The sequence below is a fragment of the Hippopotamus amphibius genome, chromosome 9, assembly GCF_030028045.1.
Source record: "Hippopotamus amphibius kiboko isolate mHipAmp2 chromosome 9, mHipAmp2.hap2, whole genome shotgun sequence".
Taxonomy (NCBI): domain Eukaryota; kingdom Metazoa; phylum Chordata; class Mammalia; order Artiodactyla; family Hippopotamidae; genus Hippopotamus; species Hippopotamus amphibius.
In genome coordinates this window covers 73,703,681-73,845,619 of record NC_080194.1, presented here as the reverse complement: position 1 = coordinate 73,845,619, position 141,939 = coordinate 73,703,681, and the positions used below count along the sequence as shown (strand labels likewise).

The 141,939-nt window shown below is 51.0% G+C and overlaps 3 protein-coding genes and 1 long non-coding RNA gene across 7 annotated transcripts; 1 reads left to right on the top strand and 3 right to left on the bottom strand.

The window, feature by feature from the left end:
• Nucleotides 1-40,623: 40,623 nt before the first annotated feature.
• On the bottom strand, nucleotides 40,624-55,178 carry LRRC32 (leucine rich repeat containing 32). 4 transcript variants are annotated; one of them, XM_057749823.1, is made up of 4 exons: nucleotides 55,039-55,178; nucleotides 50,449-50,539; nucleotides 43,182-45,131; nucleotides 40,624-41,411 (listed from the first exon to the last, which is right to left on the bottom strand). In XM_057749823.1, the coding sequence occupies exons 2-3, from the start codon at nucleotides 50,533-50,535 to the stop codon at nucleotides 43,227-43,229; spliced, it is 1,992 nt and encodes a 663-aa protein (XP_057605806.1). In that variant the 5' UTR covers nucleotides 50,536-50,539; nucleotides 55,039-55,178; the 3' UTR covers nucleotides 40,624-41,411; nucleotides 43,182-43,226. The 4 variants fall into 4 exon arrangements, with proteins under 4 accessions (XP_057605806.1, XP_057605807.1, XP_057605808.1 ...); XM_057749824.1 differs by adding an exon at nucleotides 52,213-53,687 and having other exon boundaries at nucleotides 40,629-45,131; nucleotides 55,039-55,171; XM_057749825.1 differs by lacking the exon at nucleotides 55,039-55,178 and adding an exon at nucleotides 54,314-54,384 and having other exon boundaries at nucleotides 40,629-45,131.
• Nucleotides 46,906-48,008, bottom strand: LOC130861205 (very-long-chain 3-oxoacyl-CoA reductase-like). Its single transcript, XM_057749826.1, has one exon. It carries the CDS (start codon nucleotides 47,925-47,927, stop codon nucleotides 47,160-47,162), a length of 768 nt encoding a protein of 255 aa, XP_057605809.1. The 5' UTR covers nucleotides 47,928-48,008; the 3' UTR covers nucleotides 46,906-47,159.
• An 18,027-nt stretch (nucleotides 55,179-73,205) lies between the features above and the next one.
• LOC130861206 (uncharacterized) lies at nucleotides 73,206-74,620 on the top strand. Its single transcript, XR_009055548.1, has 3 exons — nucleotides 73,206-73,386; nucleotides 73,947-74,029; nucleotides 74,595-74,620. It is a non-coding gene; the product is annotated as an uncharacterized LOC130861206 (long non-coding RNA).
• Nucleotides 74,621-75,522: 902 nt separating this feature from the next.
• LOC130860909 (guanylate cyclase D-like) lies at nucleotides 75,523-108,974 on the bottom strand. The gene is made up of 17 exons (XM_057749447.1): nucleotides 108,863-108,974; nucleotides 105,306-105,601; nucleotides 102,961-103,207; nucleotides 99,396-99,480; nucleotides 98,597-98,693; nucleotides 98,406-98,534; nucleotides 97,036-97,116; nucleotides 94,603-94,779; nucleotides 94,207-94,363; nucleotides 93,747-93,895; nucleotides 90,487-90,560; nucleotides 90,168-90,390; nucleotides 86,786-86,949; nucleotides 86,231-86,423; nucleotides 79,571-79,766; nucleotides 77,170-77,264; nucleotides 75,523-75,612 (listed from the first exon to the last, which is right to left on the bottom strand). The coding sequence occupies exons 1-17, from the start codon at nucleotides 108,972-108,974 to the stop codon at nucleotides 75,523-75,525; spliced, it is 2,565 nt and encodes an 854-aa protein (XP_057605430.1).
• Nucleotides 108,975-141,939: the final 32,965 nt, after the last annotated feature.

Here is a 141,939-nt window from a genome sequence, read left to right as displayed (position 1 = left end):
GCCCGACATATAGTAGGTGCTCAGTAAACATTTGTTGAGTAACTGAATGAACAAGTCTGCCCAGAGAATCAGAATAGGCTTTATGGGGGGGTGGCCTGTGGCTCTTGAAGGAAGGATAGAATTTTGAGCCAGTCCACTGGGGATGGGCATATCCGGCAAAAAGACTTGCATTGAAAAGACAAAAAAATGTATGATGTACTCAGGAATATTGGATCTAGTTTTATGTGAGAGCCAAGGTGAGAGGAAGATTGGAATAGATCCCAATCTTCTATTGGCCAAGGAGCCTGCTGTGCAGCCCAGAGGTGTCCAAAATGGTGTGCACAAGGTGACCCATTCATGTAGAGAGAACATTCTAGAACTTTTATTTGTATTTATTTTTACATTTAAGCGAAAGGAAGAAAAATTTATGTTCTACTAACATTAACCAAATATACTGACATTGGTGCCCTCACATTGTCCACACCTGGGTAGGTCACATGTCCCATATCCCAGGTCTCCTGAGTAAAGTAGTGTTGGGTCCACTGTGTGGGCTTGGCTGACAATGGTGCCCCCATCCCCTGTGATGTGTTCAGTTAACCTGCCGCAGGATGCATCCAGGCACTTAATTTTATGAAAACAAAGTCTTTAAATCATAGAACCTTTACAAAACATACTACGGACAAAAGCAAGGGCCATAAAAATCTTTGGCACTGTACAGAAATTTGCTGCTTGTCTCAGAGCAAAGTCATTAAAAGAGTTACCACCTTAAAGATGAGGTTTTTTTTCTTTTACAAAAAGAGAGGCGATCCAAACGTGCTGGCTCTTTCTGTGATGACAAGGGTATGCTATCCCGCAGATGCTAAAACAAATAAATAGATAAGATGTTGTTTTAAGATAAACAAAGTAACCACTTTTGGAAAGAAACTCACGCTACAGAGAGAGCACTTTGCAGATGGACATTTTGGAGTGATTTTGTTGCTAAGCATCATCTGTGTGTTGCATCTACACATTGAAAATATAATAGAATTTTATAACCTATTTTTAAATCTTCTAAGTGAAGTGATTCAGTAGCTTTTGAGCGCATATGTCAAAAATATTTTTAAAATAACACTTTCTGATTAGTTTCCAACAACAACAGATTGACATCGTTTAAACAAAATTGCAACAAAAACCTCTGCACAGAATTAAAAAAGTCATACCTTGTGATTTAGCAAGCACAGCCAGGAACACTCTTCTTCCATGTGGAGCTTCTGCTCTTTGTGAAGTTGCATGTTTCTCAACTACAACAGGCATTAAACCAAGCGAAAATACAAATGGAGCTTAGTACCAGATTTTCAGTCAATGAGTGCACCACATCATTGAACCAAGATTTTATTTAAAATAAGCCACAATTATTTATTTTTTTAATTGAAGTATAGTTGATTTACAATGTTGTATTAATTTCTGCTGTACAGAAAATTGACACTATATATATTCTATTTTATATTCTTTTCCATTATGGTTTATCTCAGGACATTGAATATAGTTTTCTGTGCTATACAGTAGAACCTTGTTGTCCATCCATTCTATATGTAATAGTTTGCATCTACTAACCCCAAACTCCCAGTCCATCACCTCCAACCTCCTATACCCCTTGGCAACCACAGTATTATATTTAGTAATAATATATTTAACCAGAGAAAGAAGCTTTTTTTAGACCATTAAAGAAAAAGAAAACAAAACAAAATAATATGACTGATTTGCTCTTTCATTCTTTTTTCAGTTTCTATTTTTTTGGTATATATTTTATGATTTATTCAATATATTTGTATGGTGGCATATGTATGTAATTTACAAACAAATGCATATTTTGGTTAGATTGCATGAACTTTGCTATTACTGATGGGAGGCTGAGGTTCATCTGTGGCTGAGAGTGACGGGGAAGCTAGGGAGGGATTCTGGAGGAGGGAAGCGCTGGATCCATTGAGGCCATTTTGGGAACTTGAGGCCTGGAATCTAGACAGTAGGGTGGGCTGCGATCCAGACTGGGCTCAGGAGGGAGCCTGAGCTGGGCTTGCGGCTGAAGGCAGAGTCAAGGGGGGAGGGGAGAACCCCTGTGGTAATGTATGGGATGAGGGGTGAGCGCTCTGGAGGCACTCATGCTGCTTCCTAGGATCCTGGTCTGTATAATAAGGTGACCATGTGGTCCCTGCTGGAAAAATCAGAAGAACAGAAGCCTGGGAGAGGAGCTACTTCCCCTCCGCTCTCCCTGCAGACTAAGCCAGCCCCAGAGGCCCACCAGACAGGGCCTCCTCCTGCCTTGTTGACCTGTACAGCCCAGCTGAGCCAGGGAGGGCTGCACTGGAAGTGCTCATGTCAGCAGCCAGTGTGGGGTGGCTGGAGCTCCAGGTTCCAAGCTATTGGGTCTGGAGGTCGCCCTGGCAACAGACTCTGTTGTGATGCTACACAGAACTGGGGCCTGTTAGTCAGAGCCATGCAGGAAGGTCCCCTCTGGCCCTGGAAGGCCTGGCAGGCCAAATCTGGACACGTCTGGGAGTGATCCAACAGCCACCCATTGTCTGGCCTGGCCCTGGCTGCCAGGCCAGGGAAAGAGCAGCTGGTCAAAGGAGAGAATTAGGTCCAGCAGAGATTGGGGTTCAAAAGTCAGTCTGTCTATTCACAAACTGTGCTCAGATAGCAGGCAAATCAGGCCCTACCCTTGGTGTAGGGGAGGAGGGTCCCTGTATTTCGAGTGAGATGGGATATCGGAGGTGTCACCAGCACGACTAAAATGCATCCTTCCAAATGGGCCTCACTCCCTGAAGCATACCCCTTGGGAGGTTGCTATGCTTATGCCAGTGGTGTGGCTGGGATGCTCACATTTCAGGACCCCTTGCGGGATGGCTTCAGACCCACAGGGGAAAGGCGGCTCACTGCAGACCTGGGCTGGTATATTCTAATGTAGCTTGGGATACAGTCCCCTTTTTCCTGGACCTCAGTCTCCCCATGATATGCCAGCAGGCTGCCCGGGAGACCTGCCCCCATCTCCCTGCTCAGAGCCCGCCTCCCTCATCTGGTCCCTGAAAGCCCCCACTTCATCCACACCAAGCTTTGCCCACCCCATCCGGGTCTCACTGCCACATTACTGCACTTGCCTGCAGCGCGCTGTTTCAGTTCACTGCTCCTGCTGTGGGGCCTGTGAGGAAAGCAGTGAGAGACCCTGGGCCCAGCAAACCCCTCTTCTCCCCTCCCAAGACTGGGGGACCCCGCTGGGTACTGTCCCTAGGCAGAGGTTCTTCTCTCTGCTGTGCCCAACCCCCTGCCCCGACTGTGCACACGCAGATGCCCTAGGGGGCACAGTCTCCTAATGACTGGCCTCAGTGGAGCCACTTCCCTCCCCGAGTCTCAGTTTCCTCATCTGTGTATGAAGGGTAATGAGACTGACCTCACAGGGAGGCGGCCCCGGCAGACTGAGCTCCCACACTCCTGATCACATTTAAGGAATTGTTATTTTTATTATTAACGTGGGTGTCTCTTGTTGGCTTTTTTTGGGCTGTTTGGTGAATAATTCAGGCGTGGGTCAGACTCCACTTCCCTTGACCCTCCTGTGGGTCGAGGGGCTGCAGGAGACGGGGGTGGGAAGCCACGCCCTCCAGGAACCTGCCCCTCAACATGCGTGTCAGGAAGCTGTGTCAGCAGCAGAGCAGACCTGAATCACGCGGCCCTCCCTGTCCCTGGGGAGCTCTGAGAATAGATCCAGGAGCCCTTCCCAGAAGCAGCCCAGAGCCCCAGCCAGAACCCTGCCTCTGCGGGTGACTCGGAGCCAGTCACCTGAGCTCCCCGCAGCATCCTCACCCACACCTTCCCCTGGGTCTTCCCTCTGTGAATCTCACATCCCGATCGCAACCATCTCTGCGGGCCCTGTGGTTTCCCGCTGCCCTACTCTTGCACCAGCGGTTCCCTCTACCTAGACTGCCTTCTTTCTTCTGAGCCACCGCCTCCAGGAAGTGTGCCCAGGTTCCCCCGGCTGGAAGGGATCTGTTCCTCAGCACCATGTAGGAGCTCCAGCTCAGCACTGCAGCAGGAGCAGGGGCTGGACCCTTCACAGGCAGCCTCTCATCTTCTTCTGTTTCACAAATGGACACACTGAGGCTCAGAGAGGTTGCATAACTTGCCCTGGACAACTGGCAGAGCCAGGCGCCGAAGCGGGGTGATACAGCAGCCGTTCCTGCACGTGGCCGTTTCCAGGCCCTCTTTGTCTTCACTAGACAAACGCACCTAATGTCCTGAAGGAAATCTCAGTTTAAAAAAGTTAAAAAGTAACCCAAATCAACTCTCCAGCTAACCAGTGACTCTCCCAGATTCATTCCTCCAAACTGCTAGCTTTATAAACCTCTTTTTCCGATAGAGAGGTGATTCCTAAAACCAAACATTCTCAGTGAATTAAAGGTCTGGGAGGCATCTGGGAGTCAGTTGTCGCCTCCTTATGAGCCTGGGTCTGCCTCCTCACAGGGGCTCTAGGCAGCTCCTTTGGGGCCCAGCTTCTCCAGCACCAAGGGCACTAATATCAACATTCAGGCTGGGCTAAGAGGTCTTTGCCTCATTTTATGCTCACAACTACCCAGCTATGTGGGTACTATTATCCTCACGTCATGGGGTCGGAGGAGACTGAGGTTCAGAGAGGTTGGCCGTAACCTGGACAGATCGACCTAGCCCTTAAGTTCATGTTGATACCCTACCAATTGAGGACCTCCCCTCCCTATGGTTCCCAGGACAACCCCTCCCACTGTGGCCAGGGGTCCTCTGCCTGGGGAAGCATTAGGTTTCTTTCCAGAGGATCTGCTTTGGGGATCCACAGAACTTGGCTAACACCCAACACCTCCTGCTCTGGTCCTGCCCCGTGATCATGTGGATGGTGGTGCCCCCTTTGTGTAATGGAGGCAGCTATTAAGGAAAGAGTCCAGACTTGGAGTCAAGAGCCTGGGATTCGAATCTTTGCTCTGCCACTTATTTGCTGCGCCATGACCTTGGATGAGTCACTCACCTACCTAAGCCTCTGAGACTTTGTCTCCCAGGTGAAATCAGGGCATGGAGGTGATGTGGGCAGGAGCATAGTGGGCCTCCCTGGAAGTGAGCTGGGTCTGAGGTCAGGGTGGAGGGGCAGGCAGGAGGAAGCTTGGTCCAGGAGACCAGGCCATCCCAAGTCTGGGTCAGGAAGCCAAGCAGGGAGAGAAGGAGGATATGGAGTGAGGACGTGCTTGTCTGCAACTTCAGGGTGCATTGCTCTTCTCCGTGGGTAGAGGGCAGGAAGAGCTTTCTCCCTTGGAATGTGCCCCTCCACCTCCTCCACGCTGTAAGACACAGACCTCCAGCATTTGGGCTGAATTAAGAGCGTCAGACATCAGCTGCCTCTGAATCACAGGCTGCTCCAGCCTGGGGAGAACACGGGATCACATCCTCACACGGTCTGACCGGCTCTGGGGATACTCGGGGGTGCCCGGGAGGAGGGGGGCTCTGGGCCCCTCTCTGGCCTCTCTCACAGCAGCTCCCTTTACCTGAGTTATATATTGGGCTCCTCTTATTTCAAGTGAAGAGAACTCCGTATCCACATAGAGAAAGGAAGTAAATCACGAGAGTATCCAAGGGTCTGGCTTTTGAGTTCTGAAGTCACACAGCCAGACAGTGTGAGGGTGGGATTAGAACAGTGTCTGCCAGGTTCATTCACTCAAGCACGCGTGCTTTCTTCCACTGGTTAATTCAGTCAGCTGGTATTGAAGCTCTTTCCCGCGCCCTCCCGGTGGTGACCATGAGGATTTTGTGGAAGCTGAAACAGACAGCATTCCCACCCTCAAGGAGTTTAAAGTCTAAGGAGATGACACCGATTAATGAGAGCTCATACATTCAAACTTATCACCAGCTGCCGAGCACTTTACACATATCAGCTCTCAGGACAGCCCTATGAGGTAACTAAATCACCTGTTTACAGATGAGGAAATTGAGGTATAGGAGGTGAAACAATACACCAGCCAGCCGAGAAGTGGCAGAGCTGGGCGTCGAACCTCAGCTATCTGGCTACAGAGTGCGTGTTCATGACTACAACATGAAACAGATAAATACAGTTTATAACTTACAGTGTTTTCTCTGTGTTTTATATATACAGGGAACCTGGCTCAACTGGGTTGGGTGGGAAGGGGTGTCAGCAAGGCCTCTCTGAAGAAAGGATGCTTGAGTTAAGATGAAGGGTGATGGGGACTTCCCTGGTGGTGCAGTGGTTAAGAATCTGCCTGCCAAGCAGAGGGCATGGGTTCGAGCCCTGGCCCGGCAAGATCCCACATACTGCGGAGGTACCAAGCCTGTGAGCCACAACTACTGAAACTACTGAAGCCTGCGTGCCTAGAGCCCGTGTTCTGCAACAAGAGAAGCCACTGCGATGAGAAGCCCCCACATACCACAATGAAGAGTAGCCCCCACTCACCACAACTAGAGAAAGCCTGCACGTAGCAGCGAAGACCTAACACAGGCCTAATGCAGCAAATAAATAAAATAAAATAAAATTAAATTAAATTAAAAATTATAAAAAAAGATGAAGGGTGATATTTACAGGCAATCAATTTTTAAAAATTTATTTATTTTTTATTTTTGGCTGTGTTGGGTTTTCATTGCTGTGCACAGGCCTTCTCTACTTGCAGCAAGCAGGGGCTATCCTTCATTGTGGTGTGTGGGCTGCTCATTGCAGTGGCTTCTTTTGTTGCAGAGCATGGGCTCTAGGTGCACAGGCTTCAGTAGTTGTGGCACATGAGCTCAGTAGTTGTGGCACCCGGGCTTAGTTGCTCCAAGGCATGTGGGCTCTTCCGGACCAGGGCTTGAACCCATGTGCCCTGAATTGGCAGGCAGATTCTCAAACACTGCGCCACCAGGGAAGGCCCTACAGGCAATCAATTTTTGACAATGGTGCCAAAACCACTCCATGGGAGAAAGAATAGTCTTCTTAACAAATGGCATTGGGACAACTGAATATCTATAGGCAAAAGAATGAAGTTGATCTCCTACCTCACACCACACACAAAAATGAACTCAAAATGGATCAAAGATCTAAAACTAAAGCTATAAAACTCTTAGAAGAAAAAATAGTTGTAAATCTTTGTAACCTTGGATTAGGCAGTGATTTCTTGCATATGACACCAAAAGGATAAACAACTAAAAGAAAATTAGAGACATTGGATATCATCAAAATAAATAAATTGTATGCTTCAAAGAGTACCATCAAGAATAGGAAAAAATTTTACAAACCTGTATCTGATAAGGGACTTGTATCTAGAATATATAAAGAACTCTTACAACTCAATAATAAAAAGACAACCCAATTAAAAATGGGCAAAGGATCTGGATAGACGTTTCTCCAAAGAAGATGTACAAATGGCCAATCAGCTCATGAAAAGATGCTCTGACATCATTAGCCATCAGAGAAATGCAACTCAAAGCCACAATGACATACCACTTCACACTCACTACAATGGATATACATATATATATATATATAATTTATACATATATATCCATATACATATATGACAAAAAGTGTTGATGAGGATATGGAGAAATTGGAAATTGGTGCGGCCTCTAAGGAAAATAGTCTGGCAATTCTTCAAAAGGTTAAACATAGAGTTACCACAAGATCCAGCGATTCCACTCCTAGGAATATATGCAAGAGAAATAAAAACATATGTCCACACAAGAATTTGTATGAGAATGGTCATAGCGGTATTATTCACAACAGCTAAAAAGTGGAAACAACCCAAATACCCACCAACTGATGAATGTATAAGTAAACTGTGGCATCATCCATGTGATGAAATACTGTTCGGCAATAAAAAGGAATGAAGTACTAATATATGCACCAACAGGAAAGAATCTTGAAAATATTATGCTAAGCGAAAGAAGCCAATATCGAAACACCACATATTGTATGATTCTACTTGTATGAAACATCTAGATTAGGAAAAGCCTTAGATATAGAACTTAGATTAGTGGTTGCCAAATTTGGGGGTGGGGGCCAGTGATGGCTAATGAGTACAGGATTTTGGAGAGGAGTGATGCAATTGTTCTAAAATTAATTGTGGTGATATTTACCCAAATCTGTGGATTTCCTAAAAACCACTGAATTATATGCTTTAAATAGGTGAATTGTGTGATACATGAACTATAGCTCAATAAAATGGCTATTTAAAAAAGGATGGAAGTATGAAGAGGCATTACACGGACATAGAAGGGGTTGGGGGTTGGGGTATGCCTTCTAAGCTAAGGGAACTGCATGTGCAAAGACCCTGTGGCTGGGAGCCTGGTATGTTTAAGAAAGCAAAGAAAACCATGTGGCAGGATCTCATAAGGCAAAGGAGGAAGAGGGGAGAGAAGAGGCTGGAGCACCAGGCTGCCCAGGGCCTTGAGGGCTATGGCCAGGTCTCAGGTTCCCGTGGAGGCAGAGCTAGGAGGGTCAGGCTCTCACACAGTGCAGGTGATGGCAAGAAGCTCACCATGCTCAGGCTGTCCTGCCCTTCCCCTCTTCCTGACCTCTCTCATCTGCCGGGCACCCCTAGGACAGGATGTGAGTTCTGGAGGAATTTGGGGATCATCGAAATCAGAAGTCTCTTCGGAAGATGGGCTTTGTGGCAGAGCCCAGGTTTAATTCCTAGCTCTGCTGCTTGCTGGGTGACTCTGGGTAAATTACTTCCTCTCTCTCAAAGCCCCAGTTTCTCCATCTGTATAGTAATGGCTCTCCCTGGTCTACTTTCCTCACAGGGCCAAGATGGAGGCGCAGGGTGTGCGATGGCGTCCAGCACTTTTAAAGAAAGCTTAAAAACCCAGACGAAGGTCATTCTCTATCTGCCGCCAGCTGCCTTCTTTCTGAATTCCGGGGTCTGCTGAGAGCCGGCAGGGCTGCCGCACCCCTGCTCTGGAAACGTGGGGCTTTACCGAGGAGCTGGCTCTCATCCTGAGATTGGAGGCAAAGCCTCAGGTCTGCAGGCTGCCCCTTCCCAGCTCCAGGGCACTCAGGGGGGTCAGCGAGTGGGAGAGCTGGGAGCAGACAGGCTGTGTCTGTATCCTAGGAGCTGACTAATTGAGGGCAGCAGAGCAGGCCGACTGGCTGGGGAGGCAGGGCTGAGCGTGGACTCCTTGGAAAGGAGCAAAATCTGGGGCCTTGGCAGCTGGAATCTGTTCGCTTGCTCTTTGAACAAACACTGAGGCCTTCTGTGCAACCTTAGAGATCATTTCAGCTTAATACAGGCTCTGGATTAGGGGAGGCAGCTGAGGCCCAGAGTGGGGGAAGCCTTTCATAAAGCCGCATAGTCAACAGGGGCTGATGAAAACACAAAGCCAGGAAAAGTCAGAAAGGAAAGGGGCTTGGAGGTCTTCTGATCCAGTCCTCACAGTGCACACACAGAACAGCAGCCCGTAAAGCACAAACCATCCACGATTACAGGCACAGGCTAGCCTGCAGACAGAGGGATGGGCCAAGTGACCCAAAAGGATTCTGTTGTCCTGACCCCTGAGGCCTCTTCTCTGGACCCGCTAGAGGAAGATGCCATGGGCATCTTCCCAGAGCCCCATTCCTTGTGCTAGTCACCCCAGCTTACACTCCCCTGTAACAGCCTTTCCCACCCCATCCCCGCCCCTGTCTCCCATTTTGATGCCTGACGTAGAGCCTGCATCCCCAGGTCAGGGCTGAGGCCAGGGTCCAGCCACCATGCAACCCTGCTTCATGCATCCCCGGTTCTGCTCCCCACCCTCTAGTCTCTGTCAGTGATAGACACCATCATCCACACAAGTGCCCAAGCCACCAGGCCCCCGGGCTCACCTGCCACCCCTTCCTTCTCCTGACAAGCACGCGTGTCCCAGGGCCATCCTTTCATCTCTGAAATAGAGCCTCTCTGCTCACTGCCTTTGCCTGCATCTCCAGACCTGCATCCCAGTGGCCTTCCGGCCTCCCACTCATCTCCCTGCTCCAGTTCAATCTCCTCATGGTAGCCAAAGATACATTTTGGATACACAGGCCAGATAACACCCCTCCTGGCCTCAAAACCCTTCCATGGCTCCCCAGTACCCTCAGGGGAAAGCTCAAGCTCCTCAGCTTCCAGTCCAGGCCCTTCTTCATGCTCCACTGGTGCCTGCTGCCCTCACGAGCCCCTGTGCTCCTGCCGTCCCCGCACGAGGCTGCCTTGAGGGCTCCCTGCTCCAGGCTTTGATCCCAGCTCCGTCTGCCTGCGGCTCTTTCCTCCTTTTCCCTCTGGTCTCCTGGCAGACACTCGGCCATTCTTCAAGGATCACGTCCCCCCAAGATTTCCCCACAAAGTGGCCCTGACCCCGCCCTCACTCTATGCCACCTCCCCCACGGTATCCTGTAGAGACCTTGATCTAAGCTCCGGTGACACCAAGCGTACAGCCCCCTGATCAGCCCAGGGAAAAGGGTGGAAGCTGGGCAGGGAGAGAGGAGAAAAGACGGAATTTATTTCAGGTGCTTGCTCAATGCCTCCTCCCCCAGGAAGGCCCCCAGATGGCAGCATCTCCCTATCACACCCACCCAGGTCCCTTGCTTACTTCTCTGCAGATGCAGTCACAGTTACGCGCCTTCATAAATAATCTGGAATGTCAGCGGAGCCCAAGGTCCTGGAAGGTCATTTAGGGCACACTTCCTTTTACAGGTGGTGAAAATGAGGCCCAGGACACTGGGTGTCACTCCACCAGATTGGAGCAGAGCCAGGATGTAAACGCCATCCCAGCCCAAACCCAGTGCTCTTTCCCTGCCCCTGCTGCCTGGTGTTGGCACCTCTGGATCCCAGGAGAATGTGGTTGTGAAGGCGCCTCACCAGGCCTGGGAGTCCAGAGCCACAGGCCCCAGCCCGAAGGGGCCAGTGGGGGTGGGGTGGGGAGAAGAGGTGTGAAGAGGAGGGCAGGGGGCTGAGCCTTGAGAGGAACCCGCTCTGCACTGACCCCATCCCTGTCTCTTCTCAGCTCACTGGCTCAGCCAGGAGAAACTATGATTGGAGCCTGCATACTGCCCTCACCACCATGTCCACAGGCCCAGGCTTCTGCAGCTTGAATCCCAGCTCCGGGAATTTGTACACAGGTTGCCACCTCCCTATGCCTTGGATTCCTCCTCTGTAAAATAGAAATATTCACAATCTTATACTATAGGGCTGTGCGTGAATTAAAAAGTCCACACATGGACATCACTCAGAACAGTGCCTGGTGCATAGTAAGTGCTCAAGAACAAGCTTGTTATTGTTGTTTTATTACTTATCCATCTTGCCCACTAGACAGTAAACCAGGAGGGCTATGTTTTCTGGGTCTCGCTTCACCCCAGCACCCATTCCTGTGCCTGGCCCACATGTCTGTGTGAGTAGGAGCGCCTGGGCGGCATAGGAAGGCACGGCCGCCTGTGTGCCCTGCATCTCCTGTTATCCTGGCGGCCAGGTGGCCCTGTGCGGTGCCTTTGGCCAGCATGACCTTAACAGAGAGGGCTCCTTGAGGCCCCTCCAAATGTGAGTGTGACTTGAAGGGAAAAGAATGCATCCCTGGTGTTGGGAATAGAGGACCCCTCAAGCTCCATGTGTGGCTGGGGCTCCCTCCCGCCTGCTCACAGGGCTGCAGGGAGGGGATGGGGGGATGGGGAGAGGCGGCCTCCTCCCATCTGCTTTGTGTCTTCTGGGGCTGGCGCATCAGGCGTGTTTACATTCTCAAGTATCCCAGACGACAGCCGCTGATAAGGATGTCTCTGGTCTGGGAGCCCCCACAGTGACTTTATCTCTAGATGGGGCAGGGCTGGCCCTGGCGGGGGAGGGAGGGTGCCCCTGGGTTTCTGAGAAGCTTCAGAGTATGATGCTCAGGTGTGGCAGAGCCCACCTGGCTCTGGTGCAGGTTATCCAACGCCCCACCCCTGCATCCTCTGTTGCTGCCTGCGGTGCCCCCTGCTCCCCGCCTCCATTCACCCATGACAGGATCCTGCCAGGGCCTGCCCAGCACCATCCCTCTTCCTCCCATATCTTGGTCAATCTGGGAGCACCTTGAGGGCAGCACCTCCTGGGACCCATCCTGTGTGCACAGAGCTGGGCTTCTCACACTGAATGTCCACCAGAACTCATCGCTTTCCAAGCTCCCTGACCCACTCTTCCTCCTTCCCTTGACTAAGTCAGAGGCTGGGGCTACATCTTTGACTGCTTCCTTTCTCCCCAGCCTCACACCCCTGCATCCACCTAAGGAACACTTGCTATGTGCCCGGGCACTTTAGTTCATTAATCCCCCAGACTCTGGAGAGGCACTATCCTGATTCCCACTGACACAGAAAACGGAGCGTCCTAGATGGTTGGTGACCTGCCCAAGGGCACACAACTGGAAGCGACAGAGCTGGGCTTTGAGCCAGGGCTGTCCAGCTTGGCTTGGAGGGCTCAGTAGTGGGCAGAGGACAGCCTCCAAGTTATGCCTGCTGGGGTGGGAGTGGGACACAGGAAGGAGCTTACCTGTGTCTGGCTGGGGTGACCCAGAGGGCTGCAGGGGAAAGAGGAGAGATGTTCCCGTTACCTAATGCTGTGCACCCAAAACTTAGTGCTTGAAACGATGACATTTATTTTGTTCTCAAATCTGCATTTGGGCAGGGCTCAGAGGGGATGGCTCATCTCTGCTCCACTTGGCATTACCTGGGACAGTTTGCAGTCTGGGAGCGGGAAACATTTGAAGAGTCATTCATGCATAAGTCCAGTGGTTGAAGCTGGCCATTGGCCAAGACCTTAACTGGGGCTGTTAACCAGAGCACCTATAGTGACCTCTCCATGTGGCTTGGGCTTCCTCACAATATGGTTGCTGGATTCCAGAGAGAGAGAAACACAAAGTTGGAGAGACATACAGAGAGACAGGTGGAAGCTGAATTAACTTAATAGATTTTAGCCTGTGAACTTATGTAATATCACATCTGCCACATTCTGTTCACTGATACAGTCACAGAGCTCTGCTTAATTTCAAGGAGAGGGGCAATAGACTCCATTTCTTGATGGAGAATCACAAGTTTTCAGTATGTGGATCTGAAAATACTCCTGGGGCCGTTTAAGCAAAAGACACCCTTCACAGAGACCTCCTCTCCTGACCTCTCATCAGCAGTCTCACTTCTCAACCTGGCAAGACACCTCCACAGGCTCAGTGGACACTGTGCCTCTCCCCCTAAATGTGGAAGCATGGTCCTCAGTGGTGGGAGGGGGAGAGACAGTGAACGGCTGTTTACTGCGCACTTGCTGCACGCACTTCTATGCCTGATTACATTCCACCCACACCACGATCCTACATAACAGGCCATGTGGCCCCCGGTTCTGCAGGTGAGGAGACTGAGGCTGAGAGAGGTGAGGACTTACCCAGGCTACAAGGAAGCATCAGTGAGACTGGGCTCTGAAGCTGGGTCTGTGTGCCTCGAAAGGTCCTGCTCTTGCCCTGCACCAGCTGGGGTTTTCACTGAAGCTCCTTGACCTTGGGTGGATCACTTCATCCTTCTGAGCCTCGATTTTCACATCTGTCCAATGGGACATCACAGACTTTAAAAAACAAACCCATGAAATGAAATAATCTCTGTTACAAGCTTGGCACAGCCTCTGGCACATCATGCGTGGTACCCAGAGACCACCCAGCCCTCCCTAGACTGGACCTGCAGATCTGTGGGCAGAGCTAAGCTGTCTGGGGAATAAGCCTTCTGCCATTCACCAAGGGGGAGCCCCGGGCTCCTGTTGGCTATTTTTAGGCCTGTGTGGGCAACCACAGAACCACTTGTGGGGTTTACCACCACCTGACCAAGCCCAGAAGAACAAGAAAACACTTCTGATGACAGAGGGTGGGCATCTGAGGTCAGGATGGACCTCAGTCCCTCCTCAGCACCTCCAAGCTGACTTCAGGCAAAGAGTCTCTCCAGGTCTCAGTTTCCTCATCTGCAAAATGAGGATATCATGAGGGATATCACAAGCACAATTTTGGTGTTGCTTGCCGTGTGCCAAATGTGGATCTCATATGATTCTCGCTATAAGGGCGCTGGGGGCACAGAAGTTGCTCAGATAGAAGCGGGGCAGGAGTGGAACCAGGGCTTTTCCTGGCTCTGCTCTCAGCCTCCCCAAACAGCTGGAAGAAGTTCACAAGGATTAGCTGAGACTTTGGATATGGGTATGTTTTTAAACTGTAAACTAGACTCTAAACTGTAAACCAACAGGCCCAGAGACAGCCTAGACTCAGTTCCATGGAGACCCCTCCCCACCTCTCCCCAGCCCCAGCCTTTAGCCATTGTATTCCCACTTACTCATCTGTTTTCCATGGGTGGGGATCCTTGTAAGATTTTATTTTGCCCCTACTACCCAATAAAAGGCTTTGAAAGCCACTGAGGGTGAACTGAAGACGAGAGGTGGCAGTGACACTCCCCAGCGCTCAGAGTGAGGGCTGAGGTCCCAGGTGTCCCAACCCCTATCGCCAGCCTGGCCCACAGCTGTGGCCGTGGGAGCCACCTCCCAGTTCTCAGAGGAGCCCAAGCCTCCGGCCCACGCCCCGTTCCTCACTCACATGGGACCTCTGACTGTCTCATTTTTCAGGTCCAGGAAACCTTGTTCCTGGAAGGGTCACCCGTCATGGTTAAGGCTCAGAAGCTCTGTATTTCCCAGGAGAAAAAGAAAGAGAAACGAGGCTATGTTCGTGTGTGCGCAAATCTGCGATCCTACGCGCTCATACACACCACGCAGATCGCACAAACATGCGTCATGCACCCATTCACCTGTGCACACGCATTTGTAGATCGGCACACACACGTGTTCACACAGGCATACACAAAGCACTTATTCCCACAGGCACCCATACACACACATCACACCCATCCGTATTCCTACTTTAAGATGCACCTACAGAGCACACGCACGTTATGCAAAATATACATGCACATCTCATGCACTCGTAGGGATTGACAGAAATGCATAAATATGTATTCATGCAAAAAGCACAAATATGCCCAACCAGATGCATATTCACACACACCCAGGCATCATACACTTCCACAGATAGACAGGCGCCTAGACTCAATATACTCACGCTGTGAAAGCAAACACGCAGAACCACACAATCCTGGGTGTGCATACACATCTCATTGACATGTATTCATACACAGTAACAATAAACACAGGTATATGAGCATCTGTACACACGGAACAAAACCACACGCCATAGCCGCCCACATGTGCCTGTGCAAACACAAACACACACCCTTGCGCACACACACACCAGTTCACCAGCGTTGCACACCAGTGTACACATGGCCTTTTCTGGCTCCCTTGTTGCTGAGCGATTCTGCAAAGGTGCAGAGACACAAGAACCTAGTTCCACTTCACCTGAAAACCCCCAGCCCCTGGGTGTGTGGGAGGGTGAACCAGACGCCCTCCCTGCAGGGGGCACAGTGGAAAGTATGACCCAAGTTGACTTTTGCAAAGAGCAAAAGTGAGGGTTTTTTTCCACTCTGTTACCTCACGGCAGCAGGGGTGACCAGGGCCACCATCGCTAATCTACCTCCCATGAGCCCCTCAACCCTCGAGGGCGTTCAGGTCCAACATCAGAACTCCATCTCCTTCGTTAACTCAGCAGTTAACTCACTGACGCCTGCCCCCTCTGCGTGCCAGGCGCTGGGCCAGGGTTTAGGGGCACAGAGAGAAGCTGGAACTGGGCCTTGCCTGCGGGGCTCACAGTCAGGAGGTGGGGTGATGGGTGGGATCAGTGGGAGGCTTGAGATCAAGTCCCTTGAAGTGTAGTCACTTGGCGATCAATTTGCCAAGGGCCCAATCCTTCAAAATTCTGATTTACTGAACATACCAATTTATCAATTTATTAATTTCAGGGTTTTTTTTTTTCAATCCAAAATTATACAGCAATTTTATTGGATGGATTGGAATTTGTTTTCATCTTGTCTTCATCACAGCATTTTAAAGAATGTTCATATGGTCAAAAGTTTAGGGTCGGGGTGGTATAGTTTAATAAAAGCCTTTAATATTTGTAACCGGAGAAGGACTTTCTTGGGGACATCCACCAGGTGTGGGGCATTCTGGGAGTTCTGCGGCATGACCGGCTTTCTGGGACCACCTGACCCCCCAGGTACCATGGGACCTATACCTGGGTTCTCCCCTAATTTACCCTGTGATCTTGGCCTTGCCCCTTCTCCTCTCTGGGCCTCTGCCTCCTCGTGTACAAAAAGCTCATCGTTAGGGCCCTGCTGACATTTCGTGAGAGCCTGGAGCTTCCTGTGACCTCCATGCTGACTCTGTTGGGGGTGGCCCAGCCCTGCTTGGGAGTCAAAGTTGTAATAATCAACACTCACCCATGTTGTATTGGTGCCTCTGTCTGGAGCGTGCCATTTCCGGGTCCTGTCCCCAGCTCCAGGCAGAGGGGCCTAGCGTGCTCAGGGGGTGGGGGGAAGTATGGGGCTGCAGAAGGTGGGGCCCAACTAACTTTCCTTTCCTGGTAACACGCTCGCTCACCTCATTTCCTTTTTCTGAAGGGAAATGCCATTGACATCACACAACTGGATTTTCAGCAAGGCCAGATGAGAACTCGTGATCTCTTTGCAGACAAGAAGGATGCACGCACGGGCTGGGTGGATTTGGCGAACCCCTGATTTGAGGCTTCAGAAATGGGGACCCCTGGGCCAGAAAGGGGCAGAGATATGCTCTGGAGTCCAGAGCCAGACAGCAGAGATGGGGCCAGAACCAAGGACCCCGCCTCCCAGCCAGGGCTCTAGATGGAGGCACTAACTTGCTCCCCCTGCCACCCATTTTAATAATGGCACCAACGGCCACCAAGCCCAAGCCAGAAACTGCTTAAGCACCTCCTCACTGTAGCTATGCAGCTCTTCCAATCTGTCCCCAGGCCACGGCAGGCCTCCTAGGCTCTCTCTAGGACCCCTGCTCAGCCCCCCCCACCGGGGTCTCCCCACACCCATCCAGGCCTCCTCCTCCAATCTGTCCAGTTGCTTGGGTGACACGGCTAAAGCACAGCCCACGCTGTTACTCTCCAGCTTAAACACTCCCAGGGCTTCCCGGCTGGGCATTCAAAGCCCTCCATGGCTCTCCCCATCCTCCCCTTAGCCACTCTCTTGATACACCCCTTCGCTCCTTCAATGCAGAGATTACTTGCCGCCCCCAGATTGTGGAACCTTCTTGCACTTGCTCATGCTGTTCCCTCTACGGAAACTCCTCCCTCTGCATGCACATTCCTGCTTGTTCACTCCTGAGGAAGGTGTGGCACTCCGGGATCTGCCCCCACCATTGCCTCAGAGGAAACTGATCTCCTTGGTTGATGTGTCTGAGTCCTCCTCCCCACCTCCTTAAGGGAGGCAAACACATTTTACTGTGGAAAGTTTCAAGCATACACAAAAATAGAAAAGTACGAAGAACCCTAAGTACAAGGCCACTCTTGTTTCATTTCAATCCCCCAGCCCCTCCCCCACTGGCTTATTTGGAGCAAATCCAAATTGTCAAATCACTTTATCCATAGCTATTGCAATGTGTATTTCTAAACCATAAAGTCATGACCAGAATATCATTATCATATGTATATTTTCATAATATTTTAACATTATCATCAAATATCCAGTCATGTTTAAAATTTCCCAATTGTCTCATAAATGGTCTTTTAAAGTTGGTTTCTTCAAAATCAGGATCCAACAAGGTCCATACATTTCACTTGTTTGTTGGGTCACTTATGTCAATTTCAATCTGTAGGATTCTCCTCCTTCTCTTATTTTTCTCCCACTTACTTGTGAAATAAATCAGGTTGTTCGTCCCCTGTAGTTTTCCACATTCTGGGCTTTTACTACTACATCCCCCATAGTGTTGTTTCACATATTCCTCAGTCCCCTGCCTTTTCTATAAATTGGCAGGTTAGATCTAAAGACAATTAAATTCAGATTCAGAGGTTTGGCAAGAATACTTCATAGGAGGTGTGTGTACAGTAGTCCCCCTTTATCCATGGGGGTAAGTGCCAAGACCCCCGGTAGATGCCTGAAACCTTGGATAGTACCGAACCCTATATACACCATATTTCTTCCCATGCATACATACCTATGATAAAGTTTGATTTATAAATCAGGCACAGAAACAGAATATCCAAATTGCTGGCGTCACTACTCTTGCACTTTGGGGCCATTATTAAGTAAAATAAGAATTAGTTGGACGCAAGCACTGTGATACTCGTGACAGTCAGTCTGATAACACAGACGGCTGCTAAGTGACAAATGGGCTGGATGATTCACATCCCGGGCAAAACGGAGGGATGATGTGAGATTTCATCATGCTACTTGGAATGGTGCACAATTTAAAACTGTTTATTTCTGGAATTTTCCATTTAATATTTTTGGACCACGGTTGACAGCAGGTAACTGAAACTGTGGAAAGTGAAACCATTCATAAGGGGGAGAACTACTGTGCTTTCCTCAAAAGGCACATAATATTTCATTGTCTTTTTGCGCTTCTGAAAGACTTTGATGATCATTGCCTAGATCCACTATTTTGTAGAGATTTGCAAAACAATGATATTTTAATTTTACTTTCTTCTTCATTTATTAGCTGGAATACTTCTATAGAGAGAAACTTCTCTCATCAACTCTGGTTTCTCAGAGGTACAATCTGCTTAGGAAAGTCAGGATAAATGCTTGATGCTTTCCTTTTATTTATCAGTTTTCAGAGTAATGAGTTGATTCTCTAATATTCTCTAAAGGTGACCAACAGAGTTTTGTTTATTTGTTTTGGTTTTGGTATTTTTTTGTATCATTATTACCTCATAATTTTAATGCATTTGATATGTTTTAATCTATTACAGTTATCACTCAGACCAACCCAACTTTGGCCAGTGGGGATCTCTTTAATTGGCTTCTGAGTCCTTTTGAACTGACCCTAAGTAGTGTTTAGTAGCTTCCTGGCTTTCTGGTATGACAAGATGTCCAGGTTTGTCTTGCACATTTTCTGCCCAGATCTGGAATCAGCTATTTATTTACCCAAGAAGTTCTGCTCTTTAAGTGAGAAGTGGTATTTAGACACCACAAATCTGGATGCTAGGGATGCTCAGTGCTGTTTGGCTGGTCGTTATGTCTAGGGCATTTCAAGGTGCAGAGCTGGGAAGTACTTTTTTTCTTAAGGAAATTCACACCAAGAGTTCATGTTGATATTTTAAATAAAAGCTAAGACTATAAGACTTTTACTTAAATTCTTTGATGTTGCATTATTGTCTCTTTTCACTAATGCTGAAAATCTTGCTTCCTACGAACGTTAACATGATTACTGATTCACTATACTTTCTCTGTATATTATAAAAATGTCAGAGTAGCAATGTCAGTAGTTTTACAAACAATCTGATGATTGAAAACACCTTATGATTTGTTTGCAGCTCTTTTGTCCTTAGAACATACATCCTACTACTGATGGGCAGTCAAATCACCACATTTCTAAATCACTTGAACTATTTCAACTGTGCATGGAGAAGCCACCAACTCAAAACTTGGATTCACTCATTTCATTTTGCTTTTGATTTGGGGGGGATTGCTTTTGACTTTTGTTTTGATTTAATTTTGTTTTATTTTTGTGTAAAATGTTTACCTGGTTCCAAAGGTAATCTACAAAAAGAGGTATATTCAGACAAGCCCAGCTTCTACCTCCATTTCCTTTACCCTATTTCCTCCCTCCTCTAATAGATAAGAGTTAAAAATTTTTATTTTTTATATTTTAACTGATTTTCTTAAATTAAATATGTGTGTATTTGTGTTTTCCCTTCACTTTCTTTGATAAGTGATAATGCACTATATACAATTTATTCCACTTTGCTTTTTTTGCTTAAGATTTTACCCTGGAGATTATGTCATCACAGCATCTAGAGACCCTCTTCATTCCCTTTTCTAGCTGCAGAGCTATATAACTGTGTGGCCAACTAATCTCTATTTGTGGGCATCTTAGTAGTTTCTATTATAAATGGTGCTTCTTCCATCAATAGCTTTATGCAAACGTCATGTCTTATTTTTGCCAGTTTATCTTTGGGATACATTCCTAGGAGTGGGATTGCTAGGTCAAAGAACAAACACATATGTAATTTTTCTAGAAATTACCGAATTACCTTCATATAGGGCTTGAAGCATTTTGTATTCCCACCTCACTGTGTATGAGAGCCTCTTTTCCCACATTCTTGCCAATTGAGTACATTGTCAAAATTCTGAGGTTTTGTCAATCTGATAAATGAGATATGGTATCTTGGCTTAATTTTAATTGGTATTTCTCTGATTATAAACAAGATTAAATATCTTTTCATATGTCTACTTTCTGATTCACTTTTGGGTCCCTAGTATCCAGCTGGCACAAATGAGGTCCTTTGGAGAGATTCCTAGAAAGAAAGAAGGAAGGAACAGGTGAACAAACAGATGAAGAAGTCAAGTCTTGAAGAGGGTGGTTGACTTGTGCAAAGTCACGAGTCCAGTTATCACCAGAATTGGAACTAGAATTGATCTCCTTTTCTTCCCTTGTCTAATTTATTTTTGTCTGACTATAAACTGAATAGAAGTTTATAGTAGAAGTTTTCTGACTCTAAAATGAATTTAAGTTTATAGTAGAAACTTTGGACAGCACATGAAAGTATAAGCTAAGGAAAAATTTTGATCTTTCTACCCCAAATCAACCACTTTTAGCATTTCAGTCTATTTCCTCCCAGTCTTTATGCATTTTTCCAGTTATGATCACTCTACATATATAGTTTTATATTCTGTTCTTTTTCACTTAACACTTTTCCATGTTAATAACAACTCTTTGCAAACATAATTTTAATGGCTGTACAATATTTCACTCCCTGAGTATACATTAATATAGTTAACCTTTCTATTATTGCTAGACTTCTAGATAGTTTGCAGATTTTTGTTATTATAAGTAAATTCTTCCATGTTCATCTTTTTTCACATTCTGAATTTTTCCCCCTTAGGATTTGATTCCTGGAAGTGGAGCTCCTAGAATCCCAACACTGAGTTCCAAGTCCAAGGTTTTTCTTGGCTATGCTCAGAGGACACTCTTTGCTAAGCTTTGCCCCTGTGACTTCCAATAGCCCCAGGCTAGTGTCTGGTGTCTGTGCTCTGGAGCAGAAACACACTCACACCCAAGTCAGATCAGAGGATGGGCCAAGCTGAGTGGGTCAGAGCCCACTCAGGATGAGGAATCAGAATCTCCTGCCTTTTGCCCTTGAGCTCCTTGCCTTTCCAGGACTATGGACAGATAACACGAACCAAGAGGAGGAAACCGCACATAGGCAAGGTCAAGCATGATGGAGAGTGCAGGGCAAGGTCAAATCTGGTGGGGAGTGCAGGCAGGTAGGGACACTGAGTAGATGTGGTCTCTGCTTTGGAAACACTCACCATCCAGGGAGCAGACAACTGGAGTCAGACCTTCCCATCCTGAGAAAGGCTCCATGATAGACTCTAATACAGCACTGTTCACTACAGAGGGATCTGGGAAAGCTGCCTGGAGGAGGCATCAATTGAGTTTAGTAGTAGGGAATATAGGTCTTACCTGACAGATGAGGTTGGGCAGTAACCAATCCCGAGGGGCCCTGTAAGCCAGGTTACGGATCCTGGATCCTGTCCTATGCCGTGATGCGGGGGTATGAGAATCAGGTCTGTGTTGAGGACAATCCCTCTGGCTGCTATGTGCAGGGCAGAATTGTAGATGGAAACTGGACAGACTGCTAAAAGTGAGACCAACACCCAGGCAAGAGACCATGAAGCCCAAATGAGAGTAGTGGCTATAGGGACAGAAAAGGAGGGCCAAGATAAGAAATGCCAGGTATACAGTCGATACTCAAAAAAGAAAAGTTACGTCCATTTATGACCTTCCAAGAGTCTATGGGAAAGAGTCCTGGATTGGGAGTCAAGGTACCTAGGTTCCAGTCCCAGATCCATGCGACCCAGAGCAAGTCTCTTGCCTATATCTGGGCCTCAATTTCCACTTTTGTACACCAAGGAGGTTGCACCAGGTCATCTCCGAGGACTCTTATGTTCTGAAAACTCTTTGATCCTAAGGCTACAAATTAGCCAAGGTCCCTGGAGGGGAGAGGAGGGAAAAAAACAGAGGCTGAGCAGAAAGGGCAGCCAGGGCTGGGGTCTCGGGGTCTAGGCTCTCTGTCTCTCTGCCCCATCAATCTTGCAGCCTAATGTCAGTGGGGTAGCTGGGCTGAGGCCAGAGGCCAGCTGCGGGGAGGGAGGAATTGTCTCTGGCTCGAGGAACACAGAGGAAAGAATGCAGAGTTTCCAAAAGCTGTGAACAAGTCATCAGCTCTGGCCGGGTGCCGAGGTTTCGCAACTGTCCTGGGGCTTCAACAACAAGAGCGAGCCAACACAGGAGGGCGGCTCATTCCCCTTCTGTGCATCAGAACCTGCATGATGGAGGGCACTGAAGGTGCCTTTGGCTGCAAGTAAGAGAAAACCCTGCCTCCAGCATCTAAATATAACAAGGAAATGTATCCACTCTCACTGCTGCAACCCCAGAGTGAGCGGCTCCGCTCCAGCAGCACCTCCTGGTACCATCAAGAAAACATGCTTTTCTATTTCTCTCTTGTCCTTGGCTGGTTCCCCTTGTGGCCCCATGACAGCTGTCAGTGACAACAGAGGCTACACTTTTCTGTGTGAATGTCCAGCAGGAAAGTGCAAGAGAGGACTTCTCTCCCAACCCTGAACTAAAGTCCTTTTCTTTGGTTTGAATAGGACAACTTGGGTCATGTTTCCAATCACTAGCAGTCTCTCAGGGACTGCCATGTGCTGATTGGCTTCGATTACTTAGAAGCTAATATTAAACCTGGGGGTTGAGAGAATGAGCAGAATTGCAGTCCTATAAGGAAGGAATTGCGGAGTAGATGCTGGATGGACAACTAACACGTCTGCAGGATGATAAGCCTCTGTTCCCCATCAGCTCATCCAATCCCCACCCAACCTGGGGGTCAGTAGGACGGGCATCCTCTCTAGGTGACCACTGAGGCATAGAAGGTGGAGAGGCTTGCTTGGGTCACACAGTGGGTAGGTGGCAGAGCCTGAATTGAGGAAGGTAAATATGCAGCAAACAGACAGAGCAAACCTCCAGAGGCCAGCCTCGAGTCAAGCTCCTCTGGGCTTCCACAGCGCCCGCCACCAGTGGCTCTGTCTCAGAGCCCACCTTGCAGTGTGGAAGGCCGCCGCCCTCTCCAGCCTGAGCGTGCACACATTCACTCATGGTGTGAGGCTGCTCAAGAGCTTAGGGATCCAAGGCCAGGGGTGTGGGTTCAAATCCTGACTTTGAGCGTCTGAGTCCTCCTCTGTGAGGTGGGAGTGTGAACCCCCTTCTCCTCTTGGCATAGTTGTTGGGGGAATGAAATGAAATGAGGAGATGGTGCCTTACGAACTGTGAAGTGCTTCTAAACCATCAGGTTTCCCATCTCCTGATGGAAAATGATCATTCCATGGGCCTCGTCTGCACTAAAATACATCAGGAAACAGACAGCCAGAGGGACCGCCAATGAGACAGCCAGACCTGGATCCATTTGGTGAAATGCATAGTTCGAATCCATCTGTTGATAGATGAGGAGATCTGTCCAGAGAGGGGCAGTAACCTGCCCAAGGTCACACAGGACTAGAACTCAGGCCCCTGGCTCCCAGACCTGTCCTCCTGTACCAGGTCCCACAGGTCAAGTGAGGTCCACTGCCCAGCCTGAGGTGGAGGCGGCACAGCTGCAATATGGTCCGTGCCCGCCAGCACGTCCCCAGGTTTCTCGGGGGCCATTCTTCAGGGGTTCACTGAGGCGAGGCCACACTTCCCCTCTGGCAGCTTCCTGTTTTGGCCAAACAATGACTCTTGCCGGGACTTGGTGCCAGCTGGCTGCAGCTGTTGCCAAGGCGTTGACTTCTTGCATGCAGAGAGGGGAGATCCTGGCCCCCACAGTCAGGAACCCCACACTCAGATGCGGTCTTTGGGCCCCCCCGAATTCAGTAATCCCTTCGTGTACTGATCACACACACATGAGCACTTTGTTTGCCAGCTTCCGTCTGGGTACCTAGGACACAGAGACACATCAGACGAGGGTTCAGCAATTCTACAAACATTTACCCTCTGCCCATGAGGAGTAGGACACTGTACGATGTACCAGTGATGCAGATATGAATAAGATACACCCTATAGACTGGATGACTGATGCATCTCTTTGTCCTCCCAGGGCCTTGCAAGAGCTCTGAGTTGGTTGTCAGTCACTTACATGCGCGTGTGAATTAGTGCAAACAGCTCCTTCCTAAAGGAAGGTCTCAGGGTACAAGGGGAAGGGTGTGAGTAAAAATAATAAAGATGAAATGTTTATGATGACGTTCTTTTTCAGTAGGGGAGAAAATCAAGATTCAGACGTGTAAAGGGACTTACTTAAGGTAGGGGATGGAGCCAGGACTTTGATGACCCAGGCCTTCAGACTCCAAGCCTTGCACACCAAGATGCTTCAAAGAGCATCCAATCTAATGCGGAGATTCACAGGACTGGAGATGCAGTGGGAGCGCCCATGTGCACTTGAGGTAGGGGTGCTTGTTGCTGAATAAAACCTGTGGGGGAGACTGGACAATGGGAAGGAAATACTGAGCGCTCTCTACGTGACAGTCACTCTACAGGTGAGGAAAATGAGAGGTGAAAAACCTCCCTGAACCTCTGGAAAGCAGTGCAGCTGGCACTTTCACGCAGGATCCACACTGTGCTGGTCGTTCTCCAAACGCTCCAGATCTGTCCTCTGTCCTGCTCTGTGTCCCAGGAGGCTGACTTCTGTGGATGCTTCACCTTTCGGTTAGGCTCAGCCAATGGGAGCCTATGGCGGGCGGCCAGGGAGGGAGTTGTGAGAGGTCAGAGTATTTGGTCCCCCTGCTCCTCCCTGCGTGGCCACAGTACTGGCATCACTGGCTCTGGGAACATCATCGCCACCTAGGCAGGGAACCGCTTCCCATTATCGCTAGTCTGAGTGCTCCCCGCCCTCTGTTGGTTCCCTTCATCTGCTCATCCTTTCATTCATCTCTCTTCAGCCCCTCCCCTTGAGTGGTCCAATTTCCTGCTGGAATCCTGGCTGGGACCAAGCTGGACCCTTCTCCCACCTTCCTGCCTTGTTCCCTGTGTCCGCTGGGATGCCCCCCATGGCCCCATCCACACCCACCTGAGACAGGACAGTGACTTGGCAAAATCTGCCTCCCCCGGGGGCTCCTGCATTGTTTCTGGGCTGGGGCTGCTATGGAAACAATGAGACGGGGGTTTCCAAAGGCTGAGACTGGGTGCCTCCATGTCCCCGCTCTCCTGGGACAGGCTGGAATTCGCCAGCTCTCACCTAGAAGAAGCAGAGTGTCCTGCGGGGTGGGGTGGTGTCTGAACCCAGGCTTGTCTCCCCCTACTCCCCGGCTGGGGGAGACGAGGGAGAAGAAGCAGCAGAGCCTCCTCCCACTGAGCTGCAGGACCCTTAGGAGTCACCCAAGGCGACCCCTCTTGGTTCAGCAGCAGGAACAGGCCCACAAGTGAGGGACACACAGAGGCCACTAGGTGGACACTGCCCGCATCTGCTTCAAGCCCAGCCTCCTCGCTGAGTGCCACGCACAGACCTCCATGTGCTCCAGAGACCTTCCTAACCCACGGGCACCAACACCAAACACATTCCCCTCTCCAGCTCCTCTCCCCACGTGCCCTCCATCAGGGAAAGGCACCAGAAGCCTGGAGTCCCCCTGACCATCTCTCTCCACTCTCAGCCCCTGACCTTATCTGGGTTCCCACAAGTCCAGCAGTTCAACTTGCTAAACTACTCTTGACCCTGTCATCTTCTCTGCAGGCCATCGCCACTCCCCTAGTCTGGGCCACGTCATCTACACTCAGTTACGACAACAGCCTCCTGACGTGTCTCCCTGACCCCGGTCTTGCCCTCTCCCATCCATCCTCCGTTCAGCAGCCAGAGTGGTTTTCAAAAGTACGAATGCAAGTGAGTCCCTTCCGTGTTTAATAGAGCCCAGGGTCTTTAACCTGTGTGATACACCCAGGCTTCCCTCTCCAAATTTACCTCTAAAGCAAAACCCTATTTGATGGTCTTTGATCCATTAGTCTTTGCTGGCTTCTTCATGCATGGCTCTGAGTCCATTTCAGAGGGGCCCCCTTGGAAAGGATTCCTCCTCATTCCCACCAGCACCAGCACTGCTGTCTTAGCTTGGGTTCCTCCAAGAGCAGAGTATAACTCAAGGCCCTGGTGTAAGTAGTTTATAAGGCGGTGATGCTGAGAATCGGGAGTAAGGGAGAGGAGAGTGCGACAGGGAAGGAAGAAAAGCCCACACTAGGGTGTGTTTTATGCATCTGCACAGTGGGCAACAGGGCTTCATTCCACCATGACCCTGCGAAGCCTGCAGAACACCTCCCAGAATTGTCCACCTGCAGGCTGGGGAGCTGGAAGTTGATCCTGACTCCTGCCCCATTGGGTGAGGGCTTTTAGACCTCTTGGCTTTGTCACCTGCCCAAGGAAGCTTGGGTGGTGCTGAAGAGCCTGCAGCCAACGTGGAAATCCATAGCTCAAGCGTGGGGTAGGATGCTGGCTGTGGGAGGTGACCTTTGACTGAAATCAGAAGTGAGCCAAGGAACGTGACAACAGCTTCTGAGGTGGCTGTGCAGACACATTCCTCATCGGTCAGTACAGGTGGTTTGTTGGAGCTCAGTGTACATGAGGTGCCCCGAGGTGCTGAAGAGGAGGCTGTGGTCAGAGTGCACCTGAGCAGCTCTGGAAGGAGCCTGGGCTTTGCTGTTGGACTTCCCGGGTTCAAACCCCACTTTGGTTGGCACCTGCTGTGGGTCCTCTAGCAGCCACATTGCCCTTGAGCCACCGTGTTGTCAGCCACAAAATAGGGACAATGATTTCTACCATGCAAAGCGTTTATGAGAATTGAATGTGGCATAAGAAGTGAAAGCATACGGCACAGTCTAATGCCGGTACAACTGGTTGTGTCTGTTCCTTTCTTCCCTCATGAAGCTATTGCCCTAAACGCTTCCTTATTCTGCTCCCTCAGCCAGGCACATCCCACCCGCTCCGTGCTGTAGGTTCAGCCTATGTTACCAGGAGCCCTGGCCTCCTCTGGGCAGCACGGTTTGGCCCTGGCCGGGTTGTGTCCCCTCCCCACTCCAGGGTTCAGAGCAGAAGTAGCTTTTGTGGAAACACAGAAGAGCTGGCAATACGTGCCACACAGCAATAAAATTTTTTTTTAAATCCCCATGAGCTCTTTCTGTCTTTCCCCCAAATCCCCCATCTGACCCAGCTGCCTTCATCAGGTGGGCAAATTTCGCTTGAGCCAGCACCACCCGTTCTACTCCTCCACACTTAGCCCTCCACTTTGGGCTCTGGCCTCTACTCACTTGTTATGGGTTGAATTGTGTCCCCTCCCCCCAAATTCACATGTTGAAGGCCTAACCCTCAGGACCTCGGCACGTGACCGTATTTGGAAACAGGGTCGATGCAGATGTTAACTTGTGAAGATGAGGTCATGATCGAGTAGGGCCCCTAACCCAATATGACCTGTGTCCAAATAAAGAGGGGAAATTTGGACACAGAGACACATGCACATGAAGACTGGAACTGTGCTGCACAAGCCAGGGAACTCGCAGGAAGCCAGGGGAGGGCCCTGGAACAGATCCTTCCCTAGTGCCTTTAGAGGGGGCATGTGGCTTAGCCAACACCTTGATCTTGAACGTCCAGCCTCCAGAACCAAGAGACAATATATTTCTGTTGTTTTAAGCTACCCAGTTTGTGGTACTTTGTTCCAGCAGCCCCAGCAAACCAACACACCACCTAAGAGGGCAGCTTATTTTTCTGCTACAAATATCATGTTCCCATCCTTCCCTCCTTTTTTAAAAATTATTTAACACTTATGTATAAACATTATTTTTGTCCCCAACCCTTGTAATCCCTTTGTTCCTCTGTTTATGTGTCTATCTTTGTCAACTCCCTGTTGGACTATGAACCCCTTGGAGGCAGGGCCTCTGTCGTTCTCACTGTTGTATCTTCAGAGCCTGGCACAGAGCCTGGCCTATAGGAGCCATTCAGTAAAGGTTTTCTGGATATCTCTTTTTTAAAATAATTAATTAATTAATTAATTTTTATTTATTAGCTGTGTTGGGTCTTTATTGCTGCATGTGGGTTTTCTGTAGTTGCGGAGAGCAGGGGCTACTCTTCATTGCTGTGCACAGGCTTCTCATTGCGGTGGCTTCTCTTGTCGCAGAGCATGGGCTCTAGGTGCGCAGGCTTCAGTAGTTGTGGAGCATGGGCTCAGTAGTTGTGGCACACAGGCTTAGTTGCTCCGAAGCGTGTGGGATCTTCCAGGACGAAGGATCGAACTCAGGTCCCCTGCATTGGCAGGCAGATTCTTAACTACTGCCCCACCAGGGAAGCCCTCTGGAGATTTCTTGAAAGAGGTAACTCTGACACCTGCCCTTAAAGTGTAGTCCCTTTGGACAGGCAGAGCTACCAAGGGAAGGCATTCCAGGGATGAGAACGGAGCAAGCAAAGATACCGAGGCAGGAAAAGGCCGTGCAGGAACGAGTGAGCAGCTTACCCTTGGCTCGGGGTTGCGGTGTGGGATACTGGAAGGTACAGAGCCAGGATGGGACCAGAGGGTGGGGAGAGGTGAGCATCAGGGTTTCAGGGTTTAGGAATGCATTTAACTGAGAAAGCAATGGGACAGCGGAGAATCATGGATAAGAGAGGGAACAACAGCAGGGCTCTGGGAAGATTATTCAGCTACAGAACAGACTGAAGCCAGGGAAGCCAGGAAGGTCTGTGGCTGGGGCCACAGTCCAGGTGAGAGATGACAAAGGCCTGAACCCTCAGGGGCCTGAGGATGAAGAGAAGATGAAAGACATTTCGGAGGAAGAAATGTGGGCCTGATGACTGATTTAGAGATATTTTCCCCTTTGAGGTGCCTACCTCCAAGCTCCTCCTCCTTCTGAAGTTGCCACACTGAGAATTTCCATGATGTTGGCAGTGACATATAAATCACCCCACCCCCGGTGCCCTCTGTGACAGCTGTCAGTCTTGGGGAGGGAGCAAAGGAATGAGCAAGCCTCACCTCAGGCTGCTGAGGTTTCTGGTCCACAATTCAAAATGTCATGAAAGCGAGTAATTTTTCACCTTGGTTTTAGTATCAATTTTTTCAGTGGCATTAGATCTTATAAGGTGAAAATTACACTCAGTTAAAATGGCCCTGAATAATCCCTTAAGTGGAAGGATCTGGGATATTAGAAATTCAAAAGGCAAAGATTACATTGTATAATGACCTTTTTACTGTGACCTCTGTTTCCCCAGAGCATCCAAGACCAAGGTCTAGTTTGAAGTGGATGAAAGGGAAGAGTTTGGAGGTGGTAGTAGCTAGATTAAATGCCTGCTGAGTATGAGCCCATTACATGGATAAATCAAAAAGAAGATAACAATCACCTGAAATCCTCCTCTTACTCTTATTTTTTGGTGAATATCCTCTTTCCAGTCCCCCCCTCTTCCCCAGTGCACATTAAAAGCTATACTCAGTGGAATATGAAGTGCCTCTTGAGGTGGTGACCTGAGAAAGACACATCATCTCTGTGGTATTTCTACCAAAAAGGCAGAACCTGACAGAGGAAACATCAGACAAACCCAAACTGAAAACCAGTCTATAAGATTATTGGCCCAGACTCATCAAAAGTGTCAATGCCTTAAAAGACAATGGAAGACTGTTTCAGGCTAATGGAGATGAAAGAGACATGGCAACCAAATAGAATGAGTGATCCTGGATTTCATCCTAGATCAGAGGGGAAATTGCTATAAAGGACGTTATTGGGGCATTTAGTGAAATTTGGATCTGGCCTGATGATTAGATAGCAGTATTACAGCAATGTTAAATTTCTTGAATTTGATAACTATACTGTAGTTATATAAAAGAATGTCTCTTTTCTTAGGAAAAAGATGTTGAAATATTTGGGGTAATGATGTATGCAGCTTATTCTCAAAGAGTTTGGGGAAAATGTGTATAAAGAGAGAGAGAAAAATGACAAAGCAGAGTGTTAACAATTGCTGACAGCTGGTGAAACTGAGTGAAGGATATTTGGAAGTTCTTTGTACTGTTCTTGCAATTCTTCTGCAAGTTTGAATTTGTTTCAAAACTAAAAGGTAAAAAAAAAGCCCAGCCCAATTAAAATTAAAACATCAGTCTCTGGGGGAAAATATTTGAAAAGACATATCCAATAAAAGACTGTTATCTAAAATATACGAAGAACTCTTAGAACTCAACAATAAGAAAATAAACAACACAATTTATTAAATGTGCAAAATACCTGAACAGACAACTCACCAAAGAAGGTATACAAATTGTGAATAAACATGAAAATCATATGTTATCAGAAAATTGCAAATTAAAACAACAGTGAGATACCACTACCCACCTATTTGAATATCCAAAATCCCAAACACTGACAACACCAAATGCTGGTGAGAATGTGGAGGAACAGGAACTCTCACTCATTGCTGGTGGGAACGCAGAATGGTGCAGCCACTTTGCAAGAGAGTTCGACAGTTTCCTACAAAGCTAAACATAATTTTACACTTCTTGATATTTACTCAAATGAGTTGAACATTTATGTCCACACAAAACCTGCACACAGCTGTTTATAGCAGCTTTATTCATAATTGCTAAAATTTGGAAGCAACCAAGATGTCCTTTGGTAAGTGAATGGACAAAAAAACCTATAATACATCCAGACAATGGAATATTACTCAGAGCTAAACAGAAATGAGCTATCAAACTGTGAAGACATGGAGGAACTTTAAATGCATATTAGTGAGAGAAAGAAGCCAATCTGAAATGGCTACACATTGTATGATTCCAATTATATGACATTCTGGAAAAGGCAAAACATGGATACGGTCAAAAGATCAGCGGTTGCCAGAGGTTTCAGGGAGGAGGGATGAATAGGCAGAGGATGGAGGAGTTTGGGGGCAGTGAAACTGTTCTGTATGATGTTACAATGGTGGATACATGTCATTATATATTTGTCCAAACCCATAGACTGTCCAACACCAGGAGTGAACCCTAATGTAAACTACAGACTCAGGGTGGCAGTGATGCGTCAATGTAGGTTCATCAGTTATAACAAATGCACCGTTGTGGTGGGAGATGTCAGTGGGGAGAGGTTGTGACTTTTGGGGGGCAGGGAATATGTGGGAACTCTCTGTACATGCTGCTTAATTTTGCTGTGAACCCAAAACTGCTCTTTAACAAGTCTACTAAAACAAAACAAAGCAAAATTTCAGTCTCCTATTAAATGGATTAGAAAGAACAATAGCAATACCAAGTTGTTGATGAAGATGAAGAACAACTGGAACTCTTATTCATGGTTGGTGGGAAGTGAAAACTGAACAGTCACTTTGGAAAACAGTTTGTCAGCATCTTTGAAAATTAAACACACACCTGCCATGGGACCCAACACCCCCACTCCTGGGTGGGACCCAAGAGAAAGGAAAAGTTATGATCACACAAAAACCTATATGTGAATGTTTACACCAGCTTTATTTATAATTCCAGCCCCAAACTGGAAACAACTCAGATGTTCTTCAGTAGGCGAATGACTGGACAAACTGTCATGCCGTCCACTCAGTGGAATCCTACTCAGTAATGGGAAGGAACCTTGATACTTTCAGCAACCTGGATGGCTCTCAAGTGGGTTGTACTACGTGAAAGAGCCCAGACTCAAAAGGCTACATACTGTGTGGTTTCACTAATATGTCATTCTGGAAAAAGCAAAACTACAGCAGAAAACAGATCAGTGATTGCTAGGGGTTGGGGATGGAAGAAGGAGTTGACAGAGGGGTGCAAGGGAACTTTTTAGGGTGATGGGAATGTTTTCATCGTCACTGTGGTGGTGGTTACACAACAGTATGAGTGTGTCAAAACTCATAGAACTCTACATTAAGGGTGAATTTTACCACATGTAGATTATATCTCATTTATACAAAAAGACAAATGAACAGCATTTCTCAAAACGTCTCTCCTCCCCCACAGCTCTCAGACAGACACACTTCAGAAACATGCGGTGGGGAAAGGAAGGTTTGTCTCTCTTTCTGTTCTGCATCTTCATATTAGGCTCAGGGTTGAGTAGGAATCGGGAGAGGTAAATGAAAGTGCCATGTCTTCTCCGAAGGGAGTCTTTGTAAACTGTTGTTAGATCCCTCTGGGTAGCAGATGCCCAAAGTCCAGCCCTGGCTCTCATGAGGCAAACCATTTTGGGATTGTGTGGAGCTTGGGGCACATACCCCCGGCTGACCATCTGTGCCTGCCCCCCCCCCACTCCTGCTGAGGGGTCCTTCCGTAGGGTCCCCTTGCCCTGGAGGGCAGACTTCTTGGGCAGGGATATTTTGGGATGACTCGTGCCCAGCTACCCTGTACTGTGTACAGTTGGTCCCCTAAGAAACATTCCTCTGTTTTGTTGCCAAGCTCTGGAAGCACAGGCTGCTCCCATAGCAGCCCCCACTCCCAATTTGGGCTACCACCAGGGGCAGCTCCCACGGTCCTCTCATCTTCAGACTTTTCCATGCAAGAGGTGGGCTCGGGCTCTGCGTCTTCTAAGCTCCAGGGAAGCTCTGGTGGCTTGGCTTGAGCTGTGTGGGGTGAAGCACAGCACGTGGACAACTCCCCCTGTGAAAAGTCTCAGCACCTGTCCTCCTCTCCAGGGTTGGTGTGAGTCTGGAGGCAGGTGATGGGGTGAGGACATCATAGTCTCTGCCCGAGTCCTGCTGGGTTGTGTCTAGCACTGCTTTTGAGGTTCTGGGGGACAGCAGCAATTCTGAGATAGGAAAGTCCCATCTAGCATCCTGTTACACATCACGAGTATGTTATTTGAACAAAACTGGGATCTTACGCATGTTTTACAATCCACTTTTCCACTTCACACACTGTTTTGAGCATCTTTTCATGTCAATAAACACACCTCTGCATTCATACCATTTTAAATGACTGATCCGTATTCCCTTGTATAGATACATTGCGACTTCCTATACTGAACCCTGATTGTTGGCGCTTTTAGATTGTTTCTAATTTTAGATCATTATTAACAATGCCATGATTGTCAATTTATGTGTAGCTGATGGTGCTTTAGCTTCAGGTTCCTCACTTGCTCAGAACCTTTCCACATGCCCAGGAGAGGGGTCTGGCAATATTATATTAACAATTTTGTCTCCTTTTTGTAAAAAGAGCCCTCTAAATTGTGTGAGCGTCAGGCTTCACAAAAGCTGGATGTGCCCTTGGCTATGATAAACGTCCTCACAGTCAGTTTTCCTTTGGCTACATCTTTATTTCCTTAGGATAAACTCCTAGAAACAGAATTGCTGGGTTAAAGCAGAGGCACATTTTTAAGATTCTTGGAGCACATTGCCAACTAGCCCTCCAGAAGAAGTGATCTAATTTACACCCCAAGCCTGCCCTGGATGAGAACACCCAAGACTGTGGTGGTTTCTATGGGATCGCATTTCCCTGTTATTGTGGCTTGGTTGAAGCTGCCATTAGCACCTTCTCCCAAAAGCAGGGGTCTTGACCTGAGATCCATGGACACAAAGGTAGAATTCCTGGGGCTGTGAACCTGGATAAGAAAAACTGACATCTTTCTTTTCCTTATTAGCCTCTAGTTGAAATGTAACAGCTCTTTCCATCCTGAATGCCACAAATCCCTGAAGCATTACCAAGACCTGTGACGTTAGCAGTCCCACTACCAACGGAAATCACAGGTGTTTTCATGTCTTGTTCCAGCGGTTGAAGATCTCTCAAAATGTCGTTCATGCTCCACAGTGCCTCAAAATTACAGCAATTATTAGACCTGCAACTAGATCATGTTATTTAACGTGTTAATAAAAAACATGTATAACCCAATTACAATTATTCTTTAATATTTTGAAAGCTTCATTCAGCAGGATCGATTTCCTTGGGGATCATGCGTATTTGGTTTTGTTTTGTTTTATGAATTAGAAGGCCTTATTCTGAAAAGGGGTCCGCAGGCTCAGCAGATTGCCAGAGGGTTCATGCACAATCAAGCTCAGAACACTTCCTGTGTGGGACTCTTGACTCACATGTCCTTGAAACTTGTGCGTGATACAAAAGGAAAGGAATTAAACCTTCACGACCTGTGCCTGGAGCCAGGCTTTGTGTCAGGTGCTGGAGTACAGAGGGGACAGGATGGCCCCCTGCCCTTGAGAACTCAGAGTCTAGGTGGGAGATGCAATTTCACAGCTCCTGCCACTCATTGTCCTGTGGGCTGGGGGCCCAGGTTCTCAAATTTTCCTGGTTTTTAAGAAAATCAGATATCCAGGTTTTTATATGGTCCCATATAAAACCACTCTTTGAATTTTTTAATGTTGGCAACCAATCCAGATTTTTATAAACCACTGTGTGGGCCAAGTAAAGCATGTCTGAGGGCTAAATCCGGCCCACAGGGCACCAGTTTTCAACCTTTGCTCTAGGAGAACAGAATTCCAATTAGGGTGGAACACATTCATTCCATGGAACAAAGCATCAGGGATTCTGAGCCCCCTATCCTCACCTCTGCTCTGCTCCTACAAACCAGAGAGACAGGGGATTAGAGCACTGGTCGTGGGAAGAGAAAACATGAGAGAAGGAGCTCTATGGTGGGCAATGGGTGCGGGGATGGGGGGAGTGGTGGCGAGCTGCAACCTGGCTGCAGTCCAGGTGAGGAGAGGCCTGGCTGGAGGCAGATGCTCCTGTCATGAGGGCATCAAGGGAGCTATGGGAACAGTGAGGTCAATTAAGTGATTGTGTACCCAGAAAACACAAGAGCCTCTAGCAGAGAAACAAAAACCAAAAATGCAAAAACAAAACAAAACACACAAAAACAAAAAAACCCTGTTTGAATTAGGAAAAATTGATAAGGTTATTGGATACAAGATAAATATACAGAAACCAATTATATACTTTTCTCTGTTTTGACAATAAACACATAAAAGTGAAAATAGAAAAAAGTATTCCAATTACAATCTTGACAAAAAGTCCACAATAGTTAGGAATAGACTTAACAAGAAAAACTTAGGGCCCATATGAAGAAAGCTATACAATTTGTGGAAGCATTGACCATGAGATTGAACATATGGGAAGACACATCATGCTCCTGGATGGGAAGACAATGTCATAGAAATGTCAAAACTCTCCAGATCAGTTCCAGACAGACTGAAATGTTTATATGGAAGAGGAAATACCTGAAAACTGCCAGAAATTTAAGGAAAATGATAACAGTGCAAAAGAATTTGCTTTGTGTCAGAACAAACACCAAAAGCAAGCAATGGAGTATTAGTATAGGAATAGAGAAATAGATCAATGAAATATACAGAACAGCAAATCCAGAAATAGATACCAAATACATATCAGAATCTAGTATCTGACAAAGTGAACTTTTGATTATTTAATAAATGATGCTGGCACAATTACAGTATACCTGTAAGCAAATAAAACTTTCCATCTTCATAATAATTTCAGATTATTTAAAGACTTAAAAGTAAAGAAGAAAAGAAGAAAAATAAAGAAGAAAATTTAGGAGACTATATGACCAATCTGAGTGAAACAATCAAATTGAGAAGCTCTGAAAGAAAAGTGAGGCCCTGAGAAGAATTTCAGAACAAAAATACAATAACAGAGTTGATAGATGAGAGATCCGAAAAACATTTGTTATAAAAATGGTAGATAAAGTTAAAAACTGCAGGTTTTTAATGAGGTTTAACAAACTGACAAGGAAAATGATAACACAACAGATAAATGGACATAGGACAAAAATGGGCATTTCATGGGAGAGTCAATCCAAACAGCCAACAGATGGAAAGCTGCTCAGGTTCAGCAACAGGTGAATGCAATTTAAAGTAACAATGGGTGACCACTTTACATCTGTAACTCTTACCTGTATTTCTGGCAGGAAGTATAGGAAAAGATTATATCACAAGTTGTTTGTGGAAATATGAAACATTATTGTCTTTTTGAAAAGCAGCTTTCTTAAAATTATGTATTTTATATACATATGTGTGTGTATATATATGTGTCCATTGATGTAGAATCACACTTATGAGTAGTTGTCTGACAGAAATACAACTCCCAGAGGCTATAGGCATATGAACAAGGGTGATTTTGCAGCATGTTTACAGTTGCAGGATAACAAAGTGAATATCCACCAATTGGTGAATGGTTGAATACATTATGGAATATTCACACTATGGAATATTGCATACTGTCAGAAATGAATCAGAGCTGTTTGTTTGATGGGATTTCCACGAAGTATTGCTGAATAAAAAAAGCAAGATTCAGGAAACTGTATATGATACAATCCCATTTTTTTAAGAGAAAGACACACGCATAAGTGTATTTGCATATAATTTAAATGTCTGTCAGTGATGACTTGACTATGGAGAAAACACACAGAAGGTTAGATAGGAGAATGTAAGTAAGTTTCCTAGGGTGAAAGAATATGGTTGGTGCATTTTGACATGCGTGGCTCAGGAATGTTGGAGGGAGCAAAGCCCACCTAACCCGTGCCACCCCCACCCCCCAGATTTTAAAGCAGGGACCTTTGGAACTTGATTCTCTTACCCTGTAGCCTAACCAGTCCCCCACCTCCTCAATGCTTGACTCCTGGCACCCTTTCCTTGGCCATCTCTCCCACCACCCCTTATGTGTGGCCTCATATATTTCTCTCCATGAGTCTAGAATGGGACAGCCAAGGCACTGAGGGGAGGGGAAGGCCAGGAGGGTCCCAGGGTAGGGGGACTTTTCAATGCATGAGAATAGACCTCAGGGTCTAGAGAGCAGCTCTTACAAATTCATGGGAGTGAGGGGAAGAGGCTAGAAGGAACATTAATTCACTCCCTCAACTTAAGTCCTCCTTCAGTCTCAGCTTACAGATTCCACCCTCAGAGAGGACGTCTCTGAGTCTGCCCATTTCAATTCCATCTCCTTATTCTTTCCTCTCATAATACTCATCACATCTTGCCACCTTGTCTTTATTCGTGTGTGTGTGTGTGTGTATGTGTGTGTGCATGTGTTTAATGCCTATTCCCCTGCCCACCAAAAAAAAAAAAACAACAATCCAGCAGCACCAGCAGAAGCAGCTTATATGTACAGCACAGTGTCAGTTGAAAACAATAATTTCCTACTCACGTATTCTCTTTTTCATTGACTCACTCTTTTATTCATGCCTTTATCCATTTATTCCCTTATTCATTCCAGAAACATGTGCTATGGGCCAATGATTTTTCCCCTGATCTGCTTCTTCCACTTTCTAGGGTGGCTTTTTGGGGGGAGGCGGGAGTGGGGACATGACTGCATAATTCTGGGAATGCATCCACAACTTGGGAGAGCTGGGTGAGTCTGAAGCTCTCCAGGGAAGGAGGGAAGATTCCAAAAAGCTAGAAGGTCAGAGTGGAAGGTGCTGGAGGATCAGAGAGGACAAAGTTGGGAGTGATAGGGTGGAGGCTGGGCAGAGGGAGACTCCTCTCTGCCCTCCACACTCAGGCACACATCTTCCCACTGCCCAGCTTTTGCTGCAGCAGTTTATTCTGCCTGGAAGAGGCTCTCCCCATCTCCACATGTTGAAATCCTACCCTTTCTTTCAGGGCCAGCGCAGATGTCCTCGAAGTCTCCCCTGACTCCTCCAGCTGGAAGGGCCGCTCCCTGCTGCAAACAAACTCCCAGAGCACAAAGTCTGGACCTCCCTCGTGGTGCTGACCACTTCCTGCTTGTGCCGTGGTGTGGCCCCTCCCTCCACCCAATAGGCAGAGGCTCTGCTTGTCTGTTCCCAGGGATTCTGCAGGGCCCAGGGCCCAGCACCAAGCAGATGCCGAAGCCTAACATGTGAACAGCACTGCGTGTTTAGGGGGGGACAGTGATTATGACCCCATTTTACAGATGGGGAAATGGAGGCACAGACAAAGGGCATGACTTGCTCCCAAAGCAAAGTAGCAGCACAGCCTAGACTCCACCCTGTGTTTCTGGTCCCAGAGGCAGGGCTCTTTCCAGGGCAGCTTGGTGGGAGGCGGGAGTAGGGTGGGGTGGGATGGGAGCTGGGTCCTGAGAACCAGCAGGCCAGAGAGATTTGGAGTTCGAATGGCCAAGTTCAGGGAAAGCACAGCTGGGGAGGAGCCAAGGTATTTATTATGCTTGGTCTCCAGCTCCAAACAGAGCTGATGGATGGAGCTGCTCCAGTTCCTATAAACAGCTCGGGCCTCCCTCCCCTCCACCCCTCCAGTTCTCAGCACCGCAGCCCCAACTGATCTCAGTGAGATGGGGGTGGGGGAGAGATGACCAGGGAGGGGAAGGAGAAGAGAAGCGGGTGGTGGGGGGGGGGGGAGAAGGGGATGGAGAAGAGAAGCCAGGTTCCTAGAGGCAAAGAGGAACTGAGGGGAATGAGGGTGGTGAGAGAAGATTCCTCTCTCGCTGGGCAGCCCACACCCTGCAGTCCCTCTGCGTCCTCTATATCCCTGGGGTCTGTCTTAGAAGCCTATCACCTGTTCTTGGTCTGAGGACTGATCTTAATCCCCACAAGCCCTAGAGGGCAGGGCCATACATTCAGGAAACCTTTTCTGAACTTGCCTCTGTTGGATCATGGGCCCAGGGGACACAGAAGGGACTCTGGGTAGGACTTCCCTCCAGGAGCTCCTGGTCTGGTAGTGGAACAGGCAGACATCCCAATGTTGTGGCCCAGGGCAACCCAGGGCTGATGGCAGCTGGAGGGAAATCAGGGCAGTCTCCCCAGAGGAGGTGATGTGGGCAAGCATTGAGAAAGGAGGATTTTGGCAGGTGGGTCGGGGTGGGTGAGACATTTCAAGTAGAGGAGGTGGGAGAGAGCCCGGTATTGGGAGGGTCAGGCAGCAGTGCCATCTAATGGTTAAGATCGCTGGTGCCAGAAAGGACTCGGGTGAACCTGGGTTCAGGTCTCAGCTCTGGCACTTGACAGCTATAGGATCTTGAGTCTCAGTTTCTCTAAACTGAGGATGATAATAATAGAAATGTCTTCAAAGAGTGTTAGAATTATATACGACTGTGTACATTAAGTATTCAGCACAGGGCTCACCTGGAACTGCTCAATAATTGTCAGCTCTGAATAAGAGAGAGAGATGGGGATGGAGGGCCACAAGGACCTGGACTTGCAGGGCCTGTGAGCTGCTAAATGACAGGGGTACAGGAAGCAGACTGTGGATCCTGGATCCTGGGGGATTGTGCCAGCACAGGGAAGTGACAGGGTGAGGTAGCTGATGGGCCAGGGGTGCTGGCTTCCTCCCCTCCCACTCAACCTGCGAGCCCGGCTTCTCTGCCGGGCCTGGTCCTCGTGGATCAAGTGAGCCGGGTGACCTGGCACCGCAGTCTGTCTATGCAACGGCCTCCTCTCTCCCTGGAACTTGCCGGATGCTCTGATGACCTAGTTGGCAGCTGCGTCCATGTTCGGCTGAAAACAGGAATTTCTGCCTTGCTGGGGGTCTTGGTCAGGTGAACAAACTCCCCTGTGTGCCAGGAAAAGGGGTCAGGGGCCTGGTGGGCTCCCGGCTGAGTCAGAGGTTCCCGGAGTCTTGGGTTGAGCTCAGCCCATGCTACCGTCCTCCTGCAGACCTTCATGGAACATGTACTGTGTGCCAGGGTGTTGAGTCACATACCCTCCAACCCCCCAGCCCCGTGCATGAAATAGGCATTTACATTTTTCCTTTGGAGAGCAGGAGCTGGGAGCAGGAACTGGGAGGTGAGAGGTCACAGCCCAGAGAAGAAGCTGGGCTGGAGAAATCTCTAGGATACTTGAGGGTAGGGGGTTGGAGCTTGTGGGAGAGGAGGTGGCGAAGAGAAGGCTGGCACTTGCAAAGTGGGTGTTGTCTGGGTGTCAGGCAGCTGAGAAGGGGAGGTGGGGCCGTGTGAGGACACACTCAAGGGGCTGCAACGTGGGAGAGCCGGGGGACCGCTCCCTGCCCCCTCGACTCTGCCTCCGCGCTCCTCGCCTGACTTCCACCCCCACCCAGACCCCACAGCACACACCTCACCCTCCAACTTCCTTCTGGGAACCACGAATGCTCTTCTTCTGGCCCCTCTTGTTCTTCCAAGTTCAACCTTGAACTGTAGCCTGGCCCCTCACTCTCAATCCTCCAGCCCCTGGTAGACCTTCAACATTCTAGCTGGGGAGGCCTCTGGGTGTCAGGGATCAGGGTTGGCTGCTCAGGAGTGGCTGGGGCTGGAGACAGAGGTGCGGGCATCGTCAGAGCGATGGGGTGGCTGCGTCAACGAGGGTGATGGCGCTCCCGAGAGGAGAGTCTTGCTGACGGCCGTCCTGATGGCTCGAGGAAGATGAGCGCGTAGCGGAGCCTGGAAAGGGGTGGCCTGAGAGTGGACATCTAGGGTCCCAGGTGTCAGGAGAGTGTGCCGAGGGGAGGGTGTGGGTGACAGGGGAATAGAGGTGAGGGGCCCCACAGCGGAGGGGTCGAGGAGGCGTGGTCTGAAAAGTACACCCTCGGTGACCTCAGCTGGTGGGGGAGGGGGACAGCTGGAGGCAGCCTGGGATGGGTTAGGACGGAGAGCAGGGCAGAGGGAGCTACTTTACCTGGAAGTTTACCCGTGAAGTAGAGAGAGGAAAGGGGAAAGTGGCTTAAGGGTCTTCTTACTGTGTTTAAGATGGGCAAGACCTGAGCACAGCTGATGTCTGAGAGGAAGAAGCAGAGAGGAAAGGCTGAAAGGAGGGGAAAGTGAGAAAACAGAGCTGCAGGGGAGGGAAAGGCGTGGAAAGGTTCCTGCTGGAAGTCACCATATTCTCAGTGGTGGGAGGGGAGCAGGGTTTGCTGAGTGTGGCAGGGGACACGATGGGGGCTGAGGCACCAAGGTCCAGGATGGTGATGACCCAGAGCCTCCGTCTCCCACCCAACAGTCCTCAGCCTGTCTCCCGGGGGGTTTGCTGCAAGGCTTCAAAGGCTGGAGGGGAAGTAGAGGAGGGCAGGCTTCAAGTAGACGCGATGATGCCTATTACCTGCAGCAAGGAGGAGGCCAGCAGGATGCACTGTTTCTCCAAAATCACTTTTTAATACATTCACGAGGGTTATACAAAGAGCTGGTTCCGAGGCCTGGGTTGTGGCCTGGCTCCTGGGAGGTGAGAGCAGCATCGTGTAGTGTTTTCAAAGATCAGGCATGAAGGGGCCTACACCTTGCCCTCCAGGCCTGAGGAAGAGTGTCTGTGTGCAGTGAGCACCTGTGGTCATGATCCCAAACAGAACTGGACCCACCGGCTGCCCCACTCACCACCAGGGCCCCCGGCTGGGGCCAGGCCACGAGGCTCTAGCCCCGGCTCTGCCGTTGACTCCCTGAGTCCTCAACCCTCTCTGGGCCTCAGTTTTCTCATCTGTAAAATGGGGTGGAGAGAGGGCCATTTTCATCATCTCACACTTTACTGAGCACCGTCGTGAGCCTGACTGTCGGCCAAGCACAGGTAAGAGGGTGAAGACAGTGACACTGGTTCCTGGGCTGATCCCAGGGCTTCCTTTCCTCCCAGACAGCCACGATTTTTCCATGGGTATGAGAAACAGGGGGTTATATCTGGATGGAATTTTCTACCCATTTTTCTAGGGGAAAAAAATCCCTGCATGATAAGGACCAGAAAGAGAGTTTGGAGCCAGCATCATCTTGTGATGTGACAGCTGAGACAGAAGCAAACCATTCAGGTCCAACCCCCAACACCACCCCCACCCCCTCAGTGAGGTCTGGATCCACCCTTTTTCCACAGGCTCTGCCACTCACTTGAGCAGCTCCACTCTCTTCCTAAGTCTCAGCTTCTCTCTCTGTGCAACAGGGAGGTTGGACTCAATGGCCTCAAACTCCAGGCTATACTCAACGGAAGGAGAGGGAAGGAGGGAACGCAAGAGCAAGAAGAGAAAAAAGGAGAGCCCATCCGCTCTGCAAATGAGGGAATAAGGGAAACTGAGGCACAGAAGGAGGCGAGGGCCTGTGGCTGCCTGTCTTCTCTATGCCTGCCTGGGAGAGAGGAGGGAGAGGAGCGGGTGGGTGTGCACAGCACAGGATGCTCCCGGGCCCTGTTCCGGCCATGTGGGGCCATTTCCTGTCCACCTAACAGCCTGCAGCCCCTGCAGTGGCCAAGCTCAGGCTCTGGACTCAGAAGGATGTGAGCCTGGAGCTCAGTTCTGGCATTTCTTAGCTGGAGGTCCCTGGAGGGAGACTTTCAGAGCCTCTTGTAAAATAGGATAAAATACCAACCTCAGAGGGTTGTCATAAAGAGGCAGATGCAGGCTTGGGTTTGTCACCACTGCCTAGTGTGGTGCAAAACAGAACCAGATACCTAAGGTTCTCACTCCTAGCTCACCAGCCAGGGTGGGGCTGGGATGGAGCAGGGGGCCCGGGCAGGGAGTAGGAGGGGCTAGGGCAGTATCTGGGCCAGTGTGTGCAACACGAGAGTGCCAGGTAGCAACGAGCCTGTCCAGAGCAGGAAATGGAAGGGTCCAGCACTAGGCTGGAGCCCAGGGAGACCGCCTCTTAACCAGTCCCTGCTGGAGCCGCTGCGGCTCGCCTAACAGTGCTGGATCCAAGCCGTACTCAAGCAGCTCCAGCTCTCTTCCGGTCACAAGCTCTTTATGTTCCAGAAAAGCTGAAAGTCATTATCAGAAGATGTGACAAATAGTCTGCTTGGAAATGTCTCAGACAAATCCTCTCGGTCTTGCCCCTCTCTTGCCCTGGCCCAGCCGGGGCAGGATTATCTGCATTCAGCCAGCGGGGGCTGCAGAGTTTTGGAACCCTGGCTTCCACCCTCCGTGTGGTCACTGCATGCCCTGTGACTGGGCGATGCTGAGGGCTGGGATGTGTCTCGTTCCCTGGCATCCCCAGCGCTCAGGGCAGGGTGTGGCACAAAACAGATGCCTGCTGAAGACTTGTTGATCCGATGGGTCAACCTTACACTCTGTCACTCCTGAAACTGCCCAACTTCTGGCTTCCACTGAGGGATCACGTGTGGCCTGAGAAGTGGGTCACCTACTGATGTAGCAGGACGCAGGGAAAGGAGCCCTGGGCTGGGACTGAGAGACCAGGGTTCTTGCACCCTGGCTCACTGTGTGATCTTGGGTCAGTCCCCACCCTTCTCCGTGCCTCTGGCTCCCCCACTGACCTGGCTGGGTCTCCCGACAGAGCTGGTCTGCAGCGCCCAGCCTCTCTAGGCTTTGTACTGCTGGTTGAACTTCTGCCGGCGGACACAGCAGCAGGTGGCCAGCGTAGTGAGGAGGATGGCAGACACCAGTGCGAAGGTGAGGATGATGATGAGGTTGACGTTCTTGAGCCCCCCCTTCTCACAGTCCTCGGGACGCACGTGACTCAGGGACACCTCCTCCTGGGAGCCGAAACGGCAGATCAGGTCCTGGGTGGCATCCACGTCCACGCGGCCCTGGTGCAGCTGGGCCGCCAGCCAGCCGTTGCCGCAGCAGCTGAGGGGGTTCCCCTGCAGGTAGAGGCGCCGCAGGCTGGTCTCCAGGCCACCCATGGCACTGCCTGGCAGGAGGCTGAAGCTGTTGTTCCTCAGGTCCAGCACCTCTAGGGACACAGCCTGCGTCCAGGCAGGTAGGCGGCTCAGGCGGTTCTCGGCCAGATTGAGCCGCTTGAGGCAGCTGAAGCAGGGCAGGTCCACCTGCAGGACAGCCAGCCCATTGCCCTGCAGGGCCAGGACCTCCAGGGAGCCCTCCAGGCCCGCCAAGGCCCCTGTGGCCACATCCAGCCCAGGGTTGGCGGAGAGGTCCAGCTCCGTCAGTGGCGTGTGGAGGAAGGCGCCTGCCCGGAGCGTCTCCATCTCATTGTCCGCCAGGTTCAGGATGTGGAGGGAGGAGATGCCAGAGAAGGCCACACAGCCCGAGGGTCCAGGCTCACCTGGGCCCCCACAGGGGCTGACCTGGTTCCCCTGCAGGTTGAGCCTCTGCAGGCTGGCCAGGCTGGTGAAGGTGTACGGGGGCAGGTCCCGCAGGGCGTTGTCCTGTAGGAGCAGTGTCCGCAGAGACCCCAGGGCCCTGGTGCCCAGCTCCAGCGTCTCCAGTGCATTGTGGCTGATGTCCAGGAGCGCGAGGCAGGGCAGGGAGCCCGCGCGACGGGCCTCAAAGGCCCGCAAGCAGTTCCGGCTGAGGTTCAGGAAGCGCAGGGAGGTCAGGTGCTCAAGAAAGCCCTCGGGGATGAGCTCGATCTCATTATAGCTCAAATCCAGATTCAAGAGCTTGGAGAGGGGCTGGGTGCTGGCATTGCGGCTGGGGTTGGAGAGGGGCAAGGCTGACCAGCCCTCGGAAGGTGCGTGGATGCCCTCGCCGCCCTGGGGCGGCCCAGCAGGGAGGCGGATGAGGTTGTTGGACACGTTCAGGTAAATGAGTCTTGGGAGTGCAGCCAGGTCAGGGAAGTGGAGCAGTTTGTTCTCCCGCAGGTCGAGCCAGGCAAGCTGATACTCGGCCCAGGGCTCCAGGGCCGTCTGAAAGGCCTCGATACTGTTGCAGCTCAGGTCCAGGACCCGCAGCTGCTGGAGGCTGAAGTCAGAGATGCAGGTGAGGGAGTTCCTGGAGAGGTTGAGGTGCGCCAGGTGGGGCAGGGCCTCGAAGGCGCCGTCCTCGATGTCCATCAGCACGTTGCTGTGCAGATCCAGCCGCTCGAGGGCAGGCGTGCCCCAGAAGGTGTGGCGGCCCAGGCGCGTCAGGCTGTTCTCTGCCAGCGAGAGGGTGCGCAGGGCGGGTGCCTCCCCTAGCAGCCGCTCCGCCAGGCCACTGTACAGGCTGTTCCCAGACAGGTCCAGGGACGTCAGGTGTGGCAGGGGACCCAGACCCCCAGTGCTCAGCGCCGTGCCCACTGCCAGGCGGTTGTGGGCCAGATTGAGGTGCTCCAGGAGGGGCAGGGCCTGGAAGATACCTGGCTGGAGGAAGCTGATCTCGTTAGCGCTCAGGTCCAGGTGATGAAGCTCTGTGTAGAAGCCCAGGGGCGAGGCCAGGATGTTCCGCAGCTGGTTCCCAGATAGGTCGAGGACCTCGATGTCCCGTGGGAGCGCCGAGGGGACCTGGAGTAGGCCAAGGCCCTGGCACGAGACCTCCTTGTCCACCTGGGGAGGGAGGCAGGGAGAGCAGCAGGCATTAGTAGGTGCAGGAGGAGGTGGAACCAGACATGCACCTCTAGGAAGGATGACTTGAGCCCCCACCAGGCTTGGATAGGCCTCTCCTCCATCCTCCCAGCATTCTCAATGTCCTCCACCCTGGCCTAATCACCCCGCATCTGCATGAGCCCTACCTTGCTCCCTGCCCATCTCTGGTACCCAGTACTGCAGTGCTGGCATCAGGAAGGGACTCGAGGAAGCTCTGATGGGTAGACAGACATGATAGACAGACACAAGGACAAACGCACTAACAAAAAGTTCTGTACTGATCATTATCCCATTTTACAGGACACTGAGCCATGTATTACCTAGAGTGACCCACAGCCTGTGAGAAGCAGGGCCAAGATGGGACCCAGGCCTCCTGGTTCTACATCCCAAGTTCCTTCCATGGGGCCAGAGAGTTACATGTACCCAGCTGATGTTAGACTAGAAACCACTTTGGGAGACATGTTTCCAAAAGGAAAAAATGCTATTTGCACTCCTGTCCTCAGGTTTAACTTTGGTCTCCCACCCTCAGATCTCATTCAAGCCCTCACTCCATGGGGCAGAGTCTGGTCCCAGAGCCTGCCTTCTTTGCTGACACTCCCCAGACGTGACCTCCTTTCTGCTGCTGCCACCCACTCCACCCCACCCCTACGCCCATCAGTGGCTTCACTTCCACGGTCCAGTCCAGATGGGCCTCAGGAGATGGGGTGGGGGCAGGGGAAAAGATGACCAGAGTCCCAACCCTCATTCTTTGATGACAAGACTGATTTTGCTGTGTGAGCTCCATCAAGTCACATTACCACTCTGGTTTCTTATCCAGAATGTAACTCATCCTTCTCCAGCGCCCATTCAGCATTTTATATTTTATTTAGCATTTTCAGACCCATGGTCTCGCTGGATCTTCACAATAGCCTGCCCGTCAAATCTGATCAGCTCTCTTTAAGAAACCCAAGCTCAGAGAGGGGAAGGGAGGCCCCAGGGTCACCCAGCTGGTGAGGAACAGAGCTGGCTTTTGAACCCAGTCTCTTAACAACCAAAGACCCCACTTTTGTCCCTCCACCACATCTGCCTTCAGGGCCAGAATTCCTTCCAAGGAAATGCAGTCTCCCGCTGTCTTTTCCTTCACACCAGGAACCCCAGCCTTTCCCAGCGAAGGCTCTGACTTCCATAACCACCAAGCTCAGGCCCACTCGCTGGCCAAATGCCTGGCAACTGCTCAGAAACTCCACTCTGACTGTGCTGCCCTCAGCTTAGACCCCTTCCGGGCAAAGTCCAGGACCCTCAGCAGGGTTCAAGGCTGTTTGTGGCCCCTGCTGACCTGTCCCTCCTCCTCCCAACCCACTCCAGCCCAGCCCTCACCTGAGCGCTGCCCTTTGCGCCCTTCCACACCCACCTCTGAGCCTCCTCCTTGCTCCTCCCTGGGCTGGTTATACCCTTCCCAACAAGATCGGGTGGCGAACTCTGTGTGCTGAGCGCCAAGGTCTCCTCCACCCGGGAGCCTTCCCTGACTGCTGCGCAGGTCAGGGCCTCCCCTGGGCTCTCCCAGCCCCTATGCTTCCTGTCTCGTAGCTTTGGTCCCCTGAATTGTGACTGTCTGTGTGAGGAACCTGCTAGACAGTGAGCTCAAGGCAAATAGGGTCTGACTGAGTGGATACTGTGGACCTGGCCCACAGAAAGTGCTCAGTACATTTTTTTTTTTTTTTTTCTTTTCTTGAAAAAAACTTCAAAATAACTCCTGGGAGCATGCGAATCTATATCAGGAACTCCTGAAAGCAACTTCTGCTTTCCTCCCAATTAAGACGACCTTTAGCTTCTTTGGTAGCTGTTCGCTAACATGACAACTGAAGACTTGGAGACGGTGAGTGCCTTGTAGCCAACATGCTTAGGCTGGAGCATCTGGCCAAGTTACTCAGCGCAGTTGCCAATGCTTAGTTCTTCTTCCTTTTCTTCAGGTAGAGAGTCCGGGTGGAGCTGACTACATTCATGGTTACTTTAAAAATACAGCCAGGAAGGCAGGATTGAGAATACTGAGGCCATAAGAGAATGGATCAGGTATCCGTTGGTTCGGGATTGCACGCCTACGGTTTTAATGGCAGACTTCACAAACGTCTCTGAAGAGGGCTTATCCAAAGTTGGCTTTCGAATTTTAGCCAGTTTTGTAGCTACGTAGAAGGGCAGGACACTCTGCACAAAGATGCCCTTGCTCTTATATTCCTCATGGAGGCACTGAGAGAAGAAATCTACAAAAGCCTTGGTGGCAGAGTAGAGGGTCAACAGTGGAACTGGGTACATGCCACTGGCAGAGGAGATGTTCAGAATTGCCCCTTTAGATCTTTCTACCATGCCAGGCAGTACCAACCGTGTCATCTTGCAAACAGAAAGAATATTAACATTGATCAGTTTCTTGATGGTATTGTCCAAGTCAGGAACATCCAAAAAGTATTCCGGATACACATATGACATTCCCACATTGTTCATGATTTCACTGGAAACCTGGTTCAGTTTGTCCTGTAATCTGCTGATAAGGACAATCTTCATTCCATGCCTTGCTAACTCTTCTGCATATGATTTTCCAATTCCATCAGTACTACCTGTGACAACTGCCCATTCGCCGAGCCCCGGGCCGACCCTCGCCTCGTGACCCAACCCCCAGGCCCGAAGGGCCGTGAAGAGCGAATACGAGATGCGCAGGGCCAGGTAGGCCACGGTGCCCGCGCCCACCCAGTACAGGAAGCCGGCGGCAGGCAAAGCGCGCTCCATGGCTCCCCTCCGGGCCTCACTCCCTTCGCGAACGGAGGAAGCGAAGGAATTAACCCGGGAAGCGGCGCCTGCAGCTACGGCCGTCAGTACATTTTTCAATGAATGAAAGTCACAGACATCATCAGCTTAGTAAAAGTCTGAGGGATTGACACAGTCTCCTTTTTGAAAGGCAAAGAAAAGGGATGATACATATATTCAGACCAGAGTCACAGAGCAGAAGGGGTTAGAACAAACGGGGTCCAGCCCACCCACTTCCCAGATGGGGACACTGAGCCTAAAGATGGCAGTGACCTACACGAGGTCACAGCGGGTCAGCAGCTGAGCCAACAGGGCCGGCACGCCAGCCTGGGTGTTCCCTGCCTGGCCCAGCTATCAGCTGCCTCCCAAGAGCCCCAAGGTGAACGCGGGGAGGAGCAGACTGCTGTCCATCAGGCACATGTGACTCTTCCAACTCCAAGCAGCACAGTGACTGCCCTACTCAGAGGCCCAAGGACACCCCTGCAGTTGGGCGCCCATGCAAACTGGAATCCTACCCCGGCCACCTCTCCAGAGCTGCCTGGCTCCTGGCCCCTTCCTCCCTCACAACCTCTCTGCCAGCTGGGGCCACGGGGCTTAGACTTCCCATCCATATCCTCGGCTCCCCAAACCATCCTGATCAAAGAAGAAATAGTAAAATGAACACGGACACAACGTGTGTTGGGCAGGGAGGGCAAGCCCACACCCTGTTTCACCCCTGGATACTCAAAGGCTCTCTGGGGCACCAGCCCCTGAGAGCTGAGCCAAGACACAAAGCTGGCCAAGTCCAGCACCTAATCCTGCTTTCTTCCCAGTGCCCAGGACCCCGGTCACAGAGGCCCAGAGGGGGCTGCTGCGAGGCAGGGCTATACTGGGCTGCCCAGCTCTCCAGCCCAATCTAGGAAGGAGCTTAAAGGCCAGGGCAGCGCTCCGAACCCCACTTGTAGGGCACCCACCTCCCCCTGAGCTCCAAGCCCCCAGCATGAGTGACTTAAGTGGGAAAGGGCCTTGGGGGGGATTAGGGGGGGCAGAGGGTCTTGAGGGCCCTAACAACCCCCACCTGCTCTCTCTGCTATGCCAGGACGCCACTGCCCAGCTTCTTTTTTTTTTTTTTTAGAGGGAAGAGGGTGCTGCTCAACACCCTTTTACCACCTGCACACAGCAGGGAAGCAGGGTAGGGAGAGTCACCCAGCAGTGGACCGCAGGAGCTCAGGAGGGATGGTTCCAGTCCTGGCTCGGTTACTTCCTATCTGTATGACCCTCGTGAGTTACATTTCTTCTCTCAGCCTCAGTTTCCTCAGCTGAAAAGAGGAGTTCTGGGCAGGATAAAATGAGAGAAAGCCCTCATCAGCCCTCGGCATGTGGCCACTTCTTTTCACTGTTTTGAAAAGCATCATAACTGCTTCCGTGGGAGTTCAGAATGGGCTTTCCTGCCTCTTATCTCATTTGCCCCAAATCCAGAGCTCACCCAGTTCCCCTCTGCCTGTTGGGTGGCCCAGGCCCGGAAGGGCTCCAAGGAGCAAGAAGTGAGGTGGCAACAGCAGGACACTGCAAACCCCAGGGAAGGGCTGCCAGGCCCTTGTTGCCGGCTCATCCAGCCTCCAAAAGCAGCTGCCCATCTTGTATCATGCGCTTCCAGTCCCAGGTCCAAATGGGGCTACTGGAAGGCCTGTCCCTTCCCCAGGCCAAGCTCTGGTCTTGACTTCAATGATTGCCCAGCCTTACGTGTGGACCTAGATGGTTCCTTTCCTCTGTACCCCACGGGGTCACAGTAACCTCAGGGCTAGTCTCCCTGACTTCGGGCAGAAAAATGGAACAAAGTGAATCAAACCTGGTTGTTGCCCTTGAGAAGCTCTTGGTCACATAGCTGAAATAGGTACGGACCATTTACCAACCACCGCATGGGCTCAATATTGAGATGGAGGGCAGCTTATGGCTGTAGCAGCCCCAAAAGGAGCAAACAGAACCAGGCAGGCCTGGAAGGGGTCAGGGGAAACTTCCTGGAGGAGGCAGCATTTGACACGGGCACTAATAAGTGAGAGGCATCACAGCAGGGATGTGGCAGATGGGCTCAAGTTACGGAACCCAGGAGGGGCCCAGTACAGAAGACCCTTTCCCAGCTGCCCACCCCAAATTCCCCATACATATACATATTCTTCATCAGCCAGCTGGACCCACTGCCCTGTGGGGGCAGCTTGAAGGAATAAAGTCCAGTATTGGCCCTAGTTGAATGACCTTGGACAAGTTACCTAACTTCTCTAAACCTCAGTTTCCAACCCTATAAAACTGGAATAATGGGACTTACCTGGCAGGATCAACAGTAAACAAGGCATCTAAACATTCTAGTAGGTGCTCTTTAAATGCAAGATTTAAAGGCATTAAATGCATTCCCCTTCCTCTTCTGGCCGTCTTGCCTCTGGCTTCTGGGGCTGGGGCAGTAGGACACCCCAGGGTAGAGAGTGGGGGGGAGATGGAGAGCTCTCCCTGCCTAGGCAGAACTTCTTACCTTCTTACAGGGCACCTTGTCTTGGTGTTGGGAGGTAGCCAGGCCCAGGGTCAGCACGGCCAGAAGTAACAGGATCTGGTGGCTCATGGCTCTGCGTAGGGTGGGAGGAAAGGGCAAGACTGTAAGACCACAGGCTCCTTCCCACTGCCAGCCCCTACTGCTCCCTCCTGTCTATACCTGGGATGCAGGGAATCCCAGACCACAGCTGTAGCTGGACCAAAGGTACTGTGAGTGGGGCACCTTGTGAAAGGCATGGGAAACGGGGCTGCAGCCCATCACAAAGGGCCTTCAGTGCCAGGCCAAGGAGCTAGGCTATTACCCTGGACAAGAGTTTTTAAGCAGTGGGTGACATGATCAGATTTGGGTTTCAAAAGACCCCACCTGGTGGAAGACAGCCTAGAGGAGGTGAGCAGGAGGTAGAGGGCCCCTGAGGGCTGCCCTGGGCCAAGCTTAGGGCCAGGGTGGGGTGAGGTGGGGAAGTGGGCCTCTGACTCCAGTTCCACCCAGGCCACAAGCAGTTTCACCCATCCTAGCTCTTCAAGCCCCAAAAGGAATTCCTCAATGCCCCCACCCGCAGACCTTTATTTTGCCCTTTCTCTTTTGATTTTCTGATTCTCGGGTCCCTGCCATTGTTTGAAGGCTGGGCCTGGAGCCTTGACAGGAAGCCCCGCCAGGAGGCCTGCCCTGCCCCCAGCACTGTGGCCGTGGACTTCCCCAGGAACAAGCTGCCAGGCCCTTAACTTTCACTGAAGCCACCGCCCACGCAGTGGGATACCCAGGCCTGCTGGGCCAGCCCTTCTCTCCACTAGCAGCTGGGCTGAGGTTGAGGGGGACCACAAAGCCCTCAGGAGGGTCACATCCCAGTGCTGCAAGGGGCTCATTCACTGAGAACCTGGGCCAAGTGCTGGAATACACAGCTCAATCCATCAATCTCACTCATTCATTCATTCATTCACTCACTCACACCTTTACTGAATGCCTCCCCTTGTCTGGCTCTGTACTGGGAACTGGGGACACAAATAAAAGCACAGAAGTGACCATAATACATATAAAACATTAACGAGGAGAGACAAAGAATGCCTTCCAAGAGCACTGGACTCAGAGTCACCCAAACCAGACTGCTTCCTCTATCTCCTCCACTAACCTGCTGTGTGACTTTGTACAAGTCACTTCACCTCTCTGAGCCTCGGTTTCCTCTACTGTGGCTAATGCCAACCTTGCCAAGTTTGGTTAAAGATCAAATAAGACATATTCTATGAAAGTGCCACTTACAGAGCCCTCATTATGCACCAGGCACTCTTCTTGACACTTCCCATGTATGAACTCATTTAATCTTTCCAATAATTCAATGACTTGGTTTCATGATCACCATTCCCATTGTGCATACTGGAAAACTGAGGCCCAGAAAATTAAGCAACATGACCAAGGTCACACAGCTAACAAGTGGCAGGCCCAGGTAGTTGGGCTCCTAGGTCTGTGCCCTTAACCTCTACACTATAAGGTCTTCTTCAGGTGCTCAGTAAATAAGTGCTGAATTGTGACCCTGAGGGATGCTTTAGAAGAGGCATTTATAGAACTTTTATGGGCTGAGTCTTTACTGTGAGAACCCATAAGCATCCTTGCTATGAATTTTAAACGAAGGTGGGTGCTCTGAGGTACTTTCTTGTTCAAATAGGCAAAGGCCCCATCAGTGTCTTTTAAGCCCTGTTCCCTGGGTTCCCCCGGGGCCATGGGCCCCCTGCCCCACAGCTGTCCTCCTCTCACCTGCGTTACAGGTTGGGCTTTCACAGGAAATTTTGTTCTGCTGTTTAAAAAGCAGAACATCACAACCCTTTTGAATGTTGGTGTACTCAGGATTGAGTGGAAACCCCTCAGAGGGGCCTTTGAGGTCCTTGGGGAGTATGCCTTGCTGGGCCAGCTCTTCTTTCCAGCTTCATTTCTCTCTGTCCCTTCTCCCACTCTGTATTCTGGAAGCCTCGTATTTCCTTCAGTTCTCTGAGCATCTTTTCAGTGCCCCAAACCTTCACTTCCTCCCTTATCTTGTGCTGAATACCTCCTCGTCCTTTGGGTCTCAGCTTAGATGTCACCTCCTCCAAAAAGCCTTCTCTGGTTCTCCAAGTCTGGGCTCTGTATTGGCACCGAGCATTCCAGCACTCCGTGGTTCCCTTCCCTTTGCCTGTCCCGCCACCACCACTATGGGAAGTGCCCCCAGGGCAGAGGGGCCTCACTCTTCTCTGGGGCCCATCTCACACTGCAGGCTGGGGAAGGCACTGAGAATTGACAAGAGGCGCCTTGGTGACATGGTGACGCTGGTGAGAGCAGTCTTCCTCCTGGACTCTCCCTTCACCTCCCTGCTACACTCCTTCCCCTCATCAGTGGGTTCTGTCTGCTCTCCCTAAAAAATAGACTCTGGATCTGCCTACCTCACTCCTCCATCACTGCCACAGACTGAGGCAGCAACACGACACTGGGCCTCAACCCCAGCAACACCCTGTTTCCACCCTGAGCTCTTTCAGTCTGTCCTACGCATAGTAGCCCGAGTGATGACTTTAAACCATATATTGGATCATGGATCTCACTGCTTGAAAACCTCTCATAAAATCTAGGCTCATACAATCTCCTCTCTGACTCCATCTACCACTTGCCCTTCCCTCACCAAATTCTAGCTTTCTCGGCATTCCTCAAACACAGCAAGTGCATTCCTGCCTTGGAGCCTGAGGGCACTGTTGCCCAAAGGGGCACTCGTTTCCCCCTCCCCTGCCTGCCAAATTCCCTCCTATCCCCGAGGTGGGCATCTGAGCATCCAGGAGGGCCCCTCCCTGCAGCATGTGGACCTCCACCCTGCCATCTAACAGAAAGGGGCCCCTCGGTGGTGGGCACCCTTTGGCAGCACCCCGGACACAGTGTGTAGCATGTGAGGGCTACTCACTCTCAAGAGGGAGGATTGGGATCATTGAGACCCAGACTCCCATCCAGTCTCTACTGTTCACCAGACCTGCTCCCTGGAGCAAGTCCCTTAACCTTTCAGAGCCTCAGTGTCCCATTGTAGGGCCAGTAGCCTGGTTCCTGTTTTGCCGCTGTTTGCCCCCGACAGTTGTGATGATCAAGCTGAGAATGGCTGTGAAGGCACCCTGGAGACTTATAGTCTTTCTCAGCTGGGACAAACAGCACAGGGCTGAGCAGCCCAGGCGAGGTGAAGAGTGCTGAAGGGGGAGGCCCCAGGCCTGCAGACAAGTGGCCTAGGCAAGAGGAGACAGGAGACATCTTAGGACTCTGACTGGGAGGAAAAGTGCCAAGGAATATCTGTGTGTGTGTGTGTGTGTGTGTGTGTGTGTGTGTATGAGAGAGAGAGAGAAAGAGGGAGAGAGGGAGAAACAGGGTGGGGGGCAACGCCTACCACCATAATAAACCCATCCCTAGTGTTTAAAGATGTTAGACACTCTTCTAAGCCCTTGACCTACATCATTTCACTTAATTCTGACAACAACCCAGTGAAGCAGTTACTATAATTTTCATTTGACAGATAAGAACACTGAGACTCAGAAAGGTGAAGTGGCTTACCCCATAGTTACCCAGCTCATAAGTGTTTGGGGATTTAGCCCAGGTCTGTATGACCCAAATGCTGTGTTTTCTCCAGCAGGTGCTGAAAGTATCTGCCCCCTGTAGAGTTTGCCCATGAGAAAAACAAGGCTCAGAGAGGTGACTTACCCAAAGTCACACAGACAGTAAATGGCAGAATTAAGATCAGAATCCAGTCTGTCTGCCTCCAAAGCAAATGTTTCCACGACACCAGGGCAAGATCTCCCTCTCTAACCCCCTCCAACGATCCCCCAACCCCAACACACACACCCACAGACAGGCTCACAGTGCTGGGCTCTGGGGTGCTCCTCTCCCTCCTCTCAGCCCGGATCACTGGCAGAGTGGGGTCCTGGGAGAGCTGCTGTGTACGTTTCCACTAGGCAGTGAATCACTCAGGGCAAGCCCCATTCTGGAGATATGTGCATCCCACGGGGGAATTAGACCTTAACCCAAAGGAATGTGGCGGTGATGGCGGAATTTCAGGCAGCTGAGGGTGGGGGTGGGGGTCCCTTCCGTCTTACCACCCATGAAGAAGGCTGGCTGCGGAGCCCCTTGGAGAGATGGGTGCTCCCTCCCCCGACCCCCGCGCCCCGCCCATGGAGATGCGCAGGCTATCTGGTGCTGTCGGATGGGAAGACCCACACCCGGCCAGGGTCAAAGGGCAGCAGGAGACCAGATTCAAATCCTGAACTGTCCTTGACTAGCTGTATGTTCCCTGCTCAGGTGCCGATCTTTCTGCCGTTGTTTTCCCATCCGTCAAATGGGAACGCCGGCCTCGCCCTTCGCGGGACAGATCCGCTGAACTAGAAGCCTTGGAGACTTCTGGAGCCGAGCGAGAGGCAACCCTGGCTCCACGCGCAAAGCAGGGGGCGGTGGCCGGAGGGGATTGTTGAGGATCCGCCTCTCGATGGACTAGCCCCAGCGCAGCTCCGCGCCGGGCGCTCGAGAGGGGTGCGGGACCGCCGGTTCCCCGAGGGGGCCGGCCGGCCTCGCCCGCTGGGCGGCTCCTACCTGGCTCAGCGCGGCCGCCGCTCCTCTCCCGGGCAGCCCCGGCACATTTTGCGCAAACCTGCCTGCCCCGTCCCGCCCCGCGCCAGACCCCGGGGTCACGGCCCGAGGAGGCGCACGGCCGCTCCACCGCCCCACGGGAGCCTGACCCGCGGGAGGGCGGCTCAGGCTCCAATTTAAATACCTCTCCCGCCGACCCGCCCCACCACGCCCCCCCTCGGCCCAGCCGCGGGGTCCTAGCGCCCTCCCGGCGCGCCCCCGCGTGACTCGGTTTATCCGGAACCCGCGAGGGGGTGAAGCTTCTCCTCGACGCTGAAACCCGGGCTGGGAAGGGCGGGTCGAAGAGGGCGGGGTGAAAGGGCGGGGAGGGAGAGGGGTCGCTGAGGAAGCGCTGTGCCTGCGAGGCCGCCCCGGGCCGCCGCACGTGCAGTTCGTAGCCTCACGGGGTCCGGAGGGGCGGGTGGCTCTAGCAGCCGCAGGTCCGCAGAGGAAATCCGGCCTGGCCCCGATTTCCCCCTGCTTGTCGGCGCCGCCGCACTTAGGGGGAGCAAACAGGAGAGGTGACGGCGGGGCTGAACGCGGAAGGAAATGACCCTTCACTGGCCCTGGGGCGGCCACAGAGGGGGTTCCCCACACCGCAGCCATCCCCTCCTCTGAGTCCAGGCAGGTCACTTCTCTCTGGACTGTGCTCTAGTGTCTAGACCCTTCCTCCTCCATCATCTCCTGGACCCTTAAGCAGCCCTGTGAAAAGGTACCATTCAAGTCCCCAGAATTCACGTGGAGAAACAAGCTAGGGACAGGGTCACCAAGTATAAATAAAAACCACTTGTCTGGGACTAGTAAGGTCCCCATTTATATTTTGGGAAACTGAGTCTCAGAGAGGTTAAATGGCATATGCAAAGTCACACAGACTATAAGAGACAGGGATTTCAGACAGCTCAGTCTGTCCACAAAGCTAAGCCCAGGCCAAACTGGGTACGCATTTCCAGCACCATCTTACTAGGGTTGTCTTCGAGTGCTGTGCAAAAAAGTAGCATGGTGGTATTATCTTTTACATGGGAGGTTGAGGCACATCTTCCCCAAAGCCATCTCCTCTTCTAGATTCCTTAGCCCTACCAAATCACAGCTGCCCTGCCCTGTTGGGTGTGGACCCGAGGAAAGGGTGCCTAGGAGAGGAGGGTCACAGCTGTCCTTTGGGCCCTAGTTCCAAGGGTAGATGAGAATTCCTCTTCCCCAGTGTTTCTCTTCCGTGATGGTCACCAGCCCTGAGAGTAGCACAGGGTGTCCCATTTTACAGATGGGAAAGTGACCACCCAAAGCCTTGTGGTAAATCAGGGTGAAGGACTTAGAAGCTGGGTTCCCTGAATTCTGGACGGCAGCTGCCTTTCCTTCCTCCCATCTGGCTTACTGTGGGGACAGGCCTGGGCAGATGGGGACAGCTCAGAGAAGACAATCTGTGGTAGTTAGGAAAGCCGGGTGGGGGTGGGGCAGGGTCTAACCTAGACTCCGAGGCAGAGATGGGGAATGCTTTCCTAAGGAGGGACTTGAGCTGCTAGGAGGGCATGGGTAGGAAAGGTCACAGGACCTGCAAAGGGTCTGCAACCTTTGTCTCCCTCCCAGCCACCGGGAACCTCAGATCTATGCTGATGGAGATCCCAGCTGGTCATTGCAACACCCCCACCCCCCACATACACACTGGCTCTCTTTCTCATCTGGTCAAGCGGAACCTCAGTTTCCCCATCTGTAAAGTGGGAAAGATAGTAGTTTCTTCTCGGGTTGGTGCCAGAACTAAGAATAACGGACCCAGCCTGGGGCCTGCACGCAATGGGCGTTAGGCAACTTCTGGCTGTCTTTATTGTGGCGATTAATGATGCCTCTGCCACTCCCTGTGGGCTTCCTTTTCCAGATCCTTGTCCAAGGGGCCAAATGTCCAGGAAGTGCTTCGCAACAGCCCTGCAGCATGGGCAGAACATGGCTGAGTTGGATTCAGACAATTTCCAGGCTCTCCCACCCGACCTGCTCCCCCCACATCCAGCACCACCTCACCCTTCTCTGAGCTGCTGCTGAACAGGAACCGCTGGGCTGGCACAGAGCTTTGGCTGGGGCTGAGGTAGGGGGTAGGGCAGGGCTGGGGCTACAGTGGGCTGGGGGAGAGCGGCCCGCCTCTCACACACCCCCAAAGGCTGCGGTTGTGGTTAGTCAGTTCAGAGGGGTCCACCTCACTCAGTGCCTGGATGGGGCTCCCCAAGAGTTGGAGACAGATGGGCAACCACGCGTGTCTACCCGCTGCAGATGCCTCTTGGGACTGGGGGCTGAAAGCAGGAACCCCACATGCTCAGCACCTCTTCCTTCATCTCTTTACTTCTTCAGCAGTCATGTTGCTGTGTGACTTTTTGGCAGGTTGCTTGATCTTTCTGACCTCAGTTTGCTGATCTGCAAAGTGAGACTAATAATAACACCTGATCTTCTGGCGTGTGGTGAAGCCGAAATTGCGGCAGAGTGTGTAAATACCTGGTCAGGGGCCTGGCCTGTGGTCCTTGCCCAGGAAACCTGACCTCCCTTCCCTGGCAGGTCCCAGAATCAAAACATCCAGGACCTACACGTGTGGAGCTCCTGGACCAGATGGAAGGCAGATGAGAACATAGGATGATGGAGTCCGGAAAACGCTAAGGCCAAGTCCAGGAGTCGGAGCTGGATCTGAAGGGGGAGGAGAAGTGGGAACTGAGCAGGGTCGGATTCGCCTGACAGCCATGTGAAGGGTGGCTTTCTTTTAAAGGCCCCCGAGGCCAACTTTCCATCCACTGTTGCTTAGCGCCTGCTTGTACCCATCCAGCAATGGGGTGTTCTCCTGCACAGCCCATCAATGGGAGACTCATCTTCACTCTGTTGATATTTTTGTGGAAACACTTCTGTCCCCTCATGCATCTGTCAGTGAAGATAGGAGACACATCTTTTCCTGTGCCTTCAGGACCACCATTCTGAGATGAAAAAACTCTCCCAGGCAGCAAGACAGGCTTAAGTCTCCCTGGGAGGGTTACTTAGACCAGGCTGATACCCAAGGGTCTCAAGTAAGAGTGAGTGGCCAAGGAAGGCAATGATGTGCGCATCCTGTGTGACTTTGGGCAAGTCGCTAAACCTCTCTGAGCCTTGCTGGCCTCATCTCATGGTAGAAATGGGGTGGGAAGAACCATCGCACCCTGGATCCCCAACTTAGTTTCTGCTTTTCTTTTTACTGGACATTCACTGTGGGCCAATCCTTCATCTCATGTGGCAAATCAGGATAAAGATAGCCACAGACAGCCTTAGGTGTCTTTAGTCTCCATTACTGAATAGGAAACTGAGGCTCGGAGAGGTTAAGTAACTGGCCCAAGTCACACAGCTTGGGAGCCAGGAATTGAACCTGGGTCTCTAGACTTTCAGACTCTCAGACCAGATCTCAGTGTAAGCGTGTGGCTCTCCTCACTCCCTGCTGCTGCCCAGCACCTCTGTGGGCCCTGGGGAGTCAGGGAGTTCCCTCATCAGCCACTTTGGGGCCCTGCCTTCTGTGGCAAAACCCTGGGTTCCCCCGTTCTTCACCTGCCCACCCTCCCTTGCTCCCTAGGGCAGCTAGGCTTAGACCATACCAGCTATGGGCCACCTCCTGGAGGGACAGTAGGATACGAGGGGAGATGTTGCCAGTGTCGTCTGTGAGCCAAAAGGCAGCATAGGGTGCTTGGGAAACAAATGCTGATAAAGAGGCAGGTGGTGTGTCCCTTCCTCTGAGGACAAGCTGATAACGAGGGCTTGCTTGCAGGACCGGGCGTGGTTGTCTTCTCCTCAGAGCCACCCGACAAGAGGGGGACTGGTGTTGCCCCTCTTTCACAGAAGAGGGACCAAGGCGCAGGGATTCTGCAACTTGCCCACAGTCACACAGCTAACAGGGTGGGGCACGGCAACCCTTCCCATCGAGTCCTGAGACTCCAAGGCCCTCACTAGTACGGTCAGCCACTGGCTTGGCTGGTTTTCTGCATTGAGCGGGGGCCCGAGGCACCCCCTCGCTGGGGGCTTGGAGTCATCAATGCCGGAGAAGAAGGTGCTTACCCCTTGGCCGCCACCCAGGAGGCTCTTGGCTCTGAGTCTGGTCAGTGGGAAGTGGGGCTGAGGAGTCTGGAGGCTCCCGGAGGCCCCAAGGGAGAGGGGGGGATGTTAGGTGAGAAAATTCGAGACTGGGTGAAGCAGGCAGGGCAGGATCAGAAGCGTTTCCACAGCGTGGCTGTGCTGCTCCGTGGACCATGAAACCACAGCTCTCGGCAGGCCTCAGGCTGCTGGGAACTTGAGGGTTTGTTTCTCCCTTTGAGCCACACAACTTTTTTTTGTCTGTTTTAACCATTTGAAGGTTAAACCCCATGAACCCTTTCCTTGATGATCAAGGGTTATCAGGATGGGCCTTGCTTAGGGTCCGTGAAGTCATAAAGTGTCACATCCAAGTTAACACATCAGCAACAGAACCAGGCTCAGGGTGAGACAGCTGCAAACACACGCCTGCCCCCGAAGGCAGCATTAATTAGAGGTGTGGCTGCTGTGGGGCCGCTTCCCCCCCACAAGGGGGTGGGTGCCCTTGGGCAAGCCCTTCTTCCCGGGCAGTCTTGATTTCTCACCTGTGAAAGGGGGACAGTCATACTGCCAACTTCAAGGGGGTGTTGAGCGGATGACATTGCAGAAAGCTGAATGCAGTGGGGGCTGGGTCCAAAAGGCGGACGTGGTCTTCCTCACAGGAACGTCTGTGATCCTGTGGTAGACGGAAGGGACCTGTGGGCAGATGGAGTACCCAGTGATGGGAGACAAGGACGGGGAGGGGACCCAGGGCAGAGGTGGGTTCCAGGCTCCTCAGGGGAAGGGCTGTGGCCCTGATGGGACAACCCATGGTGGGGGGGGACCCTGCCTCTAGGGGTTCCCTGGAGGTCCCGTCCCACATTCCCAGCGCTTCCAGACGTTTGATCCCCACTGGCTGAGCTCCCGCAGGCTGTGGGCTCCTGTCTTCCTCCAGGTGCTCAAAGCCCCAAGGCCTGGCAGAACGTCCAAACGCTGGCTCGCCTGTACCCAGGTGATTCCCGCGGATCACCGTCACCTCCTGAAGTTTCAGAGAATCCTTCTTGCCTCCTCTACTCCCACGCCTGTGGAAGGACAGCAGATTCTGGGCCCGAGAGCGCGAGGAGCTGGCCTGAGGTCACACGCGGGCGGAGGGGGGGATTCCCCTCTCCCACTCCGCTCTCCTTCACTTGCCTCACGTGAGGTGGAGGTGCTCCCGGTTCACACAGCCATCCCTTCGGAGGCCTCCCCAAGGGCTTGTGAAGACAGATTGCCCAGCCCTGCCCCCCAGTCTGGTTCGGTAGGTCCGGGGCAGCGCCCAGAGCCTGCGCCCTGAGCCACCGCCCGCGGGTGCTGAGGCTGCTCGTGCACAGGCGCGCTCTGAACAGGGCTGCACCTGCGGGGCTGCGGGGCCGCCGGGCGCCGTGGCCTTACGTGGTGCAGCCTTCACCTCTCTGTGAAACGGAGGTAATGACAGCCCCTCCCCACTGAGCTGCAGAAATATAAGGGTTACGGCTAACAGGATTATGAATCTTTCTTACCATGAGTGAAATTCTGAGACCAGTGTGAGGCCTCTGTACTTTTAAGCTGAGAAGGGGATGGGCTGGCCCTGGCAGCTTTCTAAAGCAGCTTTCATGTTGTAAGCCATTTCATCCTACAACACTCAATGAGGTAGATATTATTTTATTATCATTATTATTATTATTACTACTACTACTACTATTATTATTACCTCCATTTTACAGATGACATATGAGGAAACCCAGAGGGATTAGGTAATTAACTTGCGTTTGCACAGCCCGTTTGGATGAGTCCAGGCAGTGGGGCTCAAGCACCCACCCACTTGATACTCGATTGTATTGTCACATGATGGAGCGCTAATTGGCCGAAAGAGCAAGTAATGGAGAATTCTTTAAATTTACCATGACATCCCCTGTGTGTAGAGTTGTATTTCCCCCCGTCTTGGGTGGGCTGAGGGGGGACCTGAGGAGGGCAGAACTGAAGAAGAGAGGCGGCCCGGGTTTCAGAGAGTGGCTCACCTGGGTTCCCAGCCTCTCTGTGCTGCCCACGGCTGCGGGACTCTGGGCTGGCGGCCTCACCTCTATGAGCCCATTCCATCTCTAAAGGGAAGCAAAGATGCATGGACGACTGGGGCTGTTAGGAGAGGGAGCTCCTTGGTGTCAAGTGCCTGCCCGTCCATGGCGCTCGCCCAGTCCATGGTGCTCACCCAGTCTGTGGCGCTGCTTGTGATTCCTGGCCAGGCATTGTTTTTTTCTTTTTTCTTTTTTTAAATTCATTCATTCATTTATTTATTTATTTTACTGGCTGTGTTGGGTCTCCTTTTGCTGTGCACGGGCATTCTTTAGTTGCAGCGAGTGGGGGCTACTCTTCGTTGTGGTGCGCAGGCTCCTCATTGCCGTGGCTTCTCTTGTGGTGGAGCACGGGCTCTAGGCACGTGGGCTTCAGTAGTTGTGGCACGCGGGCTCAATAGTTGTGGCGCACGGGCTTAGTTGCTCCGAGGCATGTGGGATCTTCCTGGAGCAGGGATCAAACCCATGTCCCCTGCATTGGCAGGCGGATTCTTAACCACTGAGCCACCTAGGAAGCCCCCAGGTATTGTTTTTGTTTGGGGGCAGAAGCTCTATCTTCTTTATGCTGGTTCAGTTCAGGGCCAGAGTGAAGGGGTTCAGGAAGCTTCCCTTGTCTATGCTTGAGGGATCTGGGGAGGGGATCTGCCTAAAATGCAGCTGTGGTTGCCCCTCTAGGGCAGTGAGGGGGGCAGCATTCCCATCCTGCCAGGGGACAGGTGGGGCCCCAAGAGGATGGGTGAGGGGGCAGAGGCCTGGCCACACCCAGCGCTGACTGGGATGGTCCTCTCGCGTGCAGCTCACTGTGGTCCCTTCTTGTCCTGCTCGCACTGCCTTCCTCCTCATGACCACAGGGCCTTCCTGGAATTCACCAGGGATTGGCCTTTGTGGGGAATCTGAGGCTTGAGGGGGGCACTCAAGGTCACACAGCCAGGCGATGGTGAAGTTGGGGCTGGAAGTCTGCCCCTACTGCTGTTTTGGGCTGTCATGCCTCCCCTGGTGACATCCCTCCTCACAGACACGCTCCCCCTACAGATACAGTCACCTGCAAAAGCACACTCTCCCCCAATACACGCAGCGCGCGCACACACACACACACCCCCTTCATACACACCCTCAAAGACAACGCAGGACACACAGGGCCACAACTCATGAAAACAGGAAGCATGCATCCACCTCACACACAAAGGTCACACAGGCACACATACTGTCCACAAATATCTCAACTCTTTCAGAGACACTCGCAAAAGTCACGTAGCCACCACACAGAGACACACCCCCCCAACAAATTCAGCTCTCGCATATCACCTATGCATGCACACAGAACAGGCTTGCACATTGAACACGCGTGATGTGTACACAGGGCATAGATCTCTCACGCAAATGCCCATCACAAACACTCTACACACATCACCCACAGACACACTTCATATCCCACATATACAGCGAAAACTTAAAATACCCAGGCTCCCAGACCCACGTGGACACTCATGGGAGCAAGGCTGTGGTCTCAGATCTCTCGTGACACTGCTTTTCTCAGAAGCAGACCACACACAATTTGAGTGGCTCCACTAGGACTGATTCCCTGGGGTGTGAAAGGGAAGAAGAGGAAAGGGCACAGTTAGGCTGTCGTGGCCTCCCAGGGATCCCGTGATTCATCCCTATGGGATGCTGTGGGCTCAGGACCCCAGGAACTTGGAGGCTGAGCTGGGGCTCCGGGAAGCAGAGGGCTAGATCCTGTCTCTAAGGAGTGGAGGCCCTGCCCTGTCTCCAAAGCCAGCCCCTCTCTCTAGGTCTAGAAATTTGGAAATGGGTATTCAGCCTTACAGACTACTGCTCTCTGGCCTCTTCTGGGCTGTGTGACTTCTTTCCACTTGCCTTCCCTACCCAGGGGGCAGGAGACCTGGGTTTGAGGCCTGAACTAGACCCTAAAAACCAACCTCGCCTCTGCCTGTATCAAGGCCACCTGGCCTCCCGGGGGACAGGCTGTGCTTCCTGCTGGCGGAAACCATCTCTTGGGAAGTCTTCTGGGCAGCCCCTCTCCCTGCAGATTCTCCCATCAGCTTGGACACGCCCCTATTTCACAATTCCCTTCCAGCCTTCCAGGCCCCTGCCAGCCACTGCCCACCCACCCTCTTATCTCCTCCTGGCCAGGCCCGTCAAGGCTGTTGCCTACTCTTGGGACCTCCATTTCCCCCACTTGCCTCACTTCTTCCTCCACTGTCTCCAGTCCCATCATTCCACCCAGCTCAACCCTGGCCTCCACATCCAGAACTGCTATGGACAGACACTCTTCCATCCCCAGCTCCTTTGGTCACTTGGTCACTTGGCTGCATTCTACACAGCTGCCCTCTCCTGTGGTTCCTTGTGACACCCTCTCCTGGTCCCCTTCCCACCTCTCCATCACCTCCTTCTGCATTCTTTTCTGGCCCCTCATCTTCCTCTTCCTCCTCCTCCACCTGATCTTTAAGTGGGTCTCCCTCCCCCTTGGCCTTGCTCATTTCTCTGCTCACCCTCCCCGCAGGAAAGCTTCCTACCCTGGGGTCTCCTTTTCCTGCTGATGCATCCAGTCACTCATCCTCCACGTGGAGTCCAGATGGAGTCTCTCTAAAACGCAGATTTGACCAGGTCACTCCCCTGCCTAAAACTCTTTGATGGCCCTGGGAGTCCAAGAACATGTCACATTTCCCATTTTCCTGTCTCTTTCACTACTCACAGGGGCCAGAGTCCCTATCAAGCGGCCACATACATCCTCCATCGTCTCCTCTCTCCTTTCCGGCTCTCCCCCAACTGTGCACAGTCATCCGTCAAACTCCCCCTCCTCGCCTCTCTCTTCTTCCCTCTCCCTCCCCATCTCTCTCTTCTATCTCTACCTCTGTCTCCATTTAGTGTTGCCAGAGGGGAGCTAAAGGAACTAGCTTATGGGGCTCCCATATGAAAAGAAAAGAAAAAAAAAACAACAAACTAAGCCCTCTGACTGAAAGGGCTCTTCATGTCTGTGCTACAGAAGTCCAGGGGCCAAGAGAGGGGAGATTGTGGCTGCCAAAGTGAGAAACCTCCCCTCCCTTGGGCTGCCCACAAGGGGAGCCTTGAAAACATCCTGCCCAGTGCCTGAAACAGCCCTTTAAAAGTCTTCTGGACAGTCAGAGTTAATTCACTCTCCCACTGTCCCACTCACACCGCAGGTTCCGACCTTGACCTCTGTCCACAGCACACTCTGCAGTCTGCCCATTTGGCTCCTCCATCCGCCATCCGGACACCTGGCTATTGGCCTTGGCTTCACCCGAGGGCCCAGCCTCACCTTCCTGCCCCTCCAGACCTCACCCCAGAACTCACCCCATTTCCTTTGGCTGGTCTCACCCTGTGGCTGGTGACAGAGGCCATCGCTGCGTCTGCGTCACTTTTTCCCATGCAGTATGTGGCTGTGGCTGACAAGGCAGCCAGGATGGCATGCGTGGTGGGGGCTTTGGAGCTGAGGTCCAGTTCCACCACTGGTTTACTGGGTGACCTTGGGCTGAGTCTCAGTAGCTTAATCGAAAATCCGGGAAGAATGTGCTTACCTTGCATGACTGTAGTGAGGACTGAATGCAGATACTCCATCCACCTCAGGTCCTCCTTTTCAGTGAAATAAAGGCCCTTCCATGGGCTGCCTGCAGGGGGAGCCTTGAAGACCTCTTGCCCAGCACCTAGGAGGCCTGAATCAGCCCTTTAAAAGGCTCCTGGGCCTTTGCTCAATCCTGTAGTTGCTCTTTGGGTAACTACCAATGAAGCAGGAAGCTGAGGCTGGGTGCTGGTTGACTGGGGCAACAGGGAGTGATGGGGAAGAGGGGAAAGCAGGGGCTGCTGCTGAGGAGGGCCTGGGAGGGAGAACTGAGGTTCAGAGGGGTTCATGAAGCTTGACTGCATGATGGCTGATGACGTACTCTCTTCTCTGGCTCCCAGGAAATCTCCAGCAAACTCCGAATTTCTCATTGCTGCACTGAGAGCTTGCACCTGGCTTTAGGGCTGTACCAAGTACTGAGTGTAGGCTCAAGGCAGACACACATGGAGAACAAAGACTGCGCCCATGGCCTAGCTTCCCCCAGGCCATGTGCTTAATGACAACTCTGGAAATAGGCCAACTGGTTATTGTGATGTTTCTCAGGCTGGAAGTGTTTTGCATCTGGACACAGCGGTAACAGGGCAAGTTTACACAGTCTCCAGACCGCTGGCCCCAGGTCTTGGGGGGTTATTATAACTACTAACAGGAGTGTTTTACAATAAAAATCCTCTAGGTTGAAACTGGGGGTCTGAGCAATTTGAGAGGACAAGACAGGGCTGGGCATGGGGGTAGGAAAGTCTGGGCATCGGAGGAGATGGTGGGAGGGTCTGTTGGCAGGAGGTCCTTGAAGGGCCCTGGCCATGGGCAGTGGGGGGCGTGCTAAGTAGGAAAGCGGCCTGGCGAAGGCTGTGCTGCAGGCAGACTGGGGGGCCAGCTCGGGCCAGAGGGAACGGAGGCCAGAGAGTGGCATGGAGGCTGGGGCCATTGCTGAGGACCCAGGTGATGGGGCCTAGACTAAGGCAGACCATCATGGGGGGTGGGACAGACTCCATGATTAATTATGGGGGTGAGGGGAAGGGCCACGGGAAGGACAGGGAAGAGAGAGTGGTCACCCCCGTTTCTGGCCAGGGGACAGGGCAGAGCACCGTCAGGGTGATCTGTGGTTCACTGCGGAGATGCCTGGCAGGTGGCCGGGTGCTGAGCTGGAGGCCAGAAGGAAGGTCTAAGCCAGCAGCGGAAGAGAACTGCCAGCAAGAGCCTCACGCTTGTCTGTGTGTGGGGGGGGACCATTGCACCTGCCTCCCCAGAGAGGGTGTGGCAGGCTGTGTGAGCCAGTGTCCAGGAGAGCCCTGGATAAGGCTAGCATCAGCTGTGTGTTATTTAATAGGAAATGCAAATAGCTGGAGACGGGACAAACCTCTGATATATGCTGACTCGGGCCAGGCCTTTGCGATGGTGACAGGCACTGAGAACTGTTGTCCTCTCACTGTCCATCGATCGTCAGGGAGACTCCCCAAGCAAGGCTCCTCTGTGGGGTGGGGCCCCCCTATCACTCTGGGCCCCACCATCCTCCCTCCCTGGCTGGACAGCTGAGACCAGGGAGCCTGCTGGCTTGGGGAGGGGCCAGGAATCTTAGGGCTGCTGGAGGGGCTCTGGTTCTTTTGGGAATGGCTTGCCTGCCCCCTAGTGGACTTCTGAAGGGTCTCAAGGACTAGGAGAGACCTTAGGAACCTTGGAGATTTAGTCCACCCTGTCCGCATCCTGATGGGGAGAGTGGAGCCCTGAACAGGAGTGGCTTCTACAAGCAAGTCCAGGGGCAGAGCTGGGACAAGAGGCAGCGTGGCTGGTCCTTGGAAAAGCACCCAGGCTTTGTTGTCCCATAGCCCAGGTGAACTCAGCAGCAGTAGTGGTGAAGGCACCCATCTCCTAGGGCTGTGAGGACACCCCCCGAGACAGTGCACACAGAACACGCTCAGTAAAGTGAGGCCCCCTCCTGCTCCAGCCACGTCACCTCCCCTTGTAAGAATGTGGACTCGGCTCTAACGTCTTTGAGCAAATCTGGATTTTCATACAGGTGCATTTCCTTAAGGCGAGATTCACCTGCCACCGCGATGGCCTTCCCCACCTTTCCCACCCTGTTATATTTCTTCTCCCACTGAAGTCCCAGAAAGAGGGCTTCAACTCAGCCCTGCCATCAGGAAGCCCCCAGTCTGCAGGGACAGGGCTGGACAGGGTGCCCAGGGGGCTGAGAGGGCAGAGGAGGTGCCCCTCCTGCAACACGCAGGGGTGGAAGGGAAGGTTTCAGGGAAGGCTTCCTGGAGGAAGTGACAAAGGAACAAAGGCATGGAGGGTGAGGAGGAGTGGCCCAGAAGGAGTGGGAAGCAGAGGGGCTGGGGAAGAGCACCCAGGCTAGTGCAGAGGTTGGAGGTGAGAGCGTGTATAGCAGCAGGGTGGGTGGTGGGGAGGAGAGACAGGGCAGCCAGGGAAGGCATGGACTGACACACTGCCCACACCTACCTGCCATGCAGGATCCCAGCTAAGCATTAGACTAAGCAAGCCCAGACGCAGATACAGTGGAGGAGAAACTAGGCAGGAGACTCAGGAGCTGGCATTACATGTAGGGAGGTTGTTTATCGAAAACTTTGAGCTAACTAGTTCATTAGTTTATTCTTTCATCAATTCACCCTCCCAGTGCATGCCTCTTCCTGGGCATTGGACAAAAGAAATGAACTAGATGAGGTTCCTACCAACACATGAGGGTCAGGCAAGGCAACTACTAATTACATACAGTGGGAGGTTGGGAAAGGGTTTCAGGAGGAGGTAGCTTTTTAGGTGGACGTTGAAGGTTGTGTAGGAGTTCACCAAATTTTGAAAAAGGTATAAGGTCATCTAGATAGAGAAAACAACAAGAACAAATTGTGGCATCATGAAAGGTTTGGGAAAGAGTAAGCGGTCTACATGGCCAGAGAGCTGGGAGTACAGGGAGCAGATGAGGTGAAGGCAGCATGAGTACAGCATTGAATGCCAGGCTAAAGTGTTCATTGTTTCCAAGGAGACCATGCCAAATTGTGCCTGCCCAACGGACCTGAACCAAACAACTCCAGATCACCAGGCCCAGCTAGAGGGGGCCACCAGACCTTCCAGAGCCCCGTGGCCCCATCTGCCATATCAAGAACCCCAGCCCCCAGAGATGCCAGGAGTGTGCCTTTGCTGGGAACTGACACCAAGGGAAAGGAAGATAGCCCCAGGCTGGTGGGGGAGGGGAGGGGACTTCATGGGGACCAGCTGGCACTGATTCATCATGAAAGTCATGACTTGGGGCCCCATCTCTGGGGTTCCACCCGAGCATATGCACGGAAGCCCCATGCAAATGCTAGGCCTACTCCTTATGAGGGGAGGGCCAGCTTCGGAGAGCCTCCTCAGCCTCATGAGAAAGGTTTTGTCCTCACCTCATTCACAGAAAATAAAACCATGTGCCCCTGAGGCCGCCCCCTCTGGGAACCTTCCAGGGACTGTTGCTATTTTTGTGAGCTTCTGCAGCACCGTGCAGCCACTTCGAATCAGGAGACAGGGGCCAGCATGGACAGGTCATTTCACCCCTCTGAGCCTCTTTTCTCTTCTAGAAAGTGGGCAAATACCTCCTGTCCCAGCGGGTGGCTATGCTTAAGATAAGGTCGTGGAAGCTCCTGTGCCTGGAGCTGGCCCACAGCAGGCAGCGGGTAAATGTAAACTAAATGAGCCCCCAAGCCTCTGGGGGCAGAAAAAACTGGCCCAGCCCCAGGAGGAGACACAACACAGGGGCCAGGTGGGCACTGGCTGTCCTCCTGGGTGACCTCGTCCTCGACTGATGCAGGAAGGTTGGGGAGAGGTGAAGACCCCAGTTTGGGAGGTCTCTTCATATGCAGTGTGTAGGCTTTGGTGACAGAGCTTCTCCCTGGAGCCCCCAGGTTCTGCCCAGGGCGGGGTGGGGTGTCTGAGCTGAGGCCTCTGAGAACAGAGCTGCCTCAGCCCTTCTCAGCATAGGCAGCTCAGTGCCAGGGGCTACTCTCCCCACACTGCCATTCTGGAGGGCCCGAGAGCAAGGAGACCCACGGCCGGATCCAGGCACAGCCTGACATACACCCACATGCACAGGCGTGCACTGCGACACACAGCACATGCAGACCCACGTGTGGACACAGACACGAATGTTAGATCTGCCGCCGCTCCCAGACTTTGATGCCCAGACAGACACACTTGGACACATAACATACACAGTTAAGACAGTACACATGCACACACCAGCGCACACACACACCTCGATGCAGAGCATGTACACAGACATCCACAGACACGCACACACACGCAGAGAGTCACATGCACGGGAATAGGGGTGCCTGTCTGCTCAGGGTCCTTTGAGCACTGACATCCACACAACGTACACGAAGCCAGCCAGCTCTGTCTCCACACACGCACCCTCAGTCACGGCCGCTGCACACTCCTCAGGGACAGCGTGCTTTCACAGCTTTGACTCCTTTGACTTGACAGTGGCCCTGCAAGGCAGCTGGGGCAGGGGGCTGGTCCTTGATGTGCAGGGAGGAGCTGAGGGCTTAGAGGGGCCCACAGACCAACTCCTGGGAGGAAAGAGGAGTGGAATCCTGGTTTGAATTCTGGTCTTTTATCTGCTTGCTGCTGGGTCTCCATTTACCACCTCGTGCCTGTGAATATGCACAGAGCCTCAGGCCCAGGGGGACCTCACGGCCACGAGACTCCTTTTACAGATGAAGAGACTGAGGCCCAGAGAGAAAATCCACAGGCTTCATGTGGGCCACACAGAGCTCAGTGGAGGGACCAGGGCCGCACTTCTGGCCCCCCGGCCCCGGGGGCACCGCAAGCACAGACACCATCACACGCAGGGCCACGGGCATGTCCCACAGACAGGCACATGTGCACCCTCCCTTCTCGGCCTTCCCTCAGCTCCGGGCCAGCTGTGGCGTTTCCAGTCCTTTCCATTAATTCTTGCAGTGACACAGGGGGTAAGGGTGACCAGTCCCATTTTGCATTTGAGGAAATTGAGGAGTAAAAAGATTAGGCCCAAAGTCATGCAGGTTGGGACGGCAAGGGCATCTCCCAGAGCAAAGTATAGTGCTTTCCACCACACAGCAGCCCCTGGCTCCACACACATCACCCACATCCCTCTCATATCTACACACACACACACACACACACACACACACACACACACACACACACACACGGCACAGCCGCCAGCAGAACATTCTCCCCAGGAACCCCCGTGCAGTTTTAGTGCCAGCTGCTCCCTCCCAAGGGGTCTTTTGAAGAAGGACGAGTTTGTTTAGGGCTTAACCTGCCCCTGGCCCCCGCCCTCTCCCCTCAGTCAAGGAAATGAATTCCATGTGTGGTGCCTGGTCTGTCTGCTCTGAAATCAGCCTCAGGGGTTTGAAAAGTACTCTTTGATGTTGGAAGCCAGTTTAATGAGTTGATTGTGGGCTTTTTGTTTTGTTTTGTTTTGTTTCTTCTGTAAGACAGAAGTCTCATTTTCCTAAGAACCCAGGAATTATCACTCCCTTCCTGAGCTCTCCCTTGGGATTCTGGGAGCCTGGAACCTGGACTCCCAACACAGTGCTCACGGATGCCCAAGAGGTTAGGCCAGCTCAGAGAGGAGAGGCAGGGAAGGAGGCAGTTTGCTGTGGCCTCATGTGGGCCCTCTCCATACCCATTTTAGAGATGACAAAACAGAGGCTCTGAGAAGTGGTGTGACATGAGCAGGTGGTCCAGCAGAGCCTGAAGCCCTTGACTGCAGCTGTGGCAGCTGTGCCACTCAGGACAAATAACCTTCTCCCTTGGGGCCTGGGCACCTCAGCTGTATGACGGGGGCAGTGTTCTCAATAGAGAGAATGGGGAGGTCTATAACGAGCTCTCAGAGTCAGAACCTTTTGTCAAGAACAAAGCACTACGTGAAAGGAAGGGAATATTTCTATTTTTATTGTTTCTGTGTTAAGAGGCAAGTTAACCTGTAGAATTCACACAGGAATGCGTCAATTACTTGCTCTAGGTCACATATTAATGACTGCCCGGGTGGCTGCCAGGGACCTCAGCAAGGGAGTTCTTTGCAGAGAGTGGAGCAGGGAGAGGGCCTGGAGGTGTCTAGGCACAGGAGTCTCTGGGCTGGTATAAGCTCCTGCCCTGCTCTGCCCCTCTCCTCAGGGCCTGGCCAAGGCCCTCCCGACACTCCAGGGCTCAGCTCTGCTCTGGTGGGCTTTGGCAAAGGCCACCTTGATTTCTTGGTTTATGAGTTCCTGCCAGGGGTCCCTAGGGAAAAAGGACAAACAAGAATAATAACCCCCCACCCAGAACAACAGTGGTGGGCACTTAGAGCCCACAGCCAATTACAAGGAGCCCCTCGCTCTCCTTGGCTTCTCCTGATCCCTGCAGTAGCCCTGCCACAAGCATACCACTGCCCTCTGCACTTTGAACTTTAAAGGAACTTTAGGCCCCAGGAAGGTAAAGAGCCGCTCACTCATTTGCATGTGTGGCTTTTTTTTTTTTTTTTTTTGCTTTGTTGGGTCTTCATTGCTGTGCGTGGACTTTCTCCAGTTGCTGCAAGCAGGGGCTACTCTTCATTGTGGTGTGCAAGCTTCTCAGTGTGGTGGCTTCTTTTGTTGCAGAGCATGGGCTCTAGGCGTGCAGGCTTCAGTAGTTGTAGCATGCAGGCTCAGTAATTGTGGCACACAGGCTTAGTTGCTCCACAGCATGTGGGATCTTCCCAGACCAGGGATCAAGCCCATGTCCCCTGCACTGGCAGGCAGATTCTTAACCACTGCGCCACCAGGGAAGTCCCATGTGTGTGGCTTTGAGTCCAGAGGCCTCCCAGGAGATGCAGAGCTAGCCCCAGCTCTGTCCCCTAACACTTTGGGGTGAGGAGCTTTATGACTCTCAGGGTGTGATACAAATCAGGATAGGGACAGCCTGTGCACATTTTCATTTTCTCATCTGCTTCCCATGTGTGCCCAGAGGAGCAATGAGCAGGGTTATTTATCGCCTTTGCACAGAGAAGGAAGCAAGGCTGTGAGTGACTGCCAGGACCTCACAGCAACCTGGCAGGGATACTCCTGAGCCTGGTCGTCAGGGGCAGAGTGAAGAGAAGGGGCCCCTGTGTGGAGTGTCTCTGTGACAGGTGACAGGAGGCCCATCTGTGGGCACTTCTGCCTGGGTTGTGGCTACACCAAAACACGAGGGTTTTCTTTTGTCCCCTTCCCCTGATCTCCACCAGCTTCCCAAAACAATCCCAAATATAAAGATAAATAACTTATGCAGATATGGCAAATATAGAAAGGGAGGATAAAAGCATCTTGAGAAAACTTGACTTAAATACAAAGCTATAGGGACTTCCCTAGTGGTCCAGTGGGTAAGATTCCATGTTCCCAATGCAGGGGGCCTGAGTTCAATCCCTAGTCGGGGAACTAGATCCCACATGCGTGCCACAACTAAGAGTCTGCATGCCGCAATGATGATCCTGCATGCTGCAACTAAGACCCATTGCAGACAAAATAAATAATAAATAAATAAATATTTTTTAAAAAAACAGCTATAGCACAAAGTTCAAGTAAAAATTTGGTAACTGCCTCATAAACACAATTCCAAGACAAGTTCCCATCCAGCTGGCCTTTCCTGCAGAGATTCTGTGTGTCTGCCTGAGTGTCTTTCTGTGTGTCTGTGGGTCTGCCTGTGATCTCATCTCCGAGCAAACGGAGGGGCGTGTGGTGCTGTTTCTGCGTGTGTACGCATCTGATGCCCATGCCAGGTGGAGTGTGCGTGTGCATATGCGGGTGCACTTGTGTGCTCAGGCCCCTGTGATTCCACCTGCTGGATCTGAGCCCGTAGACCTCGGTGGGTGTGGGATTCTTCCCTGCTGCCTAGAGGCCTGAGAGGCTCCCAGGTCAGGTGGAGCTCACTGGGGCTAATCTCTGCTCTCTTCCCTCCCTGAGCCAGGAAGATGAAAATGTTGCTGGCCCTTTCTGAAGTTTCTGGCCTGGAGTGGAAAAGTCATCCGCTGGGAGAGCTCGGGATGACAGACGGCCACCAGACTTGCTGGTTCCCCCTCCCAGGATGGGGTGGGGGGAGCTGGGAGCTGGGCTGCCCAGTGCCTGCGCAACCAGTGGCCCACGGGAGAGACGTGGGAGCTCACCTCCCTTGGTGCCTGGGACCCGCAGACCCGCAGGCACATCGGCCAGGCCCTGAGGTGTCTTGAGGAGCAGCAGGGAGGCCCCGAGGAGGTGACTGACACGGAAGGTGCTGGAAAGCTGAGCCTGGGGGGCAGGCCCAGGCGGGACAGAGCGGGACCTCAGAGGCAGCATGAAAAAGTTCAGGTAGGGAGACCCAGAAGGTATTAAATGGGGAACTTCCATATGAATCATGTCTGTGTTTTATTTAAAGGTCACTCTGGCTGCCGGGCAGAGACAGATGAGGGGAAATGGTGAGGAGCCCCTGCAGTGGCCAGGAGAGCGGGGGTGACGGAGAAGCCATCGGCGTGGGGCTGTGATGGAGGCAGAGCCGCGGGACCTGCTGAGGACTCCGGGACAGCGTCTGGCTTTTTGACTGAGGGTGGCAAGGCCACCCACGAGAAGAGAACTCTGGTGGAGGCCAGGCTGCCAGGTGAAACTGGTGGGTCTGAGGTCCCATGAGCGCTCCAGAAAGAGCTGTTGAGGGGGCAGCATGAGCTGCAAGGGCCTGGAGCTCAGAAGGGGGTTGGGGGCCAAGGTCCAGGAGGTGTGTCATCAGCGTTGTGGGGACAGGAAGGGATGCCCCAGGGAGGAGCCCTGTGCAGCCCCAGCATGGAAGGGTTGGGGAGAGGAGAAGAGCTGACGGGGAGCCCAGGGAGGAGGAGTTGGAGACGGGGAGCACAGCTGGGGCCCGGGAAGGCCTTGGAGAGCCTTTCTAGGAAGAGGGAGATGGGAAATGCTACCACGCAATCACGCTGGGAACTAAAACTGCCCACGGAGCTGGTGACATGGGTGGAGGTCACCGGTGACCGCACAGAGCCTTCTGAGCGGGCGGGGGTGGAAGTCAGGCTGCAGGGGCCCGGCAGGAGTGGGAGATGAGGAAGTGAAGTCAGCATCAGCAGACGCGCTTTCTGAGAGGCGTGGCTGCACGTGGAGCCAGAAATGGGGTGGGCGCCCCGGGCTGGGAGGTTAGAGGACAGCTTGCTGTTTCAGGCCAGAAAGGCAGCTGGAGTAGAGGACCCAGATGGACTGAACAAGGCGAGGGGGCCGGGCCGCAGCTGCTTTCCTGCGGGCAGGTGAGCTGGGACTGCTGGGGATCTTGGGAAGGCCCAGGGTGGTCAGGGACCTGCCCGAGGTCACACAGCCAGTCCTGAGACGGGTCCTCTCCCAGCAAGCTATCTGCAAAGTCGAAGGACCCAGGGATGTGTAGAGGCCTTTCTGTGAACCCAAGCTGGTTTCGTACCCAGGAGTCTGGAGTGTCCTTATTAAAAGGGTGCATCTGTGTGTGTTCTGCACCCTGAGGGCCTCTCCATACGCAAGCGTGTGCCCAGACACCCCCCCCCCCCGCCCGGCCACCTCGCTGGACCCCAGTGTGTGTCAGGGAGGGCACTCAGGGATGAACATGAACCAGGCACTGCCTACCCCCAGGCACTGCTCTGCCTGCGTTCCCTTGGTTCTGAGGCCTGGGGGCACCCTGACAGCAGGGGGGGCAGGGAAAGGAAATGTCTGCTCTGACTGCCCTTGGCCCCTGTCCGTATCAGTCCTTCCCCTTGGAGGACCGGCAGCCTAGGCTGCTTTAGTGCTGGTCTTTCCCCAGGAAGCCCATGTGTGCCTCACACATTTCTCGTCTTTGAGGGATAGGAGGGGGCCATCCTGGAACGGCTGAGAGGAGCCAGTTGGAAGTTCTAATGAAGGTAAGATCCTGGGCAGGAAGCTCTGATGTGGTTGTGCTGTGGGCCCCTGATGGGGCTCTCTCCATGCCTAGGCTAGCCACCCATTGGTGGAATGAACCTGTGGGTCCCCGTGGGCCCCAGGGCCTCCTCATTTCTAGAAAACTAATTCTCAGCAATGGCCAGCACCCGTGCCCTCTGCCCTCTGGCCCGCTGTGAACTGCCCGCTGCTCAAGTGGAAAAGGGTGAGGAACAGCACATTGCAGTCAAATGTCCTTGCTTCCCCCACCGCCTCACCTGTGTTGCCGTCAGCAAGGGACATGGGGTCGCAAAGAACAGAGGACAAATGAAAGAGCCCAAACGCAGAGCAGGCACCAGCTCTCTGAGAATCGGCTTCTTTTGGCCTCTAAAACATGAGGGCCTTTGATCTGTAAGTTCCTCATCAGCAGAAATAATCTGAATGGTGACAAACATATCACCTGTAACTGGCTCAGATCGGGAAGACTCTACGTGCTCAGCAGCAAGAGGGAGGTTGAACTAATCAAGGCCCCCACATGTTGCAATCCTGATCCTGTAACCACAAGCGTGTGTAAAGTGCTCTGAATGATACCCAGGGTGCTCAGGACATTGAGCAGAAAGCACAGATCAGAATGAGAAGTTACAGAGGCAGCATGATCTCATCCATGACAAACCCATCAGAAACAGGCTGGCAGGAACCATGCTAAGGTGCTAACAGTGGCTGTCTCTCCAGAGTGGAAAGATGGTGATTATTTAATCATTCAAGTATTCTGTATTTTCCAAATTTTCCCACTATGCAGGTAATACCTTTATAATCAGAAAAATAACAAGTATCAAATTTCAAACAACAGAGGCCAAGCTTTGGAGGAAATTCCTCTTACTCACCCGGGTTTCATGTCCAGAGGTGTGGGGAGGGATCTGGGGAAGCCCGCTTTCCCCGCCAGCCAGTAGGTTTCCTCGAAGCCCTTCCCCTGGAAGAGACAGGAAAGGGGCTGAGCAAACCTTCTCAAGCAGAAAGCAAGGGCAGAGGTGCGATTCCCACAGCTGGGAGGAGAGCAGCCTGGAGGCAGACTGTCTGGGTCCAAATCCTGGTTCTGTCTCTTGCTAGCTGTGTGACTTTGGCCAACTTTACCTCTCTGTGCCTCAGTTTCCTGAATACCTCATAGAGTTGTTGTGAGGATTAAATGAATTAATGCTTATCCATTAGAGAAGTAAATAAATCCTCATGAGTTCTATAACCAGCAGACATGGAATGCTAAGACCCCAGGATTCTGTGATTTGTGATTCTCCCAAACTGTTGAAGGATCCAGTGGCTTCACTGGGGTGGGGGTGCAGCTGCCTGTGGGGTCAGGATTGGCTGTCCTAGAAGTTTCATACCCCACCTGGACCAGGGATGGGTATTGCTCCTTGGATTCCTCAGGTCAATCCAAAGAACCCGAGGTTAGCATACTGCCCTCCCCACTCCCACTCTGCATCCCCTTCTGTGAACAGAATTCTCTGTTTCTTAGGACATCTAGCGCCTACTCCCCCAAACAAGACACACTTGCCCTTACTCCAGCTCACTCTCCCATAACCTCAGCCTCCAAAGCAAAGGATTCCGCTTATGCAGGCCCTCACAGGCTGTGAGATTTTGGACAAGTTACTGCTCCTCTCTGAGCTGCTGCTCTGACATTCTGCCATTTAATGAAGTGAATCCTGTGGAGCACCTGATTTCTGGGGCCCAGTCACAGCCCTGGGCCTTTAGGTGCCTAGGCTGCTCCAGTCACTCCAGCAGGCCTGGCCCTAGTTGAGGAAATGGAAGGGGGTGGGGTACGAAGAAGAGTCATTCATAGGTTGGTACCATTACATTTACTGAACATTAACATTAAAAAAAAGAATGCAGAGGTGACAGACCAATCTCTGCCTTTTCAGGGCTGATGAGCAGATATAACCCAACACCACACTGGGAACAGCAGAGGCCAGCTGTGGGACTGGTGGATGCACAGAGAAGGCATGATAATTATGCTGGGGGAAAGGAAGAAGCGTGGTATTCCTGGTCAGGGCAGGCTTCAGTGAGAGCTGAGGTCTGTGCTAGGGTTCTGAAGGATGAGTAGGAGCCCAACAGTGCTATGGAGAAGGCATAGGCTTTGGAGCCACCAGACCTAGGATTCAGTTGTGTGACTTTGGACAAGTCTCTTTGCCTCTCTAATTTAATTTCCTCAACTGTAAAATGGGGACATGGATCCTCTTTTCATTACCTCTGTGGTAATAAATATGTTAATATCTGTTGTGCACCAGCATGCTGTCCATCAATAGAAGTAACTTATCTGCCCTGGTCCTCCTGCTTATGAGGAGCCAAACGAGGTGGGGGATTCTAGGAAGAGATCTTTCCTTAGAGTTTGTGGAGTGAGGAGGACACTAAAGGTGGTCAGCTCCCAGGCTGGCATTTCCTTTAGCTATATCAGTCAGATGAGAATCTCTCCTGCTGCGTGCAGAAAGTGGACCTTTGGAGACATCTTCCATCAATCCCAGGAAAGAAAGTCTCTCACCTTTAGCTCAGTCTGGCCTCTGGTATCAATTTTGTAGCCTTCATCCAGGCTGAGCAGTGTCTGCATGGTGCTTCTGCTGACATGAATTCTGTATGCTGAGAAGAAAGGTAGAAGGCAAGTTACCACCTGGTGACAGCATACCTAGTGTTTGGCAAAATCATTAACAGCCTGTAACAGCCCCAGTTCCAGCCAGTCATGCACACAATTCTGATTCCTGCAATACCTTTCGCCTGGCCCTCTTGTCCCCTTAGTAGATTGCTGGGCACTAAAGTAGAATTCTCAAGGAAAAGCAAATTACATGGATTGAGTGTTAAGAAGAACTCAAGGGACTTCCTAGGTGGCACAGTGGGTAAGAATCCACCTGCCAATGCAGGAGACACAGGTTTGATCCCTGCCCCAGGAAGATACCACATGCCATGGAGCAACTAAGCCCATGCGCCACAACTATTGAGCCTGTGCTCTAGAGCCTGTGAACCACAACTATTGAGCCCATGTGCCACAACTACTGAAGCCCATGCGCCTAGGGCCCGTGCTCTGCAATGAGAGGCCACCACAATGAGAGGCCCGCACACCACAATGAAGAGTAGCCCCCGCTCACCGCAACTAGAGAAAGCCCATGTGCAGCAACAAAGACCCAACACAGCCAATAAAATAAATAAATAAATAAATTAATTAATTAAAAAAAAAAAAAAGAAGAAGAACTCAAGATGAAATCAGAACCCTAGGAACATGATCTCTACTTGTAGGGAAGTCTTTGAAGGCTGAGTCAGCGCAGTTAAGCAGTTATTTTTCTTTTAAGGGCAGGGCTCCCCACTAGGGCCATCTCATCTGGTTAAGCAGGATGTATGCTGAGTGACATTAGGGAGCACACAAGCTGTGCAGCCAGAAGCAGAGGCCCAAATTTTTCAGCTGCTCCAACCGAGCCATTGGAGTGGCTCCTGCTGTCAGCAAAGGTCAAAAATGGCATTTTTTTTTAATTGAAAGGGGTCTCCTTATTGTAGAGATGGGGAAACCGAGACCTAGAGGAAGAGCATTTTGCTCAAGGACACTAAGCACACTGGACCCAGTCAGGGTGAGGACCCAGGTTTCCTGCTCTCAGGTCATTGTTCCCTGTTAATTCTCTCATGAGATCACCTCCAAAGCCCTGTGTAAAGTTAAAAGAACCAGTAACACACATCATCTCCTTCTAGTTGTCTTACTGATAACTAGGGTACACTGCCACCAGGTGTTGATTTGGTTACTAAGCACTCTTTCAAACAGCCAGGCTGCAGGGGTCATTGAGAGAGTCCTTCCCTGGGCAGTATAGAAATATGAGACACTCACGCAGTCCTGTAGACTCCATCCGGGATGCGGTGTTAACAGTGTCCCCAAAGAGGCAGTACCGAGGCATAGTGAGACCCACGACCCCTGCCACGCAGGGCCCTGAAACTCAAATGTGCCCAGTGAGCTCCAGCAGGTCTTGGACTCAAGAGAAGTCTTGTTCTTCCCACCCTTCCCCCCAAACTGCTGTCACCACCTCACATCTTGGGCTCCAGCTGGGGGGTGAGGATGAAGCTATATGGAATCTCTAAGAACACCCAGAAAGGAGATGACATCTGTGCCAGGCTCTGGGCTGGGGGTAGGTTGGGACAGATAAATCGGAGCCAGGCACTGCTCTTAGGGAGCCCCCAGCCTGGTGGAGGGGAGCTGTATAAACTCTAATCAGTGTTGTGAAGAGGGAAGCACCAGGGCTGTGCCAGCCCAGAAAGGGGACTCTGACCCAGCCCAGAGGACTTCCTGGAGGAGGCTCTACATAAGCTGTGTCTTGAAGGACGAGATAAGGAGTGGGCAAGGAACAGCAGGGGCAAAGGCACAGAGGCAAAGGGCCCACATGCCTGTGGGAAACTGAAAGTGGCTGGGTATGGATGGAGTACCAAGTGGAAAATGGTGGAAGATGAGGACGGAGAGATTAGCAAGGGCTTTGGAGGCTATGGGGGGTGGGGAGTTTGGACTTTATCCCACAGGTGAAGTTATGGAGGGGGAAGGGGTGAGGGCATGAGAAGGATATGCTATAGTAGAGACCCTGAGGTCTCTCCTAGTCCCCCCCCAGCAAACATTTAGCTGTCTGCATGACCACAGAAGGTCTCTGTTCTGCCTCTTCCATCAGACTATCAGCTCCTCAGCATGGACTTAGATGCCCTTGACAGATGCTGAGATTAAAGAAAACAAATGTGAATCTGAGCATCACAGATTCTTTGATTTATAACATCTTAGAACCTTAAAATAATAGAAGAAAAAAAGAAATGTAAAAATTTTCTATTATGGATTTCAGAATCTCAGGATTCCAGAAGCACACCATTGGGGTTGCCCCAGCCAGCACCCCAGGCAGGGTTGGGACACTCCCACAGCCCCAAGTCCATACGTGAGTGCAGGCCAGCCCTGATGCGAATGGGCACAGTGGGCGCATGCCTCATCTGGAAGTCGCCCACAGAGCTGAGGATGTCCAAGGCCATGTTGGCAATCTCAGCCACATGCCGGCTCCCGTTGCGCTGGGGAAGCCCCAATGCCACCATGTAGGCATCCCCGATGGTCTCCACCTGGAAGTCACAGCCTTCATGCTTCAGGAGAAGAACCCCCCTCCATGGACTGACCCACATCCCACACAAGGCTGCCTCTCCTGAGCCCCTGACCCAGTCCTCGTGTCCCTGGCCCACAGTGCCATCTTTCCCAGGCCTCCCATCCCAGCCGCTCTAACAACAATTAGACCTGCACATTTCAGATCGCCTTTGTCTGAATTGCAGGTGTCATCTCTGACCCCAGGCCATGAGCTCCTTGGCAGCAGACCTGGGTGCCCCATCTGCACAATGCCACAGCAGACGATCAGGGCTTCAGCTGCAGAGGAATGAATGTGTATTGGATATATAGCCTATTTCCCAAACACTTGACTTTCCAAGGTGTACTGAAAAGAATGTAGAGTTTGAAATCTGATAGATGTGGATATAAACCCTGGCTTTGCCATTTACCTTGGTCAGGCCACTTCACCTGTGCAAGCCTCAGTTCCTCTTACATGAAATGCATATTAAAGATAAAGATTTAAGAGCCAGTTTCATCATAGATGCTCAATAAACAGAGACTTCTCTCTTTACCATCATCATCATCATCACAACCATCACCATCACCATCATCGTCACCACTATCATCACCACCACCACCACCACCACCATCACCACCATCATCATCATCACCACCATCATCACCATCACCACCACCACCATCATCATCACCACCACCATCACCATCACCACCATCATCATCACCACCACCATCACCATCACCACCATCATCATCATCACCACCACCATCACCATCACCACCATCACCATCACCACCATCACCATCACCACCACCACCATCACCATCACCATCATCATCACCACCACCATCACCATCACCACCACCACCATCACCATCACCACCATCATCACCATCACCACCACCATCACCATCACCACCACCACCATCACCATCACCACCACCATCACCATCACCACCATCATCATCATCACCACCACCATCACCATCGCCACCATCATCATCATCACCACCACCACCATCACCATCACCACCATCATCATCATCGCCACCACCATCACCATCACCATCATCACCATCACCATCATCACCACCACCACCACCATCATTATCATCATCTTCTCCTGGGCTAATGGTTTTGGAGACAATAGAATCCCAGAACCTCAGAATTAGGAGGGAGTTTAAAGGCCACCCACTTGCCTCCCCAGTGGCTGTCTGGGCCTGCTCATGTCTCCTTCTTGAGGTGGCTGCTTCTCCCTCTAGGCAATTCTGATTTACAAAAGTAGAGTTGAATGGCAACCTGCCTTTCACCTGCTGGTTCCAGCTCTACCTCCTGGACTTAAGCCACAAATCTTTCCTATTCTGAAGCTCACTCTCTACACTGAAGGCCCCGTTCCAGGTGCTGGGGATATAGATGTATACCAGGGCCTTCTCCCCTGCCACAGGCCAGGCCAGCCAATGTTGAAGATGGTGACTCTACCCCAGGAGTCTTCCCATCTGCAGGCTAAAGAGCCCAGCTCCTGCACTGCCACTCCTACAGCAGGCACATGTGGGCACCACTTGCCTTCCCTCTGGCCGGCCATGTCCACTCTCCCTCAGCACCTGGTAGACAATAATAATATTGATGATGCTTCTCATGCACACAGGGGGCTCTATAATTCAATAAATCTCTTTCACACTCCATTAGCTGTCGACTGTGCCCTACTACCTTGGCCCCCGACTCTATCCCTGCCCCAATACTGGGAGGTGATCTGCCCTAATCATGCCACATTCCACTCAGATACTTAAATTTGCTCCCTACAGCAAACAGCTTAAAATTCACTCCCCTTGGAACTAGTAATCGGGGACTCCCATGATCTGCAGAATTTCCAGGCTTATTCCTAACAGTTGCTCCTGGTTCCCCACGCTTCAGCCAAACTCGGTGCTCGCTCACTTCCAGGCCCTGATGGCCCGGCCCCTCTGCCTGAAATGGTCTCCGCCAGTCCCTGTCTGTTGAGATCCGAGCCTCTCATCAGCCCAGTTCTCACTGCATCAAGTCCATTAAATCTCCCCGGTCACCAGCTGGGAAAAAGATGTTTCCTTCCTCAGGGCTGTGACCTCCACCTCCCTCCCCATCTTTCGCTGTTGCCCACCCAGCACTTACCTGTTGGCTGGCGTGAATGTGGCAGGGGCAGGGGCAGGGCTGCCCCTCTCTGTGTACATTTCCAGAGGAGAGAGACCTCCCACCCCACGTTCCCCGAAGGAAAAATATGAGCAAGCCCTGCCTTTCCCTCTGCCTACATCCTTCTTCCCCACAGAAGGATGAATGCATTATCTGATTGGCAAGATTGGGAGAAGGTTAAATACTCATATAGCAGTTATTACGTGCCAGACACTATTCCAAACCCTTTACAAACATTAATGCATTAGATCTGCACAAGAATTCTGTGAGTAGACTATTACTATTGCCATTTTGCAGACAGAAACTGGACCAGAGAGGCTGTCACTCGCCAACATCACACAGCACAGAGTTGAACTTGCTCAGTCCAGCTCCAGAGCCCGTATGCTATGCTGCCTCTTGATGCACATGGCTTGGGCCCTTTCTCTCTCTCTACTGGGGAGAATCTGCCTGCTATGTGGGGTTTCCCTGTTCCTGCCCTGCACGTGGTCAGCACGTGCATCTAGGCCAATTCCTGCCTCCCAGAGGCAGCCTGAGAGACCTACTGCTTGCTGGCCCCACTTCCAGCCCGCCAGGTGTGCGGCTGCAATTGTGGACAGCAGACTGACTCTAAGGACCCAGCACTACCTCAGGTGGGTGACCCAAGGTCCAGACTGGGGAGGAGGAGCAGTAGAAAGCCCCAAGGTGGCCTCACATCCAGACCACATTCTCCAAGTGGCGAAGCTGGCCTCTAGCCCTCCACCTGCCTGCCACCTGAGCTGGAGAGCTTGGTGTAATTAATAACCAGCCCTAGAACCCCAGCAGCTGAAAGATGACCAGGCACAGGCCCTGCTTTCTAGGAGCTCAGACTCCCAAAGATGATCACTGAGAGACTCCCGTCACAGGGGGCACTCAGCTGCAAGCAGGGACTGCTGCTCCTCACACGCAGGCGTGGCGCTTGCAGCGGGGAGAACACAGCCAGAGGAGAGGTGGGTGCAAAGAGCTGGGTGTTTGTTTCCACTAACAAACACGCAGGTGAATTCTAACTCCGCCACTGGCTTGCTGTGTGACCTTGGGCGAATCACCTACCTCTCTGAGCCTGTATCCGCATCTGTACAGCAGGGATAATAACCCATGCCTCTGAAGGGCATTGTGAGGTTACGTGAGATACCCTGTGACAATCCCTGGCCAGGCCAGTCCTCTGCAGATGCTTAACTGGTGCTCCTATACCCCTCCCCCCATTCTGTGCTTTCAGCGGGGGCCTCAGCACCTGCACACGCGGGTGCTCTTCGCCGTGTGAGTATGAACAACAGCACTTCGTCTTACTCTGCTTAATCTGCAGAACCACCCTAAGCCATAGGCACTTGCTCCTCTGTTTTACAAACAGGAGCTTGAGGCTCAGAGAAGTGAAGCGATGTGCCCAGGGTGGCTCAGCGGTGTGGCCGGGGCCAGGCTCACCCTCCGGGCCGGGCCGAATGGCTGAGGTAAACCTTCTCGTCCCCCGCAGCCCACACGGGCCCTGCTCCGGAGTTCTGTCCATAAAAGTGCGTGCTGGGAGAGAATCGCAGACCCCTGTGGAACCAGGAAATGATCGCCTGGCCGCCTCCCAGCCCAGACCGGATTAAAGAGCAGTAACCAGATCCTGCTGGGTCGGGCGGGAAACCAAGGCGGCCGCGTGAGTGATGAGAGATGCGCTTGCACATGGGGAGGACCCGGCCTCCTGTTTCCCCACATCTGGATGGGTGTGCGGGCCTTGTTTTATTTCATTGCACTCTGCCAGAAAGATGCAGACCTCTTGGCCAGAGTTCAGAGCAGATCAGAAAGCATGATTCAGAGCTGGGAGGGACACGTGTGAGAAAAGATTAACAGGGGAGGAAGAGACAAGGCCAGGAGTGACTCAGGGCACATCAAAGCTGCAGGGCTCAGCAAGATGAGATGAGGAATCTTTTCCTGGGGCCCATGGCGGCTCTGGAGGCAAGAGGGAAACCCAGCCAGCATGATAGAGAACGCCTCAGACCGTGGGCTGGGTTAGGAACATGGGGTCCTGAAAGGGGAATGGGAGGGAAGCTGTGTGCTAGGAAAACCAGTGGCTCACGTCTCTGTGGGTCAGTGTGGGGCAGCGGATGGAGCTGGGCGGTGGTGGTGGACATGGCAGTTTCCTGTTCTGGCTCTGTCTCCTACCAGCTATGTGACCTCGGGCAAGACACTTCCCTCTCTGGGCCTTAGTTAGCTCCTTATTTAATCAACACATATTTCCTGAGGACCTACCATGAGTTGGACATTGCCAAGCACTGGGGACAGAGTGGTTTAGGTTGGAACTAACAGATCCAGGGGTAGTTATGAGAGCATCACACAGGAGCTCCTAAACCTGTCTGGGAGGGCAGGGAAGCTAACCTGAGACCAGGAGGATGAGCAGAAGAGGGCAGAAGAGGAGGGAGAGCAGAGTTCCAGGAGGAGGGAACAGCATGGGCAAAGGCCTCGTGGCTAGAGAGAGCAAAGCTTATGTGAGGAATACAAAGGACTGCAGAGGCGGAGTGCGGAGATGCAGTGGGGAGGGAGGTGGGGCCAGCTCCTGGAGGGGCTTGGGGCCACAACGAACTTATGGCTTTATCCTGAGGATGTCTGTGTCCTGGGATGGTGAGCCCTGATGAAGGGGTTTCAGGACCAGAATGCCCAAGTTCAAATCTCAGCTTCACATCCTGTTGGGACTATGTAATTAGACAAGCTGCTTAACCACCTGTTTCTTCATCTGTAAATTAGGGTTGCTATTACCTACCTCATAGATTGTTATGATGATCAAATGGGTTAATACATATAAGGCATCTAGACTGTATACCAGTGTCTGGTATGCAGTAAACACTCAATAAGTACTGGCGATCACTGTTGTCAGGACACTGAATGCTACCAGCAGACTTCCTGGCACCACAAAGAGTTAGTTCTCTCCTCTGAAACTTCCTGCCCATGCATCTTTTCCATCCTGGCTTTAGCCCAGGGCCTGGCCCTCCACAGTCCCAGCTTTCCTGGAGAGCTGTGGCAGGATGGGGCTGGCAGGTCACAAACAAAGGTGAAGGCCAGGGGAGCCAGAGTAAGCCTGTTTCCTGGGAGCTCCCTCCCCACCTCCTCCACCATGTCTGAGGCTGACCGAGGACCCCCTCCCCCGCCAACAGCTGGATCAGAATAGGGCCAGGGGTGGTGTGGGAAGGCCCCTCAAGGGCAGGGGGCTACTCATTTTCACAAGCTCACAGTTTACACAGCACTTCTACCAGGGGGAGAGGATCTGCGCATCATCTGTGAACCCCCTGGGACTGGAGTCATTATTCCTGTTTTATAGATGAGGGAACAGAGGCCCAGAGAGTGGAAGCCAAAGTGACACAGAAACTGGAGTTCAGGGTGGGACTCAAACCCAGAATCAAGAGGTGCATAGGGACTAGTTCGTGGAGGGTCTTGGAGGCTCTGCCAAGGACCCTGCTGCCCCCTCCAGTGTCCCCTACCCACCACCCACTCCCACCGCTGGCCCACTGCATGTCTAGCCATTACAACCCATTCAGTATCCCTCACACTTAATAGGCCCACCCTCTCAAGCCTCAAGCTTTAGCATATTATTTCCCCATTGTTTGCCTGAAGCAATCATACTCAGGCTGGACAATGCTAGGAAGACAGCACCTCCTCCAGGAAGCCTTCCTTGCTCTTTACACATCTACTTCTAGCTGGATTGGGGGCCCCCCCAGCCTCCTCTGATCATCACTTTCATAGTGGGTTATCATTGTCTTTTACTTACAGCACTGAGAGCTCCCTGAGGCAGGCTCAGAAACTGACTCATCTGTCAGCCCTTGCCTGGCAGAGGTAGAATTTATTTCCCCACCTCTTGAAATCTGTGTTGGCCTTTTGTTTTGCTTTGACTGATAGAATATGTTGGAAATATCAATGTTCCTGATCCCAGCTTAGACGTCAACAAGCTTCTGGGCTTTTGCCTTCTCGCTCAGAACCCTGCCACACCATGTAAACAACACCAACTTGCCTGCTGAATGGTGAGATACCATGTGGATCAGAACTGAGTTGTCCTAGCCAAGGCTCCAGAGTCCAGCCAAGATCGGCAGAGCTTCCTCTCACCCACAACTGACCACAGATGTATGAGTGAGCCCATCTGAGTCAAGAGAACTTTCCAGCTGGACCTATGGGCTTGTGAGCAATAGTAAATGCTTATCGTTTTATACTATTGAGTTTGGGGGTCATCTGTTATACAGCAATAGCTTACTGATAAAAATGCAGAAATAAATGACTGGAAGTAAATGTATGATGCAAACACAACATAGAGGAGGAAGAGATGGAATGCCTGCCTCCTGGTCCTCTCACCTTATACACATCATGGTTGCCCTGAACAGCATCAAACAATGTGTAGAGGTCATTGAGCAAGCCCACCACCTCAATGGGCTCACTCAGGGCTGAGATGGTAGTAAAGCCCACAATGTCACTGAAGTATATGGCAATGTGGTCAAAGTACTCTGGCTCCACAGTCAATCCCATTTTCAGAGCTTCACTCATGGACCTGAATGGATGGGAAGGGCCAGAGTCGCAAGATGGGAGGACCCTCTTTCCACAGTTGGAAGTAAGGGAGGGATATTTTGGGGAAAATCCTGGGATGAGTATCAGGGGATCTGGGGCAGGGGGGGAGAGTCAGATGGGGGACACTGTGCCTTGTTTTTGTTCCCAAGGGAAAGAGGCAGCAGAAATTCAATACTCCTGTGCCCAGCACAGTGCCTAATATATACAAGGGTTCTATAAAAATATGCAGGATAAATAAACAATAAGTGAATGAATTCAAAAAACCCATATTCACTGAGCACCTACTATGTCCCAGGTCCCATGCTCAGAGCCACTGAGGCTAGAGGCACAATCACGTCCACTCACAATGGGAGCATCTGCGAGAGCAACCTTTCCGTCTTCTGTCTCTCCAGCTCCAGCTCCTCAGTCCGCTCCTGGATCAGGTCCTCCAGGTTCTGGGAATGCTTCTCCAGCATCCGCAGCATAGAGTCAGCAACACTGGTCTTCTTGCCTTGGTTGATGCTTTTGAACTGATAAGGGAATGAAAGTCCCAATTTGTCCATAAAGGGCAGCACACTCGGCCCACAGGTTGAGAATCTGAGCCACAGGAACGAACCAGACATAGTCCCTCACTAGAAGAGCCAGATGGCAGGGAGCAGATATAAAATAGACAAGGGATGGCAGCTCTGACAAGCAAAAGCACAGATGGCTGGGAGGAAAAATGGGTTGACTCTCCATGAGGCAGACAGGCAGGGAGAGGACTTTGCAAAGGAACCCATACCCAGCATTGCACCACTATTAACAAACACACTGGTTCTCACAGAAACACTGTGGAAAAGGCATTCTTTGTTCTCAAAGATTAAGTGGATGGATGGGTGGGTGAATAGATGGTTAGATAGATAGAAGCGATATATGTAGATTATTTATATATATAATCTATTTCTACCTCTTTATTTCTCTCCTTGTTCAAAAAAATTTTTCCAAAATAAAATAATAAATATGTAAGGGCACTGGGACAAAAGGAGAGTAAAGGTTAAAAAAAAAAGTTAATCCAGGAGTGAGGTCTATATGTAAAACACATGCTAGAATTTGGTCACAATTTTGGATATGAGCTTCCTAGCAACAAAACAAAGAAGGAAATAGAGATTACATAATCTATGGAGTCCACAAGACAATGGAGTATCAAACTAGTTGCTCAAAAGGAACACAACTACTGCTGGTACTGAGCAAAAAGAAGTATCTCTCCTAGGCCTTCATAAGAGAACATTCACATGTTGTTATAAATTGTACCTTCAACAACAACTTCATAGGAAATATGGCACCCGTTTCCTAGGGAGACTTACTACAAAATTCCCCCATGTGGTTTGCACTTTCGCAAAGTGCAGTCAGCAGGAGAAGCAAATTAATGATGATCAAAGTGGAGGGGTTCATTCCTGTCTAAATCCAGCATCTTGATGTGTGTGTGTGTGTGTGTGTGTATGTGCGTAGGTGTGCATATCCAACCTTCATTAATACTGCTTCTCTCAGGCAAATGTCTGTAAGGTGGGGAGTGGCAGCAGGCCCTGAAGAGCACCTATTTTGATTGCGCATTAAAAGCAGAGGCATAAGCTCTAGAGGTCAGTTGCCATGGGTGTGACAGCTGCTAACCTTGAGACAGCAACATGGACAAGAAGCTGACTGTAAGGTCATCTCTGCAAAGAGGGGCCCCCATTTTATAAATTAGGAAACAAATGATCTGAGAAGTATACCTTGCCAAGGACAATGATAATGGTGGAACTGAGTTTCAAACTGAGGTCTATTACATATTAACGTTATCACCAGCCACCCCACTGAATTATTTTATCATTTGAAATGTGTTTTCCATTGTTTCCCTCACATTGCCCGGGAGCAAAATCACAGGATCTGCAAATAACAATCATTTTCTTCTTCCTTTGCAGCATTGATTTTCTTGCTTAATTGCATTGGCTGGTACTCCCAGAACAATGTTATATGAATATAGCCCATCTTTCGACTTCAAGGTCAGTGCTCTTTCTCCTCATTCTCTCCTCAGAAAATTACTTTTTCTTTTTCTTCTTACTTAGTTATTTCACTTGATGGTCACACCAGTATGTCAAGTTAGACCAAAGTTAGTCTTTCTAGGCATCAGCTAAGAAGATCTGAGGCTCAACAGTGCAATCAATTTGGCCAAGGTCAAGTAGTAGGTAAGTGGCAGCATAGATCTGAATGCAGCTTCTCTGACCCTTAGCCTCCCCACAGTGTGGTGTAATTCCCATGTTCTGCATGTGGAGTATATCATGTGCCCATCCCTGCCTTCTCTGCCACTGAGCCTTAGGCAGGCTCTTCTCCCACAGTCACCCCTCACTCAGGGCAAGAGCCTTCTCCCCCACCTCTCTGGCCATGGCAATCTCTGACCCCTGGCAAGATTCTAGGCTGGTGTTTTAAGAACTGGTTGCTTACCTAAATGTCCATCAACAGATGAATGGATAAAAAAGATGTGGTACATACATACAATGGAATATTACTCAGCTGTAAAAAGCAATGAAGCTGGGACATTTGTAGAGATGTGGATGGACCTAGAAACTGTCATACAGAGGGAAGTGAGTCAGAAAGAGAAAAACAAATATCGTATATTAACACATATGTGTGGAATATAGAAAAATGGTGCAGATCAACCAGTTTGCAAGGCAGAAATAGAGACACAGATGTAAAGAATAAACATATGGACACCAGCTGGGGAAAGCATGGAGGGTTGGGAGGGAATGAATTGTGAGATTGGGATACCAAATTGTACACTCTAAATATATGCAGTTTATTGTATGTTAAAAAAAAAATACAATAGCAACTCATGAAAAAAAAAAAAAAAAGAGCTGGTTGCTCATCCTAGCTCTGCAACCCACCCTCACAGTGGCCACTGAGAGCTCATGCACTCTGAGGTCCACATTTCCCTTTGGAACCTGTGTGTTTCTCCTGTCTTCCTGCCTCTCACTCCCTCATCACCTGTCTGGATGCCCCTCTCGCTCCCTGAGCCTCTCCTTGGCAACATCCCACTGTGGCTGGGGAGTGGAGGGCAGGAACGGGATGTCACCTCAGGCTTGAAGGGTTGGCCCTGTGGGAGCCATTAGCCAGCTCAGTCAGGCCCACACCCTCCACCACTGCTCTGCAAACTCGTACAGGCTTGCCTCACCCCTCCCAATGCAGTCCCCAAGGCAGGCCTGGGGGGCCCCGTCCCCCTCACATCATCCTTTCCCCGATGCAGGGAAGCAGTGCTGCCTTCACAGCCACAAATGGCCCCTGTGCTCTGGTGCCAGGAGGCCTGGCACAGGGCTGGGCTTCTCAGCATCAGCGCTGCAGAGACAAACCTGGGTTTGGGTTCTAGCCCCACCTTTCCCTCCCTCACCTTTGGCAAATCCCCTCCCCTTCCCATGCCTGGGTTCCTCTCTTGTAAAGCCCTGATGACAGCAGTGCTTCCTCAGAGGGCTATCATGAGGGTTAAACGAAGTAAGCGCAGCACTGAGCACGGGCCTTGGTGCTCAGGAAGCCAAACGTCCCTGAACCCGGAGTCCTGAGAAAGCATCCCTCCGATGGTGCACCTCAGTTCCCACCCTCAGGGTTGATGACGCCGGCCTGCTGCCCCCTCTCTGCATAGGGTTTGCAGGCCGCGGGGGTGGCGTGGGGCCCCCACTGGGGAAAGCGAGGAGAGCTGATCAGCCATTTCTTATGAGCCGCCGACTCCTCTGGGGGCACTGACCTGGCTGCAGATCTGGTCCAGGTTGGGTCTGTCCTCTGGAGCCTCCTCCCAGCACTGCTCCATCAGCTGGATGCACTCAGGTGGCCCGTGGTCAGGAGACACCAGGGGCCGGCACAGGGGAGGGGGAGACACCGCCTTCCTGATGATTTCTGCAACAAACACAGGCGGGGCAGTGGGGCTGAGGTCCCCAGGAGGGCTGGTGGTAATGGGTGGGCCTGGGATCCTGGGGTGGGGGGCGGGTCAGTGTGGGCCTGTGGGGGTGCAGACATCAGGCCTTGAGGGTATTCCTCGGCTCCTTGTTCTGTGCCCCGGGGCATACTGGCCAGTGGACCATTGCTCTTTTCCTGGGTCCTCCCCGCCAACATCGAGTGTGGCTAGGGAAAGGGTCTCAGCCTGGGAGACAGGAGAACAGAGTTTGAATTCTGGACCCACCATCACCTCTCTGTGAGATGGTGAACAAGACAGTGATCTCTCTGAGCCTCAGTCTCCCCATCTGTGAAATGAGCTTAATAAACTGCCTTCCTGAGAGGGGTGCTGAGGGAGGAGATTAAAGATGCTAGATGTGGGGGTGCTAGGTTCACCCCAACCCCTGAACCCTCACAATTGGTTACGGCTCTGTTGCCAGCAATGCCCACGAATGTGCTGGAGACCTGGGCGCTGTGGCTCTTCCTACCACCCCCACCGGGCGGGTGGCTACCTGGTGCCAGAGCTACACAAGTGTGAAGCGAGACCCTCTGCTTATCAGTATCATCGTCCTGATGACTGTTTTCCCAGGACAACCCCTGCTGTGGATCTTCCTGTCCCTGCTCCACATGGTGAAGACCACAGACTAAGTCGAGGTCAGATAGATGAGCGATCCAGCTCCGTCTCTGCACTTGCCATCACTCTGTGCCTCGGTTTCCCCATCTAACAACTGACAGAAAAAACCCCACCTCGGGAATGTAGGGGAGCCTGAGGGAGCTGAGAGATTCACGGGCGCACCAGGAGGAGGAGAGGCTGGGTACCAAGCTCAGGCGCTCAGCGGCAGAGGAGGGGATTTTGAGATTATCTGCTTACATTCTGTACAAGTTATGCCATTTCTCTGAGCCTCAGTTTCCTCACCTATCAAAAAGGCATCATAATATAGTACAGACCTCACAGGACTGTTAGAGGCATAGTGGGTTAATCTCTAAGGAGGGCTGGGATGCTCCTCAGAGGCAGTGAGGAGGTGGGTCCCTTGGAACTAGTGAGAAGAAGCTTCTTTCTGGATTTCCCTTTGCTGGCCTCCTTGTTGGGGGTAGCCCATGATTCACTGTCCCATTTTACAGACAGGGAAACTGAGGTTCCAGGGTGGTGAAGCGGGTCACCCACAACCACAAGGCCAGTAAAAAAGCAGAGGCTAGGACTGGGCCTGATAGCCTCCCGGCCTGCATGATTTTCTCTGCCCAGGGGTTCCCAGTCTGCAGGTGTCAGACCCTTACGGCCTCTGAGTAAAGGGTCTGGGAAGCCGTATGTGCTGGCAAAGGAGTGTGCGCAGATGGAACCAATCATATATCCCACATGCACATACACACACGTCCAGCTCTTTTTCAAAAGTATTCAGATGGTGTTGTGATGAATCAAGCACAGATCCATTTCAAAGCATCGCTGATTTCAGAGCAGAGTTTTGTCTATGGGCAGTTTCTCAGTCAGCGGATATTAAAAGTCAAATAACAGCATGTGAGGCTCCAAACTTTTTTGTCATTAACGTGGAGTGCTCACAGGCAAGCACGTTGGGAACCCCTGGCCCAGGCCAGGCCAGGTCTCGTGTTCTCTCCCCACGCCGGGCCCACTGTCCACACCCAATGTGTCACTGTGATGCAGCAGCCCTGCCGGCCGCTGACGCGGGAGGCTGCACATCCAGCTCCATAGAGAAGATGCTCTGTGGGTGACTCCAGGAGACTTTAAGGCACGAGGCTGAGCTCACCCAAATCTCAGACCCACGGCTTCCCGCTGGGGCATCCCTTCCCCTCCCTGAGCCTCACTTCATTCATCTCTGCAAAGAGTGCTCTTGCCTGCCTCACAGTGCTGTCCAATGGAATCACGCACATGAAGGGCTTTGGAAACTGAAGTGCCTCCCGCGCACCACAGGATCTTAAAAAGATGCTATTTCTAAGAGCAAGGAGGTCTCCTTCCAACTGGGAGACTCAGGAGAGAACCTGGGATTCCCCACTAGCACACCCCTAAAACCACCCAAGGCCCACCGTGTGCCAGGCACTTTGTCTAAAGCATTTCACTGAAGTCTCACAAATACTCTGGGATGCAGGCATTATGGTCCCCATTTTACAGATGAGAAAACTGAGGCTCAGAGCCTGAAAGAGATTTACTCAGTCATGAGGTGAATTGGTGTGGAGCTGGGCTTAAGTTCGTGTCCCCCAAAGACTTTGCTCTTGACATTTTACTCCCTGAGACCAGGAAAAGTACAGGCAGGCAGTGGCAGGTCCAGGACTGACAGCCCACTCCAGGGGTGACCCTGGGTTCCAGACCTGGTCCCTAAAGCCTGAGAAGCCCTGGCCTGAAGGGCCCTGCATGGTGGCATGGCTTACAGACCCCCATCTGGCTGGTCCCCCCTCTCTCAGCAGGCAGATGTTGGCGGGGAGTGGGAGAGGGCAGCTGAGGAGAGTTGAACAAAAGGCATGACCAAGCCCCTCCCCTTTCTACTCTTCCACCCCATAAATTTGGGGCCTGGAATGTTCATTATTCAGTGAGCAATGCTTTGGTGGAGAAAAGAAGCAACACTGGGCCTCCCTGTGAGTTAAAGTTTATCCATCTGGTGGCGGAGGGGTGGTGGGCTCTGTTCCATCACTGCCTGTACTGAGGGCCGAGATGCAGGGTATCTGTGGGGCAGGCCCCTGGAACTGGGCAGAGGCAGCAGGGGGACAACTAGAAGAGCAGCCTAGGGTCCAGGGAGAACACAGAAGGGGAGGAAATGTTTCTGAAGTTGGGCCCTGGCACTGGAGTCAGAAGAGAAACTGTCTACGACCAGGTGATGATGGGGAAGGTGTGAGTGATTACATCAAAAAGCACAGGGACAAAGATGCTCTTCAAGGAGCTGCACTGAGGCAGAGGACCAAGCCCCCAAATACTGAGCAGACTGGTGACATCAGCCATGGACTGGATGTTTGACACATTTTTAAATCTGATCCTCACTATAAAGATGGGAAAACTGAGGCTCAGAGAGGGTAAGTGATTTGTGTAAGGTCGTGTAGCAAGTAAGTGATCCAAGGGAAGAACTGAGGTCTAGACACAAAGTCTGTGCTGGGCAGCCGGGTGGTTAGGGCATGAGCACCTTTGGACATGGCAATGACATTGGGAGAGGAAGGAAGGGCTTGGGTTTATACCCAGAAACCAAAGTGTTTAGCCCTGGAGCTGGTCAGCTGCCATTTTGGCAGAGCTGCTGAAAGCTGCCTGGCTTAAGCAAAAGAAACCCAATTCTCACCGTCAAACCAGGCATGTGTGTCCATGTGGTTATTTTCAGGCCCCAGTTTCCTGAGGCTCACAGAGCTCCTCAACTATGTGGGGACTCAGCCAGGGACACGAAGGAGGAGAAGGATGCTGTACCTCTGCTGAGAGCCATGAAGAGCCGTAGGGCAGGCCTCGAGTCAGTACCTCCTGCAGGATAATGCCAACGCTGAAGATACCTCCTTTGAGGGTACCCGGCCCGGGTGCCCTGGGCCCCCGGGGCAGCTCTGGAGCCGTCCACAGCAGCTCTGCAATCACAGGATGAGGCCACGCCGCCGTCACCCACTGACCACCCCGGCTGGCCAAGCGGGGCGGCACTTCACACATGTGGTGTCATCGCTCTGTCCCTGCAGCCCTGGGGAAGGGAGGGGCATCTGTCCTCCCCCATTCACAGGTAAGGGTCTTGAGGCTCAGAGAGGAAAAGCCATCAATTCAAAGTCACACCACAGGAAGTACATGAGGACCAGACATCTCTCCCTCTCTCCTTGCCTCACAAGCACCTGGCTTAAACAGAGGCCTCAGAACCTACTGGCAGCCCCCTGCTCACCCCTGAGCTGACCTTCTGGGGCTGGCTGGGGGCGGGGAGCCCGCTGAGCACCCAGGAGCTCCGCATAACCGTGCTCAGTGATCTTCCGCACAAAGCCCCCGTCTACCACGCAGTTTCGGGACTTGAGGCGGCCATGAGGGAAGTGCCGATGGTGCAGATACCGCACCCCCTGGAGTGGAATATCGGGGGCCCCTTAGGCCTGCGGTGAATGAAAAGGACCCCTGCTTCACTCAGAATTCCCACAGACCCCAGGAAACCTTCCTGCCTCCCCTCACCCTTTGCCACACTGTTTAGACTTTTCTCAGTTAGACAAAGTAGAAAGAGCCCAGGCCTGGGAAATCTGAGCATCCCTTGTCTCCCTTCCCTCCCCGATGCCCCCACAGCTCCAGGCCTGGGAAGGGTTCTCACATGGATCAAATCCAGCAGCAGGGAGGCCTTGAAAGTCCAGTCCAGCCGCAGAGCCTCATTCTGCAGCAGGTCCTCCAGGCTGCCCCGGGCACAGTGCTCCATCACCAGAGCACTGACCCCAGGGGCCACGAAGAAGCCCAGGAAGGTGCCGTTGTTCTCATGCTGCAGCTCCCGCATCTGCCAGGGCAATGGGCACCTTAGCAGCCCCCAGGGGACTCTCAAAGTTTAGATATCTGGCCCCCAGTACTCAGCACACAGCACAGCGTTCAACAGAGAGAGGTATCAGAAATGTTGGATGGATGTGATGGTGGATGGATGGATAGATGGATGGATGAGTGGATGGATGGATGAATGGATGGATGGGTGGGTAAGTAGATGAGTAGATGGTTGAGTGAATAAGGCAGCGAAATAAGTGTGTGGAAGCATCATGGATGAATACATGAATAGTCTGTGGGCAATTCCGCAGAATAGGGATCTAGGCCTATTCTTGACCTAATTGACATCATGGACCTAGAAACTGTGTAAATTCTCTCCCTAAGACTCAGAGACTGATGAGGAGAAGAGCAGAAGGGATCAGGCACAAGCAGAAAGCAGCCCAGGTGGTCAGAGAGCTTCAATCCAGCCAGCAAGGCTAGCACTTGCCCAAGCAGGAAAGATGGAACCAATGTCTGGCATGGCCTTCTTCACAAAGGCAGTTCAGGGGTCAACTGAGCGGAGGAAACCGGAATACTCTTCCCCCTCCTTAGAGATTTGCATGCTTATTAGCATATGTGGTGAGGTAAGAATGGCCTCAAATCCTTTGACACTCTTGCCATCAAGAGGTTGGGCCTCTGACCCCTCCCCTTGAACATGAGCAGGCTCTGCGATACTGTGACCAACAGAACATGGTGGAAGTAATCTTGTGTGTTTTGGGTCCAGGTCTTAGGACGGCTTCCATTTCCTGTTTCTTGGAGCCCTCTCAGTTGGAGGTCTGAATGGTCATAGGAAGTCCCCTACCCTGAGTCACCACACTGGAGAGACCACGTTGAGAGGTCCTGAGACTACACAGAGTGGGAAGGCAGGTCTTGCTGAGTCCTCTTCCAACTGCCCAGCCAAGGCGCCAAGCATGCAAGTGAAGCCACTGAGACCCTCTGGATAGGGGGTCAGCAAACTTTCCTGCTGAACTCCAGAGAGTAACTATTTTAGTCTTTGCAAGCCTTTCAGTCTCTGTCACAAATACTTCTGCCATTGCAGTGTGAAAGCAGCCACAGGCAGTTGCATAAGCAAATGAGCATGGCTGTGTTCCAATCAAATTTTTATCTACAAAAACAGGCAGTGGGCTTGATCTGACCTGAGAGCCAACCACCGACAGCCCATTTACAAGCTGAAAAACCACTGAGTGACCCCCAATCAAGGCCAAGTGGAACTGAAGAACTGCTTGGCTGAGCCTTGCTCAAATTTCCTACCCACAAAATTGTAAGATATTATAAAATGGTTGATGCATAAAGCCACTACATTTTGGGATAAGTTGCTACACCGCTGTAGATAACCAGAACAGTATATTAAAAGTTCGGAGAAGTCCTGTGTCTAAGCCAAGCAATTTCTAAATTCGTTTGCCCACATATAGAACATTTTCTTTTAGGAAACAACTACATATATCAATTGCAAGATTCCCACTGGGAAATGCCTAACCTAACCTCCAGCCTCTGTATCTCTCTGAAGCTGGTTTCAGATGGTGGTGATGTTGGAAATATAAAAAAATTCACCATTTACCAAAGGCACGCTACTTGCCAGAGACAGTTCTAGGTCATTTCATACATTCTCTCCAATCCTCATAATTCCCCTGGGGTGAATTTCATTAGCTCCATTTTACAGGAAAGCTAAGTGTCCTATGGAGGCAGGATTCCATCTGGGATCTTCCTGACTCAAATGTTATGCTCTGTCCTCCAGCCCACTGTGCTTCTCAGGATGGTGACAACCTCGGGGGTGAAGGGGCTTCTATGAGTAGTGATGACAAGTGACTAGAAGCTTCTGGAGGGAAGGAATCCTGTCTGTCTTCTCCACTGTTGTGTCCCCAAAGCCCAGAGCATAGGCGGTGCTCAAAAAACTAGCGGACAAATGAATGGATGTGTGGAGGGAAGGAAGGTACAGATGAGGTCCTTCAGTGGTGCTGACTGTACCATGTGATGATAGTGATGGAGAGGATTGTGTCCCTGGCAGTCATGGTGATGATCATATCGGAGTGGTGACGGGACGTTGCGGATGCTGGTGTGTGATGGCGACGGTGACGGTGTGTATGTGTGATAACAATGGGGCAGTAGTCACGATGATAGGAAGCGCTTCCTTTTCCGAGGCTAGAAGCTTCTGCATTGAGTAGGAACCAATCCAGACCCGTAGGGGTCTCCTGACCGCACCCCTTCTGCAACCCACCCTCCATGCCCTCTGGGGCCCTACCTTTCTCAGGAGACTGAGGCAGCTTGGCTGCAGCTCAGGGGCTGTGTCAGCTTCAAACTTCTTCAGCCACACCCACTCTCCCTGTTTAAGAAAAGACAACAGGAGTTCACTGCTACTGGTCCCCACGGCGGGCAAACCCCTCAGCCTCTCTCAGCCTCAGCGTCTTCCCCATAAACGTGCTCTTTCTGTGTGCTCCAAGCCGAAGCTGGCCAGCGGAAGCAAAGGTTAGACTTCGTCTCCTTTGGTTGACAGACCCCAGTTCCTGTCGTCACTCGACCACTTTCTAGCTCTGTGACCTCGGACAAGGGACTTCAGTCCTCTGAGCCTCATGTCCCGATTCTGTAAAGCAAGGATGACGCCCCTACCACATGAAGAGGGCTAACGAGATAGCGAATAGACAGCGTGTTAGCTCCCGGTGCTGAGGTCGGCTTTACTCTACAGGCCTCAGGTACCTATGACACCCCAAACCCAGCAAAGTGAGGGGGTCTCTGTGACCCAGGGGACCCTAGGGGAGGAGAGAGGGGAGGGTGAGAGAGGCGGGGCTCGGGATGGGGCTCGTCCTCGCCCAGAGCATTCTGTAACCTTGGCCCTCTCTCCCCTCGTCACTGATGGATTTCTGCTTCCTCAGCCTCGCCTGCAGCTCATTCAGAGGAGCCGACAAAACACGCTTTGTACATCATTAAAGCCTCCTTTCAGCAGAAGAGAGAAAAGATGGGACTCCCCGAGGGAGAAGATGGACAAGAAGGAGCAAGGGCCTCATGTCGCTTCCTGCAGAAGCAATTAGCCCGGTGCATGGACCGTGAGGCACGGAGGGGAGCGTCCGAGCATCAGCCCGTTGTTGAATTTGAGAACCCAGCTCCCGAGAAATCCGTGTCCTCAGCAACTTGAGAATCTCGCTGGTCTCCCCTCTGAGCTTCCAGCCTCCCTGTCAGCTGGTGGTGCAGGCTGTCCGGAGGCTGCCCTGGGCTGGGTGCTGCCCCACACTCAGGGCCTCAGGGACCCAGGATCTCCCTGCCCCTTGCCAAAGCGGGCAGGAGGGTGACCTAGGTTGGCCCAGTGCTGAGAGAGGCCCTGGGGGTAGCCCCACATTTGCCATGCCCAGGCCCAAGGGGCTGGGGACTGGTTGTTTCCCAAAGTCGGGTCACAAAATATGCGTGACTGGGAGTTGGGAGCCCTGCTTCCCTCTTCTAGCCCCACCACCGACTTCCTGTGGGAGCCGGGAAAGTCACTGTCCCTCTCCCAGCCTCAGTTTCCCATGCTACAGCAGGAGTGGGGCGCACAGAGGCCCAGGACCCTGTGGGTTCCCTTGGCTTCTCCCAGACTGACGACAGCTCTCAAGACCTGGGCGTGGGGGTGGCAGAGGCCCTCACCTGGTACAGAGCCACACGGGTGGGCTCCTGGGGGACTGGCAGGCTCCCTGCTGACGCCCGGGCCACCGGCCGCAGGCTCCCACCATCCGCTGCACTCCTTGATTCACTTGCACTGTCCACGTGCAGCCTCTGGAGGGGGCAGGCTTGGTCAAGAGCCTCGAGCAGCTCTGTCCGCTGCCTGCCCCACCCACCCTTCTGCTTGGGGGACGATGGACGAAGGGGAGCTGCTGGGCTGTCGGGAGGACCCGCTGGGGGCCCTGCGTGAGCTGCAGTTGCTGGACGCCCAACCTGGAGGGGAGAAACGTGCAGGGCAGAGGGGATGGCGCACGTATCACTCCCCCCATCTGCCTCCTCGGACCTGTCTGTGACCCAGAGCCCTCCCTTGTCCTCTCCCCTTTTCTCTTCCTGTCTCCCCATCAGTCCCAGTCTCAGAGCGCACCACTGAGCACTGTCCCCCTCGGACCCGGACCCCCCCACAGCCCAGATCAGGGCTGGACCCCGGGCCTCCTGTGCCTTCTATTCCCCAGCCTTGGTGTTTCCATCTCATCTGGAGGCCTGGTGGGGCAGCCAGAGCCCAGGATTAGGGCTGGGGGCAGAGGGCTGCCCCCTCCTAGATGTGGCTGAGGCTTAGGGAGCACAGAGGACTTCCAACCCAGGAAGAATTGTTTTCAAAGCGGAAGAGCCCTGGGGGTCATCCTGACCAAGCCCTCCCTGTACAGATGTGAAGCCTGAAGCTCAGGAAGGACGGAATCTTGTCCGAGGTCCCAGGCTTTTCCCCCAACTCTCAAAGGACCTCCCAGGAGGCACGCTGGCTTTGACAGGGCCTTGACTCAGGCTCTAGAATGGACAGGAGGGCAGGGAAGTCCTGAGGTCTGGGAAGGAGGATGAGAAAGCGCCCAGCAGATGCCAGGGCTGCGTTACACAGGATAGAGGTCCTGTGGGTGAGGGGCACAGAGGGGCCGAGCCAGGCTCAGGTGCACAGGATCTCACCTGATGAGGCACGTGAGGGCCCCGCCAGCCAGCACCAGGACACAGGCCAGGGCCAGAGCGAGGAGGCCGCCTGGGGGCTGCTCACCTGTGGGGGAAGCAGGGGCGGGCGTGAGTCCCAGTAGTAACAACCGCACACGGAGCTCAGCCTCTTCACTCAGCCCCTGCATCTATTCCTGGGCTCTTGTCTTGGAGTGGGGACACAAACACCTGCCTAGGGCCATCCCCAGGGCAAGGCTCAGGATGGCCCTTGGAGGGGAAAGTCCTGTCTGTGGACTGGTCATCATGCACCGATGTGATTCCCAGACTGCTGTTAGTGTTCTCACCTCAGCCTCCTGGCCTCCAGGGCCCCGCTGACTCTGCTCAGACCCCATGACTGTCCTGACCACATGCTGGCTCTCATCTGCCAGCATGTCAGGCTCTTCCCACTAGACTGAGAGCAGCCAGACAGCAGATCCTGTTTCTTATTCATCTCGGTGTCCCTGGGCACCTTACATAGGGGCTGGACAGGCAAGATGCTAAATAAATACTGTGGGTCCCTGTCAATGATTGTCCTACTTCTTGCACACCCCCCACGATGGGCCACTCACCACCCCTTTTGGCAGCCAATTTCAGTGTCACTCACTTTGACTGTTAGAAGAACACTCCTTACACTGAATCTAAACCTCTCCAGCCCTCATATCAGGCCTGGGTGCGAAAAGGCTGCTCAGGACCACTGGGCAAGGTAGAAAGGGTTACCTTGCTTGGGCAACTCCAGCATCACATGGGCTGGCAAGGTGGCAAAATGCCAGGCCCTATTCCAGAGAGAGGACATTGACCTCGACTGCAACAGCAGTGGGGCAGGGGGCATCCCTTCTTTCTTCCTTGCCTCCCTCCCTTCCTTCCTTTTTCTGAAGGACAAGCACTGTCTGTCTGCCCGCTGATGAACCTCCCCCAATTTAAGTCCAGATAATAATAATAACAGCAGGAAATAGCTTGTAGGATTTATTATACTATTGTACATTGTATTACAATAAACACCTATTCTAAAGATGTCACGCACAGTTATTTCAATTTCAATTCAGTTGTTCTGCACAATGACCTCTGGAAGTAAGTACGGCCATGATTATGATTTTGTGGAAGAGGAAACAGAGAGATAGGCAACTGTCTGTGAGTGGCAGAGCCTAGGTTCAAACCCAGGCAGCCTTGCTCAGGCATCTGGGCTCCCAACCACCGCCCACCCTGCCTCTCACCCAGGGTCCGAGGAAGGAAGCTTGACTCATGATCTGGAGGAGGTGAGGGAAGAAGCATAGACAGGAAAGTGGTCCAGGGCTAGGGAGCAGCAAGCACAGAGGTTCTGAAGCGGGAGTGTGGCTGGTGTGTTCAAGCGGCAGGCAGCACTGAGTGCGAGGAAGACAGACGGCAGGGAGCTGAGGGCAGCGAGGGCTCTTGTTGGACTCTGGGCAAGGGGAGCCTCTGCAGGCTCTGAGCAGGGGAGAGCCAGATCTGACTATGTTTTCCTCCAACCTGCCATGGTGAGGTCCAGGGACACGGGCAGAAGCAGGGAGGCCTGCTGGAAGGCTACTGCAGTAACCTAAGGAGAGACGCTGGGGCCCTAGACCAGGGAGGAGGCAGGGGAGTGGTGACTGGGCTCTGCCTCTGGGCAAATTCTAAAGATGGAGCCCCCAGGGTGTTGCTGACAGGCTGGGCATGGGGTGTGAGGAGATAAGGGTGCCTGAGCCTCGGGGAGGATGGGGTTGCCATTACCTGCAGTGGGGAAGACGATGGGAGGAGGCTGGGGGGCAGATCAGGAGTTCAATTTCAGACAAAGTCAAGGTGGAGATGCCAGCTAGGCATCCAAGTAAGAGGGGCCGCTGAGGGGTGGCGGGAGACTGAATGAAACAGCGCCCCAACCCTCATGGAGCTGATATTCTCAAAGACCAGCCCCAGGCTCCACTCTCCCGGGGCTTCTGTCTGGTGGCAGAGGCAGGGACAGCAGAGATAACAGCACACAATGTGGTCAAAGCCATGATGGGGGCAGGCAGGGGCTGATGGAGCCCAGAGGAGATCTTTACAAACACCTCCTCCATCAGCCCTGGCTCACAGTCTTTACCCTCCGACAGGTGTTCCTTCCTTCCTTCCTTCATTCAACAAATCCATCAGCACATTCCTGGAACATCCACTGTGTGCTGAGCTCAGTGCCGAGAATTGAAGACGCAACGGCGGATAAGATTCAGAATCACTGCCAGCACCGTGATGGAGCTGACTGTGTACTAGGGAGTGGGGAGTGAGGGCAGGAGCTGTAAGCCAGTGCAGGGATGCTGTTTCATTCATTTCTCCTTCCCTGGGGTTAAGCATAGTGCCTGGTGCCTAGTAAGCCCTCAGTCAATATTTGTGGAAGACAAGAGAAGCAAAGAAACAGTTGAGTGAACGCTTCTTATGAGCTCCCATTAGTCTGGGGACAGATGGCACTGGTCCTCCCCAGCACAGGACACACACCCTGTGAAGCTGTGTACCCAGGGGCTGTGGGGAGCACAGAGGTGGGCCCCCAGCCCTGACTACAGAGTTGTTCTGGAAGGAAATGTAAGATTTAGCCAGACAAAGGGGGAGCACTCGAGGAAGAGGAAAACACACACACATAGGGAGATCAGAAAGGGTGGCATGTGTTTGGGGAAAAGAGAAGAGGAGCAGTGTCAGGAGATGTGGCTAGAAGAGCAGCAGAGACTAGGTCACGGGGTGGCGGATGGCTGCTGATGGTTTGGGGCAGGCAGGGACATAAATGAACCTGGCCAGACCTGAATTTACCTATCACCAGCAGTAACTGTAACTAGGTGTGCATTAGGGAATTGGGGAGGGGGAGGGAATTGTGTATACATGTAGGTGTGTACTCATCTCTGTCTACCTATGCACTTGTGTATCGGCACAATTTCATCAGGGATGAAAGTCTGGGTGGATGAATGTCAGAAATGAGAATGTGTGGGCCTCATGACTCACCCTCTCCAGTGGTCATGAGATAAAGGGAATCCTACACTTGGAGTTGATAGACTTGGGGCTCCTTGTGTGACCTTGTGCAAGTCATCTAACCTTTCTGGTCTTCAGTTCTCCACTGGGGCCCACAGAGGATAGTGTCCTTGTCGCAAGGCTGGGGTGCAGTTTAGGAGAGCTGAGAGGTGGGAACATGCTCTGCAAATGCTTTAGCTCTGCTTGGCTGAGAGGCGGCCTTGCTAGTCTTCCCTGGAGCTTCACAATCCCTGGGTCAGTCTTCTCAATGGAGGGTCAAGTCTTTTCCTTGCTCCTGCTCCTCACATGACTATCCACATAGAGAGCCTTAATGAATAAATGATGGATGGATGAACAGGTGAATGGGTGGATGGATGAGCAAACGAATGATGGATGGATGGATGGATAGATGGATGGATGGACAGATGGACAGATGGATGGATGGGTGGATGGATGGATGGATGGATATATGACGAATTACCTCTCATGCAAAGCGTATTAGGGTCAAACCAGCAGCTGGAGTCATGTGCTGGAGGGGCTCCTCCTGGAAAGTGTATGGCCCTGCCCAGGGGCTGCACTTGCCATGTACTTGTACCCAGGAAGTGGGTGGGGACCAGCCGGCTTCCCCGACCATCTGTGTCCAAAATGATGTACTGAGCCAGCCTCCTGCCCTTCTCATCTGTCCGGATCCTCTGGCTAAAGCCAGCCACATCCAGAGACCCTGTGTGGTCCCCTAAATGGGCCCCTGAGAGTCCTGCCCCATGGCTCTCAGAGCGGTTCAGGGCATGGGCCAGCAGGACAACAGCATCATAGATGGTTCCAAAGAGCGGGGACACCTGAGGAAGAGAAGGTCTCTCAAACCAGTAACCCCATGGCATGGGCTCCCAGACACTGCTGAGTCCTGACCCACCTGCAAGGAGCAATTGTTTGAATTATCCCCTTTCTGCATCCCCAACACAGTCCTCTCTTTAGTCCCACCATTACTTCAGTCCCAACTCAGAACCCTCTCCGTCTCCATGGTCAGCACCATCATGGCGGCCACCACCACTCACAGATATCTCAAACGTACCTAATACGTCCAAAACAGAACTCCTGATTCTGCAAGATTCTGCCTGGCTCTACCACACCAAACCCACTCCTCCCAAATTTTAAGAAATGGAACTACCACCTGCCCAGTTTCTCAAGCCTAGGTTTGATTCCCAACTCCTCTCTTTCTTCCAGTTCATCATCAAATCTTTTTGGCTTCATATCAGAATTTGTTCCCAATCTAACTGACTTTTCACCACCTCTACTCCTGCCACCTGGGTTCAAGCCCCGCTCACTGCTCACCTGACCACACAGGAGCCTCCTAAGGGCCCCCTGCTTCATCTGGCCCTCTTCAGATCATCCTCCATAAAGCAACCAAACCTGTTTGTGAAAAACATAGGACTTCCTTGGCGGCACAGTGGTTAAGAATCTGTCTGCCAATGCAGGGGACACAGGTTCAATCCCCAGTCTGGGAAGATCCCACATGCCGCAGAGCAACTAAGCCTGTGCGCCACAACTACTGAGCCTGCACTCCACAACTACTGATGCCCATGTGCTTGAGAGCCCGTGCTCCACAACTGAGAAGTCTGCACACCACAACGAAGAGCAGCCCCTGCTCGACACAGCTAGAGGTAAGCCTGCATGCAGCAACGAAGACCAATGCAGCCAAAATAAATAAAAAATTAAAAAATAAAAAGTGTAAATCAAATCTTTTCTTACTTAAACTTCTCTGATGGTTTCCCAATTCATTTATAAGTTCAGATTCCTTACCCGGCTTACAAAGCTGTGCATGATCAGGCCCCAAGCTCATCTCGGCTCTCCCGTCTCCCTCATGACAGTCCCACCACCCCATACTCCCTTCCATCTGTTCCTCTGGCCACTGACACTCACTCTGCCTCCAGGCCTTTACACTTGCCACTTCGCCTGCTTGGTTGCTCTTCTCCAGATCTTCGCCTGGCTGCCTCTTTATCATTCAGAGCTTAGCACAAATGCCACCTCCTCAAAAGGGGCTTCTCTGCCTGTCCTGTCTCTTGTTGCCCACTACTCCTTCCCAGCCACTCTCTGTCACTTTATCCTGTTTTATTTTCTTGGAGGCACAATCACTATTTGAATTTGGTTATTGGGTTGCTTGGCTATTGTCTGTCTCACCCTAACAAAATGGAAGCTTCTTGAAGGCCGGGTCTGTCTTATCCATCAGTATGTCCCTGATGCCTGGCACAGAGCCACGTGAGAGGGACTCAACCCACATTTGCCAGATGAATGATTGGTTGAATGACCCTCCATCATCATCCACATCCCTGTCATCACCTCCAGACACTACTGTCTTCTTATCACCAAGAAGCAGACGTCCCAGGAGAGACGCAGGCAGCTGAGTTCTATAAGCCAAAACTGAGCCAGCAGCCGTATCCCCACCACCCACACTCTTCGGATCCACAGCAGTGACTTCAGAAAACCTTCCTGCTCTCCCACACTTCCATCACTCTCTTTTTCTGATCTTCACAATGTGCTAGAGAGATGCAGAGAAAGGAGAGGAATAACGTGTATGAGAGAAAGAGCAGCTGGCCTGGAGATGAGAATTAGAGGAATTGAGTCAGAGATAGAAAAAGAGAGGCAAGAGAGACACAAGAGAAGGAGAATTGACAAAGCAGACCAAGAAGAGTGAATAGCATGAGAAAGAGGTGAGATGGACAGACAGACACACACACACACACACACACACATGCCTATAAGAGATAGAAAGAGACAGATATTACACCCAGGGTCTAGGCAAAGTGATACTTTGTCAAATAAGGGACAGGTCATATGCCCACAGTGGAGGCGGGACTGGTTGGCCAGGCGGGTGACCAGCTCACACACCTTCCCGTGGCCCCGCCCCCCCCGGCCCTGTGAGGGTCTTTGCTGACCTACCCGCTCTGGCTCCAGGCGGGCAGCCACCTCTCTGGTGGCCCCGGCAGCTTCGAAGGCCTTGTCTCCAGAGCCGGACTCCAAGCTGACGGCCAGCACCGCATCGTAGGCCTCCTGCAGGAGCCCGCCGTCGCCCAGGGCCGGGTAGGAGCGGTTGCGGTAGGGCAAGGCGAAGAGCAGTGTGTGGTAGGGCAGGAAGACCAGCCCCCCATCTGCCAGGCCCTGGGCCCACGCCTGGCTCAGCAGGGCGGTCTGCTCAGAGCCGCCCAGGAGCGCTGAGTGCATGCAGAGCACCACGACTGCGGGAGAGGCCGCAGCTCACCCTCCAGGCCTCCCCCGAAGCCGGGAACACAGGCCCTGGGGAGCAGCTAGAGCTCTCAGATCCACCCCTCCCGCTCAGTTGCCTTTCCCCAGCCCCGCCCCTCCCCCTCAGCCTGGGGAAAGGTGCAATTTCCCCTTTTTCTGCTCCCTTTGCAACAATAAACGCCAAGGCTAACAAAGCTGGGTTTGACCTGGTGAAAAAAAAAACCACCTCAGCTGAGGATGAATTTGTGTTCATATGTCCCTCCCGACCTTCGCACGGAATAATTCTGGCCGACTTTCCGCCCTTCCTCCGCTCCACTGGCTCTGACAATCCCTAACAGTTACTGACAACTTGCTCTGCGTCGCCCTGAAGTACTCTGACAAACATTTAGCCATTCAGTTAACAGCAGGACGGAGAAGTATGTTCATCCTCATCTCTACTTTCAGATGAGGAAACCAAGGCACAGAGAGGTTAAGGAGTTGCCCCAGGATACACAGCTGACAGGGTGGTAGAGCCAGCCTCAGAACCCTGGCAGGCTGCCTCCCAGCTTGTAATCTTTTTACTTTTTAACATTTTTAAAAATTTTAGATAATTCATATACCATAAAAAGTATATTTTAAAATGTGTATAACTCAGTAGTTTTATATAAAAGATTAGGAAACTACCATCACTATTTAAACCTATTGAATAGGACATTTTCCTCACCCCAAAAAGAAATCCTGTACCCAATACCTATCACTCCTTATTTCTCTCTCCTCCTAACCCCAGTCAACCACTAATCTACTTTCTGTCTCTAAATATGCCTCTTCTGGACATTTCCTATAAATGGAATTGCACAATATGCAGCCTTTTATGTCTGGCGTCTTTCATTTAGCATAATGTTTTCCAGACTCATCCATGCAGTAGCCTGTATCAGTGCTTCATTCATTTTTACGGTTACACAATATTCCACTGTATAAACATTTTGTTTAACCATTTATCATTGGCTTGTAATCTCAACTGTGCCTCTGGGTGGCATCCTCAAGCTCTAAGCAGACATGAATGCATTCCCCGTCATAAAAGAAACCGGCCCATGATAGTCAGGCAGCCAGTTTCAACCCCAGGCACCCAGGACAGAAGAGAATCCTGCCCAAGGTAAAAGTAAAAGTCCTCTGCATCTTGAGTCCCTGATCAGGGCTGCAACCCAAGCCAAAAAAAGGGCCACCTCTTGTTTTGGCTAGGGCCCAGGTTCCTACTGCAATCCCTTTCTCCAGAAAACCCAGGAATATGGAGCCTTCCGGGAAGGCCAAGGGCCTCCTTGCTGAGGAGGAATTCCCATCCAGGAACAGGGGGCCTGAGGACTCCTGGTCATGTAGAAGTCAGAACCAGGAGCCCCGGACTCTGCTGACCCCTGGGGGGCCACACTACATGGGCCATGGGTGGGAGCCACCCCTCCCTGCCCCCAGAAGAGTGAGGAGGGCTCTCGAAGAAAGACCCATCAGGACTGAGTGGAAATAGAACCAGGGCTATCTTGGTCCCATCTCCTCTGCCTGGCTCCTGTTCCAGCTTCTGCCGAAATGCCCCTTTCTCGTAGGAGTCAGAGGCGCTGTTCTGCATTTGGCCACAAGGGGGAGCTGACCCACACATCCGGAGCGGATAAAGGATAAAAGCCTACATTGATTACAAGCAGCGCTCACTGTGTGCGCGGCCCTGCTGCCTCCATTCCTTTGCCCTAGCTCACCTCTCTGCCTGGAATGCCTTCTCCTCATTTCCACCTGCCACCAGCTTCTCATTTTCAGACCCTGCCCTGGGGTCACCTCCTCTGTGAAGCCCTTCCCACACCCATGCAGATCAGCTCCCCCAGGCTCTGGGCACCTGGGTTCCCCGTATCCACATCTGTCTCCCACCAGACTCAAGCTCCTCCCTGCTGGGGCCCGGCCAGGTCCTCTCTGTGTCCCCAGAGCCCAGCCGGGATCAGGCACAGAACCATGCTCAGTGCCCGTGGTTGAATGACGCACGTACTAAACCCTCGACCCTGTGAAGCGGGTCTCATTATCCACACTTCCCCTACGGGCAAACCAGGCTCAGAGGAGTGAGGCGCCCGTCCTGCGGGGCAGCAGGCACACCCGGGCCAGGCCTCATCCCCTGCTCAGCTCTAACTCACGACAGGCCCCACGAGATGAGAGGCTGCCCACCTGGCCCTCATCCCTGGCACCAGCCTCAATTCCCTCAAAGACAGAAGACGGCGGTTTGGTCTCAGTGGCTCTCAAACTGTTGCCAGCGCCCCAGTAAGAAACACATTTTACCTTGGTGTGCTCACAAAACTGGAAGTTTCACAGAATGATACTTTTCCCAGCCACCTGCCCTCTGCTCGCATTCACCACTTTTATTCTATCCTACTCGGTTCCCTTCTTCTCTCTCTCTCTCTAGTCCAGGCTCTTCCTTTCTTTTTTTGCAATGCTAGTCTTGATTCACTAAATTGGTTTCCTGACCTAAAAGGGCCATGATCCACAGTTTGAAAAAGCTCCAGTCCAGACGAATGCTAGGGTCCCTTCTGTCTTCCAGGTGCTACCTCTTGCCTGCACCCCACCCCACCATGACTCTCCCTGCCTAACTACTTCCTTAAAGACAGGCCAAGTGCCACCTCCTCCAAGAAGCCTCCTCAGATCCCCCCAAGGCCTGGCCCCACGCCTCCACTTGTTCTCCTGGCCTCCACTCCCTGGGGTGACCTTGACCTCTCTGTCATAACCGCCTGCTTATACACCTGTCTCTCCGTTACTTGGTCAACCGCTAGAGACCAGCCACTCTGTTTGTCCTGTTCACCAGGAAACTCAGGATCCAGCACAGCAGGGGCTTGATAAATGCAGGAAGCATTCCATCAATCAACAAATCCATGAAGGTTCTGACTCTAACTTCCAGAAACTAAGAATGGCTCTAAAAGATTTCCTGGGACTCAGGTCCTGCTACAGTCTCTTTTTCTTCACTCTACCAGGCAAGAACCAAGAAAGCCCTTGGCTCCCACTCCACAACTGACACATGCATCAGAGCTCAAAATCCAGCCATACAGCTTGCCAGCTGTGTGACTTGGCCATGCTACTTACCTTCTCTGAGCTGCAAAATGCAGACCTCAGCAGAACTAGCTCACAGTGCTGCTGTGGGGTTAAATGTGGGCCTGTTATCAAGTGCTCAGCCCAGTGTCTGATACAAGAAAACTCCCCATCAGTGGCCACATGAAGTCCTGGCTGCCCATAGGAGAAAGGCACCCACGTACACTTACTTTTCAGGCCATCCACGCTGCAGAGCTTCTTCAGGACCTCCGTGGCCCCCTGCTCCCTGGGTCCCAGAGAGGTTACCAGCCCCACAGGCAGCCCATGTGTCCTGAGAGTCATGGCCATCTGCCGGGCCGTAGCCAGCCAGATGTCCTGATGGCCACGTGAGCCCAGCCAAAGTGTCTCATGACGGACAGCAGCATGTGGACAGCCGAAGGCAAGGTGGGCACCAGCTCACCTCCTCCCTCTGGAGCCCCACACGCCCAGGAGAAGAGGCTCTTGCCCCAGCCTTGGGCCAGCAGGGCTGCCGCTGAGCAGTAACCAGGATTGACAGGGCCCACAAAAGCAGCTACGGTGTTCTTGTGGGCCAGGAATGTGGCCAGAGCACTAGAGGTGTCACAGCCTGTGGGAAGAACCATGGAAGCTAGCTGTGAGCCCAGCGCCAGTGAGGAGTCCTGGTTGGCTCGGTCCACAGCCAGCTGGGCAGCCATACTGGGGAGGGCTTGGGCAAAGATGGGGTCACAGTCCCAAGGGCCCAGCACCCCCAGGGTGAAGGTCCCTGCCCCCCATGCCAGATCAGGGAGGGAGCCAGCCCCCAGGAGAGCACCCCAAAGCAGCGCAGAGAGAAGTGGCAGGAAAGGGACTGTCTTTGGATAGCCGAGAGTGGATGCCCATGGGCCCTGGCAGTGTTGGCAGTCCTTCCCGCGCAGCAGTGTCCAAGACTGATCTTCAGGATACAAACCCTCCTGCAGTCCTGGGAAAGAGGGATAAAGACAAGGTTTGCTTTCTAGCATTTTTCTGCCCCTCCTGCCCTCAAAACCTCAGTTTCCTCATCGGTGAAACGAGGGATTTGGACCCATGATGTCTGAAGACCCTCAGTTCTAGAGGCCTAGCCTCCTCCCCAGGACTGGCTCACAGCCCCGTGATGCCCACGCATGGTCCTAGGCTGGAGCTCAGTGGCTCAGTGTGGGCCCCACAGTCAGAGCTGGCCAGACCCGGCTCACTGCTTCCCATCCTTGTGGCCCTAGACCCATCTCTGAAGCTTCTGAGCTTCATTTTTCTCTTCTGTAAAATGTGGAGAATGAGACCTACTGTATGGAGTTATTGTGATGCTTAAACGACACAATGTGAAGTACTTAGCACCGTCCCTGGTGCTCATGTGTTTGATAAATCTTACCTGTTTCAACCTATTGTTATTATCTCTTCCTTCACTCATCCTTCACAGTGGGCCAGGTTCTCCCGGGCCAAGTTCTCCCTCTGAGGCTTCCCTGCCTCTCACCCTCAAGCCCAGCGCCAACCACAGCACTTAAATCTGGACTCCGTGGGCTGCATAGCATAAGCAGCGCCTGGGTGTGGGTAGCTCCCCAGTTGTGTGTTTGTGGCTTGAGGGTTTACAATGCGTGTGCACAGTCCCATCTCCCATCCCCCTCACGGCCCTGTTCAAACAAAGGTCCTCCTATCTCCATTGCACAGATGAGGAAACTACAGGAAACTGAATGGAGCTGGCAGAGAGACAGGGTTTGGACAAATCTGTTCAGCTCGTGTCCCACCCCACACTGGGCCTCCTTGACCAGGACATTTGGACTGGGGCATCCCCACTCCATCCTACTGTTCCAAGACCCTCATGCCCATCCTTCAACTCCTGCCTGGCCTCTGCCTGCACCCCTGCCTTTGCTTATTCCTCACCCACAGGACTCATTCATCTTCCTACCACACCATTTATGCAGCCAGCAGCCTTCCACTATGGGCACCCCAGGAAGGCATAAGATCCAATCTCACCCTTGAGAAACTGCCAGGCTGATCGGCAAGGAAGTCTCAGCCAAGAGAAGACGGATCACAAGTGCAGGCAGTAGCAGGACCAGCAGTGAGGCTCTGAAGCCTCCGTGAAGAGGGGTCATGGAGGGTTTCCCAGAGCCTGAACCACCTACACTTGGAGTGTAAATCAGGAAAGTAAAAGGATGCCCTCCCAATGCCAACTGCGGTGGTCCGTGCAGAGTAGCTCCTAGAAATTCTGCTCCGTGCAGAGAAATAAGAAAGGCCTTGGCATCACACAGAGGAATAAATCCTGATTTCATCACTCACTAGCCCCTGACCTTGAGCAAGACATTTAACGTCTCTGAGCCTCAGTTTCCTCACCTGTAAAGTGGAGATGACAATAGCTGCCTGGCAGAGCTGTGGTGAAGACTAAAATGTGTGGTGTATCTATAACGGGGTAGTCATGGGGGCGAGTAGGTAATTAACTAAGAGCTTATGAAACAGAATAGACATCATCATCACCATCTTTGGATCTTTGAGGGGAGGCAGGTGTACTGTTGCGTAAAGAAAGCTGGACAGGGAGGTGGAGACCTGACCTTCAGCCCCAGTCCTGCCCCTGCCCCATTCAAGGCCTCAGCCTCCGCATCTGTTGAAGAAGCCAGCTTGCAGGGCTGGCCAGACCTGAGCCCTTCTGGCCGATGACGCTATGTTTCTACCAACTCAAAGGCAGGTGACTTGGGGAAGGCTGCTGTCCTACCAGTCTCTGAAGGACGCTCTGTACACTCCCTCCTCTTCTGCTGTGATGCTCTAAGTGGTCTCCTAGCATCCTGCCCTAAGGGAGGAACCCCTTGGAGCAGCTGGGCTTGTTCTGGGCTCACAAAGAGCTAATAATTTCCAGTTGGGAACATAGGCATATACGGCTGATACTAATGACAGCCACCTCTTCCCTCAATCTATACTCCACTGCTGTGATCTACTGCTTTGCCTGGTGCTCCTACAGACCCCAAGGAGAGACTGCTTATCCTCTTTTTCAGAGGAGGAAACTGACTTTGGGCAGGGAAGCAACTTGTCCAAGGTCTCACCAAAAGTTAGGGCTGATTTGGGACTGGAGCCAGGCTTCCCACCTCCCAACCAGAGACAAAAATCACCTCTTTTGTTGAACACCTAGAATATTAGATCTGAAGGATCCTGGAGATCTAAGCATCTGAACCAACTCCTCTGTGTACAGAGGAAATGGGTACAAAAAGGGGTATGGACTTCCCTCCATCCCACAAAGCAGCAGCAGGCTGCTCTGACCTCTTGGTCCAGCTGGCCATGCTCAGTGTCATGGAAGTTCTGCAGTCAATGGCCTGCAGGGGGTCACAGAGGCTCAAGTCCTTAGCGAGGCCAGCCTCTGGCCAGGGTAGAAGCTGACTTTAGCCCTACCTCCACTTCTGACTTGTGAGACAGAGTTCATAACCTTTTCTGTGCCATCTGTACAGGGAGGGCTTGGTTTAGATGTTTAGGTCTCCAAAGAACCTTCATTTCCAATGTTCTAGTCAGCAATAAACATCAGGAAACAGGTGGGACTTCTCTGGTGGTCCAGTGGTTAAGACTTCGTGCTCCCAATGCAGGGAGCCCGGGTTTGATCCCTGGTCAGAGAACTAGATCCCACATGCGTGCCTGCATCGCGCAACCAAAAAAAAAAAAAAAAATTCCTACATGCCACAGTGAAGATCCCATGTGCCGCAAATAAGACCCAGTGCAGCCAAATAAAATAAATACATATTTTTAAAAAGTCAGGAAACAGGTGATTTTTTTTCTGTGAAGCTAGCTGTGTCCCCTCTCTCAACCCTCCCCCAGAACTGTGTGAGCTGCCAGTGCTCCCACCTCTGGCACGGTGGGTTCATGCGCCCCCCTCCTTAGGGGGACACCATTTTAGTTTTAGACTCAAGGAGATGGACACTGAGGATTAGCCACAGACAGCTTGGCTTGTAGGGACAAGTTCATGAAGCTGGTCAACTCCATACTACCATAACCCCAAAAAGATGAAAATGTCTTTAGCTACATTAACAGGCAGAAGACCAAAACACTCCAGGGAAGGGGGTGGGGTGGAGGATTCCTTCAGCCCCTGTATCCAAGGGTCACTCTCCTGACCCCCAGCCTGGCCCTTCTTGCCTTCCTTCAGGGCAAGCTCCCCAAAGACCCACCTGCCATGCTGCGCTGTTGGGGCCGACTCACTGGCTCTTTGCAGATCCTAAGGTTCCTGCACAAGGGTCCTCAGATGTCAAATTTGCCAAGTGGGCTCTGTCCTGGGGAGCCCTCATTCCCACCACAGCCTGCACAGTCACACAGTCACCACTCCTGCTGCCTGGCAGCTTCCCGAGACCTCCTACTGGGGGAGGGCTTCGTATATGGCTCATTCCCTCTTGTCCCCCTCAGGGGCCTGAAGAAGCCACTTGGAAAATTCAATCTGTTCAGACCCTAGGGCTCTGGGGAGCCAAGCACAGAAAGGAAGGAGGGAATGAAGGAGATAGGAACTGAGGGAGGCAGGAAGGGGGGCAGGCAGGGAAGGAGGCAGGGAGGGAGGGAGGATGTCTTCAGCACTCCGGACAGCTCCACACCTGGCTGGGACTCCCAGGAGGAAAAAAGAATGGGCGAGCACTAAAGAAACCAGCATTATTCAGCATCCACTACGTTCCAAGACCTTTGCTGGGCACTATTTATACAACCCACTGAGACAGGTGTTATTATTATTATTCTCACTTTGTATATAAGGAAAATACAGCTCAGAGAGATTAGGTAATTTGACCAAGGCCACAGAGCTAGTAATTGGCAGGGCTGACTATAGGTCCAGGCTTCTGCTCATCACACCACATTGATTATTTGGGAATTATAATAGAGGCTTTTCTATCTTCTCTTATGATGTGGACCCTTGTGTGGCGATAGACACCAGAATCTAATGGACTTTCAGCCCTTCCTCTGCCTCCTGCTCTCTCCTATCAAGGTGAAATTAACCTTTACTAAGTACACCAAGTATGGACAATGTCCTAGGAATTGTACATACCCCATACAAGCTCTCTGAGTTGTATGTAGTGGATGCTGAATAATTCTGGTTTCTTTAGTGCTCACCCATTCTTTTTTCATCTTGTGAGTCTCAGAAACCATTGTTTCTGATGGTTAAGTTCTGCCATCTATGTGGCCTCCCATTATCCACACTGAGATCAGGGGCCGTCCATTAAACACCCCCCATGGTCATCTCTGGCCTACAAAGGACAACCACCATAGAGTTCTTCAAGGATGGGGAGGTCCCCCGTCCCCATGAATGCATTCCTTAATGCTTGGGTGAAGGGAGTGCCCTCCAGCTTCTCCTAAGGGTGTGAGCAGGTTGCATATCATAGATCCACTCCAACATGCCCACTTTCCTGAGGCTTCAGACCTTCTTACACAGTATTCCAAGGAAATTCTGGCATTTCAGCCTCATTCAGTAAGGCCATTACAGTGTCCAAGCTTCAATTAGTCAAAAGATTAAAACCACTCCTGGGTGATCAAGTCAAAATATTAAATTCCAAGTCCTAGGCTAGGGCACCCATGTCAGTGAATTTGGCCCATTCAAGTCTTGTAATTCTTCCCCTTAGTCTAACACCCCTGGAATCCACGCCCACAGGCTCCTGCTGATATAGATTGACAGGGTCTTATAAGTATTTCACTGTCTAGGCTATCTTCTCACAGTGCAGGTTTTGCACTTCTCCTCCAGGCTATGCTAAGACAGTGCTGGTCAGGGCTTGGAGACGATGAAGGTGGTGAAAGTGTTCTGAGGAGCATAAGTATCAACTTAGAGAATTACTGCTCCCGGGGCGACCACTGATAGGCTTTTATGCAGAGAAGGAAGTGCACTTAGGTAAGGAGGGGCTGCTTCTGCCAGTGAAGGAGATTTAGGGGAATTTGCAGATCAAAATTCTCAACCCCATCCATTTCTCTCTAAATGTCTCCACCTCATGTCTTGGGGCCCCAGTCCTTCCCTATTAGGGCTCCTCCTTCGATATGAGACCTGGGGTGGGGATGTTGCAACTTTGCAACCTTTACCATCAGACCCTGGGTTTGGTCCTCAGTTATACCTTCCTTGCACCCATAGGACATGAGGGACTCCTTCAAGCTCTCATGGACAACTTCTGTTGTTCACGCATGTTCTCGATTTTATGGTCATAGTTTTTTAACTTATTTTCTGTATATATATATATATATATATATATATATATATATACACACACACTCTCTTGGGCTGTAGGAAGAAGCCAGGTGCCTCCACTGTCTTTATAACCAGTACTGTTGCCACAGGGCAAAGTGCCACAGACACTTGGTATACCAAAGTCTGGCCTTCAAACCTGCACTGCATCTCATGTTACTACCCATGATTATTTGAGTGACTGTGCTACTACCAGATGCCATGAATTACTTGCATCCTATTTCCACAGCAGGAGATTATCCCTATGTTGCTCAAATATAGGACCAACAAGATTCCAGAATCCTTAGATTTGGAGGATCTAGTTCCTAACGCCATTCCCAGCAGGAAACTAAGGGCAGACTCAAATTAGGGTAATTCTAGGAGGGCTTGTTTATAAAAGCCTATTATAAATGTGGGAGCAGGGGTATCTAAAGAATAATGCAGGAGCTTCCTATGTGGCACAGTGGGTAAGAATCCGCCTAACAATGCAGGGGACATGGGTTCGATCCCTGCGCCAGAAAGATCCCACATGCCGCCGGAGCAACTAAGCCTGTGCACCACAACCACTGAGCCTGCACTTTAGAGCCCGTGAGCCACAACTATTGAGCCCATGTGCTACAACTACCAAAGCCCACAAACCTAGAGCCCATGCTCCGCAACAAGAGAAGCCACGGCAATGAGGAGCCCACACACCACAACGAAGAGTAGCCCCCACTCACTACAACTAAAAGAAAGCCCGTGCACAGCAAAAAAGACCCAACACAGCCAATTAAATAAATAAATAAATAAAATTAAAAAAAAAAAAAGAATAATGCAGTAACTTGCCACTAATGGTAGCAGAACTATTGCCTCCCCAGGCCCAAAGAGATGAAGGCAAAGAGTTTTCTGGAGCCCAGAAGACAGCTGGCTGACCAGAAAGGTGAAAGGACACATCCAGACTATGGTATCCCCGCAGGGAGGAATCCAAGGAAGTAGAAACCCAATCCCATGTCTCTTACCCTCTGGGCTGCTGCGAAGACTTCTCATTGGCCAAACCCAACCAGAATCCAGGCTCTCTCCAGGGGTGCTAAAGTCCACTCCATCTGTCCCTCAGAAAAATGGAAGCTTTTAGCTGAGGAAGGAGCCTTAAGTGGCCTCTGTGCCACCTCTCAGGACAGGAACTCCATGTGTCTCCACCCACGCTTGCACACCTCCGCTGGTTACTGGCCACTCACTGCTCCCTGTGCTGCTGCCCTGCTGTGAGCCACTCGGCTGTAAAGGCTTCTGTCCTGTTGCATTGAGGAACCTGCACACCCTGGTCCCTGTTCCATACGCTCTGCCAATGGAGCAAGCCTGCCCCCTCTGGCCGTCATCAGCCCCAGATGGTTGAGAGGCCCCATCAGACACAAAATACCCATAGAGGCTTTGCAACAGCCAAGATAGTCACAGTAGCAAGCATGTTATGTTTAGGACCATTATAGGTTCTTGCCAGGTAGTGATTCGTTTCATCCTCACACTCCTATGGGATAGAACAGGCCCTCCCTGTCTTGTTCATTTCTGGGTCCTTAAGACCCTGCCAGGCACTTATCAGATATACAGTAAGTATGTGTTGAATTACTATCTTCATTTTGCTGCTGCAGATCACAAAGCTCTTAAGGGGCAAAGCTGGGATTTAGAGCCAGGCAGCTGAGTTCCAGAACCCATGCCCTCAAACCCAATATGGCTGCTTTTATTTTTTAATATAATGTCAAGCATTCCCTCATCTTTTCTTTTCCCAGGAAAGCATCTCAAAATCCTTTCACGTTCCTCACATAGGTAATAATATGGCATGACATAAATGGCACTTAGGTGGCATTGTGGTATATTCTCACTTCATTTAGGCCTCATTATGACCTTCACAGTGTAAGGCTTGCAGGGGCAAGGGCCTGTTCAGTCCTATTCATTGCTGTAGCCCCAAAGCCAGGCCTGACACAGAGCATATGCACATTAAATATCAGTTGGGTGAGTTAACTTTACAGATGAGGGACTTAGGTTCATAAAGCTTAATACACTTTCCCGAGGTGGCAGAATTAGTCAATGACAGAGCCCTGATTTGAAACCAGTCTTGTCCCCAAAACTGTTTCTACTGCATTGTGCTGCCTGGCCTCTCTGAGTCTCAGTTTCCTCACCCGTTACATGGTAGTTTTAATGCCCGTTCGGGTTGCTATGGGGATAGAGGGTACACTCTGCAAACAGGAAAGGGGGACACAGATGTGGGGCTGCCTTCTCTCCCTCTGAGCATCGCTGAGGCCTGGTGCAGAGAAGGAGCCCCAGTGAATGAGGGTGATGCCTCCAGACATCGGTGAAACAGAGATGGATGGGGGTGGGTGGATGGAAGGGTAGGTGGGGGTGGGGTAGATGGGTGAATGGAAGGATGGAAGATGGGTGAATGGATGGATCAGAAAGATGCCCTTTTGGAAAAAATGTTAATGTGCCGGTGTGGACTCTGGCTGGTCTTTTAGCCTTTATCCAGCAGAGGGCACCAAGGCTCCAATAATTAGCATAGACTTAGCGTTTCCGGGTCGTAAAAAGCCTCCTGCAGAAGGGCACTGTAGCCAGCCCTGGCCCTGGCCTGTAGTTTGTTGGCAGCTTTGGCAGGTGAAGGATAGAGACACAGAAGACCAGGTTAGAGACCACAGGGCACGGGGTGAGGTGTAAAGGGCACGGGCTTAGAGACAGACCCTCACGCCTGCCTCCAGTAATAGGGGGCCTCGGGGAGAACACTTCACACACCAGAGCCCAGTTTCCTTTTGTAAAATGGGGATATAAGTGTACCTTTTAGGTTTATCATGAGGATTGTACCTTTTAGGTTTATCATGAGGATTAAATGAAATACACTAGAGAACACTCGGTATGCTGGACACCCTCAACACTTACAGGTGAGGCATTCACGATTCAGAGTGGTTGTTTGACTTACCCGAGGCCACCCAGCAAGTACAGGATGGGGAGTAAAGATGGTCTCCAAGGACCCTAATGAGATTTCTATGCGAATAGAAAAAAATCTGTTAGGATCAAAGTGGTTCCGGGGAATGCAGACAGTTCCAGGGGAGTGTGGAAGTTTTGGAGGTGGAAACTTCTCTGAGGCTGAGGAAGATTCTTGGAGACAAGTGCTGAGTTAAGTGAACTCATCCTGCCACCTGGGGTGGATACCAAATAACCACTTAACAGCCCTCCCAGGAGCTCCAGGTACACCTCTGTAATGTGGGAAATTAACATTTTAATGTGAAACTTCACTTGCATCTCCCAGGGCGGCTGGGTGTGAATTTGCCATCTGTTTCGGAAGGCTGAGTTTCCCCCCAGGCATTTATTTTATGTGTTGCTGTCACTTGTGATCCCTGCCAGGGATTTATCCCAGGGACCAGGCCTGGCTTGAATTGCCTCAGAATGAGCTTGTCAACTGGCAGCAGCCTGCAGAAAGCCAAGACCTACAAAGAATGAACAGAAAACCAATGTCGTGTTTCCCTGGAGCAAGTGGAGAGCCCTGCACGAAACACAAGAGAGCAAGCGGGCTTTGGATCATAAGCTGGTCCCCTGGCCCTGACCCTGAGGAGGAGTATGGTCCACGTGGCAGTGCTCCTGTTTTAGTGGAGTGTTTTTAGTAGAGAGCCCCTGCTTCCCGCGACTGGGAGAGGACCCAAAGGAGAGGTGGGGGTGCTTTATTTGCCCTTTTCCTTCTCATAAGTCTAGAACCTGCCAAGGTGCTGCAGGCCAGTGCAGACAAGTGGGACCGTACCCACCCTGGTCTAAACCTGCTTCTGCAGCCGCCAAGGATGCTCACCAGGGTGAGTGACAGGCTCCATCACCTGAGGGTCTGCCTCTTCCACCAGCGGCACGTGGCCCCACTCCCTGTCCTGGCTTGAGCAGGATCTTTGCCTTTGTTCTGGGTAAAGCTCCACCCACTCATGAGTCCAGCTTGTTGAGATTCACCCCTTCGTCCATCCGTGACTTCAACGATTTCTGAGCCCCTCCTTTACGTCAGCTCTGTCCTTGGTACCGGGGAGACTGGGTTACTAAACCAAGGCCCCTGCTGTAACCTGGTGGGGGAGGCAGAGGACTGCAACCTAGTTGAGGGTGTGTCATAGGGAAGAACAAATCTGGCTCCATATTAGGTCTGTTTCTTTTACTTTACCCTTTGTATTCTATTGCTTTTGCTTTGAGTTGAGTGTTGCCTATAGCCTGAAATATACAGGACAGCCCATTCTCAAGGCTCTGACCTTTAAAGGGATAACACTTTCCCATTCATACAGAGATAAAAAGTTGCAGAACAGAGAATAACATTTGTCTTATTGGAGGTTTACAGGAACATGGTTGCCGAGACCAGCTCGGCGACTCGAGGTGAGTGACGGGTGCCGCAAGCTTAAAGAAAACACAGACACAGACTGAAGAGAAAGATGGGACCGGGGGACTCAAGACCTCTAGGATCAAGAGCCTTGCTGATTCATCCCACGTGGCTTTTATTTGTTTCCTGGCTAACACTTCTCAGGTTAATCCCATAAACAATCAAAGGCTTCACAGGACTGGGGCAATGATCTTTGTTTGCCTCCTGGGTCCAAGTTGAGCAGGTGTGGATTTGAGCTGGGCCTGGAGAGCAAAACAGCCCTGGGGGCAGGAGACCTCTCTCAGATATTAGGGGTCTGTGCCCCACCCCTGTTGGCCCCTCTGCGACTGTGCCTGTCTTAGGTTGTTCCTCCCCTGAGGACTCTTACCCGTCTTTGGCTAACCAGCCATCCTCCAGGGCCAAACAGGGTGATATGAGGAAGGGTCTGTGCCCCACCCCTGTTGGCTCCTCTGCGGCTGTGCCTGTCTTAGGTTGTTCCTCCCCTGAGGAATCTTACCCGTCTCTGGCTAACCAGCCATCCTCCAGGGCCAAACAGGGTGATATGAGGTGTGCAAGTGAGAAAGGGGCTGTGCCCCCAGAGAGGGCCAATCCTCTGCCTATGCCCCCATAGTCTCCATGCCCCGCATCCTCAGCTCCTCCACTGCTCAAGCAGGACATTCTGAATCCCATCGCTCGGCCCACATACTTTAACATTTTCAAGGTTTCAGAAAGACTCCTGAATGTCTTCCCACACATGGTGACCTGAGCTCCACAGACAGCTGCAAGAACAAAGGATTCTGACAATAAGAAGTTTGCAAGAACCAACCACGCCCCTCCCTCACCTTACCTTTAAAAATGCTTTGCTGAAACCCTTCTGGGAGTTTGGGGTTTGGAGGGTATGACCCATGTTTTCTTCTTGCATGGCCCTGCAATAAACCTTTCTCTGCTCCAAACCCCAATGTTTCAGTTTGTTGGGCCTCCCCCTGCGTCAGACACAGGAACTTGCATTTGATAACAGAGGCACAAAGGAGGTGGAAACAACCTTCTTTGGCATGGATCCTGTGGTCTGATGAATCTCGGCCCCTCCCCTCCTCATGGGTGTGCAGGTTGACCCCAATCTCCAGCAAAATGATGGAGCAGGACAGAGGCAACGGAGGGCAGGCTGGCAGAGACCTGTCAACTGACGAAGAGCCAGCAACAGATAGGAAGGAGTAGATGGGAGAATCCAGAAAACCGTGAGCGGCAGCCTGATGAGAAAGTGAGCTGCACGGGTCAGATGGGCCCCTGGCAGCGCCCTGGTGGACATGAGGCTGAGAAAGTGAGCTGCACGGGTCAGGTGGGCCCCTGGCAGCGCCCTGGTGGACATGAGGCTGAGAGTTTGCAGCCTGAAGTGCTGTCAAATTCTTCTCCATGGCCCCAGGACTCCAGACAGGGCCAGCTGGGGGCAGTGTCTGCAAGGCTGGCTGAGTTCTGGAGCAACACTGGACGCATGGGGCTGACGCTGGGGTGCGGAGGCCTGGGGCGCCCGCGCTGACTCCATGTCGAGGGGCCTGGCAGGGAGTCAGGGAGGAGGCAGCTCCTCCCTGGGCTACCAGACCGTCGGCTGCACCTCCAAACAGGCAGCCTGCCACTTCCCATTCTGACATCTGAGGCCGCCCTTTGGGGCCGTCTCGCTTCAAGATTGTGCTATCCTGTTTACAATAGCCAGGACATGGAAACAACCTAAATGTCCATCGAGAGATGAATGGATAAAGAAGATGTGGTGCATATAAACAATGGAATATTACTCGTCATAAAAAGCAATGAAATTGAATTATTTGTAGTGAGGTGGATGGACCTAGACTCTTTCATATAGAGTGCAGTAAGTCTGAAAGAGAAAAACAAATACCATATGCTAACGCATATATGTGGAATCTAGAAAAATGGACCTGACGAACATAATGGCAGAGCAGGAATAAAGACACAGATGTAGAGAATGGACTAGAGGACACGGAGAGAGGAGGGGAGGTTGGGATGTAGTGAGAGAGTAGCACTGACATATCTACACTACCAAAGGTAAAATGGATGGCTCGTGGGAAGCTGCTGCATAGCAGAGGGAGATAAGCCCGGTGCTTTGTGACAACCTAGGGGTAGGATAGGGAGGGTAGGAGGGAGGCTCAAGAGGGAGGCGATTTGGGGATATATGTATACACATAGCTGATTCACTTTGCTGTACAGCAGAAACGAGCACAACACTGTAAAGCAATTATACTCCAATAAAGATGTGTATAAAGAAAAAAAGATTGTGCTATCGATGTGGCCTGCCCTTCTACCTTTACTGCCATGCTCCTTCATCCCCAAAATGCAGACCTGGAGCCTCTGATCAGAAATCTGGCTATAACATGACACCTACTGGGATATCAGATCTGAGACTTTATTAGTGTTGTGCCTTTTCCAGGACTAGAACCAGCTGTCAACGGTCTGCTTCAGCAGGATCTCTCAGCTTCTCCTCCCACTGTCCAATTTTCATCGTTGGGTTGTCACAGTGGGTAGAGGACACTGTAAGCAGATCAGACTTGTGCTGGGCTGAAAATTCTGGCCTAGCCTGGCCTGTGATCTTGGGAGTTGGTCTCCTAACCTGTGTAATGGGGAATAATCGTGCCTGCCTCGTTCCTGTGAGGCTTGTGTGGGCCGGGCACGGGGGGGAGGTGCCCAGCAAACGTCTGTTAGATAGGGGTTCTAGAAAGCATGATGTCAGACTGCAAGGTGCAGAGCCTATGGGTCTGATAGGATAGAAGCCAGATCTTAGCCCATGGGTGGGTCAGAGTTCTCCCCCTACTGAGCCTTGATCTGTGTCTAGGTGGGGAACATTCCAAGGGTGGAAAGCTTGCAGTTAAGGCCAGAGTAGACTCCAAACAGACTCCAAAGAGAGGAACACTCTTTAGGCAAATCTGAATGCCAGCTCAATGAGAGATGAATGCCAGTGCTCATGCCCCAGCTGTGTGTGTGTGTGTGTGTGTGTGTACGCACGCGGGGGCAAACGTGAGATGGGGTTGCTTGTACAGCTGATGCCTGCTCTCTGGGTTTGGGCTGTGGCAGGACATGACACACATCTGAGTGCTGTGTCTGACTTTTAGAGCCTTCTCGCAGACAGAGGCAGCCAACCGGGCCCAACGTGCCTGCTGGAGCCAGCCTCACATCTGCTGTTTCCATTACAGGGAGGAACCTGGCTCTGGTAGGGGCCATGTGGCATCAGCTCCCAGATCCCAGCCCAAGGCCAGGGCATGAATGAGAGAGGAGACTGTGGGCAGGGATAGAGAAGGGGTGTGGACCCAGAAACACTGGTCTAGGAACAGACTGAGAAAACAATGTCGGGCAGGGAGTTATGGAGCAGTGATCAAGCAGTGATGTGGTAAGTAGGAGAAACAGTTTAGAGCAAAGTTGACACAGCTGGGGAAGAGGTAGAAAGCCAGGGAGAAGGGCAGAGAGGGAACAGAGACCATAGAGTCGGAAGCAATGGAAACAGAGGAAGGGAGAGAGGGATAAAGAGAGAAAGAGATCCAAGAAAGAAAAATTAAGATAGGAAGTTGATGTTCAGAGAGGGAAATAAAATCATAGAAAGAGGAAGAAGAGAAACTCCAAGAGAATCAGAGGCAGACAGGGAAATAGTGTATGATAAATAGATGAGGAGAAAAAGAGAGGTGGCAGATAAATGGATGTGTGCCAGAGAGGGGAGGAGGAGAGGCAGAACCGGGAGGGGCCTTAGGACCTACCACATTCAACCCTCACCCCTATTTTGCAGATGAGAAAACTGAGGCCCAGCAGATCAGTGGCAGACTCAGGCTTAGAATACAGGTGCTAAAGATAGTTAAAGGGGTAAGAAACCTGGAGAAAAGATGAGAGCCCAGCAGAGAGCCCCAAAGAAGAGAGGATCAAGAAGAGAAGGGGTGGGGAGAGGGCCTGGGGCGTGGCACACAGTCATGGGGAGACCCCGGGCACCCAGCACAGTGAACACCTGGCCTCTCCCAAAGTTAGGGGGCTGGCACTGGCCCGCAGACCCGAGGACCTTATGCCTGATCCAGGTCCCAGCTGCAGGCAGAGCAACTGGGGGTGTGGTGTGGGCTGAGCAAACACTAACTCGGTGATTTCCATTTCCGCACATGCTAATCTAGCCCAGCGACTTGGCTCCTCGGTCCTCTTCCGATTAAACCAGTATAAAGCAGAGGGAAGCACCCTGGAGGTGGGCACACTGGCCGGCCTAAAAAATGTCAGCTGACAGCCAAGAAGGAGAGGGAATAATTGTGGACAGCAGATACTAGAAGTCACCATCTCTCCACCTGGGACCAGGCGGAGCAGAGGCACCAGAATGGTAGCAGTGCATGTGGTTAACGATGCCACATAGCTATCCAGATGGTGTCACCACCCCAGCGAACGCTGCTTACAAAGCTGCAGAAGCATAACACACATTTTAGAAAAAAGATCTCAAATCAGGAGTCTAGCAATGTACTCTTCTTTAAAAATATTTATTTATTTATTTATTTATTTATTTATTTATTTTTCACTGCGTGGGGTCTTAGTTGCAGCACACAGGATCTTCGCTGCGGTGCAAGGGTTTCTCTCTAGTTGTGGAGTGCGAGCTTTCCCTCTCTAGTTGAGGTGTGCGGACTCAGTAGTTGTGGCATACGGGCTTCGTAGTTGTGGTGTGCGGGCTTAGTTGCCCCATAGCATGTGGGATCTTAGTTCCCAAACCAGGGATTGAACCCGAGTCCCCTGCATTGGAAGGCGGATTCTCTACCACTGGACCACCAGGGAAGTCCCCAGCAATGTATTCTGAGGGTACAAGAATTCTTTGAGAATTTTTAACCGTGTGTTTTCCTTATTTGACATTATTTTAAAAATTCTCTTCCCAGTTATGAAAGCAAATGATTTCCTTTTCAGTGACAATTCAAAATTAAAAGAGATTTTCATAGAGTAAGATTTGAATTTGTTGGTCAGTGTTAAGGACTGACCATTGAGTGGGTCAATTCAACAAATATTGACCTTTACTTCCCCTTTGCCAGGTCCTGGGCTCACATGGGGGCTGGCCTGGCACACAGTATCAGAGCACAGAAAAGATTAGGAAGATACCCACATGAAGGAGGGAGTCAGTGCCTATGATGGGAGACTGGTTATATACAATCAAATAAGTAAATATATTCAGCGTAAGGGAAGCCAGGTTTCTCATGGTTAGAGGAGAGAGTTACAAATATGGAAAGAGAGAAAAATAGAATTTTCTGTGTGGTGTTGGAGTGGAATTGGACATAGTGCGATGAACACGTGGTTTTCCAGATAGATGTGCTTTCTAGCTCTCTACACTGAGAGGAGCTGGGAGCAGTAACATTCCAATAGCAGTGAGTACCATTAACACTTAGATCTTAGCTTCTAAAAGGAACCGGGGATCCTTGTAGAAAAGGCTTATTCCAAGCCTGGGACAGGGAAAGAGCAAGATGAGCCTGGAATAGCTTGTTCTGGAAAGTAAGGAAGTGCTCAAAGAATGATGGGGATATATCAAAAAGATACAGAAGTCACTGGTCAAATCTGGAATACTCTGTGCATCAAAATAAATAATAAGAATAACAGATTATAACTCATTGAATAAAATAAGAAACCAGAAATCCAAACTGTCAGAGAGCGAGGGAAAGAAGGAGAAGGGAGGGAGAATTTGATGCGGAATGGGATACTGATATAGTTTCAAAATTCCTCCCCACAAAATACTTATTCATCACAAATGGAAAAGGAATAATTTTCTGCAGTAATTTTCCTGTGGAGACGCTTGGCAAGCACCATCAGGGTGATCAAAGTGAGCATCACCTGTAATGGAGCAAATGAAATCATGTGCCACCTGATGGGATGCCCTGAGAGGAACACAGCATCACTTCTGCGAGGGTCCCACTCAAGATTCTGATCATGAAGGAGCATCAGACAAACCAAAGTTGAAGGGCATCCTGCAAAATAACCGGCCTGTAGTCTTCAAAAGTATCAACATCATGAAAGTCAAGGAAGGGCTGAGGAGCCATTTGAGTCTGAAGGAGACTAAGAGGCACAGCACAACACAAGATTGTGAACTGGATCCTTTGGCTCTAAGGGACATTATTGGGACAGTTGGAGAAACATGAATCGGGTCTAAGGAGTAGATTATAGTAACGCATCCGTGTTCATTTCCTGATTTTGATGTCTCCCTATTGTGGTTATGTAGGAAAATGTCCTTGTTTTTTGTATGAAACACTAAAATATTCTTTCAGGAAAAAATAAATTATGGGTACTCGCAACTTTTCTGTAAATTTGAAATTGTTAAAGTTTTTTTTTAATCTTCCCACAATAAAACTCCCCAATAAAGAGTTTTTCATATGAACAATGCCAAACCTTCAAGGAATGAATAACCCCAAATTCATACAGCACTTCCATACCAAAATCAAGGTCGGTGCAATAAAGGAAAATTGTAAGCTTATAGAATATATGAACACATATGTAAAAGTCCCAAATAAAAATGCAAGCTAAGTCTAGGCCACCAGATGCCAAGGGCACTTCTTGAGAGTCTGCCCCTGCCTGGTGGGTCCTCCACTCCCTGTGCTGCAGGAGAACAGTCTTGGATCCTGAGGGCAGCCCCTTAACAGGTGACACAGCCTGGGCCGCTGAGAACTTCTTGGAGCAGGTTACCAAACTAGCCTTGAATTGCCTACTCTGGATTGGTATATGAGAAAGACATGAACTCCTCTTATGGTTAAGATGCTATTATCTGGGGATTTTTGTCATTCACAGTCGAATCTTAACTAATATTGAACAATAGCAGATTAAAGGAAAAAAGCCATATTTTCATCTAGTAGATTAAAAAAAAGATTCATTAAAATTCAATATTTGTTCATAATTTTAAAAAAATCCTTAGCAAGCTCAGAAGAGACAAATACCTCCTAAACCCCATAAAGAATACCTACACGACCCCTGCAAGCAAACATTATGGTCAATAGTGAGTTGTTTTTTAAAAAATCCTCTTTAAAATTAGGAACAGGACAAATTATATTGAATTCAATTCTGGAGCCCCAAATCAAGGCAATACAATAAAGAGAAGAAATGAGAAATATAAAAATATGAGAGGAAGAAACAAAACTCTTGTTGTTTATACATGATATTATTGTCTACGTGGAATCTACAAACAATCCTGAAAGAAATAATTAAAATATTAGAGTTTAGTAAATGGATGAATATAAGATAAATGCATTAAAAGCAGCTGCATTTTTATATACTGGCAACATAAAATTCAAAAATGTAATTTTTCTAAAAGATGCATTTACAATAGAAACAAAAAATTAAATGTTCCTTGAAATAAATTTAACAGAAGACATCAAGCTCTTTTGTGAAGAAATATTTTATTGAAAAACTTTATTACAAAACATTAAAGAAGACCTTAAAAAGTGGGGGGGGCGGTATTTAAGATTCATGGATAAAAAATCATCATCAATTATTGGCGGCAATTATCTCCAAACTGATTTATAGATTCCATATCATTCCAATCAAATTTCCAGCAGATCTTCTGGAGAATTTTACAGTTTGATTTTAATGTGTTTTTTTAATAGACAAATAAAAAAGCCAAGATACTCCCCCCAAAGAAAAATCAGGTGAGGGGCCTGCCCTACTAGCTATTGAGGCTTCTCATAAAACCACAGAAGTTAAGAAAGTGTGGGTGTTGACCCAGGTGGTAAACAACTAGAGCAATGAAATAGAATAGAGACCCCAGGAATAAGTCCTTCCATACGTGGAAGCTTGATCTATGACAGCTGTATTGCAGATGAAGAAAGGGTGATTCACTGAATGGTGCTGACACTTCTGGTTATCTTTCTGCAAAAAAATGAAGTGTGATCTGCATCTCACACCATACACGAAAATCAATTCCAGATGGATTAAGAGCCTAAATTCAAGAGCCAACTTCTCTGCTAATTTTTGGAGAACATATAGGGACATTGCTTTATGAACTTAAGAGAGAGAAGGACTTTTTAAACAACATTAAAAATGCAAAGATAAATGGAAAAGTGCAATAAATTTTATTGCTGTAGAGTTTAGAACTTATGTTCATCAAAAGACACCATACAGGGGCTTCCCTGGTGGTGCAGTGGTTAAGAATCTGCCTGCCAATGCAGGGAACAGGGGTTCAATCCGTGGTCTGGGAAGATCCCACAAGTCGTGGAGCAACTAAGCCCGTGTGTCACAACTACTGAGCCTGTGCTTTAGAGCCTGCGAGCCACATCTACTGAGCCCGCGTGCCACGACTATTGAAACCTACGCACTTTAGAGCCTGTGCTCTGCAACAAGAGAAGCCACTGCAATGAGAAGCCCGCACACAGCAATGAAGACCCAACACAGTCAAAACTAAAAAAAATTTTTAAATAAATTAATTAATAAAAAAAAAAAAGATACCATACAGAAAGTGAAAACATGAGCCATAAAGCGGGTGTGGCAAATTTTATTTTCCTAAGATGGAACAATATCTCCTATCTCAATATCTCCTATCTCACATGCTCTTTTAGAACCTTGCCACTCCCCATCAAGAAGCAGAGTCCACGTCCTCTGCCCTTGAACCTGGTGGGTGCTTGTAACTGCCTTGACCAATAGGTATTGGTCAAGGTGATGATATGTGACTTCTGGGTCTAGGTCAAGAAAATGCCATACGTGTTAACTTCCAACCCATGCTTTTGGCCTTCTGCCCTTCTTTGCACCTGTACTTTGCAGGTGACACATTACTGCTTTCTGGTTCAGACCCTTGCCTTCACCAAATCTGATATGCCAAGTGGGTTTCTCCAGCTGTCTCAGCAAGACCCTCCCCCAGCACCACCAGGCCTAGGTCTTACGTGGGGCATATACTTTCAGTCTCCAACTTGAGAGGTAGAGAGAAGCACAGAAAACAGAAGTCAAAGGCATATCCAACTTCCATTTGTGCTGAGGAACGAGGGAGGGAGGAATGGTCTGGAGTAAGCACACTTGAGAACACTCAGAGTGGGGAGCTGTGTCCCCACCACTGCCTGGTGCTGTCCTCCAGAGTCATGCCCAGTAAGGGTGGAAAATGTTAAGACTTAGAGAGTTCAGTTTGCTCTGCCCCTGATGTGCTGTGTGACTCTGGAAATGTCAATTTGCCTCTCTGGGCCTCAGCTTCTTTAACGCCAAGGTTGTTCTGTTTGTTGTCTTCATACATGTAATAACTAGGCAGATGCTCCATAATTGAAGGAATGGCCTCTTGCCCTGCACCCAATATATTTCCTACCCACCAAATTTCTACTCATTCATCAAGACTCATCTCATATATCACCTCTGCAGGAAGTCTCCCCTGTGACTCATGAAGCTACCTGGGGCTCTCCATGCTTCCCTCCATCACATTATGGAACTCTGCCTCCCATCTCAGCTATCCCTGACTGTGAGCCTTCTGAGAGCAGAAATCATGTCTGAACCACCTCTGCATCCCCGGACCCAGCCCAGGGCCTGGCACAAATGGCCACTGAACTCATTATTTAATCAGCACATAATGAAATTTGTTCCTAAGAGGACCCAGAGGGGTCTGCCCTGGTTGGTGGTGGTCACTCAGCATGCGTGACCAGCCAGACTGGGAAGTGAGCCCCCAGGCTTCTTTGAGATTCCTGTGAGTGAGGCCAGTCACGGGGCTTTTGGGGAAAGTCCTCGGCTTCCAGACAACTGTTTTCTCAGCTGATCTCATGATACACATGAGTGCCTCATGTGTTCTATTTTCCAATATTGGCAATATTCCAATAGTGCTATACTTTTTTTTCTAGTAAGATCTATAGACATATATGAGGATATTAATTAAATGCATCTTCATACCTTTCATGCCTTAGTCAAAAGGCACAGGATAAACTCTCAGTTACCTGCGTGTGGATTGTCCACGGCACGTTTGGACTCCCAGGTGGCTTCCCTGGGCCTCCTGGGCCACCTCCCCCTCTCATGTGATGCCAGGGACTCAACCTTTCCAATTTAACTTGAACCAAAAGAAATCTGATGTCCTGAGGCGTGTTCACCAACTCTGGTCTGGTCCACTCTAGTTCAGCCCAGTTCAGCTCAACTTGAACTGAACTCAGACACAAGGCAGCCCACGAACCAAGCTGTAGCCCTCAATGAACCCCACTTTGGGAGCCAGTCTGTCCTGGCACCCCTCTGCCTGCTTCCTCATTTTAATACAGTTCAACCTGGGTCTCTGTGTTTCAGAAAGACCCTTGAGGCTGCAGCGTGGACACGGGCAGCAGAAAGACAGATTGAGGCAGGAGACCAGTGTCTCTGTTGCTGTGATGTCTGGCCCTGGATCCCTTGGTCCACCAAGTTCTAGGGTGGCCACAGGAAACAGTTCCCATACCTGCTGACATCTCCCACCCTAAGCAACTTCCTCTGCTTTCTGTCCAAGCAAGAGAAGTCTTTCCCAGGAAACTGCTCTGCCCTTCAGGCACCTCGGGGACCCCAGGGAGACTGAGCTATATTGTTTTTTCCCTCACTTTCCCCACCACCTGATTTACACTTAGGATCACCCTCCAAGAACTGTGTGCATCCAAGTTCTTGTGTCAGGATCTACTTTTGCAGGAACCCAAAAGAAGATGCCCCAGGAGGAGGCTGGTGCAACCGTGTAGGGAAGAGGTGATAAGGGCTTGACCAAGGAGAGGGGTTGTGAGGATGCAGAGAACTCTCTGATCTCAGAGAAGTTTCAAAGACAGAATGGATGGGACCTGGCAACTAATTAGATATAGGGGACAGGGTGGGAAAAAAGGGTTGAGGCGGGAGTGACTCCCAAGCTTCTAATTCAAGCATCACCTTTACTGTGATAAGAAACAATGAAGTAAATTTGGCAAAGAAAGATTTGGATGGATTACAATTTCAAATTTTATACATAGTATAGTTAATCCTCATACCAACCTTGTAAGATATTCATAAATATATTGATTTCCCATAATGTCAAAAATAAAAAAGGGATTTAAAGTGGCTTATAAGATTTTATAAAAATACAAGATGGTGGATCTATAGCATTGAAAATCAATGAATGTTAAAGGCAGTTGTAAAAATGATGATGTAAAATATTTAATGCCGTGGAAAGATGTTTACAGCATTTTATTAACTTAAAAAATCAGCCCACAAGAGTATTTATAGATGAGTGCTAACTGTGGGAGTATGTATGTGCATGGGTATATATAGTGGAATCCAAGTGCAGACCACTCAGATGTACCAAAAAAGTGGTAACTTTATTTTTTGACTAAATTTAATTTCTATTACAAACCCCCATTCTGTGAGGTGGATACTTAATCTCAGTCATTTCTGGGTCCTCCACCCAAACAAACCACCCCCTCCTTTTCTCTGTTCCTACAGATAGGTCCTCAAGTGTCATCTGTCCACAGTGGTGTCCCCCTGAGACTTCCCATCAGCCTGCCTGAGCCCTGGCTGTCATTCCTCACTGGGCACTGCCTGGTCAAGGCTTATTCCTGATCATGTGACCCTTCAGTTCCAGGCAGCTTTCTTAGCTACTGCAGGGCCCCTGTGGTGGGCAGAAAAATGTCGCTCCCCCTCAACACATATTCACTTCCTAATTCCCAGACCTGTGAATATTAGCCAATATGGCAAAAGATGAATGTTGCCTTATAGGGCAAAATAAGTGATTAAGATAAAGATCTTTCTTAAAAGAAAATCTAGTCCCATAATTTCAAAGAGGAGGAAACTGAGGTCCAAAGAAATTAGTTCCCTTACCCCAGATCATCCCTAAGGGCTCCTGATTTTCCCACTTCCCTTCTTCACATCAGAATAAAATATAATGGGGCAGGATAATATAGAAAAGTGTTACCAGTGGATACAGTGAATTCATTCATAATGTCAGCGTTAACTGTGCACCTATATACCCAATGCTCTGCTAAGCCCTAGGGCTGGAGGACCCCTATCCTCACTGAGCTTAGATGCTAGTGGAAACAAGGATCTTCCTTCACCTTTTTAAAACTGATCTCCTGTATCCAGAAATATGTATCTCTGACCCATCAGAGGCCAATAAAGTGTTCTATTTACTTTATTCTGTACATATTTTATGCATGAATTGGATGCCTCAACCCAGGCAGAGATAAACTGAAAGAAAAGCAGTGACTCTTGAAACCTGCCTCACTGAGCTCTTCTTTGGTCCCTTATACAGGCAGACACGGAGAGAGATGATGTACATGGATGCACACATGGATGGAGAGGATAGAAAGCAGAAGACTGAGATGTTTATTTTAGTCTCACCTAGGGAATTAAAAAAAATAGTTACATGTTTAAATTATAATTTATTGGTGATTTTAATGATTTGCTTAGTTTAAATTATTATATGTATTTGCTTATAGTTTTAATCTTACATATTTAAAAAAATTTGTTTATTTTTATCTTGCTTGTAAGGTAAGTATTTTTATTGGCATGTATGTTTCAGGTGTAAAACAAAATTATTTGATATTTGTTGATATATATTGCAAAATGATTATCACAAGTCTAGTTAGCATAAGTAGTTACAAAATATTTTTTTTGTAATGAAAACTTTTAAGATCTACTCTCTTAGCAAATGTAAAATATGCACTGTGATATTACTAACTACAGTCACCACATTATACATTACATTCCCAGAACTTATTCATTTTATAACTGGAAGATTTTACCTTTTGACCTCCTTCACCCATTTCTTCAATGTCCCCTGCTACCCTCCCCCCTGGCAATCATTAATCCAGTCTCTGTATCTATGAGATCTGTTTGGAGGAATTTTTGTTTTAGTTTCCACATATAAGTGAGAACATACAGTACTTATCTTTCTCTGTCTGACTTATCTCACTTGGCAAAATGCCCTCAAGGTCCATCCATGTTATTGGATTGACAAGATTTCATTCTTATTTATGACTGAATAATATTCCATTATATACTCATATATCACTTTTTTTTTTATCCATTCATCCCCTGATGGACACTTAGGTTGTTTCCACATGTTGGGTACTGTGAACATTGCTGCAATGAACTTGGAGGTATAGATATCTTTTCAAGTTAGTGTTTCCATTTTCTTTAGATAATCCCCAGAGTAGAATTGCTGGACCATATAGTAGTTCTATTTTTGATTTTTTTGAGGAAGGTTCATACTGTTTTCTATAGTGGTTGCACCAATTTATATTCCCACCAACAATTCACAAATGTTCCCTTTTCTCCACATCCTCGCCAACACTTGTTATTTCTTGTGACTTTTTGATGAGAGTCATTCTAACCAATGTGAGGTGATATCTCATTGTGGGTTTGATTTAGATTTCCCTGATTATTAGTGATGTTTAGCGCATTTTCATATACCTGCTGGCCATCTGTATATCTTCCCTAGAAAAAATGTCTGTTCAGATCCTCTGCCCATTTTTAAATGAGATTGCTTGGGTTTTTGTTCTTGTTTTTTCCTGAGTTGTATGAGTCATTCAACATATTTTGATTATCTCAACCCCTTATCAGATTTACGATTGGTAAATATTTGCTCCCATTTGATAGGTTGCCTTTTTCATTTTGTTGATAGTTTCCTTTGCTGTGCAGAATCTTTCAGTTTGATTTAGTTTCACTTGTTTATTTTTGCTTTTGTTGAAGATAAGGATCTTGAGAGAAGGGCTTTTTCTTGGATTATCCAGATGGGTCCTAACAGCAGTCACATGTATCTTTATAAGAGAGAAGCAGAGGGAGATTAAATACACAACAGAAAGGTGCAGCCACAAGCTAATGGAGGTTAACAGCCACTAGAAGCTGAAAGAGGCAAGGAGCAGGTTCTCTCCTAGAGCCTCCAGAGGGAGTGGGGCCCTGCCAGCACCTTGATTTCAGCCCAGTGAAACTGATTTTGGACTTCTGGCCCCCAGAAATGTGAGAGAATAAATTTCTGTTGCTTTAAGCCAGCCAGTGTGTTGGCAATTTGTTACAGGAGCCACAGGAAGCTGATACAGCTGCATGTCAGGTGCACTGTGATTGCACTACTTGTGTGTGAGCCACAGGAACCCCGGTGCTAGCTCTCCATCACGCACCGCACCCCCCGGGGCCCAGGACCTCCCTCTACTCCTGTCCAGACTCTCCAGGGCTGTGGAGCATTCTGCAAGGCTCTACGGGCCCATCTGCTTGGATTTCCTCAGTCAGCTCTGCGCTGCTATCCAGAATCTCAGCAGGCTGCAAGGAAGTCAAGTGCCCTGACCTCTCAGGCTCTGCTGAGAAGGGGGACGCAAAGCGGGGCGGAGGGGTATGTGTGTGAAGGCGTCCGTTCTTAGCACCCACAGTCCCTCGCCTTCCCTCCAACTCTCTCCCTCTTCTCTCCATTAGAATATTCCCTGTCTAGTCTAGAATCTGGGTTGCTTGACTCCATCAGTTCTTCCAAATGTGTTGCTTATACTCAAACCTCAAAAGCCAAATATTTGCTTCCTTTATTATCTGCATTCCACCGTGGCATGGTGTGATCCCCTCACAGCCTGCGCAAGGGCATGGAATTAAAGGAACTATGGAGAGGGGAAAAAATAAACATTTACCAGCTCAATTATATATGTATAATATATATATAACTTATATTAAAATATATTTATATATTTATATGAAATATGTATTTTAAATATATTTTAAGATATATGTTATAATATATATAAAATATATACATATTTTTAAATGTATATTTTTATATATAATCCAAAAGAAATACTATCAAAAAAGATTAAAAGTGGTTTTCTTTGGGTCACATATATTTTCTTCATGGTGTTTTACATGTCTGTTTCCCAAAATATCTAACATTCACATGTATTATTTTTGTAATTGAGGAAAAACTGTTATTCTAAAGAAATTATTTAAAGGGCATAACATTTAAAGTCGGTGTGGGAAGAACCAAGCACAGGAATAAAGCTTCAAGTACCTAAAGATGGATGGGTTTGTTCTGGGAAGGGCACAGGCTTTGCTTTCAGCTTCCCAGCAGCCAGTGAGCGTGAGAAGCTCGGCCACGGTGTTCATGAGATTGAAACAGACCAACTGCTCAGAAGGGCTGCTATTCTTAGGCCTAAAAGCAGACAGGCATTTCTGCCAAGATCTGTTAGACACATACTCTTCATCTGCTTTTATCCAGAGGGGAAACTGAAACTGTGTGGTAAAACGTCTGGCCCAGTGATACAGCTACAAAGAGGCAGAGTTGGGGTTTGAACCCATAGAATAGCCCTGCAGAGTGAGCCTTCTAAAACATGAGTCATAGGAGAAGGTGGCCAAAAGGTACAAACTTCCAGCTATAGGGTAAACAAGTCCTGGGGATGTCATGGTACAGCACGGTGACTATAGTTAACAGCACTGTAGTGCATATTTGAAAGTTGCTAAGAGAGTAAATCTTAAAAGTTCTTATCACAAGAAAAAAAAATTTTGTAACTGTGCATGGTAATGAATGTTAACTAAACTTATTGTGATACTCACTTTGCAGTGTATACATATGTCAAATTATTATGTTGTACACTTTAAACTAATACAATATGTCAATTATATCTCAGTAAGATAAATCAAATCAAATCAAGTCAAATTACGTTATCCCTAGGCTCAAAACCTCTAAAGGCTCCTTAATTCATTCAGGGCCAAAAATCAGAGTCCTTACAATGATCTCGTAAGTTCTGGTAAACTGGCCCAGCAACTGCCCTGCCCTCATGCTCCTGTTCCCTTTCTCCACCCCAACTAGCCAGGTAAGACCCACCTTAGGGCCTTTGCCCAGGCTGCTCCCCTGGCCAGGAGCACACCCCCCACAGATTTATCTGTATGGCCAACTCCCTCACCTCCTTTAATCCTTGGCTCAAAGGTCCTCTTCTAAGGAGCCCTACACCAACCACCCTATTTAAAATTGTAACCCACACCCTTCCTCGCCCCTCACGTGCCCCCTTGCACTCTTCTATTTTTATCCATGGTGCTTGTCACCTTCTAACACTCACTGTGCTTGCTGTGTGTCATCTGCTCCCTCTGCTAGAAGGTGAGCTCCACAAGGGCAGGATTTATGACTTCTGTTCCCTGATGTCACTTAGTGCTGTCGACAGAATCTGCCACCCAGTAAATGCTCACTACTTGTTGATGCTCAGAGGATGCTCCCCATGTTGCCCGGCGTATAGTAAGTGCTCAGAGAGCATGGCTCTATCTCAGGCTGGTCAGGGGTGGGGCCACTTTCTGTGCATGTACTGTGTTGGGTCAGGTCCTGCGTTAGGCACTCGGGATGGGAATAACCCAGTCCTCAAGGACTTCCCATTCTGATGGGGCACATATGCCAATAACATAAGGGGGATAGCAAGACAAGTGTTCTAAAGTGTCAAGATAAGGGAGAATTCATGTGTCAAAAATCACGCTGGACACTTTCGTATGGGTTTTCTCACTAAATGCTCATAAGACCAACAGCTAGGTATGAACAGCCCTACTTTACACCTGAGTAAACTCAGGCTCCGTGAGTCAGCTAACCTGCCCAAAGTCGGGTTAGTGAGTGAATTATTCAGACTCAGGGAGGTCTTGGGGGGTTGCAGCAGAGCTGGCAGTTGAAGGGTGAGCAGGACAGTAACAAAAAGAGAATGCTGGACTGCACATCCCAAGCGTCAAGGACAGCAAGATATGGTGGCCTGGGGCTGTGTTCAAGGACAGCCAGAATCAGGGAGGGGCTGATGTGCCTGGCTTGCCACTCTGGCCCATGCTCAGGTGGGGAAGGGGTCCAGGGACCCACCTGGCGATAGGAAGTGCCAGGCTCACTACCAAGATGGGATGAAGCCTGTAGTCATGGAAAGAGCCTCACCCTTGGCATCAGCCCTCATGGGCAGGACTGGCTGTCGGACTCTGGCCCCCTTGGGTGTGCTCCACGCTGCAGCTTCCCTGAGTTCGGACCTCTGGCTCCTCCGCGGCCACCCTGGCCACTTGGTCAAGGGTCTGTAAAAACAACTTCCTTCCAGGCCCTTTCATCAATCTGCTGGGAGCCTGAGGACCACTAAAAAGCCAGCTGTGTCCTTTGCCCACCATGCTCCTTAAAAGTTTAGGCTTAAACAGGGCACTGGCCCCATCTATAAAGATAATGATTGATCCTTCTATATTGAATTTTTTTTTTAGGAGGCTTTGCCTCTTTTTTTTTTTTTAAGCTCTGTATTGGAATATAATTGCTTTACACTGTTGTGCCAGTTTCCACTGGACAGCAAAGTGAGTCACTGTATTTTTACGTACACCCCCATAGCGCCTCCCTCCCGAGACTCCCTCCCATATTGAATTTTTTTCTTTTAAATCTTGTGCTATGATTATTGTAATTTCTGTAAGAGCTGAGGTTTATTGAGCACTAACTATGCAGTTTTATGCCCTTTTTAAACATTCCTTACTTAATTTCATTATCATAAGAACCTTACAAGATAGGTACTAGTCCTCCCTTTTCCTGAGGACCCGTGATTTATGCAAAGCCACTATTGATCAGTGACTGAGACGCAATCATTCATCCCCTTATCTTTTCATTTAGTTACACTTCAACCCTTTTTGAGCATCCTCCCTCCCCACCCTGCTCTCACCCCATGCCAGTCTGAGAGAGTAGAGGCGGCATCTGACACAGTTCTGACTCTTAAGTGTTAGACATTCAGATTCTGTCTCAAGTAACATTTATTGCGAGCCTTCAGTGTTGGGTGTTTTATTCATAGTTTAACATTTAATTCTCATAACAGTGCACCAGGAGGGAATCTGCTGCTGTCCCATTTTACAAGAAAGAAAACAGAGCCTCAGAAAGGGGAAGCACTTTGTGTCAGACTACCCTAGTGGTGAGGGGCAGAGCCCAGGATCCAACAGGGCAGACTCTTATGTACTCAGTTCCCACCTCAGATTTCACATTCCAGCCTCACATTTGCTCTTGGGTTCTCTTACATCCCTCTGGCTGGGTCCTGGGGTCTAATTCCTCTCAACTGAAGCAGCCCTGAGATCTAATAGCCCAGTCCCCAGCAGGCTCTGAAGGAGGAAGCTAGCAGAGCAAAGCAGCCCCCTCAGGGAGCCCATGAGTGCAGCCCTTGTTTGGGGGGCCACTCCCTGGCCTGGGCCCCGGAGCAGTCAGGGACAGGAGGGGGGCCGGGCTGCCTCACACATGGTTGGGGTAAGGGGTCTCCAGGCTGGGAAGGGCCCAGGCGGCCCTGGCCATGGGTCACAGTCCCTCCCCCACCCCCACCCCGCCCCAGGAAGGCCATGCTAGGATGCTGTGGGTCCTGACAGAGGGGCGGGGGGTGGAATTCAGGCTGGCCAGGGCTTTGGGAAAAACTGAGACCCCTCCTTAGCTGGGTTAAGGAGGCTAAGGCCTGTGGAAAGGAAGGGGGCCTCTAGGATGGGAAAGGGGTCTGGAGAGAAGAAACAGTGGAGAAGAACACAGAAAACACAAAACAAGGAGAGAGGGACAGAGAGGGGAACACAGAATGCCAAGAGTAAGTAGAGAGAGAGAGGCAGAGGGAGAAAAAAGACAAAGCCAGAGGCACAGAGGCCAACAGACAGACACACAGAGAGAAAGGAGTGAGGGACGCAGAGACAAAGGGAGAACAGCACACAAAGAGAGATTGGAAGAGGAATTCCTCCCACCCCCAGGGTGTGGGGGCAGGGAGAGGCCTTGGGCAGCTCCTCAGCTGGGCCTCTGCCTGCTGGACTCCGGGAAAGAGGCAGGGACAGTCCCCATCTGGAAGCAGTCAGGGTCCCTCCAGGAGGAGGGCGTGGGGAGGGAGCCAGACATGAGCCACGTCTAGAAAGAGGAAACAGCAGAATTTTGCAAAGGCTGAGTTGGCAGTGGGCAGGGAGGCGGCACAAACCGGGTTCTCTGGTCTGGGATTTCTCAGCGGGCAGAGGGGACAGAGGTCCCGCCCCATCCAGTCCCGTCTGTCTTGGGCTCTGCAGGAGGACTGGGTGGGCAGGAATGTCAGAGAGAAGCCCACCCCCATCTCTTTGTAGGTGGGAAACTGAGGGCCCTGGTGGGAAAATGTCTGGTGCAAGGTCACAGGGTTCCCAGGTCTTCTATAAAGGCAGCCCCTCTCCCTCACTCGTCCATTTAGTCACTCATTTATTCTACAAGCATTAACTGAGCACCTGCCGTGTGCTAAGAAGTACTGTGCTAGGTCCTAGGGGTACATTGATGGTTAGCAGAGGCCTCTGCTCCCCGGAGCTCACAGTCTGATGGGGGAGGCAAGCTTGACAACACGGTGCGCTAAGTGCTGTGATAAAGGGAAGCTGTGGGGTGTGGAAGCCGTTCTGGGGGCCCAAGGGCTCCTCCTGAGGAGGAGGGAGGGCAAATTGAGAGGTGAGTAGTAGCCACCCAGGAGGAAAGGGGAGGGAGAGCGTGCCAGGCAGAAGAAACTGAGAAAAGTACAGATACATCAGGGTCACAAAACTCAGCTCACTGTGCAGTCCAGGGCACAAGGAAGCTGTAATTATTTTGTTTGTTACTAATCTGACTTTCCTCCCAAACCACTCCTGCCTTGGTCAGCAGGAAAAAATTACATAATGCCATCTAATGTGGTTTCAAGCTCCATCTGATCGGATCATTTAACTAGTCTTTTTCAGTAATATTCAGTCTGCCTTGCATGAAAAATTTCCATCCCCCATGTAGCTTCCGCCTCCACCTGCCTTCCAGCTGTGTGTGTGTGGAGGGGGCCTTCATGTGAGCAACCAGGCAGGTACAGGATTACCTGGAAGAGGCAGATGCTATCAGTACCGCCTGCTTTTCCAGGGTGAAGCTGGGCTCCTCAAGGGAGGTTTCCAGTCCAGGCCCCCCCTCCTGCCATGGGTGGCCCTGGCTTATCTGGCTCTATCTTAGCTTGTGGTGCCTGAAGAACCACATTTTCTACCTTGTTCCCTGTCTAGCAGTCCGCGACCCTCCAGGTCTTTTAGCTCACTGGCTCTTATATCAGTCTCCAGGTCATTTGGAATTCAGGACAGCCCCGTGGAAGCACATGTTCAGGCCTCCCTCTCTTAAACCACACTGTCAGTCCAAGCTGCAGAGCACATACCCCTGTTGTTCATTGGTATTGCATAGAATGAGTGTACCCTCTCCTAGCCTTGTACACTTTCCTCCAATTTTTCACTATTATGGACAATCCTGTAATAAACATCTTTGTGCCACCCTCTTTGTGCACATGTGCTGGTGTTTCTCTAGGGTAGATTCCAAGAGGTGAATCGCTGGGTCAAATATACCAAGAGAGTATATTTTTATAGTCTGATAGAATCCGTCAGTTGGGATCCAGAAGGGCTATACCAGGTTACATTGCCAGCAACTCTCATCAACATTGGATATCATCAGGGCTTCCCTGGTGGCACAGTGGTTAAAAATCTGCCTGCTAATGTAGGGGACACAGGTTCGCGCCCTGCTCTGGGAAGATCCCACATGTTGCAGAGCTTCTAAGCCTGTGTGCCATAATTACTGAGCCTGTGCTCTAGAGCCCGCAAGCCACAACAATTGAGCCCACGTGCCACAACTACTGAAGCCTAAGCAACTAGAGCCCATGCTCCACAATAAGAGAAGCGCACCGCAATGAAGAGTAGCCCCCACTCTCTGCAACTAGAGAAAGCCCTCAAGTAGCAAGGAAGACCCAACACAGCCAATAAATAAATAAATAAGTTTATTAATTTAAAAACAAAAAACAAACAAAAAAACCCCAAAAAACCCCGCATTGGATATCATCAATGTTCTTCAAAATTTGTCAACATATAGGTGGAAATTTATTTCCAGATCAACGTTCATTTTGAACGTGGGGAGATTGCCCCTGCGGCTGGAGAGGGAGATCAGGGAGGAGTCAGAGAAGGGAGGCTGGAGAGCATGTGGAGTGGGAAGGGCTTGGACCTGCCTTTGGATACAGTCACAGTGGAGGAGGCTTGAGAAGCAGGAGATCTCAGAGGCGACTGAGAAGACAGAGCCTAGGGAAGAGGGAAGAGGCAACTAGGGGCAGCGGAGCCAATCATTGGCTTTAATTGGGGTGTCTGAAGAAGGAGAGTGTGTCTAGAGCACCCAAGACACGAAGAGGCCCAGCCCGCAGAGACCGAGTGAGAGGTGTCCACTGAATTTGACAAGGAGCTTGCGGGGGACCTGATGGAGTACATAGTCGGTGGCGTGGTGTGTGCCTAGACCACACCAGGACGAAGAGGAGAGAGGGATGATAAAGTGCTCAGCACTGCATCTGCAAGCAGGAGATTGGTCCTACTGACGTCCCCTATCCTGGAGGCTGGGCCCCCCCTCCTACACGAGGCAGATGCCGTCCTGCTTCTCTCCCCACCCTCCCAATCCCCAGGTTCCGTAGGAGCTATCCTGCTGCTCCAACTACTATGGCCAGAGCTGTGGAGGAGGGACGTGGAGTAGAATGTGATGGTCTGAGATGAAAAATCTGTTGAACTGTCCCAACAAGTCCACTGTTTGAGTGAAGTTTAAGGGTGATTAGAGGGTGTAGGAGGGGGAATAGCTTTACGGGGAAAGAATGAGATCAAAGAATTCCCCATGTGTTTTCCCTGACACAGAGCAACTTCGGTCACTGTCCGGGTCCTCTCTTCCCTGGGGACATGCTTCCCTTCGCTCTCCCCAGATGTAGCAGCCTCGTGCCAACCCCAGGGGACCTCCATCCCAACACCAGTGATGACAGCCACAGATGAGGATTGGGTCAGGCCTAAGTGCTGCCCTCACAGTATCTCTTTTAACCCTCACAACAATCTGATGAAGAAAGTAGAGGGTATTGGACTTCCCTGGTGGTGCAGTGGTTGAGAATCTGCCTGCCAATGCAGGGGACACAGGTTTGATCCCTGGTCCAGGAAGATCCTACATGCCATGGAACAACTAAGCCCGAGAGCCACAACTACTGAGCCTGCTCTCTAGAGCCCGCAAACCACAAACACCGAAGCCCTCGTGCCACAACTACTGAAGCCCGCGTGCCTAGAGGCCGTGCTCCGCAACAAGAGAAGTCACCACGATGAGAAGCCCCTGCAAGCAGCAACTAGAGGAAGCCCGTGCACAGCAGCAAAGACCCAACGCAGCCAAAAATAAATAAATAAATTAAAAAAAAAAAGAAAGTGAGGGTATCATTACCCTTATTTTACAGGGGAGAAAACTGAGACTCAGAGAAGTGAAATGACAGCCCAAGATCACCCAGCCAGGAGGCTGCAGACACTGACTCCAGAGGCTCTGTGTGCTACTAACTCCCACGTAGTCAGGCTCCCCTAAACCAGGCTCTTCTAATCTTGGAGTCATGTTGACTACCTGCTCTGCCCTTGGGGAAAGCTCAGGCCTGCCCCTTTCTTCTTCATTTCGCAAGGTAGAAGTTCTGCTGTGCATCAGGGAACAATGGAGCCAACGTGACATGGCAGAGATTTTTGCTGGCTGCATGACCTTGGGCAAGTCATTCCCCTTCTTGGGGCAATTGTTTTCTTCTCTATAAAGTAAGGATAATAATCTTACCTACTAGGATGATAGTGAAGAGGAACTGAGTTGTACATGAAGGACCAAATGATGTGTCTCATCCCAGAGAGTCCTGTTTGCTCTTTCCTCCAATTTCCATTACTTGGACCTCCACCAACCATTTCCTGCCAGAGGCCTGGTCCTCTGCATGGATCTACCCTGTGATGGTCTTTCTGTGAGGTCTGAACAAGGGTTCATGTTTGCTTTGGGAGACCCAGAATATCTCCCTGGCCCCTGACATTAGCCTCCCCCTAACTCTGAGCCTTACCCCAAGACACTGATGGACCCTGCAAAAAAATGACTGGAGTCCCTTGGCTAACTCCAGGCTAACTGCTGGATCCTCGTCTGAAATGCACACCTCGAC

What these genes read in the sequence shown, in the direction of transcription:
- LOC130861205 (XM_057749826.1), bottom strand. Translation starts at nt 47,927, where the DNA reads ATGGAGCGCGCTTTGCCTGCCGCCGGCTTCCTGTACTGGGTGGGCGCG.
- LRRC32 (XM_057749823.1), bottom strand. Translation starts at nt 50,535, where the DNA reads ATGAGCCACCAGATCCTGTTACTTCTGGCCGTGCTGACCCTGGGCCTG. An exon ending in ACAAGGTGCCCTGTAAGAAG is followed by an intron (nt 45,132 to 50,448) that starts GTAAGAAGTTCT and finishes CTCCCTCCCCAG; the next exon opens with GTGGACAAGGAGGTCTCGTG.
- LOC130860909 (XM_057749447.1), bottom strand. Translation starts at nt 108,974, where the DNA reads ATGACTCTCAGGACACATGGGCTGCCTGTGGGGCTGGTAACCTCTCTG. An exon ending in CACCCACTTCCTGGGTACAA is followed by an intron (nt 99,481 to 102,960) that starts GTACATGGCAAG and finishes CTTCCCCCACAG; the next exon opens with GTGAGCAGCCCCCAGGCGGC. An exon ending in GAGCAATGGTCCACTGGCCA is followed by an intron (nt 90,391 to 90,486) that starts GTATGCCCCGGG and finishes CCCCCACCCCAG; the next exon opens with GATCCCAGGCCCACCCATTA.